General features: G+C 40.2%; 2 protein-coding genes across 3 annotated transcripts; one reads left to right on the forward strand and one right to left on the reverse strand.

The window, feature by feature from the left end:
• Nucleotides 1–1,157: 1,157 nt before the first annotated feature.
• cacna2d3a (calcium channel, voltage-dependent, alpha 2/delta subunit 3a) lies at nucleotides 1,158–103,428 on the reverse strand. Of its 2 annotated transcripts, XM_034145315.1 has the most exons (36): nucleotides 102,843–103,428; nucleotides 102,384–102,465; nucleotides 83,994–84,110; nucleotides 74,900–74,959; nucleotides 61,864–62,026; nucleotides 57,924–58,055; nucleotides 56,682–56,893; nucleotides 55,603–55,677; nucleotides 51,491–51,580; nucleotides 50,762–50,875; nucleotides 45,115–45,193; nucleotides 41,896–42,029; nucleotides 36,928–36,999; nucleotides 36,467–36,547; nucleotides 35,738–35,812; nucleotides 34,430–34,516; nucleotides 34,266–34,337; nucleotides 33,522–33,583; nucleotides 33,342–33,409; nucleotides 31,756–31,801; nucleotides 31,180–31,277; nucleotides 30,988–31,081; nucleotides 30,650–30,745; nucleotides 30,365–30,486; nucleotides 29,508–29,585; nucleotides 16,206–16,267; nucleotides 15,587–15,631; nucleotides 15,431–15,493; nucleotides 13,664–13,734; nucleotides 11,721–11,796; nucleotides 11,562–11,614; nucleotides 10,558–10,613; nucleotides 7,988–8,102; nucleotides 4,508–4,620; nucleotides 3,330–3,412; nucleotides 1,158–3,176 (listed from the first exon to the last, which is right to left on the reverse strand). In XM_034145315.1, the coding sequence occupies exons 1-36, from the start codon at nucleotides 102,965–102,967 to the stop codon at nucleotides 3,084–3,086; spliced, it is 3,264 nt and encodes a 1,087-aa protein (XP_034001206.1). In that variant the 5' UTR covers nucleotides 102,968–103,428; the 3' UTR covers nucleotides 1,158–3,083. The 2 variants fall into 2 exon arrangements, with proteins under 2 accessions (XP_034001206.1, XP_034001207.1); XM_034145316.1 differs by lacking the exons at nucleotides 1,158–3,176; nucleotides 3,330–3,412; nucleotides 4,508–4,620; nucleotides 11,562–11,614 and having other exon boundaries at nucleotides 8,016–8,102.
• On the forward strand, nucleotides 20,978–25,960 carry LOC117494409 (leucine-rich repeat and transmembrane domain-containing protein 1). Its single transcript, XM_034145318.1, has 4 exons — nucleotides 20,978–21,638; nucleotides 23,459–23,843; nucleotides 23,954–24,159; nucleotides 25,282–25,960. Exons 1-4 carry the CDS (start codon nucleotides 21,602–21,604, stop codon nucleotides 25,800–25,802), a joined length of 1,149 nt encoding a protein of 382 aa, XP_034001209.1. The 5' UTR covers nucleotides 20,978–21,601; the 3' UTR covers nucleotides 25,803–25,960.
• Nucleotides 103,429–113,595: the final 10,167 nt, after the last annotated feature.

Below are 113,595 nucleotides of genomic sequence, written 5' to 3' on the forward strand. Positions count from 1 at the left end.
TGTGAGTGTGTGTGGGTATGTGCATGTGCGGGTGAGGTAGTCCAGAGGTCTGGTCATTATCACCACTGCAGCTATTGAGCTTGAAGCAAGAGAAGAAAGAAAAAAAAGGTAGAGGGGTGCGGTGAAGGAGGTAAATAAGGACAGGGCCAAGGACAAGATGCCTCTGGGTCAATGGATGAAAACAATCGTTGATCCTAATGGATGACAGTGACACAAATACAACAAATATTCTACTGGCCAAAGCGAGCACATTTCTCAAAGTAAACAAATACCAAATGCTAAGAATTCTTATTTTCTTTTCCACTTTCATTGTTCTTATAACATTACATATTAACTACTGTAAGCCTATCTCCTAAGCAAACCAAAGGATACATGCACAATGAGTTGCAAAAACAGAAATCGTTCTATTCACCATGTGGAATGCCGAAAGAGTTGTGTGTGTTTTCGGAGCTTGTCTTAGCTGTGGCGTGTTGTGGTCACCGGGCCTGTGTGTGGTCCTGGTGTGGTTCAGCAGCTCAGAATAATTTCCATTTAAACATATCTGTGGCCCTCAATGCAAACCACCAATGTTATCCACTCCATTGGAGGTAACACCAAAGGCTTTGCCCCCTGTGTGACCCCTCCTGCGTGTGTATGTTGTGTTCGCATGTGTCCGTGTTAATGCCCGTGGGTGTTCGCACAACGTTGTAAATATGTGTGTGATTCACTTTCATCTGTCTTCCGGCATATTAGCAAAAGAGATTTCTCATGTAGTCAAGATAATGGTGAGTAAACAGGGTTAGAGTGGTGTGAGTGCTGATGGATGGGAGTGTTTTGAACAGCAGGGCCCCTTCAATGCATTGTGTCCCAGTGATGAGTGTCCCCCCCCCCTCTCAGGGGTTCCTTCCCACCACAAACAGCAGTGCTTATCGGATCATTGAGAAGGAATGTGGATGCTTTCTCATGAGATACCTCCAGAGATGTTTCTCACTCACTACTGTCTTTGAGTGTGTCTCTTTGATGGACAGGGGTTATAGGTGGGACCTGGCCCGCCACGTGAAGATTTGTGTGCCGAGACAAACCTGTTTATTCAGGTTTCCAAAAAAAACAAGATATTACTTTTCTGTTGTTTATCCATCTTACTTCCTTTTATTATTCTTTTCAAAGTGAATACCTGTTTGACATTGTTCAGCATTGTGCAGCACTATATTTAGAAAAAAAAGGGTCTTGTGAAATCTGCATGGGTTATGTTTCCCCAACCAGTGGGTGGGGAAAACAGCTTACACAAAACAGAGATGAGCATTTATCAGTCACAGGATACTGAGGTGGCAACAGGGCTGCCATTGTGGCAACTCCCCAGAGAGCAAATGGCTTTTCCCACATCTGCCTTTTGTACACACATTGAATGCAACCTCCCCATAACTCATCTGGCAAACAGGAAGGAATCACAGACCGGATTTGATTTGTGACCCAAAACAGCTCCAATCCCAGATTATGCAGTGATAAATGACCCACCGGCAAATCAGGGAGTCTTTGCACCACAGAAAGAGGAAGAACAGGATCAACTGGAAATAATTAGAGTCACATAGTTCTACTCAAGGGACTAGATCAGTGAAACAGTAGGGAACATATTACACTACTTAGTTGGTGAGAATTAGATCGCCATTGTAGGAGGAAGTGGTACAGTAGTTAGTGTAACTGACTAGTTGAGAGGTGGACATCAAGCTTGTGATGGCTAAAGGGACCTTGGTGTTGACATGAAGACCAAAGTAGAGCAGCTTCCTGATGGCACTGGGTCTCTGAGAACCGCTGTCGGTTTGTACTCCTCTGTAGGCACACAAACACGTAAGAGTTGGCCTGGCATGGCGCATGAATGCTATGCTTCAAAGTACAGTATGTGTATGTTTGTGAGAAGATGTCTAAGGATGTCTGTGTCCATTTCTTAAATAAATACAGATGTATGTTGTGGTTGGCCTTCGATTCCAGTGTCATGGTTTTTATTGTGTCTCTTTGTGTGGGGGATAGGCCTCTGGGACAGAGGCTTATATCAATGACAGAAGAGCGAAACACCAGATGCAGTCATACAAATACATGTATGTGCGCACACACACACACAACTGCTCATGGGGAGACTAAAAAGCAGAAAAACACTTCCCCACAGCCAAGTACTTTGAGCAGATACTGAATTAATCAGTCGAATCTGTCTACAACAATAGAACCGTTTATAGACCAGGGACCAATGCTTCATATTAACTATATTGAAGGTCTGCTTCGCAAAGAGCCTTTCAACACAACTGTTAACAACATACATTTTAAACATCATTTTATTTCAAAAGTACACAAACAGGACCAATGTCATTCAGTAAGGCAAAGCTCAAATATTAACAACCACTCACGTCAGAGGACTCAAAATCTCATAGTCACAGTTTATGGGTACCACTTGCAAATAATAAATAAAACTCTTTTTTTCTTCATATATAGACTAGAACTTTTTTTTTTTGTCATCATGAAAAAAGAGCATTAGACAAACATTTCATTACAACCCCAGCCACATATAATCTTCTTCATCTTCCGTATTATTCTTTTTTTTTTTTTCATCACTATTGTCCATGAAAAGTCAGAGTGGGCCGGGGGGAGGTGCACCTGTCTTTCTCCTCATGGGTGTTACGTGGCTCTAATGCCCAGTTCCAAGCCCAGCTACAGACCCTCAGCAGCTACCCAAAATAACTGAACATAGTGGTGTGAGTGAGAGTGGGTTTTATTGGAACACTTGTGCAGTTTTAAGCTATTATGTGCATTCTTAGCATTATTACTTTGTTCAAAACTTTGTATCTCTGCCCAGATCCTTTTCGTGCAGCTCATGTGATTTTGCTAAAGCACCGTAATTATCACTACTTAGCAGCTTTAATAGCTATCCATTTTCAATCCTTCCAAATAGGTGGCACTGTACCTCAGGGCTATAGGGCTTTGTAGTGGGTGAGTTGGAAAAGGGCATAGTTTGATTAGGGGCAGGAGTGTTTCTGTGGCATCGTTGCGATTCTTTTGCATGCCGAGCCAAGCCGATCCAAATCAAGTTCTGGATGGAGAGGCATGGCCAGCACTGGTCACCTAGGGAACAGCGCCAGGAGGACGCAGAGCAGTGTTGCCGCGAGCGACGGGGTGAGCCCCACAGCTCCTCCACACTCCATTGAGTTCTCCTAGAAAAAGAGAGAGAGGGGGGGGGCAAGATACAGAAAGATATGGGATATTTTAATAAAACATGAAAGTGGAATTAGCAGGGGATATATTATGAAAGAAAGTAGTATAATAGTGAGCGATCTGTGTGTACAGTGTGTTCAAGGAGTGAATACCTCTGGGTGAAAAGGGTGACAGGTATCAGGGCGCCTCCTGTCCTTTTGCATCTTCAACCGCTCGCACTTGAGAGATTCATTATGTGCAGCTAAAGTTAAGGCAATAACAGACAATGTGTACCCTCGGCAGGGTGTTTTCCTGCTGGAGCGTATGTCTTGTTTATAATGGAAAGAAAAGCATGTTTGTGAGAGCACCGTGGATAGAGGTTTTTATGGAGGCAGTGTTACTTTTTGAACATAGCCGAGTGCAAAATGTGAAGAAATAAAACCGACTGAGCAATGTTTGATGAATTTTCTTTTGTCGCATAGCAACACAATAGCAGGCTTTATGCTAAAGTAAGCACTCCACAACAAAATAAACAGTGGTGGACATGTATAAACAGCTTGAGTGTACTGCATAACATTTCAGAGGGATGAACATTGCAGGGGAATCCAGCGTAAGTATTTGGTGACGATCTAAGTTCCTTTAGTCTGACTCTACTCTGAGCTGTGTCTGCTATTGATCAGCATCCCACCGCAGCGTGGGCTGTTGTGTAACTCAGTCCAAACACAGACCCAGCACTGTGAAACAGACTTCTAGGAGAGTGATGTCTCGCAGCCTTCAGATGCTGACCCTCATAACACTCTCATCTCTTTCATCCACCAAAAGGGTAAAGGGCAAACAAACTTCCCAAATCTTCCCCACAAATTAAAATGCTCTATGCTATTAACATCCTGCTGACTTCGATGGACATACACTGGCTATAGCTTTAGTATTGTGACACAGGAAGTTATGAGGTGGAAGAGAATAGAGTTTCTATTAAAAATAACATAGACAGGTTAGACTGTTCTTTTTCTCAGCGTCCAGGTGGTAAAGGGAAATTGGAGAGACAGGTCAGCAGTAAAACACATTAAGCTGTCCACTAGAATCATATCTTTCTTGATCTTCTGTGAATTGCAAAAAAGCACCATGTATTTGACATATGAGCTGAGACAGTTACTACTAGCTTTGTGGATTTTAATCAAGTTTCTTTCAAGATTGTCAAATTTGATTCGAGCTGTTGCTTTTCTCATCTTTACACCCCTGTCAAATATAACTCCAAATCATCTTGGTGCCACTTCCTCTATCTCAGGAAACCAATGTTCTCACTTTTACTCAATCACCCCCAGCTCTCTAGTTGTTTGCCAGTAAAGGATATACATGATTTCGATGGGGTCCATGGTGATTGGCTCGTACATGCTGCAGTCACACTTGTTGTCCACCACCACCATGAAGAGATTGCTGCTGGGGATCTGCTGGATCACAAAGGACCTGCCAATCACAGCAAAGACAGCCAGAAACAAAACAACGATGAGAAAGGAAAAGACGGAGAGCAAAGGGGGGATTGAGCGTTGGATTGGCAAGGAGACAAGGCGCCAGGGTATGATGTGCATTTCTTGTGTCGGAGGATTTGTGTTATGAGTGTTCACATTTCACCCCCCACCCCCCGGCGAAGGGAAGATGCACCACTGGATGCATGTCAAGAAGAAAACGTGTCTCCAGGCCAACTGTCAATAAACATACAGAAACATCGACAGACTCACACCAAACAGACACACACACATAAAGTACACACACATGCTTCTCTAACTAACTCTATCGCCTCCACTTCCTCATTACTTTCCTTCTCCTTTGTCTTTGTTATATCCTATCCAACCAATGAAGTGTTGCCGAATATAAAACACTCCAAAGGGAGACAAATGGGAAACACACTTTTTGGGGCTTATAGCTTCTCATGGTTGTATTTCGCCTCGGACTCCTGCCCAGTGATTTATGACCTTGGATAAGCTTTATGAAGAAGAAGAGTCGTAAAGATGATCTCTTCTTTCTGTCTCCCTTTCGTTCTTTATCTCTCTGCTTCTCTCCCTCCCTCTCTTCTTTCGCAGCTGGGTGATTTATCGAGTTCACTATGATCTATTTTCAGACACGTATGAGAACATGCATGTGTGACTGATTGGACACACACAAATGCTGAAAGACACGCATTCACTTTCTCAATACTTGTCAAGACAGAAGTAAGACAGTCGATCAAAACAGATAGAGAAATATCTCCATCCATACTCATTCAATACCATGACCAATTTCATTTGACCACAAAGAGAGCCTGAGTAGTGCCAATCCACCACACTCTAATTCAGTCATCCCGCCGTGACCAACCAAACCAATCCAGCAAGTAGGCCAAACCAGTTCCAATCACGGTGAATTAGGATCTGCTGATTTGTAATCATCTCTGCTCACCCCTGCTCAGCCTGATAGAAAGCAGGGCAAGTGTTTTTAGAGTAAAGACTTAAACACATCCTGAACGCACAGCTGCTGGCCTTGAACATACCCAGTGCTGGGAAAGGGATCTCTACGCTGCATATAAAGGCACACACTTGGACACAAAACAATGATGTGTATAATGTGCACAGATACACACACACAGAGAGACAGACATTCATGCATATTCTCTCTCACAAACACACAGATGGTAAAGATTGTGTCTTCTTGACATGGACTCCTAGTGTTTTGGCTCTTAGAGATTTTGGCCAGCAGAGGAATGAACGACAAAGACATCCAAGAAAAGTGAGCTTGAGTGAGAGAGACCCATAGAAAAGAGATAAAGTCATCAGAGAGAAAGAAATCAAGAGTTAGAGACATGTCATAAAGCGGATGTACTGTAGGAAATATAAAGACTCTCACAAAGCTGTGGTGACAGAACAATGTCTTCTTCTCAACGTTTTGACAAGACATATCACACAATCTGTAACTGAAGCTGATTAAGACACCTGCACTGCGTATCAACCCCTTTTGATCATGAAAGAAATGTTTTAATCTTTCCATTGTCAGCTGTACTGAAGCTCATTTTAGAGGTTAGGGCTTAGATGATAGCATTTCACAGAACATTATGCTTTACACATGCTTTTGATACAGATAAGGGGCACCGTTTTTCTGCCTTTCATGGTCAAATCATGATCAGTTTTGGCTAAATGTAATATTTTTGTGCATCTTGTGCAAAATGTTCTCATTTTTCCCAGTGATGTATTTTGCGAATCATTTAACCAAAACCATACTATAAATTTACAGTATGGTTTTCAGAGACCTCAGTCAACACAGTTGGGCGTTTTTTACCAGTAAGTACTGCATGTAATTCGACAATTACTTTTGAAAATGCTCCACTTAAATATCAACTAAAAGATTGGAGAGTTCTCAGACCACTGCTGTCCTTTTATTTGAATTTATCTCATGTATTTCAGGGTGAAATGAAACCATTATCAGAGTATTCTCTACACAGTATGCTTTTCTTTTTGACTGTCAAAGTCGATGCAACAAAGTACGTTTATGCAAACCTTTTTTAGGGCCATCATTTCCTTTGACATGTGTCGAGCCTTCCTTGACAATTTTACATTTTGAACAACACATTTGTGTTGAACTATACACAAGGAGAGATATGTAATACTTGCAGATTGCTGTTTTTAAGAGACAGTACAGAGAAAATGGCTTCATTAATGTAGGTGAAATCGTCCTTTAGGGATGTTTTATCATTGGCAAGATTTTTTTGATTCTTATGATCCGTCACTCTGTCTCAACCATCAAGAAGTAATAGACATACCGACATCACATGCACACATGCACAAACACAAGTGAAAATACAGTAAAGTGAGGTTTAACAGGCAAGGGCTTAGGGTATATTTCCTAGAGTATAAAGCACACACACGTGTCCCAATGAAAATATAAGAGAAAGGCCTCAGTTAGCCTGTAAAGTGAAACAGATGTTTATCACCAATATCCTCTATTACTAATATGAGCTATAAAATCCCTTAAAACCGAAATAAAAACTTTTTTTGACTTTGTCATAATTTAAAAAATATGTATTTTAAGGTGACATGTTGCTCACAGCACACAGCTGGCCAGCTAATCCCAGTTGAGGTGTCATCATTGGACATTTTTTCTGATTCCCGCTTCTGTCATGAGTATTTGGGTGGGTGAAAGTGTGTGTGTGAGAGGGTGCTGTGTGTGTACCCTGAATGTGTGTGTTTAGTGGTCTGACTGCATCCCCAACCACATTTGAGTCCTAGCACCCAGGGCAGTGGTTACCCTGCTGACCTAGCACACACACAGCCCGACACACCCCTGCACCCACATGCACGCACACATGCACACACAGAGCCTCCCTGGCAGTTCCACAGCTGGGAGCAATGAAGGGCCCATTGGAAGGATCCAGAGAACACCCCACAATTGCCTGACAGAAAAGCCCAAATTGTTAATGGGGACCACACTCATTTTCCCATTTTTAAAGGAAGCCTTTTTTTCCACCTCTCTCCCTCATCTCTAAATGCCTCGTATTTCAAACTGCCGGAGGAGAGAGTGAGTGTCTGTGTGCGTGTCTCTGATGGATCACCCTGGATAAAAGTGTTTTCAGCAGACAACAAATGATTTAAATGTGTTTCTCATTATCAGGGATCAAGGACATAACATATTTTGCCAAGATGAGAGTTAACTGGATAATTCTTTTTTCATTGCTGGCTTGTTTTATGGAGCACAGTGACACAATCATGTCATTGGTGTATAAAGGAAATTACAGATATGTACAATTATATTGTTTGTTTCTGTGTTGTCTATGTGTGTTTACATATGTCTGTTTGTTTGTGTCTCATACTTGATGCAGCCGCCACAGTCAACGTTCCCCGTGTTCTCTTTGATGGTTCTCTCGGAGATGAAGGCCGGGTACTCTGTGTCACATGGTACCTGCATGCTCCGGCCTATCCTCTGAGCTGCAGGATGGGAGAGAGAGAGAGAGAGAGAGAGGAAAAAGAAAGGGAGTGAGAAAAACCGGGAACATCTTTTTCAAAGTCAAATACATATTTTAAATAGGTATGCATATAGATTGTAGGCAAACTGTTAAACACACCACATCCTTGTAAATATACAAGTTTGAAAGAAAGCAGCACTTCTGAACCACAGCTGCCTCTCGTCCTGCTGGAGATATTTCCAGTGTGAATCTAGGCCAGCCATGTACGCAATATTACTTGAACTCTCCTGCCACCCAGAGGTTTCAAACAAGGCTACAGGATGGAAAGGAGAAAAGGAGGCAAAGTGGTACATTTTTCTATTTGGGTCAATATTTTTAAAGCAGGCTTAATAAAGCAGGCGCTAATATTATCCAAATTAGCATATTCAATCTAGACATTTAAAGACGTGTGGTTTTATTTTTTAAGTTCAGTTCTTCCAGGGTGGAACATTTTTTCCACCCATTTCTAAAGATGGTGGATTATGTGTGTGACTTGAATAGAGTGGTTTAATTACTGGATGTCAGCAGTGCAGCGTGTGTGTGCAGTTGTATATATGTACATGTTAGAAGCGCAAACTACATGAATAAATGCCTCGGATTAGTTCAGCTTGAGAGGCTGTGTCTATTGGGTTACGGGCTGCTAAATTGGGGTGTTCCAGCTGTGTGTCACAGGCCTGCGTCTATATTATAAAAAGATATAGAAAGTGCTGCTAAGACCTGAGGCTAGCCAGCTGTGAAATTGTCTCGACTGCTTGGCGAACAGCGATGCCCAGCTTCACTTCATCCGGGATAAGGGTGTGCAAGGAAAGCATTTTATAGACTTTCATTTTGTGGTTCTTTCTCTTTCTCTCTACCCTCTCTCACTTTTACATATGAAATATTTTGATATTAGTTTTGGCGAGAATTAATATTTTATGATGCTGCTTAGGGAGGCTTTAATTCCAGAGAGGCGTACCGTATTCAACACACCATAAAGCAAAAGGCATCATAGCGTTCATAGCTTGGCAGTAATGATATGAGAATGTGTGTGTGTTTGCGGGAGAAAGTGAGACAGAAAGGAAAGACATAAAACCAGAGAAGAGAGAGCGATTGAGAGACTGAGTGAGAAAAGAAAGAAATAAAACGTGTGTTTTCTTCAGTTACAAAGCGGATATTGCTTCTCAACACTAGCAATATGACATATATCCTCATAAAGTCATAATGGTAACCCCTCTGGACAAACAAACCAATACAAATAAGTGTAGAGACAGACAGACATACGCGCCGTCTCCCATACTGAGGTCACTTGAGGCAATCATGTGTTCTGCCATTTTTACTTTTAGGTTTGGATTGCGTCTCTTTATTCTGTTTTTCCAGTGGTCACACAGACCGAGAGAAAATAGAGGGGAGATGGCGTAGATGCAGACTGGAGGTTGGTGCTGAGGACACTAGTTGTTTTTATGTCCGCAATGAACTTAAGTCCATTTGACCTCAAGAATTAAAATGAAACACTGACGGTGTACACGTCATTTTTATTTTGTCTTTTGATTATTTATTTTAGAAATATGAATAAAGCTTTGAAAAAACAGTAATGGGTTTATAGGTGGGTGTGAAAAGGAAAAATGACTCAGTTTCCTTTTTTTTTAGAGAAAGGAAAGTTAACTGCAAAAACTATTATTAACAAATTCCTTTTTGGAAACCAAAATATGAGATGATATTTATGTATTGGTGCACATGGATATGTTGAGATATAAAAAATATATATGTATGTATGCATGAAAAGTGTTCATTTTCAATGTGTTGTTTAGTTTTTTTTAAAGAAGAATATATGTGCTTTTTTATCTTTCTGGCATTTATTTTACCTTTTAGTTTCTGTTCTGTTTCTGAATTGTTTAAGTACAATTCGAGACCAGGCATAAACAAATATATATTATATATATATATATACACAGAAGCTTTTGACATGTTATAAAAGCTTTTGCAGCAAATTAGAAATTTGAATACACCAAAAATGTAAAGAACCATATTTGTAAAATGTATCAAATAAATGCAAATCCGTGTAAATCATTACAATTAACAATCAAACATTCGTAGAGCTGTGTACAAAGGACAAAATTGTACAGTCAGAACAATAATCCTGATTCTTTCTCAAGCTTTATCAGATTATTATTATTATTGTTATTATTATTATCATAACATAATTATTTATGACCAAACGGTCATAAATAATTATGTTATGATAACAGTTTAGCCCATGTTCAACTTCTGATCAACCCTTACAGCGCTGTTTGCATGCCTTATCTATTAGGGATGAAAAATAAAGAATCTTTTCTGTTTATAAATATTGTTATATATCCAATATGAGCTGCATACTTTCCTAGGAGTTTGTGTACAGTATGTGTGAGTTTGCTTCAGACGCAGACGGAGAACAAGGAGATCACCAAAGAGTGCGTTCTTACCTTTAGCTGTGAGGTCAGAGTGCCACCAGCTGTACAAGTTAAACTCCACCAGGAATCTAAAGGAGGAGACGACATTGATCATAACAAATACATTCCATAAAAATGCTTATATCACAAATACTGTAACACTGTCCAAGGCATTCTTAACATTTTTACATAGGTGATTTAAGTTTCCCAAAAACTACAGTTGGGTACAATCATTTATTTTCACAAAAGATGATCAATTAATATTTAAAAGCAACTGTGACATTAAAATAAATATTTATCTTAAGGCCAGATATCCTATTTGCGGTACCGCACTTGATCTAGATTTGAGGCGAGCTCGGCCGATACTAGAAGGTGGAGTTAACACTGCAGAACAGTGCAACTCAAATGCAACTCAAATGCAACTCATGATAAACTGCAAAAACCCAACATTTTAAGGTGGCGGAAGTATTGTCAGTAACACAAAATAAATGTCTCACTTGCCCCAGTTTCAAAAAAGTGGCAGGACGCAAAACCACACGGTGATCCACTGAGAACAGATGTTCTTTGAGTGGTTTTAAGTTCACTTTCTCATATGTGGTTATTTATATTTGTATTTGATAAAGTGAAACAAACACATCAATTTGAAACGAAACACATAAATCAAAAGATCAATAATATTGCAAACATTTTCTGCACTGTGACCAGCTGTCAAATTAGCACTGACAACTCATTCCTCCCATGATGCACTGTGGCGACAACAGACCACCCAGGAAGACTCGGCAACCAAAACAAGGCATCACAGGCATACCCCGGCTACAGGAAACATCAGGTAGCCATTACTGCTCCTGATCTCTGATGATCAGGTCGATGTGCATGTGGAGACACTGGTAAACAAACATTCAGTTTCTACATAGCCACATACACACACTGAACATACACACACTGACAGGAGAGGCCACCATAAGAGTCCTCAAAACGCACATCTATGCAGCGAGCGTATGCAGGCAAAAGACACTTCACACACAACGAAGTCTTACATGACAAGCTCAGTTAGGATCCACTTTACAGCTGAGAAGAAAGCAAAGTACGGCTAAAGAAAGAAAAGAAAAAGGAAATATGGATCAGACATAAAAAATACATATTATGCTGTGCCCACGTTATGGAGCGCACAGGTTGGAAAACAATGCAGTACTCACATCTAACAGTGTGTGTCCACTGTCACTGCTCCCTGAGAAAGCCCAACATAGAGCCTGGTAGTCATACAGAGTCACCCTGAGTAAAGATAGAAAACAGAGGACAGGGAGTGAAACAGAGGCATCACAAATACAGATAAAGTAGGTTAAAACTGATAAAACCATTTTTTAGGAATATATAGCCCATATAAGGTGATTGAAGTGTTGATTCACACATTATCTCTGCTTTTACATGCCTGCAGGGCCTTTTGGAGTGCTGTGTGGGAGCAGGAAGCAAAGATCCCACCTCTGCTATTACTGCCGCTTTACCTACGGATAATATATTGGATGGATGTAGCAAGAATGGGGAAAGGAAAGCAACTGAAAGCCGAGAGCTTCCCGAGAGGTTTCTCAAAGTGATGTAGGAAGGTGGGTGTGTGTGTGTAGATGATTTGGGGATATTGGGGGGGGATATCAGAGGATTTAAGGGCTTAGTGGACCCTGAGGGTGTGAGGTCTGGGTCTGTCTGGGTGAGGTTATTGAAGGGGTTCCTAACACACACATACACAAACACACACACATTCACCTACACACTGGACGCTCTTTCTCACAGCCTGTGGACACGTTCCTATATACTTGAAATGTGCATGTGTGTCTAAGTGGGCCCGGTCTGTCCGCAGCCCTGGGCCATGTTCAGCACCGGTGACACACAGCTCCAACACGGCCAGGAACCAATTAGCGCTAAGCCAGGCCACGAAATGTTAGCAGCTAGGTTAGGCCAATGTAATGTCAGTCTATGAGTGTGTAACTGCTGTGTATGAGTATGGGTGTGCCAGCCTTAATTTGTTTGGCATTGGAGCATAACATCACTCTCATTGTTTTGATTGATTTCTCTTCCTATTGCTGGTTTTGAAGGATAGATAATCCTGAAGTAACTAAAAATATGTTGTCCTCATTCGTCTTCATCTGCAGGCTTAAAGCTGATGGATTAATCCAGGCTGGCAGCTTGGGGTCAACTTTAAGTGGCACACTTTGAAATGTCTTCAATGTTTTTTTTATCAAGACAAAACTTGTTTTGCATCTTAGCATATTCATTCTCCACAGATGGCTCCGGGTTAAGACAGATCACATTGGATTCATTAGTGATCAGCTCTATTGCTCATCATGCTCTTATTTCACCCACACAAGTCTTATTATTCATTCATCATATGTCGTACTTCATTTTAAACAACCTCTCATCATCTGACATTAAATATTGAGTGAAAGCACTTGTTGTTCTCTTTGTTTTTATGAGTGCGACAGTAAACCAAAGCTGACAGCTTTTGAGGTTCATCCTCATAATAAACATGTGCAGTTGTCTACTTGTTTGATGACTTGTCACCCATGATTTTTATACATGGAGAGCTAAAATCTCCTTACCCACTTCCCGAATACAGAACTGCAGAGATGGAAATGTGGTTGCAAGCTTCTGCAACTAAGTTCTCAAATAAGGTTTGACCATACAGTCAAACTACAATATGCGTCTGTCTGCTTCTCTGCAGTTCTGCACTAATACTGGGAAAGTTATCCTCCTAGGTTACATTTCCAAATTAATTGCAGAAAGGCGCCACCCACAGCTCCTGGCGTTTTCCAGGAGACACAGCTCTACAACAGGCACTAAACACATGAATGTGTCTACATGTGTGTGTCTGTGTGACTTCAAGTTTCTCCTAATTCCTTCGTTTCAGGAAAAGATTTGCTGTAATCCCCTAACGGAGAACTCTGCTGAGCGAAGGGTCGGAGTTCAGCGCTGAATAGCTCACCGCGATTGGCCAAGTTAAGAGCTGTCAGCGCGAGGGCAGACATGCTCTCATTCTGTGGCCTGCCTGATTTTATGCTCGTACAATAACACACACTCATACATACACTTATACACTTGTAAGAACACACTCATTCACCCCCACACACGTGCAGTTTGAAATACTCACCTTTTGAAAGAGCCCATCTGCAGGAGCTTACTCATTACAGCCCCCTCTGCTTCTCCAAAGAATTTCCCTGTCTGAGAAAGAAAAAGAAAGATATTTGATCTTATTTAATAAAACAAGTCATAGGACAATGTAAATGTCAAACTAACATCCCCTAAAACTGATGTGTTTGTAATGCTAGAAGCTCTTAAATGTACAAAAGCTGACTCGAGTCCAGGTTGGATTGAATGCGAGAAAACTTAAATTGCCAAACCCTAAAGCATGCAGACACCATCCCACATTGCTAAATGGTCTGTGGGATCTCTCCTTATGCTCCACCAAATGACCAAGTGGCCATGGCTGAAGAGAGAAATCATTGATGCAAACACAAACTGGCCTTTCTAGGGACAGATTTAAGAATACAATCTCCCACACACAATGCTTCCCAAAGTCTGTCATAACAATTTCGAATAGTCTGGAAAGAAAGGTCAACCATCTTTGGATATAGCCGCCCCACAACTGTCTCCTTCCCCATCATTTTCCTGAGCACAAGGTGACATTGTCAAATTGTGTCTGACTTGTAGTCACTCTATACATTCGAGAAAACATGTTTATTGTTTCCCGGATGTAAAGATGCCACAGGGGCAAAGGTATCAAATGATAAGCATTAGTCGAATCAGACACAGGACACAGGAAATTGCCTGAAACTAATAACACAGCCTGCAGCCCAATCAGAGAGACCTGCTCATGACATTTTGACGGATCACATTAGTATAACCTGCTTGGATGAAGGAATTGTTCTTGTCTTTCACAAGCACAATGAAATGAAACAACTTGACACGTGGAACCTTAAATGCTCCCTCACCTCTAAATTAGGATTAAATAAAGAATGGGTGCCAGCAAGTAAGGGACACAGGGAAATAACATGCAGATGGAGTGAAGGGCAGTGACAGCCAGCGGACTGGCTTCTAGATGAGCCAGACACACAGTGACAACATGTGTGGTGACAGCAGAGGGTTTATGCTAGGGGAGCAACATGACTCCTTGAGATCATTTGTGGCAACATGAGACGCAGGAAACATATCATAATTCTAATAGGAAAACAAATGTAAGGGGCTCATACTGTATGTACTTTTGATTAAAATGTTTGCTCAGTCTTAAGACACATAACATGCAATTGTAATCCAATACACTCTTTGCCAAATTCAGTAAGTAACTCCCCACATTGACTGTGATATTCATACACAGCGCTAGCTCTGTAAATGGAAAACACACTGAGTGGCTTGGACCGAGCCACCCAACGTTATACCGGCCACCAGCAACAGGGGGCGTTTGTTCCCGTGAACAGGGTCACGCTTTGGACGTATAAAGGACAATACATCTGGACTGGGGTGTTTGTTAGGGGTTGAGTTTTTTCCAGAATAGTAGCATCGACATTTTAAATAAATTGTTTAATCACAATTTATAAACAAATATATAATGTTTTTTTGATGTTTTTGCTGGTTTCATAAAAAGTGAATGGGCTACTAGCTCCTCTTGAAAAACAACTGTTTCTGAATGTATTCTTGATTTCTATTTTTGCAAAAAGGTGATGTGTTTGTTATAGCTATGGAACATTTTCCATTGATCTGTCCTGCGGCTCTCGTGTGTGTGTGTGTGTGTGTGTGTGTGTGTGTGTGTGTGTGTGTGTGTGTGTGTGTGTGTGTGTGTGTGTGTGTGTGTGTGTGTGTGTGTGTGTGTGTGTGTGTGTGTGTGTGTGTGTGTGTGTGTGTGTGTGTGTAGATGGCTTACCAGAGTGTAGTCCACTGCCACCAAAACAAAGCCGTTGTTGTCAATGAGGTAGCAGTTAATGTTCTGTTAAATGAAGAAAAAACTGTTAAAGCAATTGTGAGGAGTAACATTTACAGAATCGTGCAAAGTTGATGAAGAAAAGCAAAGACAACCAACCTCATCATCACAGCTTATGGAGCATTTCCCATCTAATGCTGCACACTGAAAGATACAAATAATTATATTGGCATACTGTGTATGAGTCACACTGAATATTAGGGCTTTATTGAGCTGCTCAGTATGCCTTTTAAACATGTATTGTATACCTGTGGTGTTTATTTTTATTATTTTATTATCTTTGCTTTGTAATGCCTGTTGTAAAATGTCATTATATAATGTGTTTTTACTGTATTTATTCATAAAAAGTCTTTTAATTAGTTTTGTAAAGCACTTTGAATTGTCGCGTACAGAAAAGTGCTATATAAATAAACTTGCCTTGCCTTGCCTTGCCTATTGGATTCCTTTGTCAGCTGAAAACATTTACTCCCTTCAAAAATCTTTGTGAAATACATTAATAAAACTAAACAGACTGATGACCTTCCCATGTTCAGATTTATACTGAAAAAATGTCATGGTAAATTTTTTCAAATAGACTTAAATGACTTTATTTGTTGTGTTTTTAAACTACTGTTAGTAAGTAGGCCTACTCTTTCCTATAGGTTATTTTACGTTAAGTGTGCTTGTAATATTGGTCTGAATGTGTATGCATGCATGATGTGTGTTTATGCCTCTTTACCTGTCTGCTGGCTGTCCAGAATTTCTTCTGAAAGAACTCCAGTTTCATTTGGATGCCAACAGCTGAAAGATAGACAACACATTCACAGAGACGCACTGTAACAACTGGACATTTGCGTGTTCTGTTCTGTGTTGAAGTGCAAGTGAACTGTGATCTTTATCACAACACCAATCTTCCCACAGGCAACACAGAGCTTATTAATGAATACACAGAGTCAAAGTTCACTAACTTTCATTAACCAACAAGACACATACATTGCAGCGAACCACTCCAGGCCAAAAGGGCAATTACACCCTGCATCATACATGTGTCAGCTTATATTTCTGGGAGGCTAAGTGTGTGTGTTTGTATTTAAAACAGTACTATCTGCTGACATGTGCACAGATGCCGCTAACCACACTGAAAATGCAGTTAAACACCATTCTAAAGCAGACTTCTCTCTCTGTGCCCACATGAAATCCATCTTATTTCCCAGTCTGCCTCCCTGTTGTTATCCCGATGGGCATTTCCAGAGTTGGTATACAGAGCTGCTCTCCCTTATATAAGCCTCATCACAGCAGGTCCCTAAATTCACAAATCTGACCAGAATTCCTTGCCTGGAAAAAAAACTGTTTCTGGCATTAAATGTATCAGTTTGTTCAGGGTTGGCTGAGGAAAGAATGACACATTCACCACAGGCTTTAACTTCCCTCCTCAACTCTTCGTCCCTCTACCCCCTGCTACTAAGACTCAGAGGTGGGGGTCTGCCATGCGTTGGGGTCTGTAAATCTTTCCAGGAGAACAATTTAAAGCTTCATCCACATGCAGAGAAGCCACAGGTAGTAAACGAAATGACGAGATTAGAATTCGGCATTTATCACATTAGACACAGTGGAAAGATAAAAATTGCAATGATAGAAAATGCAATGTGATACCAACTGATAAAAATAGATGTATGTATTTTTGTGAGATGTGTAAAGGTATTTCACACTAAATAAGAAGACTGAATGGAAGGTGGGTTATTTATATGTATCGTGCTTAAACAAATTAGTTCCAAAAACGTACAGAAGTCATAATGAGTTGAAATGTATACATGCAACAAGCTACAACAACAAAAGTGGGCCACCACCTATAGGGCAACACCGCATTAAGACAGTAACACATTGATTAACTCGTAATAGAGCAATCCTGGCTACACATTGCTAAACTCACATTTCAATTCCCAAACTGTCTGTACACATCTGCAGAAATCCCTCTGATGACTCATGTTGTTAATTATAGATTAATTAATATATATATTCATTTTTATGGGAGACATTTAGCAATATATGCATTATGTTTTTAGATATTCTAACTTATCAATGAATTGGTAGCTATTAAGCAGGAAGGATTTGATGTGAGTCAATTTTGTCTACCTGCAACATGATGAATATAATGCAACTTCTCAATTATATACTAAATATATAACTCAACAATTGTTATTCTTAAATTGCATAAACTATTACTTAAAGGTGGGGTAGGTAATTTTGGAGAAACCAGCTCGAGTGCGCTAACATTTGAAAATACACAGCCGGAAAAAATCTGCCACTTCCTTACAGAGCCCCTCCTCCAACACACACGAACGCGCACATGACCAATGAGGGCACGAGATAAGTTTGTGCCCCGATGGAAGGCTGACAGGCAGGTAGGCCATCCAGTTATTTTAGCCGGGCCGGCTAAGATGATTGGTCGTACTTTTTACAGTACTACGGCTTCCACAGATGACATTTTTTTATGGATTTGTTGTCAAAGCACTTGAGATATTCATTGCTATCGGGATGTTAAGAGCATTCCATGGAATATAACAAAAAGTGTATCTCGAGCCGGTTTCTCAAACTTACCTACCCCACCTTTAATCACGTTACACAATAGCAAATATTACTCTTTTATTATTATAGCTGTATTTCATTTACATTAGTTTATATTTTATAGTACCAAAGTTGTAGCAGTAACTATAAAATGAATTGTTTTACTGCCTAATGCAGGGATCAGGAAAGGCAACTGTGTGACCATGCTGTTTATATGTTATTGATCATAATGTAAAACAAATTAAAATGGGTTACTGTGAGGGATCCAGTACAGTCAGTAGCTTTTACAAAAATGCACTACAGAAAGCTTCACTGGTTGTCAACATGTGAATTGTCAGTGAGAAATATTCATTTGGTTTAATTCGTTTTAGTGTGCTCGTGCATTTATGTGATTGTCTAAGAGCAGTGTGCAGCGGGGTGCTGCTGTGGCCTGTTTTAGCCCTCGCCCAGAGGAACAGGTGCAGATTATCCCGTCATAAGCTTTGCCAGTTTCTTTCAGCAGCCCACCATTTCTACACCCACATGGAAAACCCAGGAGGAGAAGCTAATTTGAGATGCTGGGCAACAGCGTTGGAAACACACGTGGTGTAAAACCAGGGAGAACCTGGATCATAAAGGCAATACAACATACAGCATCCTCTACTTGAAAAGGTAGAAAGGAAACAGTCACTGAAAAAGAAAAAGATGAGGATGTCAAATGAGTACTGTAAGAACATGTAGACTTAAAATATCTCATCCAAAACATAAAAAGACTATTTATAAAATTGTCAATGAATAAAACTATATTTTAAATATCATTACATAATCGTTCAGCAAGGGAAATAATTAATGGAAACAGAAATCCAGTTTCCAGCAGTACAGAAGTCTGCTCTGTTAAATTGTAATTCAGGTTAAAAGTGCACTGATGCTGCCTGCTACCTGGAAGTTGGCTCAGAGCAAAAAGAGAAAAGCTTAAATCTCACTAATGCTCGGGAATTTCTGTCCAATGGGGAACCATTTAATTTCCCTAGGTATGATTTAAGAACTTGGGGGGTATTTATGCCTTGAGCTGGGTTTATAAGTCCAAAGATGAAGAGACATAAAATCCACAACAAACCCTTCCCATCACCAATCCGCTAGCAGTGCAATCCCAGGCAGGGAGAGATGACAACCGGTTTAAATCCTTCAGATATTTTGGATTCTGAAAAGGATTGAATAAATGTAGACATGAAGCAGCGCAAGAGGGCATCTGGGAGTTTGCAAGTATGTGTGCTCATGTACTACGTGCTGTGGCAAGGGTTAGCATTTACACCCCAGCCTCAGCACATTAAGGACAGGCATACACTGACATTTAGTACATATTTCACAAACACACACAGCTGTCTGAGAGATGCAGTGATTTCCAAATGTTATGTTGCTACACACTAGCACAGGGGGCGGATCGGGTCAAGATATTGAGCAACACTCAGAAGATGAGCAGAACAGGGTGCTGCTGTTAGTGATTCAAACAGTCTACAAGAGTTAGGCCCCACCGACCTCTCGCCCCTGTGTGTTCTTGTTAACGATTTAAAAAAATGATCAGATCTCAAATAGCTCTCTGGATAAACCGTGTGATTGGATAAAAAGATCATATTGGAATCATGTAAACCACGTTTGGAGTTTGCCCTTAAGGTGTTAATGCCACATGCAGTAAATGTGTCACAGGATATGCACATGGTGATAATATATGACAATCTGGTTAGAGGAGAGAAAAGTAGAGCATGTTTTTTTTCTTTTTTTAACATGTAGCACACATACAGAAGGCGGTCTGTACACATCAACAATATGGGGCTTTTAGCAAATACAAAGGTGTTATCACACATTGAGGATGTATTTGTCGACTGAGCACCCAAGTGTGCATAGGAGTGTCGGTGCAAGAGTGTGTGTGTGCAAGTGCATGACATGTAGTGGCAAACTTTATATGTAGTGGAAAACTCTATATGTAGTTCAAACTTTATATGTTACCTAATATGGTAAAACCAAATGCAGTAGTTCCATGATGATGTATTTCAGTTCATGTCCTTTTTCAACTTATGATTAACCTTAAGAATGTCTGGGGGTGAAACACAGTGTCGTGAGCAAGCTCCTTAGGAGCATCTGTGTGTCAGGCACAGTGTCTTGAACAAGTTCCTGTGTTTGTTCCCTGTCTTACAATGAGTTCCTGCTTTCCTCACTTCCATCTGTCTTAAACAGGTTCCTGTCTTTAACTAGTTCCTGATTTACTATATTAGCAATGTACAGTTTATGTTCCTCTGGAAAGCAGGCGTGGCTTATCTCCCCTTCCAGCCCTGCCATAGTGACAGGTGACGAAGTGTTGTTGAACTGTCAAGATCCTATAAAACCTATACACACCCTTGCCTCTGTGTGCACTCTTGCAGACTACTCTGTACTCTGTGAGACATGATTTAAAATAATCTTCATCTGTGCATTAATTGCCCATTGAACTCAATTTATATTAAAGCCAATATGACAGGACAAATATTTGTGATGCCCTTTAGCAGAGATACCAATATAGAGGGACAGGAGGCCAAATAGCATGGAGGGTAATACAGGGCAAGGTCAACTTGTAAGCTTAATCATAATCATTATTAAAAATGATTTGATCATTAATCTCTTCATGTCTCCTTTGTTGTCCATTTTAGTTTCCCCTTCAAGTGATGCGTAAGGTCATATAAGCTTAACAGTCAATCCATTGCCATGCTAAAACATTCAATTCCATGTGAATTTACTGCAACAGCTTAATATCTTGCTGTGTGCAAGTGTGCATTCGTGCGTTCTGTGTTGCTGTGCTGGGGGCGTGTTCTGCCAGCCCTTCTGCCCACGGCACATGCATAATATCATCAAAGCGTGCCACAGCAATGGGCATCCTCCAACTGCGTTCACTGTGTGCTGAAGTGTCTGAAGCATTTGTTCATATGACAAACCACAATCCAGATCTAATTTTGTCTTGTTCAGCTCTTGCCAGCGTAATAGGAGGTATCGTGGAGGTCTGCGTAGTGCGTACGTGTTTGCTGTATGATTCAAGAGGAACAACTGTCCACTGGGAGATGACACGCCGCACATTCCCCAGTGGATTTGATAGAGGAGCAAAGTAAAATCCAGCGAGAGAAAAGGGGGATAGTAACAAGGGTGGAAAAACAGCATGAAGTAAAATACAAGAGACAGAAAGAGAGGTTGAGAGGGAGTGAGAGAGCTAGGAAAGGAGAGAGGGAGAGTAAGGGAGAGAGAGCGAGAGAGAGATAGAGAGTGAGAGAGTGAGAGAGAGAGAGAGAGAGAGAGGCAGAGCTCCTTAACTGTAGTGATTCCCAGACTGGCTGGCAGTAAGCTCTGTGCTCTGATCTGCCCGCTCTGATGGGGTTTCATGCTTGTGCAGGCAGCGTTGGGGATCCTGAGGGCAACACGGGTCTCTGCTGCTGATCTCGGCCTCTCTGATTCCAACATATTGACCATATATGCCTACACAGGACAGCTAATCTCAACCTACTGACGGCTAATGGATCATCAACCAATAACAGTCACTAGAATCCAAAAAGGGAGCTAAAAGAAGACCGAATGCAAGCGGCCCAAGGACGACTGGCAGATATGAGAGGTAGGAGCTCCATCACTGGGAACAACGTCAACATCCATGTATTTGTGTGTGCGTGTGTGTGTGTGTGTGTGGGTTCATGTTCATGAGTGTATGGCTAGGTGGGCTGCTATCAGCTGCTGAGTTTAATATGTTGTATAAACTGTTGTATAACTGAGTGGTAATGAAGCATGAACTGCTCCTTGCTTCACTTCCTAAATGAACAGTTAAACACATGGCAGCACTAAATTCTCACTTTTAACTGTAGATAAACATGGCCTGTGCATGTTTCCCATTGTAAAAAGGTTTTGGTATCAAGTACATTTAAAACTGTACTTGCTGTGTGCTGTGTGCTTGTCATTACAAGCTTCTCTGTGTGTACTTTGGGTTGGAGGGACATATTAAAGCAAAGAGCCATTCTCCTGTGTTGACCTCATTTCAGAGCTGCTGTTACAATGCTTCACTGAGCTGATGCCGTTTCTGTGTGCCCGGGCATTGTATGTATATGAGTTTGTTTATGAGTACGTGCACACGTGTGTAAGCCCATGTGATTGAATGCATCCTTGCATACACACACACACACTCTAATTTCACTAACAATGATGCAATTAATACTAGGCTTTGCACTACAGCGCAGTACAACTCAAGTCAGCCGTGTTCTGATTGTTTTTGTTGACGCGAGCGACATACTGTAATCATAACAGCAACACTGCCAAGAGCTGCCGTACCAAACTAACACCTGAGATTAGACCTGGGAGCGCCTGCGCCTGGGTATTTATAAACCTGTAAATCACAAACAACTGCAAGAAGTCCACCAGTCAGGCTAAAACAAAATGATCATTACATGCTTGTAAATGGGACACTCAATGTTAATTAGTAGATTATGTTACAATAGTGTGTATTTAAAGAATAGAGCAGCAGTGGGAGAAAGGCGTTAGAATTTTCCCGATGAGATGAGTGTTGTGTGACCACCATCAAAACAATTACATTTTGCTAACATTAACATTCCTTAACTGATTATTACAGTAAAAGCTACTCAGTGTTTCCTAGATGTACCTGGGAATATGTTTCAGGTTGATATGAGACTCACAGCTGCTTCCTCACAAAGGCACATTTAGGCTGATATTTTAGTGCAAGAAAAAACCCAAGAAGATTAACGATATTTCCTATTCCCAATGGCAGCGTAAGGTTTCAGAAGAACATTTTATACTTATGAAGATAAACATGGTGCACAATAATCAATCGGGTTAGTGAGTGTATATTTTGAGCAAGCTTTGAAGGCCTGGGTCGGAGCCATATTTCATTGAGCCTCAAGCTAGTCCAACCAATGCTATAAATACTGATGTTATGTTCCAGAAGGAATGGCGATGTGAAGTCATCTCAAAGGGAATCAGACACCCAATATCTGCTGTGTATGGATTTGTGTGTGGGTGTAGTGTGGGTGAGGGGTTATAGGTCTGTGGTGGAGTCACCAAGGGCCACTGTCTAAGAGACGGTGGGAAGTGGGAGTTGGCATATTAATAATAAGTTTACTTTCTTGTTTGTTAGACTAAGAACAGCACTTTCTGAGCAAAAACTAAGTGAAGTGCATTGTTTTTCTAAATACTTGTTTGGAATGCATTTATATGCACTTAAATCTCTCTAAATAATATGTGACGAAGGCATTCATTTAATTTAGTGATGTTGGTCATGATTACAGTTGAAGACTGTCGTGTGAATTATATAATAGTAGTTAAAGGTATGGCTTAAATAGATCACATCTTAAGTTTGTTTTCATTCTTAGCTGCACAAACAAAAGCACATGCTCAGAAGTCAACTCAAAATATGTTCTCCTGTCTCCACAGTGGTACTGGTGTGTGCCCTCCTCTCCCTCCTCTCTTTGTCACATGCCTGTCCGAAGGAGTGTAGCTGCAACGGCAACACCAAAGTAGTAGACTGCCGGGGTCGAGGCCTGTATGACATCCCCAAACGACTGCATCCGGAAACTCAAGAACTGTATCTCCAAGATAACCGTATCAGGGGGCTGGGATCTATGGCTTTCAGAGAAATACCTCTAGTCCGGATTCTCGATCTATCTAATAACTCTATAACCACTGTTTCGCCGACTGCGCTGCTGGGACTCAGAGCTCTACAGCGCCTCAGCTTGGCCTACAACAGCCTGAGAGAGCTTGACAAGCGGTTGCTTGGGCCCATCCGCACACTTTCACACCTTGACCTTTCACACAACAGGTTAAGCAACTGACTGAAACTGTCCATTGTTGAATGATACAAACTGTAAAGTTAATCCCAAATAACTGATTGCAATGTATCTTGTTTCCTTTGCATGTCCCTTGATGCAGCCTGTGGGGTTTGCCTGGAGCCTTGGGGGAAAGTTTGAGGAACCTTAGCCACCTAGGGCTATCGCACAACAAGCTAACAAGATTGGACCGCTCACTTTTGGAGGTCCTGACCCACCTGGACAGCCTCACACTACGAAACAACCCCTGGAGGTGTGACTGCCAGCTCATAGGCCTCAAACTATGGCTGGAAACCTTCATCTATAAAGGTTAGACCACTAGTAGCTCTTGGCGTGCTGGAGGAGTGTTGGTAATGTTTCCAACATTCAGCCATCTCAGTGCCTTCCCTGCTGGTCATTAGATAATGGTAATATCATATTATGATAACACTGACCTTGAACACAAACAGGTATTGTACAACTTTGAGGGATTAAAATCAACTGACTGACCCCAAATAGATATAATGTTTATGTCTGTTAAGAACAGGCAAGTTACTAAATACGGGGAACTGAGTGCATGTGTGTCTCTTGTTGTTTGTGTAGCTGTAGAAAGAATGTAGGTTGCTTTTATTTGTATTTGATTTGTACTGAGGTGCGTGATACAACTGTATAGGATAAAGTTAATTTGAGGATTTGCAACATTAGTAAAGTAGGGCATTGTTAAATCAAATTGCCTTACCTTAAAGCTTGTTTTGAGCAGTAATAAGAATGATGTTGTGATGTTAGGCACTCTCTGCAGCATCTCTACAGCGAAATATAGTGTATTAAGAGTTAAATAGCCAACCACATTATTTTACAGGCAAGATCAAGCCCCAAAATAACCACTGTACAGTGAAAGCTACGCTCGCTTGGAGTGTGCTGGCCCGCCTACATGCCTATGTTACCCTGACAAAGCTCTCGTCTTAGAAGCTGAATATTCTAATTACTGCACAACAGAACAATGGACCCAGATAAAAGGATGTATTCTTAATAGAAAGCCAGTGGTTAATCAGGCAGAAAAGGAAGTGTGTGACATGGATACCAAGAGATGAATAATAAAAGCTTCACAGGGCAAACAGTCAATACAGTCCCAATTAATTGTTCTCAACACAATTAAATTGGATCCAGACATCGAGGTGTTAAACAAATCAAATTGCTATTATGTTCCATTACAGTAAGCCTTTACAACCTACATTATTAAATGTATGAAGTAATGGGCTGTTTCAAGCTCGGCTATGATGATAAAGATTGTGGCCTCCTCTGTAGTAAGCTGCCAAAAAGGAAATGGGCACTTATCAAGAGGTAACGTAATTAGAATGCAACTGACTGATGCATGCCTCCATATTCTTTCCTGCTCCTTAGTCGATCTTCTACTATCCTCCGCTGACCTAACTATTTAACTCTATTCCCAAGGTGGAGTGGTGGACGAGGTGATATGCACACAGCCAGAGGAAATGAAGAACACAGACCTGCAGAAGGTCCCTTACCAGCTCTTCCACATCTGCATGACCTCAAGCTACCATTACCTGTTTGCTAACATACACCACCTGGAGAATGAGAGGCTACTGCGAGGGCACACCCATGGTAACCATGCTCATCCCTCTAGCCATGCTATCCATGTACCCATGGCAATGGGGGAGGGTTTTGGAGGAGGCGGAGGAGGAGGAGGATCAGGTTTGCCAGAGTGTGAACCTAAGCAAAGGCACCGGCCTGTCAACTTGCGCCATGCAATTGTCACAGTGATCATCACCGGAGTAGTTTGTGGGATTGTGTTTCTGATGATGCTGGCTGCAGCAGTGTACGGCTGCGCCTACGCTGCTATCATGGCCAAATATCAGCGGGAGCTTAAGAAGAACGAGGAGCTGGCAGCAGCGAAGGGGGCAGATCATGCCAAAGCAGATGAGAAGGAACTACTGGAGAATGCTATCGCCTAGGAGATGATATCTCGAACCCTGGACATAAACCTGAGCCTCGACCCTTTAACCTAATCCTCTCTGTGGATGCTGTGTGTGTGTGTGTGTGTGTCTGTGTGTGAGTGTGTGTGTTGGTGCATGTGTGAGAGAAAAGAAGAGAGTAAGATTATTTGTGTGTGTGTGTGTGTGTGTGTGTGTGTGTGTGTGTGTGTGTGTGTGTGTGTGTGTGTGTGTGTGTGTGTGTGTGTGTGTGTGTGTGTGTGTGTGTGTGTGTGTGTGTGTGTGTGTGTGTGTGTGTGTGTGTGTGTGTGTGTCCTTCTTTCTGAGACGTTGGTAGCTAAACTCTACAGGTATTTGACTATGCACTGATGAGAAAAGTATATTCTGATGTATGCGGGTTCGAGCGGGAAGGCCAAAGAATCCAAAAGGAATCAATTCCATTTTGTCTGAGTAATGCATATCACGGATAGGAAGTATATATTTATAATTGTATATTGGTAGGTAAAATAGTAAAGCTCTGGTATTTAAAAAAAAAGAAAAAAGAAAGGATTTCAGAATTTGTTGTCTTTTGGTTTGTTGTTCATAACTTTGAGTCTAAATTTGAGGTAATTTTGAAACTCATAGTAGGCAGCTGCTGTCAGTTAGGTTTTGTTCTAAGATGTTTGTATCATTGATGTGAGAGCATGAGAAAGAATGAGTGTTTGTGTCAGTGTTTTATTTGTGCTTGAGTTTATGCGCGGAGATGTTTACTGTATGCACATATTTATAGAGAATTTAAGAGTCTGTGCCTAATAACGTGATATAGTTCTGAAGAGGGAATACAGTATGTTTTCCTAAAGGATATTTTTCTGACAACTACAATGAAGATGGGAAATTCGTTGACGCAATAATGAAACAAACTAAAAAAGAAAACAACAACAAAACTTGGACTCGGCCTTGTTGTTTTTCTATGACTTTACAGGTTTATGAGCTTTGATTATCATCCTGCTTCACACGGTCACAAACACACATTTTAGATCTACAGCTTTTTTCAGATCAGTTGAGTCTTGTTTTTGAGTTAATGCTGATTACATAATGGTAGTCATGTCATTCAGTATGTAATATATAAAATAAAGGGAAACATGTTATTGGGATATTATATTTCTGCTGACAACTAACTTGAGATGGCATGCATCTTTCAATTGAAAAAGTATCTTAACAAGAATTGTAATGGTATTTATAAAAATATATATATTCACTTTGGAGTACATTCTACTGTTTAAGTGATTTTTCTCTTTGTTTACTTACTTTAAAAAATATTTTAATCTTGTGTCAAATAACCTGACAAGAGAAAATGTTGAAACACACAAACATTGAAATATTGTGGTTTATACTTAGTATAGGAGACGCATCTGAAGGCATGGTTGAATAGTGCCCATATTTATTGGTACTGTTACCAGGGAATTGTAACGTGTTATACAATGCAACTGCAGGTATATCTGATTGCTCTCTCTTGACTATTTTAATATTTGTAAAATAACACAAAGAAGATAATCAGTCAATGTGTGTGATTATATAACCTAAGAAAGGTTGTTGTGTACATAACTAGCTACCATTATTTTATCTATAAAGCAATAGCTAGCTACTGTAAGCTTACTCAGTGTAGTATGAAGCACATGAATGTGTACAGATGCTTTTCGTCTTAATGCCGACCTGAGTTTTGTGACCGTATAATACGACAGCACACTAACTGCACGTGGCTAAGGATGTGACCACAAAAACTGACATACACACACAGACACGCTGGAATACACATGCATGTTTGTACGGACACGGTAACATTGTGACTCAAGCGTTGTCTGCAGGGCCCATGGTGTGTGATGTCATCAGCCTGTCCTGTCCAGTTAGTGTATTAGCGTATTCACAAGTCTACAGCTCAGTGGAGCGCAGGGCAGTGAAAACTGGCCCTAACCGGTCCACCATAAATTTGCATTCAAGCCTACATCTCTCCTCCCATCTGACTCTCTTATATAAAATCATCCTTACAGACATCCTCCGATCTGACAAGCATGATCGTAATTACTGTACATCAGCGCCCAGTGTAACAAAAGGGTATTCATGAAACCTTCTCACCGAATAGTCATTTGGATTGCTGCTAAACAGGATTTGAAAGAATGATATTATCTTAAAACAATAGTGATCAAGTCAACAGTGTCAAATAATACCGTGGGCTGGTGTAAACTGTGGGATGCTTTTGTACCGCTCTGCTAGAAATCTGATGCATTCTCTATGTGTGTGTGTTTGTGTGTGTGTGCGCATCGTGGCACTGCACATACTCTCCCATCTCTGTCCTTCTGCTCCAGTGGTTTCCCCCAGGCCAAGAGTACCCACAATGCACTGCTTTCATGTCAACGCATTCAGGCACCGTGAAATAATTTTCTCCTTCTCTGCCCTTTTATTTCCTCTCTTATTTTATCACTTCATTTCCCAAAGATTTGTATCTTTCTGCAGCATTTCTCTCCCCTGTCTATGTATTTGTGATCCCTAGGCTTTTCTAGCCCTCATCTGTCGACAAGAGAACATACATAGATAGTCATCAGCAGAGGCTTTTAATATGAGCCAAAGGCTGTGCACCAGATTTGTCCCACATATGTTGGGCAGTGGAAATGCTACTTCACATGCTGCAAACTACTGTATATTTGAATAGAATACTTTCACAGTCAAGATATTTCTTTTGGGTGTTGTTTACAAAAGCTTTTTATGCAACATTTAGTGTGAAAATACTGGACAAGAAAAGACGATGCAGAGGATAAACATAAAGAGTGTCGGTGGCACCTTAAAGAAGCATAGCTGCCTAAAGATTAGCATTAAGCCAAAAACACATGGAGTCAGTATAATTAGCTGACCTTAACATGTCCCTTTGAAAACTAGCCGCTGGAATAAAGATTTAAAAGAACAAGGTGCTTCCAACTTTCTTTATGTTCATTATTTGCAAACACAAATACAAGTTACTTCTAACTTGTCATTTAAATCTGTACTTTACAGTACCACAGTCAACGTATTGTGTTTGGTAACGCATAATACACAAAACGATGACTGGAAGTCCTCATGTGCTTTCAGGGAGAATTGGGTAATGAAGGATGTCATATAACTTTGGAACCATAATCACTTTGACACCATACATTTATATACATTTTTTCCCCAAATGTTTCATTTCTTCCATTTAATTTGAATTTCCTTCCTCCATAACTGAGTTGATGGCAAACAGAACAAGGCTGCTCTTCATTCCATCAACTTGCTGATTGCAGCAAGTTGCATTATATGTCCGTGACATTGTGGCGCTTCTGAGTCACACGGACGTGAGAGGAGGCAGGCCACAATGAAATCCTCTAGGCCACATTATGCCTTAAATAATCACAGGGGAAAGAACTAATGCACAAAAGGCGTTTAAGAAACTGGTTATTAATATATGTAGGTATAAATAGTCTTGGATGCAAACGTCTGTGCCATGTTACACTCTCGCCTCCTTATGACGTTCATGCAGGGGCAAGCGCACGGATAGAGAAAGCAGTACAGTCAGTACATGTGGGCAGTGAGTGTTTCATCTCAAAAAAAGGAAAATAAGTAGGGTTAGTACTGTAGACCAGGAAAACAAAGCCTACATAGCACTGTAAGGAGAGATATCGCAGCGTCTGTCAATGTAGAAGTGAGTGTGAGAGAGAAAGAGCCACTTGAGTCCCCACTTACCCGCAGCTATGGGTGATTTCCTCTCATCCAGAAGCTGAATGGCGGTGCTGGCCAATACCACACTCTTGTTTTCTGATCCTAAGACACACACACATGAAACAACACACAAACACAACACGCACAGGCACACAAGGAGTTCAGATCACATGTCATAATTCCTTATATGAGTTATGAACTGACCACAGGGTGATTGGAGAGAGAAACCTTAATACCACAGAGTACTATTTCATGGCATCAGCTAACTGCCACAGTCCTACGAGGAAGAGTGCATCCAAGGCAAGTCCGACGAGTAAATAAGAGGCTTTCAGATCACTTGTATTAGCTGGCACTAATGGAAAGCCTGAGGCCGAGGACAGATGAGAACACATTCCCCCTGGAATGGAGGAGAAACCATTTTGTAGAGCCATAGTTAAACTGTAAAGGCGCGAGGGGCCTGTGTGTGTTTTTTGTGTGTCTTTTTGTGTGTTCTGGCCAAGTCACTATGGAAAGGGCTGAACCTCCTCCTAACGTATCTTATTTCAACCCACAGCAATCAGTCCTGTCCACAAGAACACAGCCCAGAATTAATAAGGGAGGAAGGGGAGGTAGGGATGCATGGGAAGAAAAATAACCAAATAGGGGTGAAAGAGGAAAAGAGGAGATGCAGGAAATTTGGAAAAGGTAATTTCTAGTAGTACTAGTATTACTAGTAAGTGAGCATTTTAAATGTGCATTTGACAAAAAGTTACTATTAAATTGGTGCCAGTCATATAGTGATTATCGGTTTCATTGTGTTACATTAGTAATAGTGACTGTGTAGATCTAAACACATTTAAATAAAATGTATAATGTTTTGAAGGTTCACATTTATAGCCAACCTGAGTTGAAGGGTAGCGAGTAGACGAAGGTCCCAGGAACTTGTTCTGCTGCCCTCTTGTACCACAGGGGAAAGTGATCGGCGTTGAACACCCCCTCTTTGTCTTCAGCTGTCAGGAAGTCTCTTGAAGCAGACAGGGAACAAAGGGGATGAAGATTCAGAGGATGCACACGCACAAAACACAACATATAATCATGGAATATTACATAAAGGCAATCAACACATGCACTTTTTAGCTTCTATGTGAGTAAACGTACTTATAAACTGCTACACCGAGTATACTTACTGGTTTGTGAGCTCGTCGGGCACCACAAACAGGTTGATCCTCGACAGGCCTGTTCTCGAGCCCAGGTAGGCAATCTCTACACCTTTATCTGAGTTCCTGTGTAGTAGGACAAATAAAGTAACCCGACTCAATAAAACAGAACAGAGGCTTTAACAAACCTTAGATTTTGGTTTTTACTAAAAGCTATTTCACGCCATTCTTAACATTTAATTTCTGCAAATGTCTGTAGCATTAGCATTACTATTTCAGAGAGTAAAACATTCCGTTTGTGATTAATTAATTACATTTTTTTCTTCTGTTTTTGACAAGAATATGGAAGAATAGAGTGGCTCACTCACTCCGACTTGTTGAGCACGAGGCTCGTCCAGTAGGCCTCCAAAGGGGCCGTCACCACAGCGTCAAACAGAACCTCCTGGATCAGCTCCTTGTCACCTGACAACGCAAATTAGTTTTTTTTACATAAAACAACCAGAACATATGAAAGCTATTTAATTATATGAGCAGAGAGTTGGTGGAAGAATTGAACTAACATTGTAGGTGGGGTTCATGTCCACTGAGGTAGAGTTTGATTGCCTCTATCTGGGACAGGTATCGGTGCTCTGGGTGCTCGTCTGTATTGCAGTATGTCCTGCAATTTAATAAGAACCGGCAATAAGGACATTTGGTATAATAACATGTAACAAAGTCATGATTTGCAGCAGCTATTTGAAAACGGTGCTTTAAGATGATTATCTGCCTAAGATTGTAATCACAACTCAAACTCCAACATATAGACAGGTGGCTTTTTGCATTGCACAGCATCTATGATGAATTAAATGTGAAGTAAAACTAAAAAGGTTGACTCATTTACCAGAATTAGTTTGAATTCTTTTTACTTTACTTAGATGTTGGGTCCTAATTTTTGTGACCACAATTCATCAAGTGACACAGACCATCAAGTCAAAGTCCTGCAGAGCTGTTAACTCTTGTAGTGCTGTAGGAATGTAATTTATTTTTATTTTATAAGTACGGAAAATAATAAGGATGAAGTCCAATAACAACGTGACTTGAATAAGAAATGAGGACGATACTGTTAGAAACATACGGCATCATTAGAATACTCTCACCATTCATCTGCCAGCGCTACATCAGGATGCTCCAAGTCATGAAGTCCTAAAAAGAAAATGAGAACTTCATATCTCAAAAGCATAGCAAAACCACTCAATCTAAAATCATAATAATAGGGGTAGGCACCTAGACCTTCGAAAGCACACACTTTTAATCACACACACCAGGGGTGAAAAATGTGTTTTTTGAATGGATGTGACAGTTCTGATTAGATCAGGAAGAGCCAAGTCATGCTCAGAGGGCTCCGCATGATGGACATGTTTGGAGAAACACACACACACACACACACACACACACACACACACACACACACACACACACACACACACACACACACACACACACACACACACACACACACACACACACACACACACACACACACACACACACACACACACACGGATAAATAATCAGGGGCAAAAACATTGCACTCTCAAAACAGGGTCACACTTAGGAGTCATTAAATAAATGTTTAACTTCCTGTCCAATTGTGGAAATGTTCATTATTAATTCATAATTTCTGAAAGAGTGTGTGAGCGTGTTACACAGAGAGAGAGGCACACAAAGAAAGAAAAGGAAGCAAAAAAGTTGCATAATGAGATATTCAGTGGTGGATGTGACTAAATAATTTGTTTCTATTGTATGCTACTTTATACATATAAATTGTACACTTTACTAAATCCATAGGATTCCAAATCTACATTTTAGATACAAATGAACAGCTCATAAATGATTGTGCATTGTAATTTAGCTACCCAACATTATCTCAAAAACATAAAAGCTTATATATTAATCCACCAGTAATAACAATACTAGTATATAATATAAGTAAGACCTTAAGAAAGCCATTACTTTGGTAATGGTGGAGTTGCCCTATACATTTCGTAAGAAGGCTCAGTGAAGGTATTTAACCCAAGCGTAAAAGTGAAGCATACTTCAGTGAAACTTCTTACTCCGTGATTTTTGTTTCAGACGTTTACCGGAAAAAACTCTTCTCATCAAATATAACAAAATTAAACACAATAAACAGATGAGGCACTAAAAGCTAATCAACAAATAGAGTGCTCTCCAGATTTCATAGCTTTAATGACATTAACTAACAAGCGCAAAAATCTTGTTATACATATTTGTTCATCAGAAGCTCGCTCATTATTACATCCTAATTACACTTTAAGTGATGCAATTATAATCCACAGAAAATCAAATACTATCAAATATAAATCGGAGTTCTTCCTCCCACTGCATAAATGACTCTTACATTTTGTAAGTACACCATGCTTTTGTATTTTACCTCAAAACAATTATTAACGCCATGTTCACCTGTAATGAAACATAGTCATATTTAAATAATATTATATAGTGTCAAATTTGGTATTGGTACTCTTTTCTTTAAGTAAATCTGTATGATTTTTACTATCCTGCTGTATAGTAAATACATTTGAGTTGAGTGCAAATTAGTGACAAAATATATAAATAAATACAGATAGGGGTAGAGGGGGTTGAGAAAACAGACAGAAACAATACAGGAAACAAATGAGCAAAAGTGAGGAAATGCAGATTAAATAAAAGAAAGATTTCCCACCTTCCTCCACTGTGACATTCCCTCTGAAGAAAAACTTTCCATGGCCTCTGGATAGGGCTACCCCCAGACTAAAATAGAAATACAAATGTGTTCTTAGATGACAGAAAGACAACTGTAAATACTGGCACCTCAGTCCTTCTGGAGCTTATTCACTTGTCAACAAATGTATCCTTTTCCTACCTGAAAGGAGTCCCTTTGATGTCTGTGTAATAGTAATCATTATGCAACACCAGCACACGTTTCTGAAATAAAAGAGAGGAATACACTTTATTATACGCTGCAGTAAACAGTGGGCAGTGTGACAGCGGTTATCTGATGTGATGTCCTGCTGTCTGGCTCCATCTAGTGGATTAAATGGTCCGGTTGTCACACTATCTGCTACTGTGCTGATGGTGTTTTTACACTGCGTGAATAGTTGGATAAGGATTGTGAATATGCATCTGTGTGTACATTTGAGAGAGTGTGTGTGAATGAATTAACATATTGAATGCTTAATAATCAGGCTAATGTATAATGCTCTCTACTAAGCTTAGAAAATGCAAAGTGTACACACACACACACAGTCATGCACACCCACACAGACACACAAACATGCACACCCACACACCAACACACACCTGAATGCCTCTCTCTCTCTCAGATAGGAAAGTAGTAAACGAGAATCATTGGGCTGCTGTCTCTCCAGTGCTCAGCAACATGTGCTTGGTGAAGATAAGGGGCTCAACTCACAGACAGACACACACCCGTGCATGCATAGCAAACAAAATCAGAAACAAAATCCCCAAGTCAATCCTGCATATCACCGTGCCAAGTGTGACAACCCCTTGGCAGGGTGGATTCTCTCTGCTGGCACACCTTTTTGGACCATCAGAAAAGTGCTTGTGTGTGTGTGTTGGGTTAATGTCTGAATTTTAGATTCCTCACCCCTTTGTCAACACTCTTCTTCACCTCCATGGAGAAGGTCCCTGTCTTCCTGTTGACCATGGCATTTCTCAGCTAGCAACACAAAGCACATACCAACTCTTAAACATCATATTTGCATTGAGTACTGCGATGAGGCTTATAGTGGATTTACTCGAGGGTCTCACCGTGTCCTCCTTATCCTCCCATTCCACCTCGAACAGATCCACACTGCTGTAGTTTGGCTTTCGCTTTCGCTTCTTGCCATCTCCATACTGGACACACAGGCACATGGAAACACACATGCATGCACAGTTAGAAAAAATGTGAAGCTAATACAAATATTTTGCACCACACTAGGGCAGCATCCAATTATTTAATTTTTGTACTATAAATGAATCTATTTTTCTTTGTATGGCCTGGTTTGTTGGTCATTCAAATAACAATTTCCCAGAGCAAAAGGTAACATTCTCAAATTGTTCAATTTAAAATGGTATAAAAACCAGATAAAATCATAATTTCAAACGCTGAAATAATTGACAAATGATAATGAGCATGTCTTTTCTATCAGGACAGGAGACAGTTGGCCTAGCTCTGTCCAAAGTAACAACAAATCCACATAATGGCACATTAATAACTCAGTTTTAACACACTATATTGAATTTGTTTCATAATAATCCAGAATTAGATCACGTGAATGTGATTTTCAATTAACTAACCTTTATAAGGTCAGACGTGTTAAAGCATCAGAACATTTAACAGATGATTTTGAGGCCAGAGAATCTAATGTGTACTATATGTGTGTCTTTGTGTGAGTCCAGCTCTTCATTCATCTGTGGACAGCCTCCCACCCATATATACAGTCTATGCTCCCACCCCTCATTAGTTGTTAAACACTGTTCATTAACGTCTTTAATTAGACTGCAGTTAAACAATCTGTCTGTCCCTCTCACTGTCTGCTCTCCTCCTTGTCTGCTGTCCCCTCATCCCTCTCTACCTCTCCTTTTTCATCCATGTGTTGCACCCTGCTTTGTCACCCTGCACCTACTCTCACATTAGGCAGGTCCCTTGCACTCCTCAATCCCCCCCCCTGCTCCCCCAACCTTATCCTCTTGTGATAGGAGTGAGTGAGTACAATAGAGTTAATCACAGCCATTCAGAAGCTGTATCTCTGTCTATTCACAGCACAGCAGAGGCCTGGAACACACTCTCCTCATCTACATACCGACACGCAGCCAACAGACACACACACCGCGCGGCAAAGAGAGCAGCCGCACAACTACGCACTAATTTTCTCCGTCAATCGGCAACTCAGTGTGACAATGAAATCAGTAATTGACTCGACATGAACACAAGAGTTGGTATTCCTCAGTTGCATGTACAAAATAAATGATTACATTTAACTTCAATCTCTAGAAGGGATTGTTATGATAATAAGGTTCATACTCAGTCAACTTGTTACAGAGCAACTGCATGGTGCTGGGGGGAATACTCACAAGTGGCCGTAGATCTGGGTGTGTGAGGATGTAGCCGTTGTTGGTGATTGCAAAGGCGTAGCCATGGATGCCCAGCTAGAAAGGATACACGCAAATGTGGGCGCACACACACACACACACACACACACCAAATTAATGCATGACAAATCTGTACTCAATTTCAAATCTGGACTAATCAAGCTCTTTGATTTTTTTTACTGGCAGAATAATCTCCGTCTTTGTGTGGGAACTCACAGAACTCCACAACACAAAGGAGGTGGTGTAATTAATCTACGTCTGGACAAATAATACACTTTCAAATGTCAAAATCTTACACCCAACCAAGCTTCAAATCTACAAGTGAAAGACATCATCAGGATGTGGCGGGGAGCAGTATCAGAATGTATTAGTATAAAGTGTATAATTGTCCTGTCATTATTGGACTTGAGGAAAGAGCCGTGAAAAATAATTTTCAAAAGTTCAACAAAGAAAATGTGATTTATCTATTTCTGAGTTTGCCATTCAATTACTGCACCTACAATTGTCTGAGTTGGACTGGCATATTCATGTATAAGAACAACTTTACAGTACATAGCTGTAGTTTTTAATGACTCAGCATCCTGGAAAATGGCCAATTCCTTCAGTTAAACAACATTATAATAAAATGTGTGATCATCTTGAAGGGTTTCTGCTATAGCCATTAAGATCCAATTTATTTTAGGAGTAACAAATTGACGTTGGGTGCACTACCTTGTATTTGGGAATGGTCTTGAGCAGCTCAGACACAGGCACGTCCGTCCCAACCACCCCCAGCAGGATGCCTCGGTTTCTCTGGAAACACAGACATTACAAATATTACAAGTTGCATTTTAAAGGTTAATTAAACAGCACAGACTCCTACAGATCCACTGTTTATGACAGTCAAAATCCAATCTATAATATATATTGAATTAGTGATGCTCTATTGTTTCCTAATTTACAGACTCTAATCAAACTACAATTAGTGTCCATCAAAAATGAACATAATTAACCATTATTTCACAATTTGTGTCGATTGTTTCAAACCCTAATTCCTTGTCAATTATGCAATACGTAATTGCATAGTTTTTCAATTAAACTAAGCTGTTTTGTTGGAGCAAAAGAGTTGGAGAAACATAATGGCAGTCACAGTGAATGTGCTTTTGGTTCTATAGCAGTAAATGTGCACTTACAGTCTCATTCTTGGTACTGAACACTGGCATTGCCACTGTGGTCATCAGAACCGGACCTTTACCGTCGTCCATCTGAGTCATGAGGGGAGAAAGGTGAGAGACAGCCATTGAGAGGGTGAGGAAGGACAAAGAGAGACAGAAGGAAAGCTAATGATGAAACATTATAGTTACAAAAGAAATGTAACAACATGGCATATTCACATTGTATGAATCATCTTTCCGTGTATGATTATCTCAAGCTGCATAACACTTGTTCTTTAAGTAGTGAACCTGATAGGACTTCTGCAGCAGTCATATTATCTTCTTGAGGGACCTACAAAACTTCCATGACATGTTTTATTCATGTTTATTATTTGCTTTAAAATGTGCTCAATCACAGCCTGCCTTTGATGTCTTGCAGAATAAGCTTATCCAAAGGCAGTGCCTTTAGTTTGGATCTGGGTATCTTCCCCCCTTAAAGACTGCTGGAATAATTATGATATTTATCTTTCCAGCGGCTGCCTGTATCTGACGATGATATCCATTAGAGATGAAAGCTTGACTCTCTTATGAAGATACTGGAGAAATGCTTCCCACTCTGCAAAAATTGGTCCGACCTTGTCCACTCAGAAATGTCAAAACTGTCTGAATGTCAGTCACTCACGCAGTTTATGTTCTAGTCACCACGAGTAATTGGTCCATTTGGTGCATTATGAAACCCAGTTGTGTCAAAAAAGATAAATCATGTTGCATGTGATCCATTTCTGCTACAGCTATCGATGTAATATTCATCTGTTAGACTTAGATCCCACTATAGTACTTTTTCTCAGAAAACTGCCCTATTAAACCAACCCTCTTAACTGAACATTACACGCTTTCTGCTCACTCTCCTTCCTCAGGGGCTCACCCCCCATCTACCTCCAGTAATAATAGGTAATGACAGGAAACTGCTAGCATCCATTCTCTCTCCCTTAGACACTGAGGAAAAGGGAATTGGTGACCTGAGCTCAGACAGCTGGTAATAGCAATTCAGTACGCAGGATTGGACATCAAAGAGAGAGCAGAGCACAACTAAGTACAGCTGCGGTAACAATGGTCAGCCTTGCTGCTGGAGTACAGGATCGATCAAAGGACAGGGCAAATGAGAAGAGCCTCATCTAAAAATACAAAATCTATTTCCAAGCTCTAGTCTATTGGATCATATATCAGAAGTCTGCAAAGGTATGGACTGAAAGTTATCCCATCACATTTTTACATTGTGTAATCTAGTGCAAATCTAGAATTGTTTTATATTTAGTACATGCTTTTGTTCAAAATCAGGGTTGCCAATGCCCGCAACAGATGTGGCCAGTCCCCAGCAGACCTTATACATATGTTTAGGTCATGGGATGTTTAAAATAGAAAACTGAAAGTGAGCATTATGTTTCTGTCCCTTTCTTATTCTGCAATTGTATATGTTGTACTTGTGATGCTCAATAAAAAATATATATATAAGAAAGAAAAAATCAGGGTTGCCCAGCTGCTCTGGGAAATGGCTTACTGTAATCAAGCAGATAACAAGAGTTGCATGGGGCAGACAGTAACTACATCTGTTGGATTCAAAGCCAGCAGCACAGCTACAGAGGATCCTCACTTAGCCTACCCAGAGGAGGGGAGACCTTTAAACCTGTGCTTCATTATCCAAACCCAGGACAGGAAAAAGGCTCCTCCTTGAACCCTATGAGTGAGTGTTCTCCGAAACGACCGTGCCCCAAGTCCCTGAGGGAGTGCACTGTATCTGGAATTTGACATATCATACATAACCAGCAACCTCTAATACAAGGTCAAAACTCAAGACACATTTGGTCCAAATCTGCATCATCATTGCCTTCGCGGCTCCATCTGTTTCAGTCAGAGCAAATGATATGTGTATGTCCTTTCCCCTGCTGTGGGTCAGAGTATGAAAAGGTATCTCTCTGGGCTCTGATACACTCGCTCTCCACAGACACAAATTCCCACACATACCCTCACACTGGCACCCTGTCCCGTGTTTGCCGTTTCATAGGACACCTAGAATATAGGTTGCTGCGACAAATTGTGTTCTGGTGAACGAGGTGACTCTTGTTTCTTTAGAGACTGGGGTTTAATGATGTTGTGTGTGTAAGCCCTGGAGCCAAAGCCCCCTGTAGGCTCCTGTGGGGAAAGCAACACATACCCAAAGGGGAGCAGAGCTGGCACGGATCTGCATCTACATCTATGAAAGCTTGTGTTTGCCTCAATCACTCTTGAGTGAGTATATATTCATCTTTCATGAAATGTGGACAGCCCACTACTTCAATTTGCCATCAAATGGTAATCAACTGTTGCAGCTTTACCAAGTATCAATCTTGTTCTTTGAATTTCAGGGAAGAAATCCCTCTTCTCATCCCAAAGTCCTTCTTTACACCCTTCAAGTTCTCTTCACAAGTTTTTTTTCAAATATTTTACATTATTTTTCTCACCCTCCCTACACTTGTCGTCAAATATCTCCCCCCGACACATTCCGTCACCCCCACCTCCCTCCCATCATCCCTGAGCTCCAGTGTCAGTTCATCCGACAGAGTGGGAAACAAAGCCAAATGAGCCGGAGAATGATGGATGAAGCTAGTGAGACGAAGGAGAGGAGGGAGCGATACAGGACAGGAGGGGGGAGCACAGGTGGGGGGGGAAGAGCTGGGGAGGGAGGCGCGAAGAGAAACAGACGGAAAAAAGGGGAGAGGCTAGGAAGAATATTGGGTCGCCCTGAGAGGGATGGAGAGGAGAGGAAAAAGATAGGATGAAGGGTACATCTGGAAAGATGATACACATCAGCCCTGAAACATAGATAGCAGATGCTCATCACTTTCCCAACACTGAGCCAATCCCAGGAGTTCTGCTAACTCCTTATCAGACACTATCACTATGCAGGGTGTGTGTGTCTTTCTGTCACTGTGTGTTTGACTTTGTGTCGCACACCCAGGCCGGAGTTGTGCTGGGATGATTACATGCAAAGAACTTATTGCAGTGCAGACTCTTTGCTTATCCCAATTATCCTGTCTGACAATGTGATATCTATTTCCGTTTTCTGCTGAGCCGCCTCCATGTCAATAAGCATGGATCTATCACACTAACAGTTCTATGTCAGACATATGGCCTGCCAGCTGTCTGATGGGACTGCTCTGTGCTCAGCTCATGCCGACAGGGGGGCAGAGCACCGTTTTGATTCACCATCATCTTTGTTATGATTATAGAGCTGCTTATCTCAACCCACATGTTTCATAAAAAACGTAAAAATAAAACACTGAACACGATAAAAAGGCGTCAGAATAGATCATCCCACCCAGTCATTATAGGCTATTGGATTTTGACCAAAAAGATAACAAAACAGCTTATTCTGGAGAATTCTACCCAGATAAATAACACAGGCAATCTTGTTTTCACACCAAAACCACACAGGCACAAGAGCAGAAACGTGGCCTCACATTTACACGAATGGTCACAATGCCAGCCCCGGAGACACTGGCAAAGCACGGCCAACACAGCATCACCAATGATGAATGAGTGTGAGCGTGTGCTCAGACATGTGCGTGTGCTTGATCAGACGTGCAGAAGAGAGCGATCAACTGAACCTTTGACAACCACGATGCATGGTTTGAATCAGGAGGTTGAGGAGCGACGTACGACACTGACACACAAGAAAATGCCATGGGTCAGTATGGTAGTTAGTTCACCCAAATTATGCCGTCATCTCAAAGAGATCGGAGACCAAAACGCACATGCACATGAAATGCCCATGAACACACACCAGGCCTCAACACAGCACAATACAGCGATGACCTCAAATCAGATTTGTTTTACCTTTTGAGCTTGGGGGAGCTAAAAAGAACAGATCAAGGAGGAGGGGGGGGGGGGGGGGGGGGGGAGAGAAAGGGTTGTCAGTTTGTGGATAAGTGTTAAAAAGTGCAGGTTCCACTGAAAGGAGTGCCAGCATCTGTGGGTGTGTAAAATCCCCTGGCATTGACCGGAACTTTAAAAAACTGTGACTGTGTCAGGAGGAGATTTGTATGGCTGGGAGGGTCACAGTAGAGGACACAACACTTAAGCTGTTAGTGTTGAGTCAGTGTGGGTGAATGCACTGACTGTGATACATAGATGGGGATAATGAGGGCAAAGAGAAGGAAATAAGCAGAGAAAGACAGGAAAAGGTAAAAGGAATATGAAGAGGATCGCAGAGAAAACCAATCCATTTTCATGCAGTGTTGATAGCCTGTGCGTTTTTCTGCTAGAGGGCACTTGCCTTTGTCTCCTTACATTTTTGGAGCTCTCTCTCACAATCCATTCAGAAATAGTGGAGGACAAATGACTGCAATTCACTCTTTATAGCAAAGCACAATAACTAATAAAAGAATCATTGTGCAAGCATGAAAACTACAGTGTGCGCACATTATCTTATAGCACAAGATCCTATTGTGTAGGTAAGGCGTTATTCTTTGGGCTCTTTTAGCAATTATAAAGGGAACTATAAGGCATGAAGAGGGCATTTAGCAATGCATGATTATATGAGTTAAGATATTATAGTGGAAATAAGCAACATGTGTTTAGTCAGCACATGAGTGAAATCACTGACTAACTCACCAATGCGCCCAAGTACTGTATGTAACATACTCATGCTACACGACTCGCAAACACACACAAGAGGCTCATTGACTTAATAGTTCCATCTGCTGCTCACACACACTTTCACACATTCAGTCTGAGACGTACACAGGCAAAACACAGTGTCAGGCCTCCACTTTCAATGTATCACTACAATTCTCCTTTGGATTATAAAATCATCCATCTTGATCATACCATTTTTTTGTTGTGCATTTTTTGAAAAGGTTGAAATCTGTGAATCAATCACAGATTTGTCTGTGCTCACAACCCAGTGGGAGGGTGTGAGGTAACTGTTGGAACTGGTACCATGTGAGAGATGGCATGATCAAAACTCACAGTGTTGTCGATGTAAGCCTCAGTCCACACCGTGTCGTGCTCCCGGTCGATCACCTTTGGACGACTCAGCACATGGAGATACTCCATCACATTCTCTTGCACATCTGCCAATGTTGAAATCTGAGTGAAGTAGCCTGTTGGGCACAAAGAGGAAGTGGAAGAGAGGAATGATGATGAAGTATTTAACTGAGATGCTTGCAAACAAGCGAGAGTGTACAGGTTTAATCTTCTGACATTTTCCTGCGCTGGGATTATACGTACAGTCTCTTTGGTTCCAAAAAAGAGCAGCAAGTGTCGCTTCCAATATCAGCTTAACTATATCATCTTTTTTCCAAGCTATCACTCCTATTGTATTTATCCTGATACCAAAGCAGAGGAACTACATCTGGATACAGTACAGTAGGCAGCAGATATTTGCCTGATGAAGCACACACACCTGGATGCAAGTATGTGTAATAGCTGAAGAACTCCCTCCAGTCATGAACGAGTGAAAGCGAACCAGCATGGGTTTGTGAATTGGTAAGTGGTATGTAAATGTAATGGAAAAACTCAGTTAAACCAAATGCAATGCCATTCCCTACTGCTGGTAATGCCGCCATTATGATGCTAATGTGAATTTGCAGGAGGGAATATATGTTATCTTTGCAGGGGGGTAGATTTGAAGAGAGGGAAAAGAAGTGACACAAAAATAAGGGAAAAGAGAAAGACAACCACATTTCCACACATCCATAAAAGCAGCCTCCATCACAGTGAGCCAGTCATGGAGAAAATCATAGCTGGAGGGAATAGAGGGTCATCGTTCCCAGCAACGACCTTTACTCCACAGGGAGAAAAAAGTGTATACATCTTACACACACCCATGAAAGATACCATGTGTCACACCAAATTACTAAGGATTGTACCAATCACTGATAATCAAATACTGTATCTACAATCACATAAAAAACAAACAAAATCTCATGTTGTACCCAAACACTGGACGCATTAAAAACCACCTGATTACTGCAATGAGTATAGCAACCAGAATAAACCTGCTCTTGAACTTGACCTGGAAGTGAACCATGTCAGATTGCTCCTTCTCATCCTTCAGAGACAATCGGATCCAGCTATTATTCCAGCAGACAGTAAAATGACAACACACAAGTACGGACTCACATCTCACACAAAGCAAGCTGCCTCAGTCTAACCACATCGTTCATCACAGTGGTGAGTGAAGAATGAGTGCTCCCTCTGGAAGGCTGAGGGCATCCTTCAGACTGAGCCACCGGGGCCAGAGAGAGCAGCTGGGGGAGAAAAATGAATCCTGCTGGCTTTCAATGACATGGCGCACCTGTCGTACTCAGAGGACAGGACTGCATGCGCTGGTCAGGATGACGGCTTTAATGTATTTTGAAGGACCTTAGTTTGAGTGTAATGTAAGCAAAAACTACACAACAAGGTCTCAAAATGCAAGAAAATAATAGATGGGGTGGGGATAAAAGACGACATGATGTGGGACAATACAAATTTGTCTAAGTCTAAACTGAGTTTAGTTTAGTTTATTTATTTATAGTGTCGTGGACAGTCCCCATCGATGAACTGACACAAAAACAGTAAATGGAGCAGCTTTAGCCGACATGGCTAATTCCCAGCTGTTGTCCCCGGCCAGATGGTAATAGACACCCTTTAAATCACAAGCATTAGTTATACAAAAATATAAAATAAAATAAAAAGGATCAAAGACAAGTAGATACAGGCGAAAGGATAAGAGAGGATAAAAGAGAACAATTAAAAAAAAAAAAATAGGTGGATACCCTTACAAGGTGATAATAGAGGAAGAAGAGCAGATAGTGGGGTGTGGATGAAGGTTAAACTCTTTTTTCAGACCACGATGGACAAAGAATGATAACCCTCCCCTTAAGGATTATTAGGATTTAATTTGTTACTATTTGGTAACTTAAATGAATTCAACCTAACCATTTGTTTAAACAAGAAGAGGACCAGGGTGAACCTGAGTGGAGTGAGCAACACAGCAGGGAAGGAGTGGAGTGGTGGGGAACATTTGAAGCAAGACCTGCATAGTTTTCTTGTTGATTGCCATCCATGCATTTATTATATGTTATGTATTACACATCTATACATTAGTATCTGAAAGGTTTGGCGGTTATTCAATCCCTAAGATTTAAATTGATATTACCACATGTGCCTGACATCTGGCATTTCCATCAACTCAACAATATTCTTTGCTCCTATCCTAAGCCATAGGGAGAGATGTTGACATCAGTCAGAGCCTTTAGTGACAGGGCTGACAGCGTTACACTTTACCTCACTTTCACCTTTAAAACAATCCAAAGCGGTAAAACCAAATGTTCTGCAGTAGTTTGAATAGAGATGTTGTGAGTGAAGACGGTTTTGTGCAGCTCCTGCAGGCTGTAGAGGATGTCACTGTCACAAGTCTGAATCATCATGCGACATACACACACGCATTATTAGCACCACACACACACACACACACACACACACACATGCAAGTCTCATCATCACCACTCACACCCGCAAACTGACTGGTTGTGTTCTCTGATATCACATCCAAGCTAAACTGTGTATGCCCTCTGCTCTTATGTTACACATATGCACACACACACACACACACACACACACACACACACACACACACACACACACACACACACACACACACACACACACACACACACACACACACACACACACACACACACACACACACACACACACACACACACACCCAGCAAAAAACACATGCACACCCCTTGTGTGACCCATAGATTGCTCTTCTTATCTACAGCAGCCTGAGGAAATGGAGCCAGACTGTCTCTGTCACCCACCTCCAAGCTAAATATAGCAACCTGAAGGAAAGTGCTCTACGCACTGAGACAACCATGACCACACACAAAGCGACTGGAAAGTGGTGTATCGTCAAGATAGTGAGGACTTTAGGCTTAGAGGAATATGTAATGATGATGACATTTCATATGTGTGCAACTGGAACTGCTGCCTGCTTACAACTGATGAGCACTGACAAACACATGTCTATTTAATGCACCTACACAGACACACATGACAAACACACATAACAAATTCTGAGCTCCTAATGTATTCACTTTCGCTCGGCTAAAAGCCTCAAGCAACTTTCTTTTGCAAAAACAGATTAAAAGTAGAAAAAAAGCAGAGGTCTATGCATGTGTTGTAAGATCCCACCTTTGTTAGCACAGGCCATCCATTTCAGATTATCTGCGAAGGCTGACTCTCGACCAATCAGGTATGGGAATATGCGGACCTGCGGAGGGAAAGAAGATAGCGCCCGTCAGTCATTTTAATCGCATTTTGATAGGGCCCACCACACCACCATATAGAAGATAACACTGTCTGAGCCTGGCAGAAGGCTCATTCTTTATCTTCCAGAGAGAAGCAGGCCCTCTCTCTTTGTTTAATAGAGTCCATTAAGGACTCATGGAAGAATATTTTCTATTATATTGTAGATAACATTTAAATAATTCTAACAAAGTTTGATCAACTCCCGAAACTAAGCAATCAAGGATGTACAGATACAGGTTTCAAAACAAGATAAGTGCATGAAGAATCTGCAATTCTAATGAATGCAAATGGTTCAACACAAAGTCAATATTTTGAGATTAAAAAGCCAATCCAGAGTCTTCGAAACTCTCTTCTGCCAAACCAATTTTAGCCCGACTGTGTTCAGTTGGCTGGTGTAGCAGCAGGTGTAGTTGGCAGGGGGGTGTGTGTGTGTGTGTGTGTGTGTGTGTGTGTGTGTGTGTGTGTGTGTGTGTGTGTGTGTGTGTGTGTGTGTGTGTGTGCGTGTGCGTGTGCGTGTGCGTGTGCGTGTGTGTGTGTGTGTGTGTAAATGCATGTGTGAAGAACATGTTGCCAGATTGGACCAGATGCAAGCCTCTGGGGGGCACAGCTGCCATAGCTCCAATGCCTGCATTTTTCACTGCCTCCCTTCACCCTGACTGCATGTGTCTGTTTGTGTCTGTTTTTTTGTGTGTGTGTGTGTGTGTGTGTGTGTGTGTGTGTGTGTGTGTGTGTGTGTGTGTGTGTGTGTGTGTGTGTGTGGGTGCAAGTGTGTCTTTTTCTTTTCTTTTTGGATAACTTCTCCCAGCAGAAGGGCCTGAAAATTGCAAAAAAAACTAATTTATGTCTAAATGGCAATACCGTATAAATCATGTGATTTGATTGTCACTGCAGTGCATAATATTTAAACTCTTTATATATTCAATAGTGGTCATAAGAGATAAACCATGGATAGCTATTTTTTTTTATAGAATACATATTTTTGTTCTATTATCAACTGAAAAAAAGTTTGACTGTGAATAAGTACAGTTGTCATCTTAAAGCAACCCGCAGATTCTAGATCAGAATCATTCTCTTTTCATAATAACTTCATTGCCAGAGTGACAGAAATGCACAACATGGCTTCGGGTAAGAGGTGTATCAGTGTGATCTTCTGTTTATAGTTACGTGTTTTCCTTCACTGTTAGCCAAGACAGAGATCAAACTACAACCGGCAGGTTATTAAATATGAAAGAGGTTTACAGCTGAGTTAAGTAAGCTGAAGTTAAAATCTAGTTGGGGCTGGAGCCACAGCATGCAATCTTCATCCTACTTGACTGCACACATTTTACATAGGCTGGAATAAAAATACACATGCTTGCAAGAATAAAAATGCATAGACGCACACATCTGTGTATCCATGCATACACAGACACCCTAAAAAATATATTTGTTCATGCTCCTACATTATGTATTCAGCACTTTACCCAATAAGTTAATAATTTATTCTCCAGTGAAAACATTCGCAGAAACGTTGGCAAATGTATTAAGACTGTAAGTACTTTTGTTAGGTGTATTTTAACACCATGAATGAATGAATATCCGTAACTGTGTGTTAAATGTATATTTCAAAACATTGTGATCGTGGCTAATTGTTCTTATGTTAATGGTCTAATGCAAAATGCAACAATCTAGGACCAGACATGCCTACTGTTTGTAATAAAACAAACCCTGAAGGTACAAAGGGCTGATTCCTGAAAGGTTATTGTTTAGTTTATATATAGGCACTGTCTGATGGATGAGCCGAAGCACTTTAAAGTGTTGGATTTTATAGATATTGATTTAGAGAAATATATGTTGTTGTATGTTGTTTACCACAGTGGTGTGTACACAAGGCATTCAAGCTAGAGAACTTCATGAAATTACCCTGAAAAATACTTTTCTTAAAATAGCGGCTGAATGTCACACATCTTTTAAATCTGTGTTTTGGTTTTAATTAACTTCTTATCTTAAAGTCTGCTTTTGTTCTACTATTGCTAAAAGCAGGTGATCCATGACTTGGAAATTATTACAAGTCCAACTTTATCAGTCTTGGCAAAGATTCAAGAATTAATCATATTTTAATCATGCTCTTAGTTTGTAATATAATAATATTTTAATCTGAAAATCAATCTAATATATTTAGACTGATTCTATTAGAGCAGTTTGAGCTGTGTGTAAAACATATACAGTATTGTCAAGTAAATTTCCACTTAAATGTACTTTGTTCCTGATCTTAACTGCAAGGCACTGTAGCTTGGTATTTATTTATCCTTTTAAGATGTGGACAACTCCCTTTTCAGTCAAAGGTAGATGCATTGCATAATATTAAAATAGCCTTTTGGTCACCCATATGTTCTGTAATCAGTGCTCTTAAAAATAATATTCTCTGCCTGTTTGTAGCACTGTTTTTTCTTCTTCCACTCTACAGTATTATTATTATTAAAGGACATACTTTGCCTTTCACCAAGTCTAATGTCTCTATGGTTATGGTTAGCCCTTCATTATTGGTTCAAAAGCAACAATGTCGGCAAAATATGGGCAGTGCACAAAGGAATGTGCACCAGCAGGTATGGGCAAGGTTGTTTTCCAGCCCACCATATCAATCTCTAAGGCAGAGGTAAGTACACATAGCCAACATTTTTCTTAACTGTCCATCACCTTCAAGGTCAGTCCATGCTGGTAAAAACACACACTATGGAGCATCCTTCAAAGGTTGGCAGGGCTAGCTTCCCCTTGCCTCTGTAAGAAGGCCCCCAGTTGTGGTTATGGATACAAAACAAGTCCCCTCAATCAGTGCTCGCCTGTGCAGAGATTTGGGTGCAATGGCGCCCGTCTAAAATGCATGTGACTCATTACAGCCCAAACATTTTTCTTGCTATATCTCCCAAAAATGTTTTATAAAAGAAAAACTGCCCTTAAGCCATACCACACATTATTTGTATGGAATTTGTCTCGCAAACTTTGCTAGGCTACGCTCCTGAGCTAAAGAAATGTGGTGCCAGTACAAACTCCAGGAAATGGAGACCACCAATATTGTTCTAATCAATGCTGTCCAGATGTTCCTATAATATTACTAGGAAATGTAAAAGATCTGGGACTCCCAATTTACCTCCATTTATTATTGCCTTTTTGAGGGAGGTCAAGGTCAAGGTTCTTTATTTAGTCATACGAACATAGCTACAGTATAATTATGCTGATGAAAATCTTAGGTCACAGGCTTCTCCAACAGTGCAACACAAAACACAGATAAACAGGAAAATATAGTGCAAGTAAATAGTAAATACAAAAAGAAAAATAGTTTTAAAAAAGTGAAATAGTGCAATAAGAATCTATATGCAAGTTATTGGAATGCTATATTAGGTAAATAGATAAATAATTGTAAAGTAGCAGCCAGATTAATATTATGGATGTTGTTTCAAGTTCAGGTGTTTAACAGTCTTATTGCCTGTGGGATGAAACTGTCCCTGAGTCTGGTGGTTTTAGTCCGGATGCTGCGGTAGCGCCTGCATGAGGGTGCTGCTCTGTCAAATTTCCACTTAAATTTACTTTGTTCCTGATCTTAACTGCAAGGCACTGTAGCTGGGTATTTTTGTATCATTTTAAGATGTGGACAACTCCCTTCTCAGTCAAAGGTAGATGCATTGCATAATATTAAAATAGCCTTTTGGTCACTCATATGTTCTGTAATCAGTGCTCTTAAAAATAATATTCTCTGCCTGTTTGTAGCACTGTTTTTTTTCTTCCACTCTGCTTACATATTCTGTACTGTTCTGCAAAACGACAACCTGAAATATAAAGTGTGACCAAGTGAGACCAGCTTTCATCTGACATGAAAACATTCAAGCAAAACGTATATGATAAAATGAAGACTAAACACAAATCCATCTAAAATGTGTAAGCTTCATGTCAGCATTAGGTTGTATGTATGTCTGATACTTGTATCCTTTGTTTTAACTTAGTTATTTGGATCAGTAACACACACAGGTTTTAAGTTAGCTAAAAGTCAGAGTCACCAATTTGTTTAAATAAAATAAAGGGTTTGGAGAGCAAAATAAATATACATTTCAGCAACAGTATTTATCTACTAAAGGCGGTTATCTTATCTCTCTGAAAACAATCACTGGTGTAACATGAAAAATAATCTCATTACGTCATATATTTCAAGTTCTCCAGTGTTTCTTTTTCAGAAGACATTATTTTTCCCTGAAACGCTTTCTTTATGATCTTTTGTTTCGTCTTTTGTAATAAATGCCATCTGCATGCAGACATTCAATAACAGTTTTCGCAAAGCATGCCTATATTCTCAGTGTGATGCTATACAGTGGTGAGGCTATAAGGGTGTTTGGAAGAAAGCCATTAAAAACCAGCAGTGGGGAGAGAGAGCGACTGGAGAGAGTGACAGAGACCGAAGACTTCCATTATCAGCGGGGCTTCTTCTAAATGGAACTATCTAGCAGCCTTGTCCCCTCTCCGCTCACTGCTGTTCAGCCTTGAGGCGGGAGTGAGGTTGGAGGGGGGTGCAAGCATTTTCGACAGCATACACACACAAACACATGACAATACAAATGCAGCTTTTATGGTAACACATCAGCACCCATATAAATGCAAAAACATATACGCTAACAGAATGAAGATTACAATGAAATAATAATGTGTCAGTAATAACATCAGACAATGGAAGTTCATATGCATGTATACACAATGTGTGTTTTGCGTGTGTTCATCTACCATTGCCTTAAGCATGGCACTTCAATCCTCAACCTATTAACGGTGAAGACCCCGTAGGCTTTCTTTCTACAATGGAGAATGACCTAAGAATAACCCTTTTTCTTCCCTCCATCTCCTGACTCGCTCTCCCACCATTTCATTCAATGGCCTGTCAGAAGAGCACCCCAATTACCTTGCAGGACAGCGGAGAGAAAGCTCAGTCCTCAGAGACAGTGCCATATTTAACTCTGTCTTAAAAGTCTCTGAAAGAACCCCATACTGGGTTAGCTCAATACCTTCTGCTTTTAAAACGTTGTAGAACAACTGAGGCAAATACTAATACTTGGCAAAAACATGCTCTGAATTGTGACCAAAGAAATTGCAAACACTGATCCTGCTAGCCTTTCTCTCAATCCTTTTGGTCAGATTGAATGCGTAATATCTCTCTAGAAACTGTATTTCTGATGTAGTTAGAATACTTTTTAAGAATTTGTTATCAATGTGACAACCATGTAAACCTTTACACCGTACATACTTTTACCCTTGGTATCCCTTTAAATTGTGTCTAATTGATCTAATTTCTAATTCCACATTTCTGACAGACAGCCCTCACAGTTTAAAAAGTAATTCATAGCCACAGGAGGGCATAAGTACACTGCTCTCCATTGGAAGAACAGGTTAGAGGTTCATGAAGTTGTGAACAAGAGGTAATAAGACATTGAACTAAGCTGATCTCACTTTATTTTAGCAGTGGACCCAATTGTACAAGAGTGTGATGTGTGTGTTTGTGTGCTTAATACATTACCTTTCTGTCTGGCCAGTTGTACTTGGCAAAGATGGCATCATATGTGTCCACTGCCCCATCTGTCACCAACATAATGGCCTGGCTACACTCACTTCCCCTTCCAGTCTCATTGAACTGAAACAGAGAGAGAGATGGTGATGAAGAGCGAAAGAGAGATAGGGAGGGACATTAACATAGGTGGTCAAAAAATGAAATACATATGTAGATATAATGTGACCTAACTGTGTTATAAAAGCTAATGGAATAATAACATGTTTTCTCCATGCATACAAGCTAAAAAGACATCAACCCTGGGAGTGCATTATTTCTCAAGATTACGGAGGGCAACAAAGATATTGGGTATTATAATATACACTTAGAAGGATAGATGTTTTTGAAATATGAGCATTTAGAAGGTAAGTGCATGTGTGTTTGTGTGTGTGAGTGTTTGATTAATTGGTTGTTCATAATGAGTTGTCAAACCACTAATCTGACTCATCAAGTGCCTTGTTTACTTGATTTTTGCATGATTCTGTTGATTAAGCTATTAATTACAGTGCGCTAATTAATTGTGTGCCCGACACCTTCTCTTCTGTATGACTGTGTGTGTGTGTGTGTGTGTGTGTGTGTGTGTGTGTGTGTGTGTGTGTGTGTGTGTGTGTGTGTGTGTGTGTGTGTGTGTGTGTGTGTGTGTGTGTGTGTGTGTGTGTGTGTGTGGGGGGGGGGGTAATGCATGAGTGTATTACTTACGTCACCAAGGAGATTGAAGGCCTCAGTCAGGGCTATGTCTAACATACCGATGCCTTTTGCGAACAGCTTTTCGAGGTGTTCCCGGAAATGCTGGGAAAATACAGTTTGGGAAGGAAACATTAAAACCATGGCGATGAGAAGGCAGTGCAGGGTGAAATACATAGAATGAAACAGAATTGGAGGTCATTATTCATTTTTGGAGAAATATTAAAAAGAAACATACTGATTGAATTTGCTCATAACACAGATAAAACTTATATTTAGCTTAGTTTGATTTGTGTGGGAACAAAGATTGTAATATTGGTCTAACACCCTCTTTAACTTAGCCCAAAGATACTTTTTGCGGCAAACTGCCACATTATATTGGAGTAAAAAGCCACATACTTAAAGAGCTAATAGGACCTGCTTCGTTCACCTCCTGTTAAATCTGGTTTAGTGTGTTTGGAAGTGTATGCACTTGTGTGATTATGCCACAAAGGATACATTATCTCTCTGGCAATAAATGATGAACTTAATGTTGTCAGCAACCTAACAGGTCTCATGTGCATGTCTCATTATTTGTCACAGCCGGGAGGCAAAACCCACTCTCAAACACACACACAAACACACATGGTCAGATGGACACAGCCCATTATCCAATTAAATCTATTTATAGGGGGTTAAGATCCAATTGTTGGCATTTGGATCAGTTCCTGTTGACTCTGGCTCTCCAACTACCTGAACATATTTCCACCTATGGAAATAAGCATCCCTGTTACATACTGTACGTCAATTTCTAATGGCAATACAAATGTTGTGCCTAGAAACCCTTAGACTTACACCCCACCTACACCATCATCTTCCCAGAGTCTTATTTTTCTACACCTTTCCTTTCAATCACTATACAATACATCCATCCCCTCCAGCCTTCTGCTCCTTACTGAGGGGAGGAGAACAGTCTCTCAACACACAGTAGGGAGCCCAAGCAGCATAAGGCCATTTTATAGCTTTCCCACTTGGGAGCAAACATACTCATGAGTCATGACAGACAAACAACACACACCAGCACCTAGCACCAGCAAGACACAAATAAATGTGCACAAAAACAACCTTTAGCGTCCCTGACAACACCTCAACATGGCAAAGACAAAACCTTTTTCTTTGATGTGGATAAAAAGGTTAATCGGTTCCAACGAAAGGCATTACCCTGGAGCATGGCAAACTGTACCTACTGCACGTGTGTGTGTGTGTGTGTGTGTGTGTGTGTGTGTGTGTGTGTGTGTGTGTGTGTGTGTGTGTGTGTGTGTGTGTGTGTGTGTGTGTGTGTGTGTGTGTGTGTGTGTGTGTGTGTGTGTGTGTCTGAGTGAGAGTCTGTGTGTTTAGATGGAAGTAATTTGTCTCAGCACAGTGCTATGTTCAATCCCTGGCACAGCAGTGCACTAAAGTGGCAGATTCAGAGTGTTTGTGTATTTGTGTGTGTGTGTGTGTGCGTGCGTGCGTGAGTGCGTGCGTGCGTGCGTGCGTGCGTCCTGAAAAGGCCCAACCTTTTATGCGGAACCACAAGGCTCTGAAATGTACATATAACATCAAACCCTTGAATGCTTCAGACACCTTTTATGTTCAGAAATGATCAGAGCAGTCAGCTTAATAAAGCCTGGCCACAGGGGCATACACATGAATGAACTAACATATCTTCAATTGCAACTTGCAGAAGCCTAAGCTTTTGATTTCAATCGCAATACTTATCTCAACAAAGGGGCAGGTGCAATTCTGATAAATCAGGGTATATGCAGGAATCCTGAAGTCAAATTTAATACCTTTTAAGACCTTTTTTAAGACCCTTTCCATACATTTTAAGACCTCATCACCACTTCAAGTTTTAACCGGTTACATTGGGGACACACTTTAGCTCACATTTACTATATACACAGTATTGATTGTCCTTCCTCCTTATCTTCCAACCATTTGGACGCAAACTTGCATTTCCCCATAACGATGTTGTTTAACAACCGGCGTAAACGGACCTTCGCAAGCTATCAAGCAGTGAGCGTGCGATGTCCTGTTCAGATGACGTCAAATCCAACGGGATGCCATAAATAAACTACACAGAATCACACTACACACTTACGCAATGATTACATTCAGGCAAACTGTAGAATACAACCTCTTTGGACAATTGATATACTTATTGAAAACAAGCTACAAAATGTAATACCTTGGAAAATGCCGTTTAATACTTTTTAATACTTTTTAATAGCCTTAATTTTCGCTAAATTGATTTATCAACTTTTAATACTTTTTAAGACCCCGCGTAAATGCATGAAAAAAAAGTGGTTGGTTTTCCTGAGCAAAAATTGTGAGTTTTCTCTGTGGGACACATTAAACATTATCAAACATGTATAAGGTACTGCAGTTAAAGGGGCATATCGTCATTGAAATACAGTTGAAAGATTACGATTATGGTCGTATATGCCGATGTCTAAAAAATATTTGAAGCCGTTTCAGTATGTTCTTACCTAAACTGTGTTGATGCTGTTTGAGCTGCAAACAAATCCTTCATTCTTTCTGGATGTGCTGACTTTATTTAGTTAGTTTCTGCATCCGTAATCTGTTAGAAGACTTTCGGTGGCATAACTAGAGCAAACAGTTTAGCAGTCCTTCAGCTGCATTTCAGAGGACTGAGTCTAAGCCCACGACTGTTAAATAGAGATAATGGTGAAAATCACAAGTGTTTACCTTAAGGCTTTAATTAGCCAGGAGCTAATATGGATGTGAGTTCTAATCAGACAGGATGGATTGCACTTCTTCAGATGCTTTTTATATCTGGTAATAGGGGAATGTCTGCCCATGAAATCTTGACAACAGGTATTTATGACCTGGTTGAACTTTGGGTATGAAATAAAACATTTTGGAAACACATGTCAGTAAGTTTAAGTCTCCAGTGTGATAGTCACCGACTGCCCCCAGCTGAAGTAAATGACATTAGCTTTATCTACTAGCACAGACTGCATTCCCCTCTTAGCTGGCTGACTCACACTACATTAAACTACCATCTGGAATTAAGCACAAAATGCTAATCCATATGCACACGCAATGAAATAAACAGAAATCAACCTAAAACACCAATAGGCACACAGATTAAAAAACACACATGGAAAGGATTCCGTGCGCAAGCTGTATCCCAAAGGTTAGGCCCGGGCTAAAAGCAACAGGGGTCATTGCATTTAATTATATTCATAGATTGTATCTTTAAATGGAATTTTAAAGAATTTGGATGAGATGGAATTATAAGTGGGCACGTGCAGGCAGAGCCGATAAAGAAAGGAGCAGAGTCTCAGCGATGAAGAAGGGAATCATGTCACATTAACTGAAGGATTCTCCTCTTGCTATCCTAATAAAAAAGTATTGTAACAGCCGTGATGGTGTACATAACCATAAACACAGTTAGACATACAAACATTCCCCATACCACATAATATCTATACCATTAACTGCCTTAGGAAAAAGTCTAACCATAATGAAAAGAGTCTTCCACTGATAAGCTTTGAAACATACTTGAAATATCTTATTTTCTATTCGACATATTATTCTACCTTGTCGAAAAACTGGCTCTACATTACCAAGCCTCAAGAGAAGAGGAGTGTGCACTCCAAATGCCAAGATGTATTTCATTTTCAAACTTCAGATTGAAGAAGTGTTACCTCAAGTGATCACTCATAATGAGGCTATTTATCAGATGTTGCAGAGCGTTATAAATCATGTTTCACCTTTAAACTTGTAAACAGACTTCAAAAATCATGGGAGTTCCCCTTTAAGGACACAAGTCACTCAGCTCAGTCACTAATCTCTCTCTCCTGCCATCTGGAAATCACTTTCGCAGCATCACCACCCAGTTCATAAACAGGCTGATTAACAGGTCGCACACACACTCTCACTCACACACATGCTCAATATAAATGTACATAACACCGTGATTACATACCATATGCGAGACGCAAAACTCGTACTGAATTCTGTTCAGCTTACATTCATTTACCATTGACATTGTGTATGTATTATTATAGAAGTAACAGCTGATTTCCGAAAGACAGTAACAGGAGAAAACAATAGAAGAAGAGGAGAGAAAGACTCACATCTTTGTTGGGGACATCTGCTTGGACCAATGTTCCATTTAGGCACGACTCCACATAATGCAATTCCTCATTGTACTGTAGGAAACAAAAGTAATAATTCAAGTTAACGTTTTTTGTCGATTTACATGTGCTGTACTTACAGATATGTCTAATCTTATGTTTCAAATGCAAACTGTGAAGATGTTAGAAACTTCACTCATATTGATGAAAACCGCACACACATGCACACACTGTTCTGTACACAATGTACCCAATGCCTGCAATACTGTGATAATACTCATCATTTAATGCATGAGTATGAATTAGACTTCAAAGACCGAGAAAGAGAATAGAAGTGTGCTCTTCCACAGCCGGCAATATTATCCTCAAGTGTGTGTGTGCATATTCATCTGTGAATATCTGTCTTTGTGTCTGTATACAGTGCAACATGAAACAACTCTCACCACAATAGATAGACTTTTCTAAAAAAACATATTAACTTTTACATTTTGTGTCTTCTGTAGGAGAAATCCCTTCATATATGCAGACGGTAACACAGAAAACGTAGCAGGAATCAAAACAAGAAAGAAACAGATGAGTCAAAATGACACATCCTTTTAAAGAGTGTTCGGGGAAAACAATATGTTTCTGCCTGATTGTCTAAATCCTCTTTTCCGTTATTTTTCAAAAGAATAATTTTCAAAATAACATGATTAGGATAACAAATGATAATGAAGACTTTGTTCTGTGGGGAAAAATAATGGAGGCTGGCAAAGCGACTAGCTACGTTTTGATGTGAAACAGCAGTGAGTTTCGCACACACACACACACATTGAGTTTCATCAGACTGAGATGCGATAACAATGGTTTCGGTGCCTAAGGCAGGACCCAATCACAACTGTCTCTTTTGCAATTCAAATCTTCATTCAGCTTACTGCTAATTGGTTGTGAGCGTGACAAGATAGAAAGCTGATTCGTTCCAGCATTTCCTCTGATCTGAGGAGGAGCGGATGTTGGCCTGTGTGTTGTGCATGTGCGTGTGAGAATCTATACAAAAAAATAGAGGTTAAGTCGTTTATGTTGCAGCTGCGTTGACTTACAGCAATGATGTTAAAAAAGTCGTCGTCTCCAAGAGTGTCCAGTATGGAGGAGACCGTCTGCTTGGCGATGGACAGCCGGAGTCCTTTCATGCTGCCACTGACATCCACCAGGATAACAACATTCTTTGGAGAGGTGGCAGCCTGGATGTACCACTTCCGGTTTCGACAGTCAAAAGCTATGACCCCGTGTTCATCCGGCTTCCACTTGATCCCTTGAAGAGACAGAGTCAGCATCACAAGTCAAAAGATGAATGATGAACTGCAATATTGCTAGAGTTGCATCATTTGTCACACAGGAAAACAAACTGCTACCTTGGCTGAAAGAGAAATATGGTGGCCTGAGAGACGGTTACACTACATGCCTTTTATACAACTATCTCTTCTCATTTCATGCTATTTATAGAGATTTTGTTCGCCAGATTTGAAAAAAGCAAACATATCTTCTCAATTACTTCTAGTGTTTTGTTGCCATGCAGATAAAGATTTCAGATGTCCTTCCAGTACAATGGAGGTGAATGTAGTGCTGAGAGAGCTTCAACAAATACACTGAAAAATTCAACAGCAACATCCCTCTCTCGAAACTCTTCCTGTGTCAAAATTGCACACAGAATTGTTCACGTCGGTTCATTATGGTGAACTTTAGGGGATAGAATAGAAAGAATGTAGAGTCTTTATGCAGCAGTGACTTTGGAGGCTTCCAGGTCAGGAAACTAACAATGGACTGAGAGGAAGCCTTTTGATAGCCAGAGCTGCAAAGAATATATATGTCAGACATAGAATGGGAAGTGTTATATAAAAAGCATAATTAAAAACATTCATATGCAGGTTCAAGAGGTCAAAAGATAAAGAAATAAGCCTTTCCATTTGTTTTCTAATATTGTGTGCTACACAGAATATTAAAAATATTCACCAAGTCCATTCAATAGGCTACTTTTCATTATTATGCTACCCCTGTTCTTATTCTTTCCACTTCACCTTAAAATGTTAATTTTATCCATCTTCACCCACTCTAATCTCTATAAACTCTCTCACCTATCTCTCTGTTATTCTCTCTACTCTCCCCTCTACTCCTTTACTCTCACCGCGCTAGCCTCAAGTCTGTAGCTGTTAGTGACTGAACAATCCTTTACACATGTATTTCTGCTATGGGAAGACAGCAACTTAATTACAAACATACATACACACTCAAATTCAATAGCCACTACCTTACATTGCTTTATCATTCCAAACAAACACACTTACCTGGGTACTGCCTGAAAAAGCCTTTGGCACTGCCAAAGTACTGCCATATGAGTGATGGGTCTCTCTCAAAGTTATCAACAAACACTTTATTCAAGGCCTCGGACCAGAACACCCCGTTGACGATTGCCGAGTCTAAGGATTAAAGGGAACAAGAAGAAGTATGGAGAGGAAATAAAACAGCATTTCAGTAAAAAGCTTACTATTGTTCTACAGTCCAGGAGGTTGGAAGATATTCTCTGGTGCCTGCTCAACTACTCATATCGTATCATACACTACACCTCTGAAGATCACTATCAGGGCCTATTCATTACACAGGGAAACAGGGAATTTTTTTTGTAGTAAAACAGAGTGAAAAGATGAGAGTGAAGAAAAAATAATTATAGAGATAAAAGAGAATGGAAATGGAAGAAATGGTAGGCTATTCTGCCCTACAAAGGCAACATGCAGTCACATGCAGATTAATAATAGCGTTAAGACCTGAATCTTACTTTGTGATATCTTTGTTTGGATATAAAAATACTCATATCATATTAATGTACACTTACTGTGAGACTATACTGAATTCTGTCTTTGTGTTTGCTGCTCAGACTGCCCTACCTTTACTTTGGCTTAGTATTTTTTTTTACACCCACCATTGAACTTGAAGAACTCTCTGCCACACATTGCAAACTAGACAGCTAAAGCGAAAAAGCTGCATAAATGGAAAACCATAATAAGGCTAGACTTCATTTAAACAGTTTTCTATTATTGATTTTCCCCAGCTCTTGTCTGCAGCTCTGGTCACTCAGTTTCATTATTTCACACAACTTGACGGGGCAGCAGCTATATTCAATCACAATAAAACTAAAACAGATAATACATGATATAGGGTTTGCTTACAATTCTATCCAAACTGATTGTGATGTATGGTGGGGTATATCCAATCATTGGAACCCCTTTTCAATGTATGGGTTGCAAGAGTAGTCAAGAATGAACTGGCTTGCCAACCAAGCCTATTACAGCTGCTTACTACCACCATTTTGCAGAGAAAAGGAGAAAAAGGATGAGCAGACAGACAGACACAATCATACAGTAGGGGGAATATACAAAAGAATGTAGAGAGCGAGAGATAAAAAGGAAAGCCAGGAAGGCAGACAGAACATTACTGAGAGACAGTCACACAGACAAGTACCTAATGGACACAGAGAGAGAAAAGCAGATAACAGATTTCCCATCATCTTCTATGCTGGCAACATTGTTCTGCTGTCAACAATCATGCCAATAAGCCATGATTGAATTAGTCCTCTGGATGCTAGTACACTAAAGCCCTCTCTTGATAGTAAACACCCATCCACCTCTATGGAGTGGAGTGCAGAGGAGGCTGGATTTGATCCAGGCTCCATTTACACAACAATACAGTCACTTCTGGTGCAGTTTGAGTGTCTATTGCAACTGAACTCGTCATGATGAGGCAGGGAGTATGGGCTCTACTTCCCCCCTAAGCTGTCATTTATATTCATCTCAACTAATGCTCTCCTTAATTCGATCTGATCAAAGGAGCGCACATGATTTTTTATAATCACACGTGAGCGTGTACTCAATGTTTAAAAGTAGAACTGTGTAGGTTTCCCACTGCAACAGTCAGAGTGATCAGATCGAATTGACTTTGCTTTAATAGCTTCACAAGGGTTAGGAGAGAGCAAGAGTAGAAACGAGGGAGTAGTGACAAGTGATGAGTGCACATGCTCACGGGAATGTGAACACTACTCCATCTCAGAGAGTATAAAGGTATAAATGGACATTAGAGTGTATCGACATGCTGGAAATGTGTGCATGGCTTCACTGCGTACATGGTACATGTTCCTGTCATGTAGCCTCATAAAGCATGATGGTCTATGTTGTGTTTTGGTTGCAATGGGAGTTTGGAAGATGGATGCTCGATGTGGTGTGTTTCTCCTGCGATTAATCTCCGGGGGCATGAAGCTCTCTGCTATCATGGACTTAACCCCTAATACATCACGGCTGCCATCAAACCATTTATGATGTACACAGGCTGCAGCCAGCTCCTCAGCCGCATAAAAAACAGGTTCAGACGACAGTGACTTGTTATACGTGCAGGAACGTATAACGTATACGAACACGTTCAGAAATATAGTCGGATGTAATCTGAAAAAAGCAGCACTGATATAAGAACCCAGCCCTCATTCTCAAGATCTTGTTCATGTTATAAAAGGTTAATTTGCAGCGTTTGCCATCTGTTAAGATTTCAAACCCGTAGATGTTTTTTCTACAACTGGTTTAACTGGATCATAATTCTTCTGATCATATAAAACAGTCAAAAATACAAACAAATACAGAAGAGGAATACAAAGGTTATTTGTTCACAACTACTGTAGCAATAGGTACAACAGAAATTGCAGATTAATACTTAAGTAAAAAACAATTAAAATGTATGTTGAAAAATGTTCCCACCCCCCCATGCCTAGATTCTTAGTCTCATTTGCAGAACCGTGATGCTTCGCCCACCAAGGCACTGCACTCCCTGCAGTCTCAGCCAACACCATCCATATGATCACTATCAGTTAACAAAGCCTGGAGATCTAAAACTCTTAAGTTCTCTCAGTGTGTGTGTGTGTGTGTGTGTGTGTGTGTGTGTGTGTGTGTGTGTGTGTGTGTGTGTGTGTTCAATTCTACTAATTTGCCTGTGAATCAAATCAAAATGACTCTTCCTCTCCCTGAATCGGCCTGCCAGCTTCACTCTCCTAGCCCTTTCATTCAATTCCTTTCCATTTCATTCACTCTCCTCCTGTCGCTCTCACTTGCTTTCTCCCTTTTTTCCACCTAGCTGTAATTAATCTGTTGCTCAGACCTTCCATCAGTCTGACTTAACCTACTTTCTATCTCATTTGCTTTATCCCTCTTTTCCTCTCCCTCCATATAATTTCTTCGCCTCTGGTAGCTTGGGTTAAGCCGACATGACATTCACTCTGTCCACTGAGCATTGTACTAGGCCATGACTTCATGGGTTGGACTTGAGTGGATGGTAAATTAGCAGAATGTCTGATTATTTTACTGCTAATTAAGTCAGTGTGTGGCAGGGATGATCCAAAGAGTTACAGTTAATGAACTCAAATCCTCTTCCGGACACATCCACATGCACACATAATAACTGTAGTACGGATTGTTAGGATTTGACTAATCCAAATTATTGAAGAATTCAGCAAAAATATCTGGTCGTGGGAGGCTAAGATGTACATGATATGTTATGGTCATGATGTGTTTTTTACACCTTTATCATAATAATAATAATAATAATAAAGCTTTATTTATATAGCACTTTTCATACAACACGTGCAGCTCAAAGTGCTTTACAAAATGACACATCACCAGTTCAAAACAAACAAGAAATTCCCCTCAGATTATTTGTTAAGAACTTTAAAAGGTACAAAATATAAAATGTTATCAGGTTAATAGACACAAGGAGGTAAAATGTATGATAATAAAAATAAAATAACATAAATAATGGTTTCTCTCTGACAGATAAGACACAAGACAACTGACTCGATGCAACAATATCAAATATAATATAAAACCCCATACAACAAAGTTAACAGAAATAGAAATAAAAAGATTAAAACCTATAAAATAAATAAAACAATATAAAGGTAGGTAAATAATAAAGACTAAAAGGACATTTCAAGTGGGGGGTTGCTAATAAAAAGCTAATCTAAAAAGGTGTCTTTAGCTGTCGTTTATAAATGTCCACTGAGTTGGCCTCTCTGATGTTTCCTGGCAGGGTGTTCCACAGTTTGGGAGCATAGTGGATAAAAGCGGACTCACCCATTTTATTTTGGGAGACTTCAGGGATATTTAAAAAGCCAGCTGAAGAGGACCTCAGGGCACGTCCAGGGACATAAAACGAGAATGACTCTGTGAGATGAATTGGAGGTAGTGAACATACCTTTGTTGTACATGTTGGTGGGCACCTGGACCGTGCTGAGACTCAGGTTGACTGACAGGTTGTTAAAGTGGTCATTGGGCTGCAGGAGGAATTCTCCTCCAAGCTCAACGCTGTTCCCCTCCTCGTCAACTTCATTGATCAACACCGCATTGAAGTATTCATACTAGGAAAAAAAAAGAGAAGTGATGAGATTTCTGGCACAATTTAAAAACACTAATAAACACTCATTTAAACACTTGCTGAATTGTGCTATCAATGTATAGGATAGGTGGGTCACTCAAGTGCTGAGTCAGAGAGTAGTTTGCGTAGCGAGGTAACCTGAAACCCTGGATCATCCCAGACGTGCATGATGTTACAGCAGAAAGCTGCTGAGTTGACAAATTCTTGCTCAGCTCGCATACTCCCTTCCTAGCCAGATGCTGAATGTGGTGCTCTGCCTCCACTGTATTTTTAGTACTGCGCATACTGGGGAGACTATTAATAAATCATAAAGCAAGATAAATATAGATCACATGGCTCCCTGCATCCCAAAGGCTGTGATGTCTGAGGTACCACATAGGGGGAAAGCCTGCAAAGGCTATAGTTAATGCAGAACAAAAGGCAACAAAGTGGTTCTAAAAGAAATTAAGAAAACCCAGAGGCATACATCATGTTTTGTATGTTTAAATGTAAATGAACTAAACATACACAAACAGAGAGAGTACAACTACATCCAATTATGTAGATTTAGGATGAAACAAGTGAACTTGTAACAACTTATACAACTGTCATCTATCTTTCTGGTTTTATATCTGCAATTTAAACTTGAAAAACACAGATGTTTCTTGTGGCCCAGGTCCATCACTGCAGAATATCAGGTGCATTGTAATCATTTTGATGTCAACATAATAATGTGCCTACCTCATTTGAATTGTGATCTCAAGCCTGAACCAGTTCTCAATCCACCACACTGACATTTGCTTCAAACTGATAATGAATATATAATTGTCATCTTCAATAAAACTGCAGCAGCAGTTCAATCCCTTGCACAGGTCAACGGCTGTGATTATATGGCTTAAGGCCACATTGATTTCTCTTGTAATGACTAAAAGAATGGGATTTGAAAAGGGCCTCAGAGGAGAATGATTGCTATTCTCAAGAGTCCAATTTAAGCCTCAGTACATGTTATTATTCAGAGGGGGACAGACACTTTCTGGACTTTCTTTTTCAGAGACTGACACGGCACAGGTCCTAGTAAAGGGTCATTCTGGGCTGAGAAAACAACATAGAGCACACATTTAAAGGTCACAATATCTTATCTATTTATAACCAAATCCTGACACAAGCCCTCAGACATGTTTTATTGCCCTTCAGACTTCAGTCAACTCTTTCCTCTGTACGCCCTGAGAAACATCCCACCACCCTACCTTCTTTTTTTCTAGCACCAGTAACCTTCACTTGTGCAAAATGTTACCAGGTCCTCCTGAGGAACACCATCATCGCCCCAGCCCGGTGCACAACACAGATAAAGCCATCAAATAAGCTGGCAAACGCAGTGCCTATCGATGTAATTAATCAGGCCTGATTAGGCTTATTAGCCTTTTATCAAGGGGACCACTGCCATTTCAAGGTGAAGGAGTGTAGTGTTGCATACTTTTGCCTATGTTTTTCCTCCTTTTTCTGTTTCACCCCCCTCATTACTCCAGTGTGGACATAAACCTGAACTATAGTTTCAACAGAAGAATATCTGTTTTTGTGGGTGACAAAACAAGATACTCTCTTAAAAAATGAGCAGGTTGGAACAGCAAAATGGTTATTATGAGAATTGATAGAAAAACCCATGGAAACTTTAATACAGTGCCAGTCAGTATTGAAAAAGGTTTCCTCACTCAGCATGTAGATACATTAGAACAAGACATTAGTATTCAAATCACTTTGGGGTCTTGAACCAGCAATTGTGAAAATCAGAACTACTGTACATTTACCTTTACAATGTTTGTGATTTTTTTTAAAGTACGGTAAAAGAACGGAATACAAATTAGTTGACTCTGACAATAACCTTTTTACGTGACAAACACTAGCCTTTTATTCACCAGGTGGCCAGAAACAATACTGCAAATGAAAGCTAATATTTGTCTGTATCAGGCTAAATCTTTAAAAAGGGTACTTTTTTATAATTGCCATAATTGCCATGTTAAGAGAATATTATATATATTATATAACATTAATATTATAATCATTTGTCAGCATTGTGTTCATTTTGCCTAAAGTCTTAACCATTTTTTGTTTTGTTCTTGTTAGATTGAGAAGCACCTTGAACCAAGATCAAAAAGCTGTCGCCACTAGCATAAGAGAGTGTCAGTGACATAAAATGCAGTGAGGTTGCAGGAATTACGACCTTTGGGCGTACAGAAACTTTGGCACAGTTTGTTCATTTAAAGAAGTGCTTACGTTTCCTATTTACCCATCTCTTGCATCCTCTGCACCTGACCTTTCTACCTCTGGCAAGTGTTTCTTTGTTCGCTGCCAAAGAGAATCAGGCATCCAGAGCTAGCCTTGATTACACCTGATTATCACCTTCACAACTTCCAGCTCTCTCAGCATGTCGTTCTCCAGTCCAAAGAAATGCAAACAAATCACACATGCAAATAATACAACAAAATCAACAACGTATACCTTCAACTGAAAGTGTGCCCTTTAGCAATGGTGGAATATAACTTACTACGTCAACTCAAGTGATGAGCGTGAATACAATTTTCAAAGTTGAAGACAAGTTGTTTGCAGATATTCACATAAAGCTAACTGGACTACAGCATATGGCCCCATTGGGTCTTCAATGTGTTCCCTTTTCAGCCATTGTCTCGTTAGTACATGTTCTATCATTCTCTCTCGCTCCCTCTTTCTCTCCCTCCCAACCTGATTTATCCATTTCCGTTTCTGGCGGGGCCTTTTTCCTTCTGCCCATTGTTCACTGGCTCAATGCAATCCTCATCAAGCTCCTCACCCCCCTCCATCTCTTCCAGGTTACAACTCGAATCTGTCTCTCCAGCATGCAGCCCTCATTGGCAAGTTCGGCTATAATCAGCTCTATCTGTGAGACCATTGTTGCAATTGCCAAATTGTCTCGGTCTACTCAACACATTATATATGTCTCTCCCATCTTGCTGGCTGTGGTTAGTCTTTCCTCTATGTCTGTGTGATAGATGGAATAGGAACATTATGAATCTCTATTCCTAAATAAAAGCAATTTCCCAACAACTTTGACTATTTTTGTACAATTTCAGTCACTAAGAAGCTAAGTTGATTTGCAGAAATATGTAAAAAATATATATACATGTGTACATTGGGCAGATATTAGCAGACACAAATGGTAACCGCGCAACACACACACACACACACACACACACACACACACACACACACACACACACACACACACACACACACACACACACACACACACACACACACACACACACACACACACACACACACACCAAGTTTTATAATGGCAGTAACAACTTTGTCTCAAGATCCGAGATAGAAATAGTAAGGCCTACTTGTTCTAACTCTATGCCCTATGTAGGTGTCTTGAAAGACAGGCAAAGAGAAAGATAAGAGAAAATGCGACAGCAAGAATTAGCTGTTAAAAGTATAAAAAGAGAATAAAAGGTTAACTAACATGACTATAAAATAAACAACTGTTAATGAGTCTGCTAATAGATCTTTTTTAATTCACAGCATGTGGGCTTTAATTTTGATTAAATGACATCAGGTTTTGAGTTTCAATGATGTGGGAGTGAGTGTGGGTGTCTGCATGGAGGCAGGGGCAGTGTGTGTGTGTGTGTGTGTGTGTGTGTGTGTGTGTGTGTGTGTGTGTGTGTGTGTGTGTGTGTGTGTGTGTGTGTGTGTGTGTGTGTGTGTGTGTGTGTGTGTGTGTGTGTGTCCAAGAGTGGGTGTATGTGTTGACTAAGTCAATTATGCCATTTCAGCAGTACAGTGAAGGAGTGCCCAGTGTCACTAATGCAGTCCCTGATCATGGTGTTAACAACCTGATCTTTAACGTTGCAGTGCATTACGCTGAGAGATCGCACATGTTCCATCAGCACCCACTCACTCAGTGTGGTGCAGACTGAGAGGGAGAGGACGAGGGCGGATTACTGCAGGAAAACATGGAGCATATTTCAGGTCCCTGCTTCAAAACATGAGCCCCAAAAAAATGTAACGCCAAAAAGTGAATTGCAGATTGCTGCATTCACATTGATGTGTCAGCACCATTCACTAAAAGTGATACATTAATTCATGAATCATTTTATCATTTTCTCTTGTTCTGGTTTCTTGCATTCCTTTGGGTTATTCTTCTTTTTTGTATTCACTTCTTTTTGTAATTTGACATCTATAAAATGGAATCCACATAAGTAAAAAGAAAAGGAATAAATAAATGAAGGCATACTGTTTTTAGAAAGAAAAACATTGAAAAAAATGTATAACTGTCTCAGTAATCCTTTGGCTTTCATTTGCTATTTCCAGTTCAACATATATAAAGATGTGCGGCCTTTCTTTGTCATGAAAACAACATTTATTTAAGTAAAACATTTGTTGAACTTAAATAAATTAGGCAATTAAATAATTCAACAACATACATGTGATCCAATCTTATTATCAGGTTTTGTATTACAGTAGTACATGTTTTTCTTGAATATTCTCTTTTAAATTCATTCTTATAATGTATTTTGTGTGAAGCATTTGTCAGTAGTACTGCCTTTTTCACAATATATCGTATGCTCATTTATGCTGATTAAGTTATTATTATATATTTTGGGTTATTTTTTAATTTAAAACACTTTGAAACGGCCTCAGTAGGTTGTAAATAACCCCTCTATAAAAAAACCTACAGGAAATGTATCTCACTGTTTTCTGTCGACTGGTCAGAATCTTTTTATGATTGCTGAGACTTGGCCAGGAAGGGACACTCTGAAGTTTGAATTTAAATACTGCCATTTTCCCGCAATCATTGAGTTTAGTGGCTATTTCAAGCTAGTGCACAATTTCGCACAAGTTTGTTTATCTTTCGGTTTGCCACTGGTGCCGTAGTCATGAAACATCCTAGTACACATTATTACTCCTAGTGACAAAGGTCTAAGAAAATACATTTTCCTTTGAAATACAGGGACTCTAAAGAGGCTTAACAGCTCTTTATGCAGAGGAAAACATTGCTTGACAGCTTGGTAATTAGATTCAAACCAACAGTGCTACTTATATAGAATGGCACTTGTTAATAACTTTGAAAATGAGGTGCATGGTTATCAATCATATGCAGGTAAATGTAATCTACTGTGCTAGGCTATCTTGAAGGAAACTTGTAATGTCTGTCAATTTATTCAACAGAGACTAAACAGAGTTATTGATTGCACCTACCAATTAAACTGTCAATTAATGTATTGTTAATCAACCAATTCCACCTTCTTTAAATCATTTGTAACTCTAAGATCAGGGTCACTAAACCTCCTTGATAAGGGAGCAGGTCAAACTTTCTGCATCTTCACTGCTCTGAGTTGCTCTTCAACCTTTCCATGATCACTCCTAGGCCAGGTCTCCTTACTAGATGGTTAGGAGTTCACCCAGACTGTGAAAATGCTCGGCACATGGAGTGTAGCTAATTTCTTGTATCCTTCTTTTAAGTATGTGTGTATTAAAAAAAGTAAAGCCAGAATTAGGAAAAACCAACAAAGGTTCCAGTGACCATTTGCACCTTAGCATCCTACATGAAACATGTCATTAGGTGTGTAAATGTGTGACCAACATGCCTACATACAAAAAACACTCCTGTTGATTCTGATAAATACTCTTTTTTCACAGTGATTCAACAGCCTTGAGGGGAAGAGAGAGGAAGTGAGACAGATTGGAGACCTCGTGTGAAGCGGGGGTTTACCGTGACGCTCCACCCTCTGGTGTTCACTTTTAACTCTCATCTCCACTTTGGCTCTCCTCTTTTTATTCAACCATCTCCCCACTCACTTTCGACACGGTCGGGAAAGGGAAGACACCATCCCAGAGTGTAGAAATGAGACTGTAAAACAACCAGGGGGCGCGGATAAAAGTAATCAGAGAGTAAACAAGACTGCAGAAGGAGTAAATACCTTGGAGGAAAGGTCAAATAAGGGTTCATATGCTGTTTTTAAATCCCTCTTAATGCATCTTGAACTTTTTGTTCACCCACTCTGAGAAGATATTGAATAAGAACTGCATCATCCATGTGATGCTATATTGCCGGTTGGTGCTTGAAAACAATTCTGTTCCAGTTTTGAGTGTGTGGTGAGGTGTGGTGAACAATGATCAATGCAGAATTGCATTTTAAATATTAAAAGTAATACTGTTAATACTATTACTGAGGGAAAATGGGGAATTGTTGAAAAGGGCACAAAATAAACAGCAATTAAAAAAAAAACTGTTTATGTCTTTCTTCAGACTTTCTCAACACTGAGTTGTGAAGAGAGACTCCTCAAAGAGTCACATAAGTCATGTCAGGAAAGACATACATTGCCTGCTCCTACCTGACCTTTTAGTTTTCCTTCCAAAGCTTCTGTGTGATTTATGTAAAAGTAAACTGACTTTTCGCTCCGACTGTTTGTTCTGATTGTTATCTGCGTGATGCACAAGGTGGCACCATAACTGTTTGATGCTTACATGTTGTTGTCTCCCCACACTGGTTTCTGAAAGTGTATTTGGCATAAATCAATCAATGTTTATTTAAATAGCCCAATATCACAAATGTTACATTTGTCTCAGTGAACTTCACAGTTTGTACAGAATATCAATACGACACCCTCTGTCCTTGGACCCTCACATCGTACAAGGAAAAACCTCCAAAGAAACCCCACAGTTAATGGGGAAAACTGGAAGAAACCTCGGGGAGAGCAACAGAGGAGGGATCCCTCTCCCAGGACGGACAGACGTGCAATAGATGCCGTAAATCAAACACCTTACTTTAGTACATACAAATTGCTTTGGTTGAATAAAATAAAAAGCAACTGGGGACATTATATGGGAATGTGTTTTTCTTTGATAGCTTAGAGTAATAATATAGCTCTTTCTTTTGAAACGGATCACTTCTATCAAATAGTTGTTCCAGGGGCTACAAATATCACCTATCTCAGGGAACCTTATTAAACCCTTTTCTTGGATATTTTAGACAAAATGACTTTGAACTGCTTTGTTTCTCGAGTTGTCTCCTATATAAATGGTTTACAAATTCTGATCTTGGTCCACTGGATAGTTCAGTAGTCAGAGTTTGCGGCCCATTTGCTGTTTTCCGCTGTCAAGAATGCTGATTTGACTCCCGAGCCTGCGGAAGTATTAGGCAATGTCGTCCATGCTTGCTGTCCCCCCCCTTTCAAAACTGTATATTGGAGGCACTCTTTGGCCCAAGTTATATGTTTAAAAAAAATTGAAATCTGATCTTCGCATCACTGGCCATGCATATCTACAGAACAGTGAGGACACTCTGAAACACGAAGAGCAAATTGGCAAATCAACAAGCATGTGGCCACCTCTGTGCACTGAGTGGTAATACCCTAGACATGGGAGTATGTGAAAAAAAAGAGACAGAAAAAAGAAAGATTAAGCACTTCTCTCCCAATGCTCTCTTCAGACTGGGGCTACATTTTTTGTCAACATCAGGCTTGGCAATTGGTTGTTTGTCTTCAACCTCCAAGGGAGAATTTCATTGGCTGCAGAGGTCATGGGAGACTGCTCTCTGCTTTCCTATTTACAGTACATGAGCAGTGCGGGTAAAAGAGCAAGGGAGGAAAATCGCAGCAGATTAACGTGCCAATTTCACATGAAGGCAGAAGAGCTCTGGAAAGGATAGATAAGGAAATTCCTATCAAGCCGCTGCCAGCCAAATATGTATCCAATAGCAAAAAAACACACAAACATTTTATAATAAACCCCCCGAATAGTGATGGAGGAGGTTTCACCCTACAGCGTGGATGTGGTATTTTTAGCACAGCTGATGATAATTACCATCTATTCATCATGTTCTGCAGTAAAAGGCACTATAAGAAATGCCACCGTCAAAGCTGTAGAAAAACACACACCTACACAGGTGATCACATGCAGCGCTCACAAAAATGTACATGCATGTAAATAGCTAAAAAAATAAAGCGACAGCAGTTTGGGATCACAACTAAATAATGCTCAACCATTTCATTATATTTTCAGGCAACTCAAAAAACAATTAGCAATGAAAAATGAATGGATGTGACATTATGTGCAAAGAAGTGCTGAAAAACCCTGCTTGACTTAGTATAAATACCATAGCAGCGTCAAAAGGTTGCAGAACCATAGCCAGGCAAAGACAATGAGCTGTATTTACTATGACGACAACAAGTGACAGAAATAAGGACGAAGAGAATATTGAAGTCAAGAGTGGATGAAAGCACACCATAAGTGCAAAGTATTCAACTGAGCTTTTTTTTTATTCAAAAGTTATGCCATATGACTTTATTACATGTAATTTGTTAGACGCTTTTATCCAAAGCGACTTACATACATTCGGTACTGTGGACAATCCCCACAGGAGCAATTTGGGGTGAAGTGTCTTGCCCAGGGACACAACGACATGCTGACTGCAGTGGGACTCAAACTTGCTATCCCCTGACTCGAAGTCTAGCACACTATCCACTGAGCCACAGCCTCCCTCCCATTTTAGTAGCATTGAAGAGTTAGTGTTTAGGTGGAGATTGTAGACGTGGGTGGTGTATGTTGTGTAATGATGATACGATGCTGGCAAGTGGTGTATGAATATAATAAAACAATAATAATTGTCAGAATATAACTAAATTCACACTGTACAAACAGTATGCATTAGGTTAACAAACACCTGTCCTATAAGGTCATGTAGGCTCTTTTTTAATGTTTTGCTCTCTATAACCAAATCTGTCCTCCTGCTTTTAAATTATCTCTGTAATGTAATTACATTGCATCATACATCCATGCATCTGCCATTACATTAATGTCTGATTAAAGTTAATCGTATTACTGTAGTGACACGCCATGCCAACAAGCATCTGGCATATACATTATAATTGTCATTATCATGTTCATCTTTGTCCTTCTCCATCGCTTTCTCCTTCCTCGTTCTCTTTCCCTTTCTATGTACACTCATAGTATACTACACAGGTAAGTGTAATATATATTATTTTATAGATATATTCTGGCTTGATAATGGCATTTCAGCCTGTCCTAGACATTGTACAATTCTACATTATACTATAGGTACTCTACCAGCCATTATCAGCTCAGGAGCTGTGTCATTAAAAGCTGAAACAAAGGGACACTGCCTTCGCTGGATCGACTCATCTCCGCCAAGTAATTACTGGCATAAAGCATCACTGTGAGACCACACAGTGTTACTGCCCCTCAAGCAGCCTATGAAAACACAAAGGCACAGACAAGTGTCCACAACACAAGTGACACACACATCAATATGCACACACATCTCCACAAGAAAATGCAAACAAACAGAGATCTGAGCTGTGAAAGCAGTTTGGTTCACATGCATCAACAACAACACAACTGTACAATTAAGATTAATAAAAGTATACAGCACAAACTCACATTTACAACCTGTACAGGGAAACATTTATGATGTACTCCACTTGCATGCGTGTTTGAACGGTCAGCTTCTCTAAATTGATGTGTTCAGTTTGATGAGGGTGCGTACTGCAGTGAATGCGAGTGTGTGTATCTTTGTCTGTTGAGAGTTTCCTCACTGTCCAATGAGGAGCAGGTGGTACTCTTACTGGACCAACAGTAGATGGTTATTGGCTAATAAACATACAAACACAGGAAGAAAAATACATCTTTTGATTAAATATAACCATTTTCTTTACTGACTGATCTCCTGGTGTGTTGATTCAGCTGGTGATATACTTATATTCCATAACGATGTTCAAACCAGATTGTACTTGTGCGATTATAGTGGTTGCATTACACTTTTTATGGCCATCATTTTGAGGGAGGGCATTGCAAACAGTTTAATTAAGATATGTCTGAATGGTTTGCATTATGGTCTAAATGTGGAACCCTTATTTTTCAGTGCAAAATTCTCTTGACAGAGGAATTATTGTATCCAAGGGAGCTTAAACTCTATGTTAAGAACAGCAGCTTATTTATTTTCTTACATCAAACACCACTAAAGCCACAGTATCTCATTATGATGTTGCGTTATCTGTAAGCCTGCAGCTAATGATTATTATCAATCAATCTCCCAATTATTTTCTTAATAAATTGATTCAACATTTAATAACAGTGTATCCTTATTATCGTTTGGAGTTTATTCTTGAAAATGTGTGAAACAATTCATTTACAATCAAAATATTTGCTGTAATAATCGTACGTTGATTAACACCATCTTAAACAAATAGGTTCACACCAAGTCTTGCTCCTCTCAGAAGCATTTTTAACGTGCTACGTTGTGGGATATGCCTTAAAACAGGGAATAAATGTGTTAATCGGAGGGAAAGATAAAGAGCTGGACAGTTAGTGGTTACATTTAGTAATTGATCCACTTAAATGGTCTATGACAGAAGATAAAACCACCGGGCATTCACTGTAATGCTTTAAAGAGCTGACAGTAAACACATACCAACCACCACGGGCACAGACACACACACATAACGCTAGCTACACACATACACTTTATAAGTAGTTTAGCAGAAAATACTCCCAAGTCGGCTTACCATCACATTTCCTCTTTAAAACTCAAGTTTCTGCACTTGCTCCTCCTACTTCTATAAACTCTGTTTTGAGATGTGCACGATAAATTGCAAACCCAGGCAAAAGGACGCAAATGCACCCTCTCCCTCTCTCTCTCTCTCTCTCTCTCTCTCCCTCCCTCACACACATACACACACACTACAAAGCTGCACTCTAAAAATTAAAGCTGCTCAAATGGGTTTGAGGCAGAACCATGAGAGCAGAGGCTGGGTTTGAGGCTGTGTATGCAGATATGATTAGCTGAATTCATTCGCCCAAGTCTGCAGAAATGAGTCTGGAACACCCAGTGAGTAGTTTACATGTTTTAGAGTTTTTTTGTAGGAATATAACAATGATATAATACAATTTATAATTTAGGGTTTATGTTTCAAACTCTAAAAATGTGTTCTCAAACAGTAATTTTCAGCTTTAAAACTGAGGATTAATTTCTTTACATATGACAATATACTGTATGTAAGATGCATCCCACACACAATTTAGTGTTTAGAAATTACTATCATACATCTGTAGACACAATCATGATGCCCTCACTGAGCAGAATATATGTTTTTCTGAGACTGATGATTTAAACATCAAACTCCTGAATCTAAATGGGAGGAGTAGAAGGTACTGTAACTGAATGATTACATAATTACAAAAAATAATAATGGTAATAGGCATTCAATTTCAATCAAATCACTTTTATTTTTCAATAATTAATATAGAGAACAGGCCTAAAGAAATTGCATAATTTTCCGTTAGGGTATTTTGAATATAAGCAACTTGTCAACTTCTCCTAAAAGCAATGACGATACTAGTAGCAATACACAACCAAACTAAAGAAACTAAAATATGTTGGACGAGCTATGACCAGAGGAAAGTTCTGTACAAAAACTAGTGAACCCCGACCCTAATTCACAATATAGCTCTCATCCAGAACATAAGGTCAACTTACTTGGAGAAAACCATGGAAACAATTTTTGGCACCTTGCATTTCCAATATCTTTTTCGCACACACTGACAAAGCATGCCAGACCCAAAGTTCACCAAAGCATTGAACACAGAGCAATAGCCACACGAGTTGAGTTTAACATTACAACGTTTCTTTCGGATATGTGCAAAATTATAAAAATGCCTTGCAGTACTCTGCACCAATTGAAATCTAGATACGATTCTCTAGTAGTAGTAGTAGTAGTAGTAGTAGTAGTAGTAGTAGTAGTAGTAGTAGTAGTAGTAGTAGTAGTAGTAGAACCTTTATTTAGCCAGGAAAATCAATTAAGAACAAATTCTTATTTTCAATGATGACCTGACAGGAGGCAAAAAGCGTCCTGAGGGGATGGGGGTTGGGAGGAAGAAAATAAAAAGACAGACTCCGGGCACTACAGAACCCAGGAGACAACACAATGACACAGAGCAGAGATGACAGGCATAGCAGTTAAACATATAACATCTCTAAAACAATACTGCTGTGGTTCAATCAGTCATTAAAATAATATAGAACATTCATCCATTCAATCATTCATTCATTCAAATTACAAAATTACAAAGAGCGAGGCCTACTTCTCAGGAAAGTGAACACATGACTTTTGTGATTCATGTATGGCTTTAAAACAACTCCTCATGATCTCCTCATAAGCTCTCAGTCATTCTAATTAGTTTTCTACCCCCTGCATGCATACACATCTCTTGATGTGATGACTTTCATGAGAAACCTTTCTAATTAGTCTATTAGCAAGATGTCGTGTCTCACTTTTCTATGTGTTGTTTTGCCTAGATTGTAGCATAATTAAACTAGAGCGACCCATAAATCCACAGAAAGTGATCGCTTGTTGGGAAGGATTTTCGTTTGTTCAATTATTTAAAAAAAGTCTTGTTTATATAATCGTCTTTATTTGCATGTTTGTTTGTTTGTCAGTTTTGGTGTGGGACTGTGAAAACCTGATAGTGTGTCTGCAGTAGACCGAGACGTATGCTGACAAAATGATTATAGAGAGAAGTGGACAAATACACTTTTAAAAGAGAAAACACTGTTAAGCTTAGTGAAGCGAAACAGACTGCAGAACACGATTCCTAATGCCTTTTCTCGCTGTCTCTCCTCTGTTCTGTTACAGAGAGCCTTTTTATTCTCTGAACCCTTTCTCTCACTGGGGTCCGATCACAGAAGCTCTGGCTTGTCAAGGATACATTTGAACATGATTTTTTTTATTAGCTTACAAGAACAGGGAATGAACCCATCCATTGTAATACTATTGATGTGGTCAGATTATACTGGAGATGTGGATATATTTACACATACCTGTAGGTCTGGATCCTCCTCATGCTGTAGGTGGGCTTCCTCTGCTGCCTCTACCAGTCTCTACAGGAGGGGGGGGGGAGAAAAAACAGGGTGTGAAAAAGAGAAACAGTTACATAAAATTAGCTTTACCACTGGCTGTATAAGTATCCCTTAGCACTAGAACAACTCTGCAAGCCCTAAGGACACACAACCACACACACATAAATATATATACAGATAACGGACAGACATTTGGCCATCTCGTGGAATGAGGCTATTTCCTTAAATGGTTTAGCATTAGAGGAAATGACTGCCTGGGGTCCTTAGACAGTACTACAACAAACTCCATCACCACTTCATGCTGTTTTACACATGCACACACACTCTCTTAAATAAATGGATCTGGTATCCTGACAATGGGCCGATTTATTCAATTAAATTCTGTTTGTATTCAACATATATTATCTACTAGAGTTCTAGAAAGGCAACTAACAGTTTGCTTGTTTATAAAACAGCGAGAAGCAGGTTTCTCTGTTTTTCTGTCATCAGCACAGGTGAGCAAAATTAAAGGCACCATTCAATGTAGCGCTTCTAATTGATTTCAGCACTAGTGAATATGGGTATGCACGTTCAACACAAGAACAAGCTATACACAACAGATACATATACACGTGGGTGCATACACTGAAGTGTACACATACACATTTCTGCCTCAGCTATATCTCAATATATACCTATATATACATTTATGCATTCAAATATGCTAGGATGTTTGTTCAGGGACAAAGCTACTGCTAAAGCAAAATCTTCTTCTTCTTATGTATTTTAAAGTCATGTATCTAAGACCAGAAAGCAATACTGTGAGGAGTGGACTGAGGGGGTGATGAGAGTCATTTGCTATTAGGGTGCAGGGCGCGGCATGGCTCTGTCATGTTTGAGAGATTGGAGGTAGGGAGGCAGATGATCTTTGAGGCATGATGTGTGCTGGAGATGGATGACATGGTAAAGAAGCACAAGAGCATGGGTTCAATCATGTGAAGAAAAAAAATGTGTTTGTAAAGCAACACCAGAAGGTCAGGGGCAACAGAGAGAGTTTGCTGGGGTCGTTTATGGTGTATTGAATCAAAATCGGAGTTAATTGTCTATAATGAGTCATTGAAATTGAGTGTTTTTGAGCTGGTCAACTGTCTTGACAAGGAAAGAAGTATGATTTGATCTACCGTTGGATGTGTTTAATGTGCTTCAAACTATTTATTTAGCTTGTCATTTTTCAGTTCGAGGTAGTTTTCTGTTCAACAAGAGGCTTAAAAAGCTGTAACAGAGGTATTGACACTGAGGATGCAACATAAGAGTATGTAAAGAACTTATGGTTGAGGTGAAGAAACAATACCGTTTTTTGTAAAGAAGGTGTAAAGGAAGGGACTGAGGACAACAGCATCGAGGAGCTCTGGTGTTGGTTTTGCTACTTGACGATGTAACCGGTTTAACTCTGAGGAAATCGTACTGAATAAAGAAAAATCTAAAATAATAATGCTTGGCATATATCAGCAATTCAAACAGGCTAAAGGGAAAAGCCTGGTGGAAGGTTATTGGGTAACAGCTTCTCACATACACATACAGGCACTTCGTTCTATTTCCTTCTGTGATTTGCATGGTATGTTCTCAAAGCAAGTAATTTCCCTCATTCACAGCTGGCCCTGGTGTCTATGAGTTCTGGTAATTCACTTCCATTTCGCATTTCCATTCAAATGGCTTTACCCGTAAAAGTACTGCAATCAGCCCGGCTTATTTCAGCTGAGCCTTGTGTGTGCATGCATGGGTCTGTGTGCGTGTGCGTGTGTGCGCGCGTGTGTATGTGTGTGCGTGTGTGTGTGTGTGTGTGCAGGCAGGCAGGCAGGCAGACAGGCTGTTTTGGGAAGTGAACGCCGTAATCTAGATCCTGGCCAATCATTTTCTTCACCATAGCAACACACCTGGCCATTGCATATCATTGCATATCATTCTATGCTTGGCTCAATTCGGCTATCAATTCATGGATACATTCTGATTGCTTCCTGGTCTGATAAGAGAACAGCAGAAGACACAGTTAAGGCCTCTGTGTCCTCGCTGGCCTGGACTTCTTAGATCTTTTTTTAAATCAAAAAGAAATGTCTTACGCCTGTGTGAAAGCACATGTACATCAGGCATTGAAAGGCACCACAAATACCTGAGGAAGGTGCATCTGCTTGAAATCCACAACAAAGCATGCGCTCAGAACAAACACAGATAAGGATGGTGGAATAAAGGGAAGATGAGAGAGGAATGAGAGAATAACATTCTCTAAAGGTCTGCACACTTAGCCCCACACTCTCAGCGAAATGTCAGGCGCTGCCTGTGAAGCTAGTGTCGATTAAAACACACTTTTCAGCATTTGTGAGTGGTTGATGGTGTGTGTGTTTGCAATTTAAAATGTTTTTCTCAGCTGACACCTGTTAAGATATTAGCCCTTTGACCAATTTTGTCTTACAGGCGTATTTGAAAATGTCAATCATTGAATGTGAGAGTAGGTATATCAACGTGTGAATGATGAAATCGAAATGAATTTGATGCGTGTCTGTGCATCCATATGCAGATGTGCAATGGCCTGAAAAATGCGCCTCATTATGGAATGTTTAATTTAGCTCTCCTGTGATTGAGTCTATTACTCTACCATATGTGTACATAGGAGAAACACCTAGTGTTAACAATCACACAACATTACCTCTACATCACACGTCCCATGTTAATGTAATCTCTAGTGAACATTTAAGCACTTGATTCCCACCTTTGAAGGATCTATTCTGGCACATTATCCGAGCAGTATAACTAACCATGCAGGAAGACAGGAGTGAAAGCTCTAGGGTAAAAATAACTTGCATAGTAGCAGGGAGTTTTTCAATTGGAAAAACAGATTAGAGATAAGTATGTACTACTCACTCCTGTGAATTTCAATTCCAGCCTATCACTAGGATGAACACCCCAGGTGGTGCGTTTGTCTTTGTGTGTATGTTATGTTGTTGTGGGCGTACGCTGATGTGTGTGCTGTCTATCTGCATGTGTTTTTGTGTGTCTAGCATATATTTAAATTAGCCTGCCATGTCTTTTTTGTCAATAGGTGGTCCTGCCAAAGTGTATGATGCAGTAAAAAGAGGGAGGAAATTACTTTTTCTTTTCTCAAGTCATTCTGTCAAGGCTGGGGCTTGGTATGAGATGACAGCAATAATTAAACTGGCACAGTCGGAGAGGCAGGCCCTGTTGTCTCCCTGAAAACACACGCTCTTACACAAACATGCACATTCACAAGCCTTCACTTCAGCTGACAGGGTAAAAGCCTCACACAGAGCTAACAAGACTTGCTGGGGCAACTGGATTAGATTTGTTAGCGATAGTAGAAAGGTCTGGCATCTCTCTACCTGATTACAGATCCCTGATGGTTTCCTCAGCTCAAACCTGATTAGACCAGATCGGACTGGTCTACTTTACTTTGGATCAGACTCAATTTGTTATTTTATTTACTCTGGCTCTTTTCATTTGTTGATTTTGTCTTAACCACAGCATAAAAATGTGTTTTTGGAGTTCACAAGTTCTCATCTAGTCCAAGGGATGTCTTGCCCCTGGATTAAACCTATTTTCCGTTCCTATTTTTTAAATATTTCCTCCTGTCTCCTTTTGCCCGCCCATTCAATTTCTCTGACATTTGGACTCAGTACCTAACCCTTTCATTATCTGACATCCTAAGATGATGATTTTCCTGACAAAGGTTTCAGCTTGTTTACACTTTCAAAAGTTCATAAACGATCCCCTTCATTTAGCTGTCAACACGATTGGCCTATTGTTTTTGTGCCGTACTTGCTGTTTGGTATCCTGACGTATGAAGCCATTGACCTTAACAAATTCCTATCCATTATGAATGCAACACTAGAGCCGTGAAAGTTGGCGAAAGCTGTCATAGAGAGCTGAGGTATGCTAACAACCGCTGGCAGAGAAGCAGAGGAGGGGTGGACGGTGGGTCACATACATTATTGACTGGTAGAGGAAGTCTTAGACTTTTTTAAAGCAGTGCATTAAGCCTTGCCTCGGCAAATTCCCTCCGCCAAGAGGAAGGGAGGGCAGTGGCCTGAATCTGAATGTTCTCCTGAGGTAGCAGAGAACAAGACCACAGTCAACTCCAGTTCTAAATAAACTCGCATAAAAACATTCCCAGAGGTGCTGTGTGCTGTTGGTTCAGCATGCATCTGTACTTCAAACTTAACTCCTTATTTTATTATACAACTATCTTTAGGGAAACATTTACCAGTACATTTAAGTAACAGAGTTGATATGTCATGCACAATTCGCAGCGACCCAAATAAATCAGCTTTGCCTGCATGTATAAACTTTTCAACTTTTAAATGTTTGAACCTTTAACTACAGTATGGCTAGAATATATGCACAACCTTATATCAAATATGCTACCCTTTTTCTCTTGAATAATTTGGCATGCTTCCGCTTGGCCAGATGTATAGGTGTTCCTCTGTTGCAAGAGGAAATGCTAACTAAGCCTTGGCCTACTGAATCAGGGCATGTCCTGTGGGTCTTGGTTCTGCCAGGGGCCTGATCCGTGGAGGCCTGAGCTGTGTTGAGCAGGATTGGATCAGGTCAGCCCATCAATAACACTGGGGACAGCAATTAATATTGTCAAACCAGCCAGAGAAGAGTTGCAGCATCAACAAAATGGAAAAGTGCTCTGTGACACTTTACCTCCTCTGTTTTGCACATTTAGATTGGGTACAAGCCAAGTAGTCAAAGCATCGGATACAAAGGGAAGACTGAGAGAGGGGGGGGGTAGTGTGCTTTGAAATACCAAGTCCCAATAATCAATACTTGACAGGTTCTCAGCAGTTCTGCTGACCCAAAGGGAATATAAAGGGAATATGAAGTGCTTAACCCACACTTTTATTTCATGCCTCGACTGAACTTTTGATCTCTTTTTTTTATATTTACCTTTCCTCATCTTGCTTTCATCATCCCCCATTTCATCACTGTAGAAAACAATCTCATCTCTCTTACTTCTTGGTGACAGGAATACAACCAGCGACAAGGCAGAGGCAGCCAGTACATGTCACGACTCTGCCTCTTCATTAGTAGCCATCAGTCTTAACAGACCCACACACACACACACACACACACACACACACACACACACACACACACACACACACACACACACACACACACACACACACACACACACACACACACACACACACACACACACACACACACACACACACACCAATGATATGAGACTGAGGACAGCTAGGGAAATTAGGGAAATGAGGGGAGCCGTCCTGTCAGCTCAGTGTGACAGTGTGGTATGTCACGGAGGAGGACAAGACTGCAGAGCCAGACCACACCGTTATAATCCTGATCAGAACTACCGACAAACGTGGACAATTCCTTGATAAGCAAGTTCAGCTCTTATATATTGTATAAATGACAAAGGAATCAAAACATGTATTTGGAGTAACATCAAGGTTGTTCTGTTTTGACATGTTTTGTTAATGTGAGAACAACAGGAATTCAACAAAATAGTCATAATATCACAAAGAAAAATAACTTGGTCAATAACCTTTGTCACGTACTTGGAAAGAAAACTGCAATGTTACCATTACCAGAAAAGTAGAAAAAGCTTAAATAAGACCCAAGTCTTAACTATTCAGCATTGCTGAAATGCTGAATTTATGTTTAAAATTCCTTGTATATGTCAGCAAATGAAAATTACATTTCATAAAAGGTTTTGCCGGCAGAGAAATTACATTTAAAGTCCTTTGTGTGCCTTTTATTTCTAACATACACCCATGCAGACTTCCCCTGCACTACACTGGTAATCATGTTGAGGCCTACAGAGGCGTAGCTGCCACAGGTAAATGATATCAGCAGGTACAAAGCATGCAGAGGCCGAATGCCATTACAGGAGAAACAGCCCTAGCAGCAAGGCATCCACTCTGCTTTGAAGTGCATTTGTCACATGAAACACAGGCGTGCTTGACTTCAAAGAGGACATTACAATAGCTTCATGCCTTTCAACTTCGATAACAACATGTTCACTATTTCTTTTAAACGTCTGCCGTTTCCACAATTTCCAGCCTGAAGACAAGCTTTTTGGAGGAGAGATTGAAAGAGGAGAGGAGAGGAGCTGATGTCTTCCAGAAAATGATAAAATACCAACATCTCAGGAACTGATAAAGGTTATAGTAATTAAAAGAGTAACAATGGCGAGCTGAGATGTTTGCTGAGCCCAGGAATAAACACTTTAATACACAAACATGTCTATTAAAGCTACTAACAAGAACACACACACAATGCCCGTTGAATGTACATGTTTACTTTAAAACATTGTTTCATTGGCCAATCAATTCTTCATATAAAATGTTTTTCGGCCATATCCTTTTTCTCTCTTCAGATGAGAAGCTAAACACACAGGAATTAAAGCACAAAACGTCTCTCACCTAAACACCTTTTTTAAACACATCAACTACTATTCACACATACATAAACAGGTGCACCTTTTTACAGCAAAGGCTGCTGTCTCTCAGCAGGTGGTGTCACGCGATAAAAAGGGGGAATCGACGTGGAGACGGGGAGATAAAACCACGTTGACGGACAGGGGAGAGCGCCTGAACGGAAATTGAATCGCTGAAGCGCCACATATACTTTGGCAAAAGGAGAGAGATGAGAAGAGGCAGAGCAGAGAAGGGAGACAGACAAAGGAGCAAAGGGTGCTTAAGGAGAGCAGCGAGACCGCACACTAAGACAGATGGATGAGAGTTTGGGAAATAAAAGCAGAGATAAATTGAAGAATGATGAAGAGAAAGATGGAAAATGGACACTTTCATTGTATGTTCTCGAGTGACAATTCATCACAAGGTCAACTGTCAGCGTTGAGGAAGAGAAAGTTGGAGGAAGTGGACTCATGAAAGCAGAGGACCAGGGGTTAAATTCTCCACAGATCTCGGCTTGGAGCCTCTTTTTGACTTTTCACACACAATGTACAACATTATTTTGTATTACAGCTGATTTTTATTCCATATTTTATTCCTCTATTTCAATCCATTGCAATGTAAATACTGTTATATTTTACTAAATATTTTTAATTATTTTAAATATTTTTCTAGTTCTCTACCTGTGTTTTTAATTTTTGTTTGTATGCACCATGACACCAAGTCAAATTCCTCGTACGTGTAAACCTACCTGGTAATAAACCTGTTTCTGATTCTGATTCTAATTCCTCCCACAGCTTTCATTTGTCTTTACTAAAGCCTAATTCCATCAACTCTGTGACCAGTGTACCATCTTATCTTCGCATTAACCTCCATAACCTTTACTTCACATACACAATTGTACACACTACCCCTCAGATATGTACAATGATCAGGCTTCTTGGGGAAGTAGCTTTATAGAAGCAATTAGCCAACTGAGTCCTCATATCTCCGGGGATTGATCACAGTCATGACGAGATGGCACACACAAAAAACTGTTGTGCGATTGAATATATCTAATCTCTATATAATAGTATTAGAATAGGATAAATATTCTTGAAATGCCAGGCTTCTATATGTGCTCAGTGACGACTTTTGTACATGTGGACGGGAGAAAGTGAACGCTTTTAAGGGGAATGTTACTATGAGACTGCAACAACTATGGTCCTGTAATCTCAGTGGTCAGAGGCACGATACACAAGAGATAATAACACTAGCATAAATAAAATTAAAGCAAGGAAATGGTTTGTCACTTTCTATGCCCCTCTCTCTCTCCTCCCTCAGATTGTATCCTTAGACCAGACTCTCAGAGAGAAATCCAATTTCTGTTAACATCACCATGCTGTCCTGATAAGATCTATCACCTGGAGCTGAGGCCAGAAAGGCAGAGCACCGTGGACACATCCCTACCTGCACCTGGCCCACACACACACACACACACACACACACACTCACACACACACACACACACACACACACACACACACACACACACACACACACACACACACACACACACACACACACACACACACACACACACACACACACACACACACACACACACACACACACGTCCAAACTAAAGTGTGTTCAAGCACACTGACAACCTTGGTAGATAAAACATTCTGATCTTTTAAGATAACACGCTATAAAAATACACAAAAATGAATGAAAGTATGGCTTCCCTAATCTGAAGTTAAAGTGCAAATAAGTATTAAGAGTATAAATCACGGTTTAGGTACTCATTATGTAGAGTGGTTTCTTTCATGGTGATTTGTTTCACATAATTATTGGATTTAAATATGTGATGGATGCATTATGTGTTGGCAGTTAAATTACAATTCAATTATACTTACATTTGATATAAATGCATATTTGAGAAGCAGATCAAATGTCTGCTTGTAAAATATTAATCTTTAAGGTAATTGTTGACTGTAACTGTCAAATAAATAAAGTGGATTCAAAAGTAAACAATAAAAACATTATTTTACAGAAGTTTTTAGTTTTAGTTTAGAGCATGGTCTTAAAGTGGCCTCTTGGATACTGATGTTTGGTCAGAGCAGATCAATACGGTGACACAGACACTGATTGGTGGCTCACAGCCTCTCTCTGTCTGTCACCTCCTCCACAGCACCCGTTCTCTCACATATCTCTCTCTCACATACACACAGCAAACGCAAGAGGTGTCTGGTTTCACTGTGGCAATGTGACACTACAGCACTTCTTCAGACGAGGGTCAGCAGAGTGAAATAAATGCTTTGCCAAGTAATTTCACCGAGTTCAGTCGAGTTACTTTTGCACTCTCAGCCTCTCTGGGAATAGATATACGTATACAACCTAACATCTCTATACTTACTTTGAGTTGTATTTATGTGGTTATTTCAATTGTTGTGTACTGAAGTAGATGTCAAATGGAGATGGTTCTGAATAAAATTAAGTAAATATTTTCAAGGACATATTGACCTTTCTCTGTGCTTTTATGGGAAAGGATTTGAATTAGAAATATTTTGCTAAATTCTAAGGAATTGTAAGCAGAAGTCTGATGATGGATGACTATTCAGGTAGATAAATACCTTCATTGCCTCGGCTTTCTTGTGAAACATCTCCTCCATGTCGTCTGCCAGCCTCTTCACCAGCCGCAGCCCATCAATCTCGTCCACCCGCACGGCCCGCTCAAACTCCTTGTATTTCTGAAAGGCAAACACACATTCATGTTATCAGGTTATAAGTACCAATGCATTAACACACTTAACAATTTGTTTTTCATTCCAATACACAAAGGTGAGTTTATAGCATGGACATCCCAGTGTGAGCTCATAAAAACAATCAGTATATTATCTCCTGTTTGTGTGTTTTTTTTTTATCTCAATCCTACATTTATTGAATTAATCTCATTACTCTTAAACATGTTTACCATCAGTTTAACATGAAACACAAGCAATATTTTTGGTTGGTTTATTTTATAAAAGGGTGAAGCTGGGGGTCTAATAAGGCTCTTCACAGCATGACTGTATGATAATGATTGCTAAAACTTTACGACAAAAAGAGTTTGACAGGGAAAAACCTGGGAGAAACGTTAAAACAGTGCATAAAAGGAGTAGTGTATACAGAGTGAAACCAAGAAATGCATTACTAGCTATAAAGTAGAATATAGCTGAGAAGGAGTTGCTTCCCCAAACTAATCTACATATAAACGAAACCAATCAGCTCAGCCAAGAGAATTATCAGCCACCTTCAGGTTTTACCAACCACACATTAAGCATCGATGACACGCCGCTGCCCTCAGTATGTGCCCTACACTAAATCACATTATTCTGCAATGAACGAATACTAGAGTGCTTAGCTCAACCAGTGCATTACTGGGGACAGTGACATTAAGTCTCGCTAATTCCACACCCATACATGCCACACACACACACACACATATGCAGAGCTGTTCTCAGTGAGGTGGTTTACTTGTACAGAAAAAAAAAAGAATAAAACCATTTTTGAAATCTCTGCAAAGCTGCGGGCGGCTGTGTTTCACTCTTGGGGGATTTAACGGGAGATTACCGCCATATCAAATAGCATGCCCCCTCTAATGTTATGCCAACCTGCTAAGACGCATGCTCTGAGCTGTTCCTGTACAGCAACACATATGAGGTGCATGGCGAGGGGAGAGGGATCACGAGAGGATGAGGAATGGGGACAGCATCATGACTCTCAGGCAAAAGCTTTCGGATTGAGGTAATCATCTAAAAAAAACTGCAGGACATCACCATGCAGGAAAGGGGATATTTGTCTGCCTCATACCAAAAGTTGAGATGAGGGTGATTTCTTTACTTGTAGTTTAAGGTGAGAAGTGAGAGCAGAGAAGCTGAGAAAAATGTAAAGTGACTTAAGTCTGAGACAAGTCAGTCTCTTGGGCAAAAAGGACACTGAAAAGGACAATTAATGTGTTATCTTGTTAGAACTATGGATACATTTATTGATTGGGACAGACCAAGCCAGACAGACAAACACATGAAAAAGATAACAGAAGGATAAGGAAAACAAAAAGAGAGACAGGAGTGAGACAGAGAAAAACAATAGGTAGAGCAAACACTGTGTGGGTGTAAAAAGATTCAAGAGATGCAAAGATTGGTAGGATGAGGAAGGGTGATATTGAAATGGGAGGGCAGTGTGAAATGCTATCTGTATTTGAAGAGCTGTATGTGGGCACAAGTAGAGGGAATAAGGATAAAATCACTACATTTGCATTTGGTTTAATATAGAATAAAAATAAGAGCTCAGGTGAAAGGGATTTTTTGATAGCAATTATAGCGATTAGAGAAAGGAGGGTCGGATTCTTCAAGGTATCTTTTGTCCAACTTACAGTATAATGGAGTTTGGGAGGGAGGAGAGGTTTAACGAAAGGTAGAGCAAAGAGGTACAGGAACGGCAAAGAGCTACTGTAAGATGACATGGTTGAATAAAATCAGGTTCATCAAGGGAAACACTCACTGTTTCATCTTTATCTCCATTTCATAGTATCAACACTCTTTCACAACCATAACACTGAACAATCTGCGTGCCTATGAAATGCTGCCAATTTCATTTGCATGTCACAGTTTAGAGTGTCATAATTGTCTTCAAAAGGTCTGGTGTAGCCATCCAAAAATGCTTCTGCTTCACATATGGTGAAGGATTGGATCAGAAACAAGAGATAAGGAGATAAAGAAGATAAGAAATCCCACAAAGCAATGGAAAGATCCACCTAAAAGCATGTTGATTTAATACCCTCTTAGATACAGGTTTTTCTTAAGAGCTGTTTTACGTAACAACAACCCCAACCTCAATGTTGACATATCATCTAAAAACATTTAGTTACATCTTCTATGGCTAATCAAAGTGACTGGCTGATGACTCAGAAGCTAAATCACAGCGACCGTAACCGTATCAAAATCAGAGCGATAATCCCAATGGCTGACTGGCAACTGCAATGTGTAAGAGGAACAGAAAATCCAGGTTTAAAGCCAATCCTCGTCCCTGGCTAGGAGTAGTAGTGGGCTGTTAGAGCTGACAGGTCAGCGGCGGCTCAAACTTGAACTGGCTTGACTGGTTTATTCTCCAATTTTATTTGTATCCATTCTCCCTGGAGCTTCTTCTGCTCTGTAGTTGGTGCTTTCCCTGCTTTACTCTCTCATCCATCTTCTTCTCTGTCCACACTTCCTTTGCTAATTATCTAAATGAATGGGGTGACTTCATAGACAGTCATAGCTAATAATTCTCTCTATGAGTCCCCAAATAATTTCTTGAAATCTCTTTTGTCTACAGCTCCACTAAATCCTTGTCCATGAAACTGTCCCAAACTTGACATTACACTTCACCAAGGTACAGGGAAAGCACAGAGTGCCTAAGGCCTGAGTGGAAGTGATAATGTGTTTGCACTCATGTTGGTCTGGTCAGTGAGAGGGTTAGAGGGTCCAGCTGACCACAGGCTGTCTGCAGCGCTATGTTCAGCCAGGCAGACCAGAGAAGAACTGGCCTAATTAGCCTGAAGCTATCCTCTTCACATCACATCAACATCACAGTATAGCCAACTGACATACATCCAGAACCACCATTTCTCAGGAGACGGGACAGCTTTTTAAAACAGACTTCATTGGCATCTTAAAGTCTTATTATAATATAATATTGACTTATGTAATTGGTTTGATACACTTTCAAAATGTTTTTCATAATAAAGTTGGTCTTTGTTACCTGAGAAGCACCTCACAAGTCCTGGGACTTTCTGTTTCAGGGACGGTGACTTATATTGGGATGTACAGTAACACAGGAGCACCTGTTCATGTCCCCTAGTTTAGCTGCTCAGCTCCTGCTGAGCAGTCATATAGTCTCACAGGAATTGTATGTTTGGCCTCACTTGCTGGTGAGCACAAAAATATTCTCTTTTTCCCAAGGAATGTTCTATTGCTGGCTTGTACACCTGGATACTGGCCTGGTTTAGTCATACACATACTAATTTCAGCATGGACATTAGCGAGCCTATAATATAGTCTGGCATTCAGCTTTAGAAATGGACTTTCATGTGTGATCTTTACAAACATCTAAAACATGACATTGGAAAAAAAGTAACCAGAAACAATCGCCTGCAAAGCCAATGATGTTGTTGTTGGCTTTTTAATATAATCTTTCTCCACTGTGGCTTTTTAATATAATCTTTGTCCACTGTGTTAACCACATATGAAATTGTATTCAGTTCCACTCAATACTTTATATTTGAGTCCATGAGGCGTCAACATGCTTTGACAATGCCACATTTTAGATGGATGACTTTTTATTAGCTAGCAATGTCATAAACCACACTAAGTGACTAACTCAAGCTTAAAATGTGGTGCTCAGGGTGTTGCATACAGTACAGAGTCACACCTTGAAGCTGCCCTGTGCACTACTAAGCCAAAATAACAGTCTACCCATGAATCAAACGACAGCCCAGTCACAAATGTATTTCTCTAGAAAATATTTAGATCAGGCTGATAATGCTATGTATCCATTATAAAATGTATTTTCAACTATAGACTGAGACAACCAGTGGTGACACATATTGTTGGTCTGTTGTAACTCAATCCCTCTTTTTCTCTCCCCCCTTCACCCCTCTGCTGTGCCGCATCACATGAATGAGCTGATGCTGCTAATCTCTCTCCTACACAGTGTGCTCTGACTGTGGGACAACAATCAGAGGCTAAAATCCCCTTATCCAGGCTACACTTTAGCGCACAGAAACAGAGACAAGTGCAAGCCTGCATGTACACACGTGCATACAAAACTCAATAAATAATACAATATGTCTAGAATAGGTGCAACATATATATGCAGGAGTAGAGGGCAGGAGAGGAGAGCACTGTTTTTCTCTGTGTGTAAGTGTTTGTTATTTATTACCGTGGAGTGTAGACTTGACCATGACATAATAATGTATGTGTTTGTTTCTGTGTATGTCATTTCCTTGGGGTTTGATAATAAAGTGATTAATGAAGGGGAAAAACTTCATTTCACACCAAGACTGAACCACAAGCCCCCAAATCCCAGCTCATTTTACGCGTCACCAGAGCCCACTTTAACTTGGCCAACTCTCACTGCCTTCCTGAGACAGCACCCCCACCCCCCCCCCCTCTCACTCTGTCTCTCTCTCTCTCACTGCAAACACACACGAATGTAACCATGAACTGACATAAGACAATGTGTTTGCACTACCACTGATAAGTTTAAACACAGACATAAGAATCAGATTTTAGAATAATGAATTAATGAATGAGGAAATTGAACTTCCAAATGCAAATAAACAGTGTTGTTTATTTTGTTGTTGCTCAGATGTTTCCTGTCTCTCAGGCTTACAAAATGAAATTAGACATTCACAGCAGAAAGGGAGAGGCAGAAGCATTTGCCAAGCAGTCTCATTCAAGCTGTGTTATTGGTTTTCATTCACAAAATGCAGCCCTGTCTGTTTTGTTTGCTTCTGTCTGCTTGTCTGACTACGAGTGGATGAGTCTGGTTTGATGAATGAAAGAGACACAGCCCAGAAAAGCCTCTGAATGTGTGTGTGTGTGTGTGTTCATGCGTGTTTGTGTGTGTGTACGCGCACTGGAGGAAACAAGGACAGACTACACAGGGACACAGAGACCAAAGAGTCCACTTAACAGACCCTCTGATGTACTGAGGCCTCTGTAATAAGCAAACATGTGGAACACACAAGAACATTTCTAGTGGCAATATTTTTAGTAAAAGTTTCTCCGTTTTCCTTCAAGATATATAATGATCACCAAAAACGAAGAAAAGAAAACGTGAAAAAAGGAGAGACTGGAAAGAAAGGATCTAGAGTAACAGGGACTAAGTATAATTTTAACAATAATCCTATTTAAAAAGTATTTTAATATCTTACAAATTAGTATGAATATTGAATGCAATTTTGTAAAAAGTATTGCAGCTGCAGATCACAAAATGTGCAATATCAAATGAAATACAATTTAAATTATTCTAAGCAGTATTTGCCATCAGCAGTAAGATCCAATATATGTACTTGAGGTAATTTGCCGAATAAGATTTTATTTAGAAGAAAACTAAATAAGTAAGTGATTAAAATGACCCATCTAGATCATCCATTAGTATTAATAACCCAACATATACTGTATATAATAACACTACCATTCTGTATGCCTGTCTCTGGATTGTGCTATTGGTAACATATCATATGTTGATCTTATCTAAACATTAATAAGACTAAAATAATTGCAGGCTAATCAGTTTTATACTCCCAACATGTGGAAAACATTATATATTTTTACAAAATACAACAGGTTTTAAGGTCAGACATATACAACGCTAAATAATTTAGTACAGAAATCCATTACTGGGAGAAATGTACCTCTATGAAGAGCTTTTTCTGTGTGTGAATGCTTTCATGTGCCTTTGTGTCCATCAAGGCAAGCTACAACGTTGTGCCAATAGTGCAATAACATATGTTCTCCCAATAAGGACAACAAACGTCTTGCAGTGTCATCATTTCATCAAAGCACCACTGATTCCCCAAAGCCATATTTGCAATTACAGCCAACATAGATCAGGGAGGCGGGGGGTGGCAAGGGGTGGAGAGACAAAGGGAGAGGAGGTGAGGACAGAAAAAAGAGAAGAGGCCTCACATGGTTCAATTTCATTCAGCTTTCTGCCATAGTGTCACTGGGCTACTACTGTGAAGTCTCTTTGCAGAAATGAGAAAAATAACCCAGAGAGCTGGGTTGAGAAACTATCTGGAACAATTGCACTTTGACTGACGCTGTATCCACTCCAAACACTCTAAGTCTGTTTGAGAAGGGGACAGAAGTGCCACCTCATATCCACAGCAGAAAATCACCACTGGATCACAGGATCTCCCAGGAACTCCAAATCGCTGCTGTGCCCTCCTCCTTTCATACACTGACTTGTATGCTAGCCGACAAATAGTTCCCTTTAAAAGAACAGCGCTGGCCGGAGATGAAGTGGAACAATTAATTTCACGCTTGTCCTCCCTGCCTCAAAAGCATGTTGGTCTGAGTCCCGTATCTGGTGGCACAGAGACACTTCCCACGGATTGTAAAACACACACACACACTCACACCACACACGCTTACACACACACACACACACACACACACACACACACACACACACACATACACACAATGTAAATCAAACACTTGCTGTGAATGCTAATCACACAGACATAAAACAAGTCATCTTTGAACACAAATAAAACTCATGGGATCATAAACTCTTCCTGCCTGACTGGCCACACTATCATCGCTGCTCCATTCACCATAATGCAATCTATCAGTGGGGATGAATATAATATTGATCATAATGGGGAGATGTCTCAAAGTGAGATCAATGCGCTGTGAATGAATGGGGAGGTTTGTGAGAACACATGCACGCACGCACAGCTTTGACAGACCACTCAATCATACGGGGAGAAGAGGGCCGCTCCTGAGAGGAAATAGACTGTGCCATAAGGTGTCTGGGAAAAGTTGCATTGTGGTCTGTCACCGGGCTGTGGACATAATACCATGCCGTCAGACTCGCAGTCAAAGGCATAAAAAGAATGAGCAGAAACCAAATTGTTGTATGACTAACATTTGCCACCCTGCTCCCATTTGTCTTCCCCTATTAAACAAAGTGTCCTTTCTGCCCTGCTGAGTCACAGCTGAAGGCAACATAAAGCACCTGTGGAACATAGTCACTTGGCCACATGCAATAAAAAAAATTAACTACCCGACTTCCACGCGTCATTTTGCTTGCCAGACAAATAATCTGAAATATCAAAAGCAACTAAATGAAATGGATTAAATCTGATGAAAGATAACTGGATCCTGCCTTGTGTCAGACTTAATAACAATGTTCCAAATACCCGATCTCTTTCTCTTTTGATTGATTAACGCTCTGTTAACTCTAGACAGATAACAACAGCTAAATAATGATCCTACAAGCCTTTCTTTATCATCAGTGTTACATGCTGGTTCCCTATTCTTCACTGGGTTGACAGCAGTGACAGCAGCTGTAAATGTGTTTTCATCAGAAGAGCTACAATCACAATTGACTGTTGAAAAAAGAAAATAGTTTCACTTACAACTAAAATCTGGAAGTTAGAATGGAGTACTCAATGAACAAGACATCATAATCTCAGGGGAATTTGATAACCTGTCCGGTAATGATGGTCTGTGCTTATCAAATTAAGTTAACCAAACACTTATTGTCCAAATTCAATAATAAAGCTGTATTTAGCCTCAGCATTAAAAGGCCTTGTGGCATTATGAGAAAATAAGGGGATAACCTAACTCAGCAGCCATGTTCCTCTAGGGACCACAAAATGTCCTCCAACGGTTGTCGGGATATTACTGTCTGGAGCAAATACGTGGAGTGTCTGTCAGACCCACAGACTTTTGAATGAACAACATGTCATGTATTATTATTTAATGTATCTATACTCCATAACTAAATATGAACTACTTCATGCACTAGTATTATCTGTAAACACACACAAACATTTGGATTGCAAACCATCCAACATAAACTGCCACCTATCATTTCAAAATATGATCAAGAGCTTCAATGTGAAAGGCAAATCAATTCAATTCAGCTACAGCATGTCTGACCGTTTTGCTTTACATGACCGCCACAAAGGAGGTTATGTATTTTGTTTGGAAAGATTGTTGGTTTTTGGTTGGCAGTATTACAGAAAGACTACTATTACTAACTTTTTTTTAAAACTTTAAAAATAAACCAGTTCAAATCTTTCTACCGATATTTGACCCCATACAAGCCATGTTGCTCTTTTTTTTCAGTATAATTGAAACCACTTACACACCTCACCTCTTTCACTTCTCCACAGAATTCACCCACCTGCAGCTCCTGAGTGATATAGTGTTTAAAGGCTGCCTGAGGGCTATTGAGAGGAACAGTGGAATAACAGCTGTGCATACACACACACACCCACCAACACACACACACACACACACACACACACACAGGCACGCACGCACACACACATACACCCTTATGGCAAAGCTGGTAGCGACGTTCAGAAGTTTGTTCCAGGGTGCAATGCATCTGTTGGGCATGCACCATTGCCCCTCAGAGTTTGTGCCAAATCCCTGCACTTTCTAATGACCACCATCTTTCAATGTCCTCCAGGCTTTGCCATCATGGTGTGCCCCCACCTACACACACACACACACACACACACACACACACACACACACACACACACACACACACACACACACACACACACACACACACACACACACACACACACACACACACACACACACACACACACACACACACACACGCTCTCTTTAAGGGCTGAGGCTGACATCATCGATGAATGATAGAAGGAGGACATAACTATGCTTGAAATAAATAAATGCTTGTGTAAAGCAAAGGCAGCCTCTCTACAGTCTCCCCTCCACTTTTTTTTCATACTGCCATCATTTACTTCACCAGAAAAACATAATAGCATTAAGAGCAGGTCTAATCTGTTCACATGGAACTGATTAATAGTCCACGGTATATCTGTAGTTGCCTGCATTCAGTTGGATTTCATTGGAGTAGTGGAAAACATTTTTCACGCTTAGCAGCACGCACAAAGCGGCCTGCTGCTTCCCTATTCAACTCCATACATTCCCAGTCTCAAATTGATTCTAGCAGCAGTCAGCGTGAAAGTGGAAAGAGAGCAAAACATTGTCGTGGGTGTATCAAGGTAATATTCTTCCTTGCAAGTTGAAATTTATTATGGGAAGTTACACTTTTTAAACTGCAGTTTCATTTGACTTTGCTTGGAAGAATTCACAATGAAATGACTGAAATAAATGTACCACCTACAGAGGAATAGTATGATTCCCTTTGAGACATTCATCAGTTCATTCTATGAAGTGAACAGAATATATGAAATAAATTGTAGAACTTTAACTCGAAAATAAGGTTGATATAAAGACACCCTCAACAACTGACTAGATATTTACAATATAAATATGATCACTTTTATATCATATCCAGCAATATTCCAGCAGCTTATACTGAATTTTCGGGGATTAATATTACTAATAGTGCCAATATTTCATTGCATTATAGATTAAATATAGAAATGTGCACTCCTTTGGTACTGGAACAATCCTGACAGGTCATGCTTTGTTTCACATTTCAAGTCTTTATTTATTATATGCACAACAATTAATGCTGAGCAGTCTCTGGTTTCACAAATATACCTTTAGTTTTCAGGCTTCTGGCAAGGTTATTATCACAAAATGTATTAAAAAAAAATATATATATATCAAAACAAATGTTTGAGATGCATTTCAAGTCTATATCAAATGTTTTTCTCTAAACCAAAACCAAAGGGCTATTTTAGATTTTTGATCAACTGTCTTGACAGGTTCCAATATCCTCCTGGGACCCGAGGAAAAAAAGTGTCTTCCAATTTCTTTTTTTTTGTGATTTCCTACCTATTTACAGTAGGGTTAAAAAAGAATCTTGCAATTTATTTTATTTTATTTTTAAATGTTACAGTATGTCCACTGTAGAGGACGTCGGGACCATATTAGTTTGAAAAGACAGCCAAAATTAACAGATAGACTATGTAACGTATTATGGTTATAGAGTGATATTAATACAAGAATACATTCACCTTTATTTAAAACATAAATAAGTAATTGATCCGAACATTGCTGTTTATTTGGTCACTAAAAAACTAGTTTTTGGTGAATCTTTCCAGATCTTCAAAGACTTTGTAGTCAATGTACTGGAAAAGTACCTCATTGACTCCAGTCGGCACGGGCTGTAGGGTCATCTTGACTAGTTTTATGGATGTGGTCTCCATTTGACCATGCTCATAGAAACAAAGCTTGCATTCCTGAGGCAATTCTCATTTTTCATGGCTCCACTTAAAATAAAAACAACAATAAGACATACGTGCTACTCTTGGCCCACAGAGGGCCATGTCTTTCCAGCTCGTCCCTATCTGTCTCTATGTCTGTAGCTGTGCGCTCATGGAGCCTCCTGCATCTTTCTCCCCCCTTCTTCTTGACCCTCTTCTATCCCAGGTGTGAAATCCTCATCTCTCTCATCCGAGAGCTCCAAATCTGAATCTCCCTCAACTATCTGGTACAGAAAATGTCTGCTTCAGTTCCGTCTCCTGCAACAATATTGAGTCATTAAGTCCATGAAGATGGTCCTGACGTCCACTAGAATGGACATTTATAAAAGAGCTGTTAATTCAAAACTTGAATTATTTGATTGCTTTCAGAACTAATTATATAGTTCCTCACATGTTAATAAACAAGAACATACAGTATATGATTTTCATGGTAAAAATTACAATTATTCAACAATATTTGACTTCTCCTCCTGCTTCTATAAAATGTTGTTTTTGGTATGCCCGCCATTTTGGATGAAAAGAAAGAGGAACTTCCCAGCATGCAATTTTAACCAATGACATATCACTGGAAAGACCAGGATGTACTCTGTACAGTACATCAGGGATTGATAGAGTAGCTCAAAAGAGTAAAAGGAGATGTATGTTAACAACAGTGGACATTTTCAATGGGCTGGGTCCCAGGAGGATATTCATTGTGGCTATTTACAATGACAAATATATGACACAAAGACAGATAATATGCAATGTAACCTTTGTAGTATTTCATCAGACCTGCCATGTGTGGTGGTGCACAAAAGGTTTTTTAAATAAAAATTTCATTTGGACTCATCCTCTAAGCAGAAGCTGCACCACCCTCAGTTATCAGTGTAAATAGACCACTGACCACAATACTTACTGTGCTTACGTACACAACCAGTAACATCCTGTATTAACGTCCTTACTGACAGTATTTAAAACTGCTCTATAAAAAACGAATTTACCATCAGAATTAATTTTATTTAAATACCTAATTATAAAATGTACAACTCAAGATTTCACGACTCAAATAACATTTCTGCGATACAATAGCTAACTGAACACTAACACTATTTCTCTCTGTGGACTCAGTATGGACTTTCCACACAGTATCTGTCTTTGTTTCTGCACGTGTCAACAATACCTTGTAATCAATATGGCTGAGCATTGATCCATACTGATCCTGGTGTCTAAGTAATCGTTTGTCTCTTACTCAGTACTCAGCATTACCAAAGTGTCATCTTCATTAGTAGCAAGCACAGCCCTCTAGTAAACAAATGCATGGTATGTAGGAGACACTAAAGAAAGATAAAATAAATACACTGATAGAGGGAGACGTGTATTTTGCAATGTGAATTGATGAAGAGGTTGTTCAGTGATATGTGTCCTCACATTGCTGTTAATGCATAACTATATTCTCGCACCTTATGTTAGCAAGTGTGTGTTGGGGTGAGATGATAGCAAGTGCAGGTGAAGGTCATCAGGGGGAGGGGCCACTGCTGTCCCACTGTGCTGGATTTGGCAGCACTCTCACAGTCTAGGACAAGTGTGCAAATGGGGCGCAGTGCGGGCTCCGTAAAATGCAGCCAAACCGAGTGTTTGTTTGTGTGTGTGTGTGTGTGTGTGTGTGTGTGTGTGTGTGTGTGTGTGTGTGTGTGTGTGTGTGTGTGTGTGTGTGTATGTGTGTGTGTGTGTGTGTGTGTGTGTGTGTGTGTGTGTGTGTGTGTGTGTGTGTGTGTGTGTGTGTGTGTGTGTGTGTGTGTGTGTGTGTGTGTGTGTGTATGTCGGCACACTTGATGTAGAGGCCAAGACGGTGACTTGGGACAGATATTAAGGCCGCCCGAGAGTGCAGCGAGTGCACGACATTGTGCTAGGGCAGCGGAACTACTTTTTTGAGGGTGTGGGCACCAACACTTGCCTGTCCCAAGTTCCCCTCCCATGTATTCTTTAGTGCTCTAGCTGCATCCTATCCATTATTAAAGCACAGGGATGGGGGGAGAGGAGGAGAGAAAGTGCGAGAAGAGAACGGGAGAAAGAGAGAAAATAATTGGGGGACGCACAAGGACATAAACACATGGGTGAAAATGTATATAGAGGGAAGAGTTGACGGAAAGGGGAAAGGTCATTAATTGAAAAAAAGGAGGGACGAGCTGCGTTGCCAGGACATCTTCAATTTTTTGAGTATTTAATGCAGACATATCTAAACTTGCAGAGGTTTATTATATATGAGAAGTATTTGTGATTGATGGAGCAGCTGTACTGGGTCGGATGTCCTTATTTCTGTGCAGCGTATTGCGTCACACAGGCCATCTTTACCTACAGTACAGCACACAGGGTGGACACAAACAACGGGCAGGAAGATTGATGTGGACAGCAGCAAGTCACAGACAGTCCTTCACACAATGCCGCACACGTTAATGTGCTTAATATTACTAGTCCCGCCCCTTTACCAAGTTGGCTAATGTTTACTCTTTGCATGCATCCAGTCTGGAGCACACCAGGTGAATAATTTGTCATAATTACAGAAATCTGTGAAATTGTGGGTGTATGCCTCTATACTTGTGTGTGTCCAATAATGTCCACTGAAGCCACGATGAAATGCTCTTTATCTGCAGTGAGCAGAGCCAGAGCCAGGCCCGAATAACCGATGACAGATGACAGTGGATATTTATCTTCAGTCTTCACATTCATCATCCTTACAGCATAAAGCACAAGGTGTGACACTACCTGTATATGCATTGCAAACACTACTGTGTCCGTGTCCGTGTCCGTGTCCGTGTGTGTGTGTGTGTGTGTGTGTGTGTGTGTGTGTGTGTGTGTGTGTGTGTGTGTGTGTGTGTCCGTGTCCCTGTGTGTGTGTCCGTGTCCGTGTGTGTGTGTCCGTGTGTGTCCGTGTGTGTGTGTCACAAACACAAATTCACTAATAAATCCCTTTTTTTACACCGACAAATAGACTGAGTCACAGATATTGGGGAGAAATCAAAGAGGTAATCCACACAACAAGTCATCAAAAGACACTTGATTTTCTAAGCCCACAAACACAGCGTCAGCAGTTGTGCTTTCTAGGAATTTAAGTTCTTTAATCTGGTAGCAAAGGGCCTCGCTCCCTGCTCATAACCTCTCCACAGTAAAGGCAGGTTGTTTGATTCACATTGGCTTTTCTCACCAACAAAGCACTAATTACAGTAAGAGTGAGTGGCTGTGTTGGCTAAAGCTGGTCTGCTAGGACATGAAGGGATAGCGGCACAGGCTCTGCCGCCTGCTAACGCTGTAATTAACTCTGTGACACGACATTCTTCCTTCTTTCTCAAACTCATTTCCTCTCTTTCACAGACACACACACCTCGCTCTTCCATATTCCTCTACGAACGGTGCAGGAATCAAATTTAGCAAGATCATGCTTTGGTCAATGAGAACATGAGAGGGGGGGAGCTGGATGGGAGGGTTAGGAGAGGTTGGGAAGGAGGGACAGTCATCAGTACACACCCCTAAACACCTCCTTGCCTCACCTCATCGCCAGCCGTGCTGAACCAAACCTGACAGCTATTCAATTTTCCTAAAGCTAAATCTAATCTGCAGCCGTCTCCCCCTCACTGACACACTGTTACAGTGGAACGCCTCAGACATCACCCACCCTTGGCAGCAGATTGGCCCCATCACACATGCTTCTCCCCCTCCACTTCGACACACAAACAGAAGCACATTGGGCAATAGAGGTAAAAAAAAAATAACTAAACCTATTTTCAAATGAGTCTGAAGTACAAATGATGCTGTTTGACCGTACAATTATGAATGAATGTACTCACAAAATACCGTAGTTCAAAACTAAGCTCTAACCAATCCACTGAAAAAATATGAACTGAATAATGATCACGGGCACACATGTATGTGTATGGGAGGGGGGGGGTCTGTTGATGTATGTGTGCACTCATATATAAGGGACACGTGTAAGTTAATTAAACATCAAATCACTAGTTTTATTCTGATGTTTTTTTTTAAACAACCCTGAATATTACAGAATCATCCTTGAAACAAAAAATGTGTAATTTTTGGGTATTTGTGAATTGTAAACTCTGATCAAAACAGAAGTCATTCTAATATTGAGTTTATTAAAGCCACTCTAACAAATAATATAGGCCTATTGCTAACACAAATAAAACATTAGCTTAACAAATTTTGAACAGACAATTTTTGAAGGAAATAAAAGGCACATCAACAATATACATTTATTTTTAACGAGGATAGAAAGACACATGATAGCTAAATCTAATTAAAACTTTAAACACTGCTTAATATGAGTGGATTTTTTTTTTTGGCTCATCCACGCACAGCAAGAATCATTCTTCCAATGTTGTCATCCAAATATGTAATTAATTTTAAATGAGTGTGAAAAACTAAAATGCATAATCATTTCCATTTCTAAATTAGATAATTATTCATGCTTTTAAATCTGGTTAGTGTGACTGAAATACATATTCAGAACAAAAGTTAATCTTGTTTCCGACACAAACACACATGAAACTGCCTCCTGTAGGAATATTACATTCTGTATAACGTCTCTGTCTTAGAGAAAGGAATCTGACTGTGTACAGTAAATCACTTAAAACATAATTAAGATAGTTTTCACTTTCCTCTTAAGTGTTCATTTTCATAAAACTGGTATTAAGAAAAAAATGTGGTATTTAAAAAATAATGCATTTGTAATGCACTGGTGTAAAATATGCTGTAACAAAATAGTTTAAAGTAAAACAATTTTTTATTTTTTTATTTTTGAAATGCATTTGCTTCACTTCTCTAAAACACATAGATATTTTTTATCCATCCTCCACTCCACCTTGTTGCTGGCTTGCTGCATTAAACTCTTTGGTGGTAAAAGATAATGGTATCGCACACTATACATGCATACACACCCAGACACAAACACTCTTCTTCCCCACCCAGGCAAATCGATTCCAGCATACTCTTGTCACACATCATTACACCATCCTATCATCCTCTGATCTTTGCTGTGTATACGGTGTCTGTACATGTGCGGGTGAGCATGCTTTAAGAAGGTATGCAAACTTAACACACACACACACACGCTGCAAACATACGCCTGCTGCCTACAGCTCTTGCTCTTAAAAATAAGAAAGCAGACACGCATGGAAAACTGTCAGCCAGCCGCTGTGGCGATCCCACAGAATGATCATTTGTCTTATATCTTCCATTACCAAAAGGCTTGAAGTTATTTCAGCGTGGCATAATGTCCCACGACAGTGATAGCAGAAAGCGATAACATCAGTGAAGTGAAAACTAGTCCAGCCAACAACACACACAGAGACACAGCCATCACAGCCAGGCTGGCTCATACAGACAGGTTGCTCAATGATACATGAAATTAAAGATTTCAACAGAATAGCAGTGAAGAGGGTAAAACACACAGAGCTAATTCTCACTATCAGTGGGAGATGTTTAATGTGTTTCAAAAACAAGTCCCTCTTCTTTTGTATGGGTAGTGTACACACCGTAGTGTACAGTGTTGTAAGTGCATGTGTATCGTATTTGAACATTTAGTGATGAGTAAACTGCTAATGCCTGATTTGTGTAACAAATTGAAGGCGTTATTGACCATGTTTTTTTTTTCTTCTTCAGGGACATAGAAGTGCACACACATTCAAACACACACACATATGACCTGACTGGTGTAACCTTGAAAGGAGAGATATTTCCGATGGATACAGGAAACGCTCTGTGGCGTGGGAAGGGAGACCGATCAGGACGGGGGACGAGATGAAAGAGGAGACGGGGCTTGGAAGAGAGGCCAAATCTGTCCAACAGCATTGGAAGATATATAGATCCTAAATGTTGTCTCTGGAAACCACAGGAATTATTATTTCCAAATAAATACATTTATATAATTTCTGTGAAATTATGTTTTAAATTAAGAGTCATGCAATCCTTCCTATTTCAATCAATAATGAAATGTGAATTGAAATGACTGAAGGCAATAATAAGAATTAGCTATACAAATATATAATTAAACTCCTTATGTATTTGGACAAGGGCTGATGCACACATTTCAAACATATGTTACGCATCAAAATGTTTGAATTGTGGTGGTACAGTACTGATTATTTAATACAAAAATGCCTTGATGTACTCTACTGTATACAAAATCAAAATGTACATTATCTGTTATCTTATTATTGTGTGTGTGTGTGTGTGTGTGTGTGTGTGTGTGTGTGTGTGTGTGTGTGTGTGTGTGTGTGTGTGTGTGTGTGTGTGTGTGTCATGCAGAGGTATGGTTATTTCTGAAGGACTTTTGTTATGCTAGGGTCAAAGCGATAACTCAAGAGAGACTGAGTCCATCTGTCCCCTGCCCAGGGGAAAGAAACACACACACACACACACACACACACACACACACACACACACACACACACACACACACACACACACACACACACACGCACACACGCCTTGGTCTTTTCTCCTCAGCGCCATCCTCCTTATGTACAACAGTGTACAACCCTCTATCTTTCTGCCTATTTAAAAGCATATGTGCCCTCAGGGGATCTGTGGTCCCTCTTAATTGTTCCTGGACAAGAGCTACTAGACTGCACCAGATACACAATAAGGCGAAACATACAGGAGATGTGACCAAAAGCCTGCGAATGATTGAATGTGTGCATTTATACACCCTGCTCTCTGACATATACTGCAAGTGGGCACAGTGAATACACTATACTTGCAACAAACCAGTTTGGCGTCAAAGATGCACTTTTCCTACAAAGAGGTCCACAGTCTTTCTTTGCTCAATTAACCCTGCGGCCCTCATTTGCATTTCATAAAGAGGTCGTCACTCTGTGGGAGGGTTATTTTCTTTTTTGAGGTAGAAAACGATTAGAAGGGGGAAGAGTTTTTATCAAAAAGATAACAGCAATCTGCTGGCTTCTGAGGAAATCCACGCTATAGGCTCACATGTGTGTATGTGATTGTGCGTGTGAATATGCAGTGTGTGGTCACGTGCATACACTTAAGCGTGTGGGGGGGGGGGGGGGGGGGGGAGTCTGTACTGTATGTGTGCACTCATGTATAGGGTACGTGTGTAAGTTAGTGTGTCAGATCACTTGTTTGGCCTGTGTGACATCTACTTGCAGCTACACACCACAGTGTCTGTGCCTCCACCCAGGACCCTGAACTGATGGCCCCTGGCACAACACTGTGTCGGTGCACCGGCCCCCGCTGAGAGGGTAGCTTCAGCTTGGCTTTTTATCCATTGGTTATCCATTAGCCAGTTTTAACTCATGGTTCATCAACTGACTCTCCATTAGGTACATTTGCATTCCATCACACTCAAATATTGCATTAATGCCACTAAGCGGAGAGTGGAAAAGGGACGGGAGAAGACTGCAGAGAGGTACGAAAAGAGGTAAGGGGGGGTGTTAAAAATGTGAGGGACCTTCGGTTGCTAAGCACTTTCCAGAGAGAATATCTGTGTGTCTACGCATCTCCCAGAGTGCCTTTGAATTGGACACCCATTTAAAAAGAGCATGTTCTGAATAAGCTTTTAAATCTGTGCCTACCTAGTCGACATGCATTACCGATTCTCAAGTGCCTAAAAAGCACGGTTCCTGCAGTTTAAGAGATGAAGAGTGACATTTCTCTAAATTCAAAAATGACTCACCGGCAGTCATTTCCTCTCATCATAAGCCCATCCTTTCACATCCACACAGCAATTTCAGAAAGTCTCTCAAAAAAGTCTCTATGAGCTTTTAAATAAAAAGTCACTTTACCCACTGTATCATATAATTTCGGCTTGCAAAAAATTGCTGGAGTACACTGTGGGTTCTTACATATTGGTCAAATAAAAAAAATACATATTTGAAAGAAAAATCCCTCCTCCTCTACTCAAATCATTTACAAGACTCAAACTGCCTAAAATGAAAATGTGCTCAAGTTCAGTCATGTGGACATTTGAATTTTACATTTTGGGTATTGAGGTTCCAGAGTGCCACCTTAAGTAGACAATACAACTGCTCACCTTCTGCAGCAGCTGGGAGCCGGAGTACTTTGCTGAGATGGACTTTATCTCCCCACCAAAAGCTGAAGCCCACAGCTTCACCCTGCAGACAGAACACAAACAAACAGAGACAAGCAAATATTCAGAAACAGTTTCAAAATATAAATAGGCCACAACTTATTAAGCTGACTTAAAAAGTACTGATGAGTCTGCTTTTTGAAAGATTTAGCAAAAACATGAAATAGGCAGATTTACAATTTCATGTTTTTACAAAATCTTTTAAAAAGCAGACTTTTTGTAAAATCTTTTAAAAAGCAGACTATCAGAGAAAAAAGAAAGTCTTACACTAAATACGTATACCATTAAACAACACATAGCGATATGGCATTAAATATTGTTTACTCAAACAGCTGTAGGCATTTATAAGTTCTGCTTTGAAACTTGGAGATTCAAGTGGTGCGTAAAAGAACATCTACTTACACGGACGGAGGGATGCTTTGGTGGGTGCCTCCCACCTCACTGACCCTGGTACCCAGAGTTGAAAAAAGTAAAATCAGACACGCACACCACGCACTGGAAACCACACAGCTCCGATCCACCTGCATCTTGGGCAAAATACCCTCCCTATGCGCACAGAGCGAGTTTGTTGGCTTATGCTTCCACCGTGGATTTTTTTTTTCCTCTCCAGAAAATCCGAAAAAGGAAAGAAAAGGAGGAGATGGAGGAAATCAAAAGTCCGAAGTCACCTATGCTGTCCGACTAAATCGTTCATGGCAATGTGTGCTGCTGTTCTTGGAGCGGGACGCGGTTGAGCCTTGGCAATCGGCAGCTGTGAGTTATCCAAAGTGCCGCGGTGTGACCCGCTCACCGGTGCGGTGCACACGGCTCTGCTGCACGGCGGAAAGTCGAGCTCTACTCCTCCGGCAGGGAAAGTCCTTCCAGTTGCTTTGTTTGACCGACCTCACCCGCAAAGAGCAGAGAGTGGAGGTACCGGGGGAACCGGGGAGACCATCAAACGATGCAGCGCACAAGAGCACGCCTACTCGTCTTGAGTGATGCGACTAGCCTCCTCTCTCTCCCCCCTTTCTCTCTCTCTCTTACTTTCTCCCCTCCTTACTCTCTGGATCTGAGGATGCTCTTATTGTTGTTGTTGAATTACGCCATACTTCTGCCTCTCTCTCTCTTACCCTTTCTCTCTTACCCTTTATGGGCTCTAATACAGGGCTATAATAGCTAGCCTTTAGCTTTCATGTTAGATCAAGTCATGCACTGTATACCCAGTTCACTGAAGCAGGAATTACTGCCAAAGTGCTGACAAAAGAGAAAAGAAAGTGTGTGTGCGTGCGTGCGTGTGTGCGTGCGTGTGTGCATGTGTATGCGTGTGTGTGCATGTAAAGACAGAAGGAAGTGGAGATGTTCAGCCTCTTGGTGGAAGGAGGGCAGGACCACATGATACAGTATTTCAGTTGTGCTGAAGAAAAGCATGTTAATTAAATGCACTTTGCAGCAGGGATGTGGCACTGGCAGTGTGTGGGCATATGGGTTGTGAAAGAGGATGGAGGCCCCGGGCGATGGACCCCATGCAACGGATTGTGTTTCGCACAGAGCTGGAAGGATTCTGGAAAAGCACTGGAAGGGCATCAACAAGGACTGAATAGCCTATCTCTACCGCTGCAGAGGGAGGGCCCTTCTGATTACAGACCTACCTCTTTTATATTAGGGGCTCACCTTTGGCTTATATGGGTCAAACATCAATGTGAAACAACCGGTCTCGGTAGTCAAACCCATAAACACAGTTGGTTCAGACCCATCCCAACAACAATATACAGAAGTAGAGTCACATCCCATTTTGGACTTTTCTAATATATGTTTTTTGGATTCCCTGTAACAATCCTCAGGTGTCATATAATCATACTGGCACATGAGACATTCAAATGCACTCAGATGAGAAAGCTCAGTGTTTAAACTGTAAATCAAAATGTGTTTTGCATACATGTAATTGCACTGATATTTGCCTGCCCAGTGACTTCTCTAAAGTGGCCAGTGAATTGATGCCACAGGAAAAGCTCCCAGGTTTCCAAACCAACAAACATGGCTGTTCCTTGTGACCATAATGAAGTCAGCCTGCAATAACACAGTGCAAACAATGTCTGGAGATCTGGTCTTATAATGAGAATGACAGAGACTAAACAAATAAATTATTTTGTGTTGTTAAGCTATATAATCATTGGTAACAGTTTGCTCATTATCATTCTGAATATAGATAAAAGTAAAACTCAGCAAACACTTTCTGATATGAACACATATTGATTTTTATTTAGGTTGCCCATGAAACATTTACTTAAAGGTGGGGTATGTAATTTATTTCAGAAACACTTTTTGTTATATTCCATGGAATGCTCTTAACATCCCGATAGCAATGAATATATTAAATGCTTTGACAATAAATACATAAAAAAAATCATCTGTGGAAGCCGTAGTGCTGTAAAAAGCACGACCAATCATTTTAGCCGGCCCGGCTAAAATAACTGGATGGCCTACCTGCCTGTCAGCCTTCCATCTGTGCACAAACGTATCTCGTGCCCTCATTGGTCATGTGCGCGTTTGTGTGTGTTGGAGGAGGGGCTCTGTAAGGAAGTGGCAGATTTTTTCCGGTTGTGTATTTTCAAATTCTAGCGCACTCGAGCTGGTTTCTTCAAAATTACCTACCCCACCTTTAATGTGTGACTGCTATAGTGGAAAATGTTGTCTGCCACTACATATGTGACAAACTGCCCTAAACCAGCTGATGCCTAAACAACATTGTCTATTTTTGATGGGTCTATGCTGCAAAAGTGACACCCACTATGGGGTATAAACTCATGAACTAATATAAAATTAGGATTTTATTTTTTCTATGAATGTGTTTCTTGGTATGGTTAAAATGCTGTCTGCTCTGTCTTTGCCTACTACTATTTTAGGGGTTTTAACTTTTCACCATTGTTTTAAAAGCAAATGCACAGTAATGGCTAAGTCAGATCAAATCAATGAGGTATGGTCATAGTTGGAATACAAAAACATGTATGAGAAATGAGAGAGAAACGTGATCATCTTCTGTGTTGTTTAGCTTCTTATTGCAGAATAATTTCTTCCTTCCGTGTCTGTCCCAGCATGATCATAATGTATCGTATGGCATGGACATTGAAGACAGGTTTCATCAACCTTATTCCTGTAAATCTGCAAAAATAAAAATAAATATCAGTTGTGGTAGTTATAAATGACTTTCTTGGGTGTTTCTTGTAGGGAAGCGTTATTGTGATTAGGAATAGCACTGAGCAAAGCCAGGCCACTTTACTTGACAGAACTAGGTAGTCTGAAAAACAGCTGTTACGGTAAATAAAGTGAATGGCCAGGTAAAAACCCAAATAAAATATTGAATGAAGAAAAACAACTGTGCATTTTTGTTGAAGAAAGTCATCATACTCATGACTAAAGGGATAAGAAAAAAGTTATTTACGTCTTCCTTCATTCTTACTCCTTATTTTCATCCTGTTCTGGTTCTCATGCAGTGGGCTCCTCCAGATCTCTTTCTTCCTCGTCCGGTACGAGTGAATGGTTATTTGTTTACCATCTTGAGTATTACAGTGTTCACACAAAATGGTAGTTCTGAGTAAAGTAGTAATTTTAAACTAATTGGAATAATTCTTTAAATGTAATCTTTATATCAATTAGAGCAAATTAAACTGCTCTAAAGTTAAATAAAATCTGATGATATCACGGTTTTGAACATAAATTCCTCATGTCACTTATCTATCCCCAAAGACGGTTTCTTTCCATCTCACCTCCTTTGAGACATCACAATCTAATACCACTCATGTCCCATTGGACAACCAAACACAATCCCAATAGTCCCTCGTAATTCTCTATTCAATGTTATAATAGCTTCTAGCCGTGACCTAGACAAAGAGAAAATAAAATTGTTTCTGTGATATTTTCCATTGACATAACTATATGAATATAGTTACATTAACTAGCAACAAGCCAACCACTTTTACACATAATTCCTGACGCTTGATTCATGCACGTGAGCCGGAGGCATGTCTCAGGAGATTTTCCGGGTGGATGGGGCGTTGGCTAAGGCCTGGATTAGCAAGGGATTCTTTTACACACCATAGTCAACCTTGAAAATAATGCATTGCATGCAGAAGCCATGGGGATGAGGTTAGTAACGTGGGGAGGAAGACATTATTAGTAGTATTTTTAGAGGACATGAACAAAATAATGCATTGATAGATGTATTAATGTAGTCATGGACAATGAAGTCCTGCACACATATTTTATGAAAAAAAATGGGGTGAGAATTAGTCATGGGTCACATCAGAGGGAAAAACATCAAAGACTAATGACCCAGTACTATTTTCAATCTTCACACGCCCACGACCCCTCTTGTTTCTCTCCTCTAACCCTCCATTTGCTCAGTTCTGAATGCTGTAATCACATCATCTGATTTTGGAGAGCAGAGTGTACACAAGCTGCTGTTAACTGGGCTGTACCTGGCATTTTGGCGATGAAAGAAATATGTTTTGATGGTGCGCTTTCTTTACCATCCAATAGTGACAGCTTTCCGTTATTTCAATTCATTGACTTCATATTTTCTCCTTACTCTGAGAAAGTACACCAAGAAAAAAAACATCAATGTCCTTATTTGAGGTCATATTAACATACTGGCAAGATTATGCTTTAAGAAGTGTCATCATCACGTGCACATCAGTGAGTTATAAGCATCTGGGGGTTATTTTACACATCTGTATGATTGTACTTTAAATGTGGAATGACTGTCACAACTGTAACAAATCTTATGTATTGAAGACGCCATTGCTATTACTGGAAGATGATACAAAGATAATACTGTCTTAAAAGGAGAATATTATACAAACTGCATGGGACTATGTACAGTGTAAGAGCTTCATCAGTATGGCCTTGTTTCCTTTTCTGATGTCTAGTTTGACCTAAGGCCCAGCTATCCTGTATCTCTAGCAGCTCATTAGCACCAAGGTCAATCCTGCATACCAATACAGAATTAAGGATCAGTGGAAAAGGGTAGATGTACTGGCATGATTGAACTGGATGTGCTAATACTTCAATAAGAATATGTGATTTTTACAGTAGCTTTTTATAATGTTCCCCAAATATGCAGGTTTTTTGACTGGACTACTGTCAACAATCCTTTGCCCAGCCAGAATAAGCCCTACATTAGGTGAGGTGTGAGCAGCAGAGCAACAGGCTTTGATTAAAAAACACAGCGATGTTTAGGGAATTGCACCTTTGACAGATCAAATTTGTTCCCAACTGTGGTCATCATAACTGCCCCTGTTCCACCCCGCAGGTCTAAAAATAGTCTCTATTAGAAAACCAGTCACTTATTGTCAGTTCTATCATGGGAGGACAATGTAACATGTTATAGCTATTGCAGAGCTAAAGCATCTCTGTCCAGGCTGGTTTGTATTTACACTAGGAAGCGGGAGGTGGTGTCCGAGTGTGAGCATCGATGTACTTATCGGTACAGACAGTGATGGGCTCACTCCCATTAGTGCCTAGGAATCTCAAAGCACACCATAAATAATTCTTTGTTACCAGACTCAGAACTCACCTTGCTCCAGAAATACCTCCCTTAATTCAATTAATAATGAGATGCCAAAGACTTTCCTCCATCAGCACGGGCAGAGAAACAGACGACTGTATTTGGTGGGATGGAACACAGCTGCCTGCGGAATATGCAGCGTCATGGATCAAAATATCCTCCGCGTGCAAGATTCATGGGCTTGAAAACAAGGACAAACTGCATCCAGCTTTGCCACGATACACAGCAGGGGGCATTGGCAGCCGCGATGCAAGGGAGGTGAGCTGGTGTGTCACCTGTGAAATCAGGAGAGAAGATTAATAACTTCTCAGCTTCCCCCAGTAACTGGAAACTGTGTCCTTGAATTAAAGAATTGATCTGAACTGTTGGTTAAGGCTGACTGCGCTCTCACAAGTACGTTTTTTTTTAAATGAATGTTCAAGCAGATGGAGAGTAAATGAAAGCTTTTGGGAGGAATTATCTTCAATAGTGGCTGTCAACAGACTACACTGGGTTGAATAGATGATTAAAAGGCTTATGCACAGAGATTTGCTTGGGTTCCTCCAGTGCTGGTGAAAGGTAGCCTAATTTTCAGACTGGCATCTATTTATTTAGAAAATTGCTGGGGATGTTTAGATGTCATTTCAACACTTTGAAAAGAGTGAAAAGGGTTTTCTGTAAATGGTGGCATTCAGTCCCAACTGGGGAGCATCTGATAATTTATTTTAGAAAATGTAGAATTTTTACTTGGGATTTGAAATAACCTAATCCCGAAAAGAGGATGTACTATACAAATTCATAAAATGTATTTCAGTTTTTAAGATGATAAGTTGTTGTGAGTGGTAAAAGTTCAGAAATTCCTCCTGGGATAAATGGTGCCAGAGACAATCTATCATCACGGCGTTTGTTCCCATTTTCTCAAAAATTCACCTGAGAATATTTGCATAGCTGGCCTAAGGCAAAGGAGAATAAAGTTAGCAGCTGCTTAGGGTCCTAAAACCTCCAGGAGCAGATTATAAACTTGGGGTCCTCCATTCAGTTTTTCTGTTATAATTCAGGCATTTCATTATTGATATATTAACGTTTTATGTGTGCACTTTAGTGAACTTTACTGAACATATACTGTAGAGACAAATCACTTTCTGATTAGGAAGCAAACGGCTGAACATTTCAGGCAATGTCCTTCCCTCTGTCTCCCTCTTTCACTCGTAGTTCTCCAATAAAGTCTCTCTGGACCAAAAAAAGGAAGCAAACGGCTTGTGCAGTGTAGGGATCTAACGTAATTTCATGCAACACCAAAATCAAGCATCCTTGATAAAAACAAGATATTTTAACACTTCCTGATACAGCAAGGAGTATAATCTATGAGATCTTCTTCTAGGGACATCTAAAATATGAACTATATAAAAAGGTATAAATGTATATATTATGTTTATGTTATTATATGTAGGTAAGTAAGTAAGTAATTAAGTAAGTAAATAAAGTAAAGTAAAGTGAGGACATGCTCCTGTCCAGGAGACAGATCAGGAGAACACACAGACCTGAACGGTGCACTGCAGCTGGTGTCTCCTGACAGTCAAAAGTAAGAAAGAAACAGATTGTTCAGCGACGGAAAAGAGAGAAGTGGGAAATGAAGAGGGGAAGACATTCGGTAAAAAGCAGGAAGAGGAGGAGAGAGTTAAATGACTGCTTCTGGCTTTCTTAAAAGGACACCAAAGATTAATTTGTCATTGTTATAATCTACAAAATGGAACGCATATTAGTGAACATAATTGTGTTAAAAAGCAATTATACACCAGTCATTTCCTTTTCTCAGAGATAAGAATCAGAACATTGAGCCATTTATGAAAGAGAAAATAAGTCCCATAATGGCACTGTGGTATTGGTGACCCACAGTAGTTGACAAAGAACATCATGGACCGAATCAATGTGCTTTCTATGTCATTTAAAAACATTATTTATTGTGAGTTGGGTCAAGTAATTGTACTTTTACCTGTACACCATGCTGAGCAGACGGAGAGGATGTTTGGAAAACGTTCACATTGACCATGACCTTGGTGTACATCTTAGAGGATGTAGTTCCCCACCACCAAACTGTGTGGCAGCTACAAGAACCTCAATTAGCAGAGTAATTAGGTCATATATCAAAACAATGAAGCGCCTGGGTGAGGAGGGACAGAGCTGGTCGGAGAGGAGATGAAAGAAGCAAAAGTGGAAGAGGATGGTTAGACTTTAACGAGGAAAGGGGGAAACAAGGACGTTTAGGATATTAAATATTGCAGAAGTTGGGGAACACAGAGACAGGAGGAAGCCATCTGCTTTTAAAAGGGTTGAAGCAATAATGAGAGAAGCAAGAAGGTGCTTCAGAAAGACAGGTCAGTAAATTGAAAGCAACCAGAGCATGGGATGACAGAGGTAGAGAAAGAGGGAGATTTGTTGGGACATATAATCTGGTGTTCAGAGTGTGCCTTGAAATCAGTGAGTGTCACCCTGGAGACAAATCAGTGTGTCTCTCCACATACGTTTGTAAAGAAATGTAAGAGCCAATCTACCTTCTCCGTTATAACACAGTGCACACGGGAAACCACATTAAGATTAAAAGGTGCAGTAAGGAATGAATGACAACCAAACATCTTAAATATTCTGATGCAAATTCAGTAACTTTTTCAACAACAGCAGGAGAAATATATACACCACATGCTGTCTGAAATGAGTGCACTTAAATGTCAGTGAGTCACCTTTAGAATAAAATGTGTATATCTGACTTTATGCATGCATTATCATACATCCAGTCAGTGTCCTTCTTTCTAAATTGTCTGCATTGCCAGTCTCCTGAGGGCCAAAGCATCTCGCAGCTCACACTTAACGCTGTGTCCTTGCGCTGGGGTTGTGTTTAGATTCAGTATGTAAACAAACAGAAAGCCGGGATTTTGTTGTGTGAAAGAGAGATATATTCACACAAACACACACACACACACACATCTTCTTCAATGACAGTAATACTAAAAGCACTGTGACAACATGCATAATTAAAGGTACTTCACCTAAAAATAGAAGGGTGGGAAGAGAGAGTATGGAAACCAGAGATGAGTAAGAAACAAGAGGAAGACAGAAAGGGGGAACGGAGAGCTGATATCCACAGCAATAACAAAGCAGCAACATCCAAAGCACAAATGGTGTGTATAGTCTGATATAAGTTTTGGGGAGAAAACGTGTCAATTTTCTATTCCATCTTCAAACAAACAGTGTGAATTGGCTCAAGGAGCTGTCTGATTGCCTGAAAGGAAAGGCTTGATAGGAGAGGTGGCTTCATTATGTGGAGGAATAACAGGCAGCCGGGGAAGTTGTCTGTGATATTTGCATTATATTGTGTAGCAGATTAAAAATGGTGCTAAAATGCTCTACATTCACAACATGTTCACAATTGATTTGCCCAAAGCATGCCATTTCATTTTACATTCCCCAGCCACTTCAATTAAAGAAAAAACACCTTGCTGTTACAAGTCCTCTCCTTACCCCCATTATTCTCTGTCTCGCCTTTATTTCCCCCTCTCTCCCATCATCAGCTTATTTCAGATATGCAATCTCCTCTCTATCTTTTTCTTGTGTCTTATTGGCTGTGCCTCAGTGCACCTTATTAAAATGTATATTTCCAAATCATTCTTCAAAGGCGAACTGTTTGCAAAGAGAACCAGAGCATTGCCCCATGTTACAGGAAATGACAGTGAGACTGAGCAGATAGCCCACCTCTTTCTCACCGGCTGCTCTTTCTGTGTGGCTTTGCCAACAATGTGCTTCACAGCTGCAAATCAAGTGACAAAACACTGAATACTCTCTGTTATATTAGCTAATCATTATTTCTTCAGATTCTGAGACGCAGCCCAAGCACTTGGCACTACTGTCAAAACAACCTATTTTCAACAAATACTTATCTCTACAGCACTCAATCTGTATCCAAAACCAAAACAAAATACACAAACATAAAACAACCAAGCTCATCTTTAAACAAAATGACTGAGCTACTGTAGAGCAGCATACAGTGAAACTCCCATGATCCACCCTTGGACTGTTTATTTGTTTAAGTCCCAAAGCCTAGGCTGTCTTGTTGATAACCAACTCATTTGCAATGATAACATGCCCAAGAGGCTAAAATGAGGCCATTCACTGCGGCTGTGCTGATAGAGGATGAGGAACTCGGAGGCTGTGATTGGCTTGACTGTGATGTTCAATTAATGGTCAACTCACCGAGTCCTTCGCACTTCAAAGTGTCCCAATGGACCAAATCAATGATTGACAGTGCAGAATAATTCGAGGCACTGAAGGGCCGAGCAATATTATCTCTAACTATTTACCACAGTGGACACGCCAAAAAATATATATTTAAAAAAAATGGAAGAACTGAGAAGGTTAAATGTTTCAAGAGGTAGAGGGCGAGCATAGTCTTATTTTCTGCCAGTATCATTTAAACCAGGATGCTGCCATCCAGCTGTGTGAACAGTGTATGAACTGTAAACTTCGATTCCTAAAAAATTCCAATTTTACACACCTACATTTTTTAGTATCCTTACCATCACTTGTGCTAGAATGCAAAGCAGCTTAGACAGTGGGACCCCGTCACAGTTTGGCTGCAACAAAGGAGTTGTGCGGCATACCCTGTGGGCACTGTGCTTTCTGGCTGGCAGCTTTACATATAAAACAGGCGGGCATATCTGTCTCTGCACAGGCTGCGGCCACAAAGTCCGAATCCCCAGCTTGGAGTACTCCGCGGATCCTCGCTCTGGAGTTCTGCACAGGGAGAGATTAACAACAAACAATAAACATGACTCTTCTGTTTGTGTCTCAGAGAGAGAGGAAAATTATGAATCACTGAGGGAAAGTTTGGTCAAATAAAAGTCTCAGGCTTCACTGTCAACACAAAAACTATTCACCCCTGCTGTTAAAAGCTGTTGATAATCTAATTTCAAATGTTTTTGTACATTATCTGTTCCATTTATTACAAAGCTTTAATGGCATCATTGGCTACCACTCTACAATTTGATACAGAGTTTGTGACGTTACAAGTTATTGGCAATGATCATGGTATTCACAGCAGCAAATTAAAACATTTATTTCAGTCTTTACTTTCATAATTGGTCACAGCCAATCTTAATTTATCAGTATTTATTTATTCTGAGAACAACATATCCAGAGGTGGCCATCAGAAGCTGTGACACATGCAAACACTGACATCTAGAGCATGTTATATGAAGTTGCACTTTCTCAATACAGACGTGAGGCACACCCAAATATAATTAGCCTAATGAGGCACATTAACAGCACAACAGGACATGTATTAGTTTTAACCATGAGTGCTTGATAAACAAACAATATGTTGATTTTCTCTTTAATCATTAAATCTAACTTTCAGTTATATCTGAGAGTTTATCCCAAATATATATGGTTGACAAATTACTAACATACCCCTGTGTATATCTTAATAGACCAATGAGTGTCTTATATTCAAGTTTTTGTTGAAGCACCCTTTACTGAATGCACAGTTATTCTGACCACAGCATCTCAATAACTGCTATAGGCCTGCTGACAAAACTGACATCAAATACAATCATGAAAACTTTCAAAAAAATCAATCATGAC

Source organism: Trematomus bernacchii, unplaced genomic scaffold (genome assembly GCF_902827165.1).
Source record: "Trematomus bernacchii unplaced genomic scaffold, fTreBer1.1, whole genome shotgun sequence".
Taxonomy (NCBI): domain Eukaryota; kingdom Metazoa; phylum Chordata; class Actinopteri; order Perciformes; family Nototheniidae; genus Trematomus; species Trematomus bernacchii.

Excerpts from the sequence above, each read along its gene's own strand:
- LOC117494409 (XM_034145318.1), top strand. The coding sequence starts at position 21,602 with ATGCAAGCGGCCCAAGGACGACTGGCAGATATGAGAG. Across the intron at positions 21,639-23,458 it reads ACGACTGGCAGATATGAGAG|TGGTACTGGTGTGTGCCCTC; the intron begins GTAGGAGCTCCA and ends CTGTCTCCACAG. Across the intron at positions 24,160-25,281 it reads GGAAACCTTCATCTATAAAG|GTGGAGTGGTGGACGAGGTG; the intron begins GTTAGACCACTA and ends TCTATTCCCAAG.
- cacna2d3a (XM_034145315.1), bottom strand. The coding sequence starts at position 102,967 with ATGCAGGTGGATCGGAGCTGTGTGGTTTCCAGTGCGTGGTGTGCGTGT. Across the intron at positions 55,678-56,681 it reads ACTTTTTTAACATCATTGCT|TACAATGAGGAATTGCATTA; the intron begins GTAAGTCAACGC and ends TGTTTCCTACAG. Across the intron at positions 31,802-33,341 it reads GAATGTCACAGTGGAGGAAG|GACTTCATGACTTGGAGCAT; the intron begins GTGGGAAATCTT and ends TTTTCTTTTTAG.